This window comes from Helianthus annuus, chromosome 1 (genome assembly GCF_002127325.2).
Source record: "Helianthus annuus cultivar XRQ/B chromosome 1, HanXRQr2.0-SUNRISE, whole genome shotgun sequence".
NCBI classification, from domain to species: domain Eukaryota; kingdom Viridiplantae; phylum Streptophyta; class Magnoliopsida; order Asterales; family Asteraceae; genus Helianthus; species Helianthus annuus.
Genome location: NC_035433.2, coordinates 74,318,477 through 74,450,668, shown reverse-complemented (window position 1 = coordinate 74,450,668; position 132,192 = coordinate 74,318,477). Strand labels below are relative to the sequence as shown.

At 40.3% G+C, this 132,192-nt stretch overlaps 6 protein-coding genes, 2 long non-coding RNA genes and 5 other non-coding genes across 17 annotated transcripts; 5 read left to right on the top strand and 8 right to left on the bottom strand.

Moving 5' to 3' along the window:
- Window positions 1-10,508: 10,508 nt before the first annotated feature.
- Window positions 10,509-12,285, bottom strand: LOC118481952. Its single transcript, XR_004866405.1, has 3 exons — window positions 11,751-12,285; window positions 11,002-11,079; window positions 10,509-10,565 (listed from the first exon to the last, which is right to left on the bottom strand). It is a non-coding gene; the product is annotated as an uncharacterized LOC118481952 (long non-coding RNA).
- A 7,544-nt stretch (window positions 12,286-19,829) lies between these two features.
- On the bottom strand, window positions 19,830-21,911 carry LOC118481947 (photosystem II CP47 reaction center protein-like). The gene has a single exon (XM_035977306.1). It carries the CDS (start codon window positions 21,408-21,410, stop codon window positions 19,884-19,886), a length of 1,527 nt encoding a protein of 508 aa, XP_035833199.1. The 5' UTR covers window positions 21,411-21,911; the 3' UTR covers window positions 19,830-19,883.
- A 5,494-nt stretch (window positions 21,912-27,405) lies between these two features.
- Window positions 27,406-27,930, top strand: LOC118481944 (30S ribosomal protein S11, chloroplastic-like). Its single transcript, XM_035977301.1, has one exon. The coding sequence runs from the start codon at window positions 27,476-27,478 to the stop codon at window positions 27,884-27,886; it is 411 nt and encodes a 136-aa protein (XP_035833194.1). The 5' UTR covers window positions 27,406-27,475; the 3' UTR covers window positions 27,887-27,930.
- A 564-nt stretch (window positions 27,931-28,494) lies between these two features.
- LOC118483130 lies at window positions 28,495-28,579 on the bottom strand. Its single transcript, XR_004869634.1, has one exon. It is a non-coding gene; the product is annotated as a small nucleolar RNA snoR114 (small nucleolar RNA).
- A 3,318-nt stretch (window positions 28,580-31,897) lies between these two features.
- LOC118490408 lies at window positions 31,898-33,274 on the top strand. The gene has a single exon (XM_035988035.1). The coding sequence runs from the start codon at window positions 31,898-31,900 to the stop codon at window positions 33,272-33,274; it is 1,377 nt and encodes a 458-aa protein (XP_035843928.1).
- Window positions 33,275-33,748: 474 nt separating this feature from the next.
- LOC118490407 lies at window positions 33,749-42,373 on the top strand. Its single transcript, XM_035988032.1, has 2 exons — window positions 33,749-34,101; window positions 42,364-42,373. Exons 1-2 carry the CDS (start codon window positions 33,749-33,751, stop codon window positions 42,371-42,373), a joined length of 363 nt encoding a protein of 120 aa, XP_035843925.1.
- Window positions 42,374-60,623: 18,250 nt separating this feature from the next.
- On the bottom strand, window positions 60,624-60,694 carry TRNAG-GCC. The gene has a single exon. It is a non-coding gene; the product is annotated as a tRNA-Gly (tRNA).
- Window positions 60,695-62,786: 2,092 nt separating this feature from the next.
- Window positions 62,787-62,859, top strand: TRNAV-UAC. The gene has a single exon. It is a non-coding gene; the product is annotated as a tRNA-Val (tRNA).
- Window positions 62,860-63,663: 804 nt separating this feature from the next.
- LOC118482943 lies at window positions 63,664-63,766 on the bottom strand. The gene has a single exon (XR_004869302.1). It is a non-coding gene; the product is annotated as a U6 spliceosomal RNA (small nuclear RNA).
- A 698-nt stretch (window positions 63,767-64,464) lies between these two features.
- On the bottom strand, window positions 64,465-64,549 carry LOC118483125. The gene has a single exon (XR_004869629.1). It is a non-coding gene; the product is annotated as a small nucleolar RNA snoR114 (small nucleolar RNA).
- A 15,068-nt stretch (window positions 64,550-79,617) lies between these two features.
- Window positions 79,618-83,095, bottom strand: LOC118481942 (mitoferrin-like). Its single transcript, XM_035977299.1, has 2 exons — window positions 82,190-83,095; window positions 79,618-80,243 (listed from the first exon to the last, which is right to left on the bottom strand). The coding sequence occupies exons 1-2, from the start codon at window positions 82,979-82,981 to the stop codon at window positions 80,037-80,039; spliced, it is 999 nt and encodes a 332-aa protein (XP_035833192.1). The 5' UTR covers window positions 82,982-83,095; the 3' UTR covers window positions 79,618-80,036.
- A 9,127-nt stretch (window positions 83,096-92,222) lies between these two features.
- On the top strand, window positions 92,223-96,952 carry LOC110930180. 5 transcript variants are annotated; one of them, XR_002587680.2, is made up of 9 exons: window positions 92,223-92,630; window positions 92,800-92,866; window positions 93,117-93,126; window positions 93,684-93,985; window positions 94,123-95,108; window positions 95,311-95,382; window positions 95,493-95,701; window positions 96,310-96,350; window positions 96,712-96,952. It is a non-coding gene; the product is annotated as an uncharacterized LOC110930180 (long non-coding RNA). The 5 variants fall into 5 exon arrangements; XR_004866374.1 differs by having other exon boundaries at window positions 92,954-93,126; window positions 94,123-94,838; XR_002587678.2 differs by having other exon boundaries at window positions 92,954-93,126.
- A 3,107-nt stretch (window positions 96,953-100,059) lies between these two features.
- LOC118481940 (UDP-glycosyltransferase 87A2-like) lies at window positions 100,060-102,310 on the bottom strand. The gene is made up of 2 exons (XM_035977291.1): window positions 101,642-102,310; window positions 100,060-101,020 (listed from the first exon to the last, which is right to left on the bottom strand). Exons 1-2 carry the CDS (start codon window positions 102,129-102,131, stop codon window positions 100,140-100,142), a joined length of 1,371 nt encoding a protein of 456 aa, XP_035833184.1. The 5' UTR covers window positions 102,132-102,310; the 3' UTR covers window positions 100,060-100,139.
- Window positions 102,311-132,192: the final 29,882 nt, after the last annotated feature.

Here is a 132,192-nt window from a genome sequence, read left to right as displayed (position 1 = left end):
AATATAAACAGCTTGCTGAGTTGGATTTTCAGCCAACTTTAACAGGCTGTAACGGGATCATTTTAAATTGAAAAACCGATTTTCTGAAGCCTAAAATGAGCATTTTGGAATAACTAAACAAATGACACTGGAATCATAATTTTTCGAGACTGTATACTATTTCTAAAAGACTATTTTTGGACAGCAGCTCAAGCTGCATTTTTACTGCAGAAAAAGTGTGTTGTTTTTGAAGTCATAACCTGAAACCTGAGTGAAACCGACTCATGGAATTTTTACAGTAGATGGACACCGTTGTCAGGACGACCCTCCAACTAGAATTTCGTCAAACGGACTTACGGTTGATTTTTAGTGAATATTTCCGTAAACTGCGATCAGAAGGTAACAAATCTGATTGCAGTCGAGAAAATGATTTTCTATAAAATATGGGTAACGAATTGGACTTTGATATTTTTACACAATAAACTTTGGAACATATGTGACATTCTGTAAAAATTTGGTAATTTTTAGAAAAGGTTAACTATTTTATAAAAATCCTCGAAAACAGTCCGGTTTTGAGTAATAAAGCTGAAATAAAGTAAGTAATGTTTTGTTTGTCGATATGTCGGTTTGATTATTGAAAATGAACAATTGGATATATATAAAAGAAAATGATATGTTATTTAAGCATGGACACCTCTATTTACAGAGGAGACTCTGCCGGAATTTTCCGAGAATCCGAACACTTAGTAAAATATTCGAGAAAATAAATACGAAATAGTTGTCTAACTATTTTTCTAATAAAGTTAAAATAATTATATTATTTTAACAACATAATACCAAAGTAACGTAACTCAAAAACTAAACTCTAAGCCAAGGCACGGCCCGTTCGTCTAATAAACGTTAGACCATTGTAGGTAGTCGTGTTTGCTGAGGAGATTTGGGTTACGAGTACCGAAGACGCAATACTGTGAGTTCATGTCCCCCTTTTTCTCTTAACTGTTTTCAGTTTTATACTTCGGGGGTGAAATACATGTTACAATTTTTACAGACAATTACAGACACTTTTATACATGGTATGATTAGCTAAGGAATTTACTGTTAGATCACGTGAATGGATAGGCTATTATCGTAAGACCATTAATCCTTGTATAAGGACCGAGAGGCACGAGTGATAGATCTATTGGGTGTTGCGAGCCCCACATGGGCCAGCGTGTGGCTGCATGTGGTGACTATGTCGTTCCGCCGGAAGGACCGGTATGAAGTACGCGTTACAGGTTTGAGTGCTTCCTAGGCCATATCACTTATTAATGTATTAGCTACACATTAATTGATCTGTTTTTCCTTATTGCTACATACCAAGGACATACATTTATACAGACATATTTCACAATTTACACAGACACACATACACATGAACTCGCTCAACTTTTGTTGATATTTTCCAAACTACATGTATTTCAGGAAATTAAGTATAGATCTGGCGGGCGTTGGAATTTCAAGTCATGTTAAGTATAAAGAAGTCATCCATGGTTTTTGGGTTTGGCCAGTGTGTCTTAATCCTGGACGAGACACGTCTTCCAAACTTGGATTACAACTATTATCTTTGACGAGTCCTTAGCAAACTTTTACACAATTCATCTGGTTTGTAAAACTTAAATTTTGAAGCCTACGTTTTAGACAATGTTGTTATGTTTTAAACTCATTTTATGGATGACAAATCTTTGGTATTATCATATAGATTGTTTGGTATGGTTGAATGCAATGATAATAAGTAAGTCACCCCATAATCACGCTTTCGCAAAAGACAGGGTGTGACAGCTTGGTATCAGAGCTTCGATCGTAGCGAACTAGGATTCATTCTCGAGTCTAGACTACGATCAATAGGGCTCTCACGAAAACGCTTTTACAAACATGTTTTCATTGCATACACAAAAAGCCCAGATCCAGGGAACAAACATTTTTACAAACAAAAGGCACAAATACACATTCCAAAATATATGTTTATAATTCAGTCTTAGAGACTGAGGGATTCAATCTTAGAGATTGAGGGAGGTTTAGCCTTAGAGGCTGGGGAGGTTCAGTCTTAGAGACTGAGGGGTTCAATCTTAGAGATTGAGGAGGTTCAGTCTTAGAGGCTGGGGAAAAATTTAGTCTTAGAGAACGGGAGGTTTGGTCTTAAAGACCAGGGATTTAGTCCTAGAGACTGGGGGAGTTGGTCTTAGAGACCAGGGAGTTGGTCTTAGAGACCAGGGAGTTGGTCTTAGAGACCAGGGAGTTGGTCTTAGAGACCAAGGAGTTGGTCTTAGAGACCAGGGAGTTAGTCTGAGAGACTAGGGAGTTCGGTCTAAGAGACTGGGTGAGATAGTCTAGGGAAGACTAGGATGATTACTTGCTTACATTGCTATCGCATACATGCTTAATTGTTGATTATTGATAAACGTGCATATGTGGAAACTGTTTTAATACATACTATGACTACCATGCACCAATACACATGTCGCCTTGATCAAAAAGTGAGTTGTCAAGCATTGACGACCCTATCGCCACCGCCACATATGATGAGACTGTACCTGCGCCAGAGATATTTACGTCAGTCCCTGAGAGTGACCCTGACATGTTGACCAAGAACGAGAAAGACTGCCAACCATCCGCGCTGCCAGACTCTGGTGATGAATTACCCTTGCTGATGGCTTCCTTGACAAGAAACTTCCTGTCATCCTTGTTTCGGTCCACGACCACCTCATCATTTGGACACTTCGATGACGCGCACATCGTGGCTCCGATTCTCGACACCGTACCCCTCATGATTATTTTCCCCAAGAATCTACCTCTTTGACAAATTTTTTGATGACGACGTTAATTTGCTTATTGATGATCCTTCCGTTGATACCCAGGATGATGGAAAGTTAGATGAGGACGTTGTTACTAACTCTACGTTTTGAGATCCCTATTATCAAACTATCCTCTGATTCTAGTACACACGCGATTTCAGACTCCTTTGAGTCTGCGACATTTACGACTTTACCAACAGGCAGGTTACCACTTTTGCTCCCGACACGGACGACGATGCCGCTTTGACTACTGCACTAACACTTGCTCAAGATCACATACCCTCACACTCCACAGGACCTGCCCCTGAGGCAACTCCAGTTCCTTGCGGGCCAGCTTGATGTTGCACCTGCTAAACCTGTTTAAACGTGACATTATTTCCTTTGGACTACTATACCTTGCACTCCTCTTACCAGACCCAGTACCTACGCCTATTGAATCTCCTTTTGTTGAGACATTTCTACCGCACCTGCACCCGCTGATGTTGCATCTATGAAGACCGACGTCCATTGCACCGACATGACTACCGTTCTCTTTCAAGACATACCCGCACCCCGGGAAGGCGCTCCAGGTCAGCACCCGCATAACGATTCTTCTGCTACGGCAACATTTTTCCTAAACTTAACAAGACGCACCGTTTGCTACATTCACCTCTACAACGCTGGACAAGTCATTTCGATGGATCCCTATGCTACACTATGTTGATTTTAGACCCTTGTCATCCCTCACATTATGGAGGTTACACACGGGATGAGTACACCTGTCACATGAGCTACAGTTTGAGGATATGATTCGCAGAGTGTTGGAGCTTGAGCTGACACCACATTTGGTAACTTCAAATGCAAAAACATTGCATAATTGAAAACGTGATTTAAGTATTTACATCACAAGACAGCATATTGCCTGAAAAGTTTATGTAAGACACCACGCCCTCCACCCTGTCTATTGCCAGTATACATTGAACCTCCACATATATCAAGGCTCCTTTTGCGCTCTCGACCGTTGCTATCACACCGTTCCCAGGATTCTGATACTCATTTCTTTACTATTGAGCAGCAGAGCAGACAATTACTTCGACGTGTACACAAGCCCGAGGAGGAAGTCCACGCGTGTTAACGATTTACTTTCTTTTCCTCCTCTTCCTCGATCACCAGTATAGTTGGTTTCTGGATTCATGCGGATTGTATTACACTTTGGTAAAAACACTAATGATAAGCCGGGTTTGTGGAGACTTTAAAGACCACTTCTGATTACGTAATTTTGATGCACTAATATACTTGTTGGACAAGGGTAGGGTGACCCTGCGTTCCTTCTGATATGATACGTTTTGTAAGACACAGTGATTGGGACGGAGGATGACCAAAGCCTAATCATCTTTAAACATGCAACAATACTTATGGCTAATAACTAATGAAAAACTCGGTCGCTATGTTCCCACTAAGCACGCTGTTGATCAGCATATTTGTGTTACAACCATAATGCTACATGTTTACTTGTTACGTTCCTATTTACAAGTTGTGCAATGATTGTGATGATACGTGATTGAATGTTACAACGACTGCGTATATACATATATGTAATATACCTCTGAGGTCCTATTCGTTAAATAGAGACTTGTGTACTCGTGTCCTTAACAAGACCTGACCTAACCAACATTCTTCTTGTCACACCCCAACCAATGGCAGAAACATCGGGATGAGACGAAGTGTGAAGATTGCTAGAGACATCATAACGCTATTTGTGACAATATTTAGAAAATCCAAATTTCATTTCATTTCATAACTTCAAATAGTCAACATTACAAGAAATTCAAATACAACAAGTTTAACGAAACAACATGATAACATAACAAAATTTGATACAACATATTAAACCCTAACGTCTATATGTGTATCTAGGCGTCAACGCTATTTCTTTTCTTAGCATCGTCCTCATCAACCTGTAACATGTTTAAAATAATTCAATGCAAAAGCAAAGGCGAGTATACAAGTTTGGTACATACATAGCATAAGATAAAAGTGTGAACAATTCCTCATAGCAAGCATGCGATTCAAGATAAACATTAAATATGGCATGTGTATAACATATCAAACCAAGAAAACGCAACTTGCTCATGACATAACCAAAGTTTCAGTAGAGGCGGGTCGTTAATCCTATAGCGCTACATATGTCAAGGTTTGGCTCGTACGAAGTTAATGATAAGTTCAACACATAAGAATCACCCAAATTTAAAGTATCAAGTCATCACATATACAAGCATGTTATAGGAATGTTCATGTGTTTAGACAAAAGTTCATGTGTAAGTTTCAATAGGTAAACATGTTACACCCCAAAAGTAGTAAAAGTAAAAAGGGGAAAAGTACGAGTATACTCACATTGGTTGCGTGTGAGAATTCTTGAAACAACGCACGAGTAAGGATCGTGAATCCAAGGGAACGAACGTAATGGTTATCCTAAATAATTAAAATATCACATACGATTCGTTAATATTTACAGGTTAGATAAACGTTCCTAATATTTATTGTTTCCACAAATTACTTATAAGGTACATTTATTATTATTTTTTTTTATACATTATGTTATCTGTTAATGTATGATTCATATAATGTATTTAAAGATTTGTGCTACAAGACTAGAATAACTAAATTTTAGATGAAAGAAACATATTTTTAAGTAATTAAAACCAAGTTTACATGCTTTAACTGAGACGCTCCCACTTCTGAACTACAACCCATTTAATGCTGACTCATTGGCGCATGGGACTGATGTGTGAAAATCGAAAGCGAAAGAAAATTATGGGAGGCAGGGTTCGAACCCCTGACCTCACATGTTTTTAGTGACTTAATAATTTAGTGAAATAAATTTATGTATTAAAAGGGTGTTATTTGTACATCTTGCTGATTGATTTTATTTAAAAAAAAAAAAGAATATAACCTAACTACATCAGCGAGGAGAAAGAAAAGAAGCATGGGACATGAACAGCATGGTTATCTTTCCCATTTAACCCATTGAACAACACAAAACCTTCCCAAAAACAAAATCACAACTTAGAAATAGTTAGTTTGTTGTTCCATTTGTATAGAAATATAAGAAATAAAATGATCGAGTCAAAGGGTTATACCGAAACATAGAAAGGGCTCATGTTGATCTCCGTACGGCTCCGGCGGAACTCCGACCTCCAGCGAGTTTCGAACTTTGGCGATGTTCTCGGTGAACGAAAACGAGGAAGGAACGAGTTGCAGTCGATCCCGTGCGGCTCCGATGGCTTCGGTTATTTTCCGACGGCGTGCTCGGTGTGCTATAATTTGAAAACGACGCGGGTGGACCTCGGCTAGTTCTTCCCACGAAACTCCGGTATGTTTTGGTTTCCCCAGCGGCTTGTTATTGAAACATAAAAGGGCATTGAGGTTTTGTACGGGTTTTCCGATCATCACCGTGGTCGAGAACACGTGATATTTTCTGGCGAGACCTCCAACCCCGGTGGTTTGCTAACCCCTTTTTTTGGAGTAGAAAGAGATGGCAACCAAGTTGATGGTCCCTTGGTGTCGCACATATAAGAACAGAGAGGGTGGTTTTCACTATCTTGGTTATAAGCTTCAAAATATAAGTATGTGTGTCAAAGAAATGTTGGGGTTGTCACTGATCTGTATTGGCGGCAAGTTGAAAGGGAAATGAAAAAAAAATAAACTTATCGTTTTAAGCCAACTTTAAAAGGTATCATGATTTGAACGACATAAAGACTGTGGCGGAGTGGTTGTGTGGGCAATAACTTCTAATAAAATGCATAGGGAATCCCAGTTGTTTTTAATTGCTAATAAAAGCACAACCAACTCTTGTTTGTTGCAAATCTAATATATGCATAAATAGTCCCTTTAGTAAGAAAACTTTTATATTTTTAAAACTTTTAACAAGTTTCTAAATCTTGTTTATTTTGAATAGCTTCAAAGACTTAGTTTTTATAAACAAATATTATTGCTTAAAACCCTTAAAATAATTTAATAATAAATGGATAAATAGATATTTAAATAAATAATTTGATTCCATCATTATTTAATACGTGGAAATTTCCGTTGGTCAAAGGTTAGGATTCGAATTTCAAAACGGGTTGGATTTCGGGAATTCATTTTGGCGGATGTTACAGTCTCCCCTACTTTAGGAGATTTCGTCCTCGAAATCTAAGAGGAGGACTTTTGAATAGATAACATCTAAAGCTTCAAAAGAGATAGCAGATGAGACTTGATCATAATGTTTGCTTTAGGAAAATTGTTTTCGTGAATGCGTCAGATAGCATATACTTGTCAAATAATTTTACATAGCGTAACATGAGTTTTCACATAGTATAACATGTATAATGAAAGCATCGCAAATTTAGTTTGTTCACGAGAGATTATTATTATTTGTCTTAGATTGCGAAGATAGTGCGATACATGCTTCTCAGCTTGAAATGGAAGTAACGTCAAATATAAAGTTTAATTGAGAACGAAGAAGAGTTGGCTAACTAAGTGTGTTTACACGTAATTAAGAATGGAAGATAGTTTAAGCAAGGAAGTATTTTGGGTTTTGAATGTTTAAGCAGACTTGATTGCAAGCGGGGTTCGTATAAAAGACGAGAATAATTACGGAGAATAATGGGGGTATAAAGGGAACGGTTGACTCTAGTAGACGAATGCGAGTATAGGAAAGGCATAAGCATTGGATAAACGAAAGTGATGTGTTAAGAATTAAGTCTCTTCGTGGATAATTGGGTACACTACGTTTGTGAGATGTTAAAGTTTACGTATTAGGTCTAAGTAGGTCTGCAAAACACTGAATTTCTCATGGCATGTTTTACGAAAGTTTGGTAACATGGTGGAAACACTTATATATAGGAAGTACCAGCGGCGTATCCACCATGCTTTGACCACATTACTTCCGTTTCGTATTCGGTGTCATGTTACGTTCCGTGACTTACCATACATAGTAGTACACTCTATGGTTTTCATACGCCCATCACTATAATCTCGTGTGCACCCGCGATTATTTTTATCGTCACATGATCCGCATAACTTGTACTAGTTATGCATGAATTTGGGTAGGTATATCTTAGAAATAAGAATGCGTGCATATAAGAGTATAGTATGTAAGCAAGACCATGCTTAAGTATGTATAGGACCCACGCAAGCAAATTCCTCGGATTCCACTCGCGTATAGGTACGAATGTATAAATCATGTTTATGAATGAAAGTATGAGCATAAGTTTAAGTATGCATACGCATGTATGTATGAGCATAATCATAAACGTGTAAGTAGTATGTGTGCAAGCATAAGCATAAAAACATATAAGTAGTATGTGTATAAGTATAAGCATAAAACGTATGACTATAAGTGTAGGTAAGAATAATTAAATTTACGTGTATAGTGTTTGTTGGGACACCACGGATCTAAGTGTATAAAACATTCAAAAGGTCGAGTATGTAAATACGAATGATATAAATTATGTTATCGCGAGGTATCGACCAAAATGTGTACGATGATATGCATGTATAGTTGTTTAAATGAAACATTGAGTTTATCGATTCAAAATTAGGTTGACCTTGATTGGAAGGGTAGAATATAGTTGTATATGTGAGAGGATATAAAGTGCTAATTGGTTAAGCATAATGTATTTTTGTAATGATTGAAATGCTACTTTTGTTTAAAAAAAAAGTTCATGTAAGTCAAAGATTGTCGGTTCCCATGAAGACTTCTTGCCCGCATGTTTTGTAAATTGGTGTAGGAAAAAGGTTTTCGTTAAAAAAGTAAGTTTGTTTCATCAAATAAGAAATTATGAATTTAGGAGGTTCTTGTGAAAACTAGGATCCTTAGAAGAGAAATTTAGCAAAAAAGGACTTAGTAAATAAAAAAAAAGTAACAAATGATTTGTTGATGTTGAAAAGGGTATTTGGTAAAACAATCATATAACATCCATGAGATCTTATAAGTAATTGAGAAAGGTTAGGTTGATTTCGATTAAGAATGGAAGTTTCTAGTATGATGATATAATGTGAGCGTATTTTAGTTAATATGGGCAAGAGATTCATTAGACCGATTAATTGATAGGTAGCATTTCATAAGGTTTGGAAATTCGTGAAATAAAATGTTTTAAGACATGATTAAGAATCTCGTGTATATGATTTGAGTGAAAATGGATGGTAGAATAAGAAGTACGTTTGATAAACAATGTATTTTGAAATCGGTATAAGTAGGTATTTTGAATAATGATAAATGATTTAGGTATAAAACATGATCGGGTTTGCATAATAAAATATTTTGAAAGAGGAGTTTTGGTAACGGTCACCTAAGTAAGGGAATCACCCCTAACTCGTTGGTGAGGTCGTTTTAAGGGAAGAGGGGTGGAGTCAATCGTCAAGGTAGGGAAGTCACTCCAATCTCGATGATACATCTCCACTAGTTGTTACAAGGAATATGAATGTAAATTATATGAAAATCATGCATATATAAGTGTATCGGAAAGGTTCGATATGTTGTGCGTGTGAAAAGAGAAATCAAAGGTAAACTCGAGGTTGAAAGATTGCATCGTATAAAATGAACAATAGAAACACATGTTTGACCAAAGTTTGGAGTGTTCCAAAACGGAACTTTGACTAAACAAAGTGGTCGAAAAGTCTTTTGAATTTGAGGAGCATGCTTTGGCCTAATAGGTAAAATACTCTCGCCGACAAGTCGGTTAACGGTATTTACCCTTCCGGTTACTACATGTCCCAAATCAATCGAAATTTCGAGACTTGGCGGGATTTATGAAAAAAAATGCCAAGGAGTGGAACTAGTCGACAAGGTGCGGGTTTCACCCCTAACTTGACGATTTCGTATCCTAAGTGTGGTTGGTACTCGTCGGGTCAAAATTTAATTTCGACGTGTTGACGAGGGTCCACTAGAATTTGAAATTTGATATTTACCATTAAGATGTGGATTTCACTCCTAGCTTAATGGCGATATCTCGTGTAAAAAAAAGAATAGGTAGATTGAGAGTCGTTCACCAAATTGTGGGTTTCACGCCTATTTTGGTGAATTCGTCTCATTGGTACAATATGAGTGTTGTCGGATTTAGAATAATCGAGTAAAATGCATGAGGGAAGTGTATGTCGAAGAAGATACACAAACAAGTGTAAACACATAGGAAAGCATATCAAGAATGGTACTTAAATAATGAAATGATAAAACAAGTATTAACACATAGATAAATATGTCAAGAATAACACATAAAGAATCAAACAACGAAACAAGTGTTAACACATAATAAAACAAGCATTAATGCGTAAGAACAATATGTCAAATAGTACACACGAGTAACATACATGTTTAAAAGAGCATGAATAAGTAACAAATAAAGTATCATGTAGTAGCCCAAGCAAAGCATACGAATAAGGCTCTAAAACTATAGACTAGGTGAAAGCATTCCTACTTTTCCTAATTCCCTATAGTTATGGCTCTGATACCAATCTGTCACACCCCAACCAATGGCGGAAACATCGGGATGAGACGAAGTGTGAAGATTGCTAGAGACATCATAACGCTATTTGTGACAATATTTAGAAAATCCAAATTTCATTTCATTTCATAACTTCAAATAGTCAACATTACAAGAAATTCAAATACAACAAGTTTAACGAAACAACATGATAACATAACAAAATTTGATACAACATATTAAACCCTAACGTCTATATGTGTATCTAGGCATCAACGCTATTTCTTTTCTTAGCATCGTCCTCATCAACCTGTAACATGTTTAAAATAATTCAATGCAAAAGCAAAGGCGAGTATACAAGTTTGGTACATACATAGCATAAGATAAAAGTGTGAACAATTCCTCATAGCAAGCATGCGATTCAAGATAAACATTAAATATGGCATGTGTATAACATATCAAACCAAGAAAACGCAACTTGCTCATGACATAACCAAAGTTTCAGTAGAGGCGGGTCGTTAATCCTATAGCGCTACATATGTCAAGGTTTGGCTCGTACGAAGTTAATGATAAGTTCAACACATAAGAATCACCCAAATTTAAAGTATCAAGTCATCACATATACAAGCATGTTATAGGAATGTTCATGTGTTTAGACAAAAGTTCATGTGTAAGTTTCAATAGGTAAACATGTTACACCCCAAAAGTAGTAAAAGTAAAAAGGGGAAAAGTACGAGTATACTCACGTTGGTTGCGTGTGAGAATTCTTGAAACAACGCACGAGTAAGGATCGTGAATCCAAGGGAACGAACGTAATGGTTATCCTAAATAATTAAAATATCACATACGATTCGTTAATATTTACAGGTTAGATAAACGTTCCTAATATTTATTGTTTCCACAAATTACTTATAAGGTACATTTATTATTATTTTTTTTATACATTATGTTATCTGTTAATGTATGATTCATATAATGTATTTAAAGATTTGTGCTACAAGACTAGAATAACTAAATTTTAGATGAAAGAAACATATTTTTAAGTAATTAAAACCAAGTTTACATGCTTTAACTGAGACGCTCCCACTTCTGAACTACAACCCATTTAATGCTGACTCATTGGCGCATGGGACTGATGTGTGAAAATCGAAAGCGAAAGAAAATTATGGGAGGCAGGGTTCGAACCCCTGACCTCACATGTTTTTAGTGACTTAATAATTTAGTGAAATAAATTTATGTATTAAAAGGGTGTTATTTGTACATCTTGCTGATTGATTTTATTTAAAAAAAAAAAAAAAAGAATATAACCTAACTACATCAGCGAGGAGAAAGAAAAGAAGCATGGGACATGAACATCATGGTTATCTTTCCCATTTAACCCATTGAACAACACAAAACCTTCCCAAAAACAAAATCACAACTTAGAAATAGTTAGTTTGTTGTTCCATTTGTATAGAAATATAAGAAATAAAATGATCGAGTCAAAGGGTTATACCGAAACATAGAAAGGGCTCATGTTGATCTCCGTACGGCTCCAGCGGAACTCCGACCTCCAGCGAGTTTCGAACTTTGGCGATGTTCTCGGTGAACGAAAACGAGGAAGGAACGAGTTGCAGTCGATCCCGTGCGGCTCCGGTGGCTTCGGTTATTTTCCGACGGCGTGCTCGGTGTGCTATAATTTGAAAACGACGCGGGTGGACCTCGGCTAGTTCTTCCCACGAAACTCCGGTATGTTTTGGTTTCCCCAGCGGCTTGTTATTGAAACATAAAAGGGCATTGAGGTTTTGTACGGGTTTTCCGATCATCACCGTGGTCGAGAACACGTGATATTTTCTGGCGAGACCTCCAACCCCGGTGGTTTGCTAACCCCTTATTTTTTGGAGTAGAAAGAGATGGCAACCAAGTTGATGGTCCCTTGGTGTCGCACATATAAGAACAGAGAGGGTGGTTTTCACTATCTTGGTTATAAGCTTCAAAATATAAGTATGTGTGTCAAAGAAATGTTGGGGTTGTCACTGATCTGTATTGGCGGCAAGTTGAAAGGGAAATGAAAAAAAAAATAAACTTATCGTTTTAAGCCAACTTTAAAAGGTATCATGATTTGAACGACATAAAGACTGTGGCGGAGTGGTTGTGTGGGCAATAACTTCTAATAAAATGCATAGGGATTCCCAGTTGTTTTTAATTGCTAATAAAAGCACAACCAACTCTTGTTTGTTGCAAATCTAATATATGCATAAATAGTCCCTTTAGTAAGGAAACTTTTATATTTTTAAAACTTTTAACAAGTTTCTAAATCTTGTTTATTTTGAATAGCTTCAAAGACTTAGTTTTTATAAACAAATATTATTGCTTAAAACCCTTAAAATAATTTAATAATAAATGGATAAATAGATATTTAAATAAATAATTTGATTCCATCATTATTTAATACGTGGAAATTTCCGTTGGTCAAAGGTTAGGATTCGAATTTCAAAACGGGTTGGATTTCGGGAATTCATTTTGGCGGATGTTACACTTCTAGGAAGATGTCGGCTCCAGGGAACACCGATACCAACAACCCTATGCCGACTACAGAGGCGGAATTTCAAGAACGCCTCATACAGATCATCGCACAGTGCGAGGCCCTTCGCTCTAAACGCAGCGGAGGTACCTCGGGAAATAATCCAGCCAACGGCTGTACCTACAAGCAGTTCTTAGGCTGCCAGCCCCTACATTTCGACGGCACTGGGGGTGCTGTAGCTTTCGTGCGCTGGGTTGAGAAAACGGACACTGTTTTGCATGCGAGCAAATGCGCCCCAGAGCACCAGGTCACGTACATTTCCGGACTGTTCCAAGATGGGGCTCTGTCATGGTGGAAACTCCAGGTTCAGACGGTGGGCGAGACTACTGCGTATGCTTTATCATGGGACGAGCTGAAAGAGCTAATGCATAAAAAGTACTGTTCGAGAACAGAAAGCCAGAAGGTGGAAACTGAGTTCTGGAACTTGAAGATGGAAGGTCCAAAAATAGCTGAGTATGTGGAGAAGTTCCAAGTTCTGTCGCGTATCGTTCCTTACATGGTAGACCCAGAGTTTAAGAAGATTGATCGTTTCATTTGGGGATTGAAACCCCAAATCATGAGCATGGTGACGACATCAAAGCCTGCAACGATCGCTGAAGCCATTAATCTAAGTGTGGCCTTGACTGAAGAGGCAATCAGGATGAACAAATTTTCAACCTCTGAGGAGAAGAAGGAGACTCATGTAGAGTCATCTGGAGACAACAAGAGGAAGTTCGCAAACTTCAAGCAGAGTACTCAGACGAATAGCAACAACAAGGTCAAAAAGAGAAAAGAGTACATGGGTAAACTACCTAAATGCGACAGGTGCCGACGTCATCATACCGGGCGATGTAAAAATGGGAGGTGTGGCAGCTGTGGCAAAGTGGGACACAACAGGGAAACGTGTTGGAGTGAGACGAAGCGTGGAAAGAAAGGAAAGGGGAAAGATAAGGGATGTTATACCTGCGGGGATATGAGGCACTTTAGGAAAGATTGCCCAAGGGAGATTAAGAAAAATCATGGGAAAGATGTCTAACACCGGAGCCAGAGAAGCACGCCAGGAATCCAAGCATGGATATCGGTACGTCCCATACTACTCAATGTTATGCATCTGTATTGCCAAATACTGTTGCAAATTCTACGATTCGCACCTCTAGAGTTCGAGAGTATAATTGGTTTAAGCAGAGAGTAAGTAGATATTCCAGTACCCATTAGAACTAGCTTAGGGGGAAGCTAGTGGAAGCCAACACAGTAACTGGAATCAGCAAGATAGAGCCTGGGAAGCGTAAGATTACACTTGATCTACTGCCAATGAATTGGGAGACTTCAACAAGGTAGTTGGAGGGATTGGTTGACAAATGATCAATAGGAGATTGGTATCCGCACCATGATGGCGAACGAAGAAGTGATCTTGACTCATGAAGCAGGATATGCCTCTGCAAATTACAAATCGCTTGAAGGCACAAAGAATGTTGCGAAAAGGATGGGTTGTTTTATGGCTCATGTCGGGGACAAGGGAGCCGAAGAACCAAAACTCGAAGATGTCCCTGTGATAAAAGAATATCCTGAAGCCATCCCCGAAAACTTGCCAGAATTATCTACTCAGTGACAAGTCGAATTTTGCATCGATTTGATTTCCAGGTGCCGCGCTTGCAGCCAATACACCTTGGCAATTTACACCTTCAGACATGCAAGGATCGACAGTGTAGCTTCAGTAGCTGATAGAGAAGGAAGATAACAGACCAAGTTTCCCATTTTGGGTAACCCCAGCTCTGCTCATCAAGAAGAAGGATGTGACTTTCAAATGAGCATCAATTACTAGGAGCCAAACGAGCTAACCCACGAGAGTCGGTGACTCTCGCTAAGGATTAACGAATTATGTATTTAACTAACTGTGAGGATCCAACTACTATTACATGTCTGATTGACGATCGAGTGTCGTTAGCGATGAATTCAGGAAGAAAGTATACCGAGGAAATCGTGGGACGATAACTTGTCTTTAGACGCACACAAGATGGTGTTTCCTACACAATGCACAAAACCGAGTTACACAGAATATGAAACCTTGAGGATCTAGAAAACATATGATTAGGACCCTTGGGAACCCAGGTCCAAACGTGTAAAGGTTGTTACTTAGACACCATATCTATTAACTCAATCGAACACCACTAACCTGACATATATGCCATTTCAGTTAACAGAACAGAAAGTACTTGAAATTCTTTCGTTTAAATCTTCACTTTTGCTTCTAGCTGAGTAGATGTTTGCATCTCTACTCCCCTTAAAGTAGTTGTATCGCTTTGATTTTCTTCGCTGAGAGCGAACACACATTTGCTTCGATATTTGGTCATTACCTCATACTCATTGTGTCATTACTTGAAAACTCACATATTACGCATGCACCTTTTGCTACGCGTGCGGTTTCATTTCGAGCGCTTCATTGAAATTCGAATATTATGTTGCTAAATCTAACTACTGGTTTGTGATTCGAATGGCCTACATTATTGTAACGGTTGACTCTTTGCTATCAGGTCAACACACCTTCTCGAAAACTTCTTTTGTTTCAAGATACATTCATGGCTTATTTTTGTAACCATGTTGGGATTCCCTTGTTGATACATACGTTTATTGTCGGGTTACGCTGAAACTAAGTTCAATTGTTTGAACTTATCCATTTCACACGTTTGATTTGAGACGCAATATGATGTATTGGGAGCATCATATTTAAATATTCTTGCAAAAGTTCTTTCATTACGAGTCGTAGTAGATTCGGTCGGTCTATGACTCCACTAAATCGTTTGATTCACTTCGACACCTTGAGGTGATATTTTCACAAAATTGAAGCTTGTGCTAATTGGATTACTCACTTCATATACGGATTTAAATTATTTATTTGCTCTAAATCCGTCTCGTTTATCACAATTAAAGCAGTCTCAACACAGTTGTGTGTTAAGGCAATGGTACATGGATTCATTTCATAAACACAATGTACCTCCTAACGATTCTTTCATTGTCTATCGTATACCTTGCGGTACTTATTGCTTCCCACCTTCGATCGGAAACAGTGGCTCTTTGATGTTCCGAATTCAACTAAAAACTTTGCAACATTGGGTAAATCAAATCTTCATTGTTTCGGTTCACTTTCATTTGATTTAAAACACAGTGAACTTGTTCAGTCACCACTATTATTGAATTACGTCATTGCGACACCTTGTGGCGTCATTACAAACTTGTAGCTTGTGCTAATCATAGTCAGTCGTTTCACGCAAAACTACTTATACTTTTGTTTGAACTAAGTCATTTAAAAATTCCTGATGCAACTACGAATCAAGACAATGATACACCAGATTCGCTTGCATTTCGTTCGGTGTATTTTCACAATTCGAGAATGTCAACTCACAAATCCTTACCATTTACTTATTCGAAAGTTGACGAGTCATTTTCATCTCCAAGTTGTTGATTTTGAGTTCATATAACGGAGGCTATGGTTTGTGAAAACTCGTTTGCATATCGTGACCGATTGTTTGAGAATCCTATTGGACAAAACTCCTCTTTTGTGGAACCCCTGTAACTGGATTACACTAGACTACACGTCAATACGACTTATGCCTTTGACATTAAATGCTAAAAGCACATACCTTTTGACCATTAGACTCGTGTTGTTATATATATTATTGGACTCACTTGATGTGAATAAGGTTTGATTCGGTCTGATGATTATCTACCTCGGTACTATTCATATACATACATGCATAACAAAACCCTAAGGAATTAAGGTAGTACAAATTTCGAGGACGAAATTTTATTAACGGGGGGAGAATGTGACAACCCTCAAAATTTTAGGTACTGTACAATTAATTAATTTTAATTACGTGCTTAATGACTGTGCTTGATAACAACTGACACTTTAAACTACTTACTGATTTATGTTACATACATACATGTGCATCACTTTACATACAGTCGCTCCATTTATTTCATACAGACTCTTAGTGACAGACCTGATGCACAAAGCACAGTTAGCACAGTGAGCGGATATCTCAGACACATGCTGACAATGCCAGCACTTAGACAGATACTATTTTTAGGCCAGTATGGGCCAGGGATAAAACACTACACCAGTGTGGAGTGTAGGGAAGTGAGGACCATAAGACTATGTCACTAGGTGATAGTTTGAGTGCCGGAAAGAGCCTAAAACGCAATTTAATTACAGAATTCCGCATTTTAGTAACAAATCAGCTTTTAACACACTCATATTATACAGAGTATTGACTAAATGGTCCTGGACACTTTCCTAAGTGTTGGAATTAATTTCGTTACAAAAAGATGCACAAAAGACGCTATTCGGGACAATTAAACGCTTTAACGGAACGATACGAAACCGAACAACCAGACATTACCCGGGACACCAAAATATTATTAGAAATATTATTTTATCATTCCTAATTAATTGTGATCACAAAAATCCCTATACACCATGAAAACAAGGCATACACCCACTATACTTGGAAATACCCTTAACCTTCTAACTTATTACCTAATAGTTACCAAAAACTTACACTTTACCCCCCCCCCCCAACCGATTTTCTGCCATAATCATTTAAATATATTTGTTGAGATTGTGTGAAAAGAGGATCTTGGTTCTATTGGCCAAAATTATGGGGTATGATTACCCTATGAACTAGTAGTGCATGTTTCCAAGACTTACCATCATTACTATCAAACTAACACTCAACCTCTCTCTCCTCCCTCCTTATTTTCGGCACAAGCACCCCCCCCCCCTCTACATAACCGAATTCACCATCACCTTCCTTCACCATCTCCATTTCTTTCACTAAAAGCTCTTATTCAAAGATTTAGGATTCATCCATAGAGGTGCTATATTGAAGGTGTTCAAGGAAGTTTGATTCAAGTTTTGTCACCAACATTCCACCATCATCTCATTCTAAGATTTCTACCCTAGCCTTGTGCTAGTAGTAAGTCTCTTCACACTCTTGTTTCACCTTGATTCTTGTTACGATTTGTTGAATGTTCATCACACACAGAGGTTAAAACACTAAAATGTGAACTTAAAATTCTGCCTAAAAACCATGTATAAAAAGCTTGTGAGAAGTTGAAATCAGGATGGTTTAGGGTTGGTTAAAGCATGATTGAAGTTTTAACATTTGTTCATCAATAAACCATGGTTAGGATCTTCGTTTATGCACTTTTAGTCACCTCTGCAATATAAACAGCTTGCTGAGTTGGATTTTCAGCCAACTTTAACAGGCTGTAACGGGATCATTTTAAATTGAAAAACGGATTTTCTGAAGCCTAAAATGAGCATTTTGGAATAACTAAACAAATGGCACTGGAATCATAATTTTTCGAGACTGTTTACTATTTTTAAAAGACTATTTTTGGACAGCAGCTCAAGCTGCATTTTTACTGCAGAAAAAGTGTGTTGTTTTCGAAGTCATAACCTGAAACCTGAGTGAAACCGACTCACGGAATTTTTACAGTAGATGGACACCGTTGTCAGGACGACCCTCCAACTAGAATTTCGTCAAACGGACTTACGGTTGATTTTTAGTGAATATTTCCGTAAACTGCGATCAGAAGGTAACAAATCTGATTGCAGTCGAGAAAATGATTTTCTATAAAATATGGGTAACGAATTGGACTTTGATATTTTTACACAATAAACTTTGGAACATATGTGACATTCTGTAAAAATTTGGTAATTTTTAGAAAAGGTTAACTATTTTATAAAAATCCTCGAAAACAGTCCGGTTTTGAGTAATAAAGCTGAAATAAAGTAAGTAATGTTTTGTTTGTCGATATGTCGGTTTGATTATTGAAAATGAACTATTGGATATATATATATAAGAAAATGATATGCTATTTAAGCATGGACACCTCTATTTACAGAGGAGACTCTGCCGGAATTTTCCGAGAATCCAAACACTTAGTAAAGTATTCGAGATAATAAATACGAAATAGTTGTCTAACTATTTTTCTAATAAAGTTAAAATAATTATATTATTTTAACAACATAATACCAAAGTAACGTAACTCAAAACACTAAACTCTAAGCCAAGGCACGGCCCGTTCGTCTAATAGACGTTAGACCATTCTAGGTAGTCGTGTTTGCTGAGGAGATTTGGGTTACGAGTACCGAAGACGCAATACTGTGAGTTCATGTCCCCCTTTTTCTCTTAACTGTTTTCAGTTTTATACTTCGGGGGTGAAATACATGTTACAATTTTTACAGACAATTACAGACACTTTTATACATGGTATGATTAGCTAAGGAATTTACTGTTAGATCACGTGAATGGATAGGCTATTATCGTAAGACCATTAATCCTTGTATAAGGACCGAGAGGCACGAGTGATAGATCTATTGGGTGTTGCGAGCCCCACACATGGGCCAGCGTGTGGCTGCATGTGGTGACTATGTCGTTCCGCCGGAAGGACCGGTATGAAGTACGCGTTACAGGTTTGAGTGCTTCCTAGGCCATATCACTTATTAATGTATTAGCTACACATTAATTGATCTGTTTTTCCTTATTGCTACATACCAAGGACATACATTTATACAGACATATTTCACAATTTATACAGACACACATACACATGAACTCGCTCAACTTTTGTTGATGTTTTCCAAACTACATGTATTTCAGGAAATTAATTATGGATCTGGCGGGCGTTGGAATTTCAAGTTATGTTAAGTATAAAGAAGTCATCCATGGTTTTTGGGTTTGGCCAGTGTGTCTTAATCCTGGACGAGACACGTCTTCCAAACTTGGATTACAACTATTATCTTTGACGAGTCCTTAGCAAACTTTTACACAATTCATCTGGTTTGTAAAACTTAAATTTTGAAGCCTACGTTTTAGACAATGTTGTTATGTTTTAAACTCATTTTATGGATGACAAATCTTTGGTATTATCATATAGATTGTTTGATATGGTTGAATGCAATGATAACAAGTAAGTCACCCCATAATCACGCTTCCGCAAAAGACAGGGTGTGACACCTATATCAAAATCAAATCATAAAAAGAAAATAGATTCGAAAGAGACCAAAGAAATGTTGTATCAGATTGCTTGTCTTCTTGTAGTTGGATCTCCAAGTTTTTGGAATGCTCCAAATTCTACTTGAGCATCCAAATCTGGGTCAATACCAGCGAAAACATCTCTAAACAAGGTTCGAGAACCATGCCAAATGTGTCCGAAGAAGAAGAGCAAAGCAAATGAAGCATGTCCAAAAGTAAACCAACCCCTTGGACTGCTACGAAAAACACCATCAGATTTCAAAGTAGCACGATCTAATTCAAAAATTTCCCCCAATTGAGCGCGTCTAGCATATTTTTTGACAGCAACAGGATCACTATAACTGACTCCATTGAGTTCACCACCATAGAACTCAACAGTTACACCTACTTGTTCGACACTATACTTAGATTCCGCCCTTCGAAAAGGAACATCGGCTCTAACAGTTCCGTCTCCGTCTACCAAAACGACCGGAAATGTTTCAAAAAAGGTAGGCATACGGCGTACAAAAAGTTCACAGCCTTCTTTATCTCTAAAGATAGGATGTCCTAACCAACCAACCGCTATTCTATCCCCGTTATCCATTGAGCCCGCCCTGAATAATCCCCCTTTTGCCGGATTATTTCCGATGTAATCATAAAAGGCTAATTTTTCAGGAATTTTAGACCAAACTTCTGATAAACTTTGATTTTCGGCTAACCCAGCACTAACTCTTCTATATATTTCTTGTTGGAAGTATCCCTGATCCCATTGATAACGAGTAGGCCCAAATAATTCGATGGGGGTAGTTGCTGAACCATACCACATAGTTCCGGCAACAACAAAAGCTGCAAAAAAGACAGCAGCGATACTACTGGAAAGGACAGTTTCAATATTACCCATACGCAATCCTTTGTATAGACGTTGGGGCAGGCGGACGCTAAGATGGAATAGACCTGCTAATATGCCCAAAGTCCCTGCCGCAATATGATGAGAGGCTATTCCTCCCGGAACAAAAGGATCAAAACCCTCTACACCCCACGATGGATTTACAGATTGTACTTTCCCTGTTAGCCCATAAGGATCGGACACCCATATGCCAGGACCATACAAGCCTGTTACATGAAATGCACCAAAACCAAAGCAAGCCAGACCTACAAGAAATAAATGTATTCCAAAGATCTTGGGCAAATCCAAAGAGGGTTTTCCTGTACGTTCATCACAAAATATTTCTAGATCCCAATATACCCAATGCCAGATAGCTGCCAAAAAGCACAACCCAGAAAACACAATATGCGTTCCAGCCACACCTTCGTAACTCCAAATACCCGGATTCGTTATAGTCCCCCCCGTGATACTCAAACCGCCCCAGGAATTTGTTATTCCTAAATGAGTCATGAAGGGTATAACGAACATACCATGTCTCCACATTGGATCAAGAACAGGGTCAGAAGGATCAACAACTGCTAATTCATACAGGGCCATCGAACCGGCCCAGCCAGCAACCAAAGCTGTATGCATTATATGAACAGAAAGCAACCGTCCGGGATCATTCAATACAACGGTATGAACACGATACCAAGGCAAACCCATGGAAATACCCCTTTATGAAAGAAAAAAGACACTACGTAACTTTATTGCATTGTAAAAGACTATACTATGACTATGTTATGGACCCCCCCTATTTAGTGGATTATTTCAACGTAAGGGTTCATATTTGTTCTATTCTGTTGGTAATAATGGAACAATTTTGTTCGTAGGAACAAAGAGAAGCAGATTTATTCTATACTCGATAAGTACCAATACGCAATGGGGAAGTTAATGCGATTTTCTATGAGCGAATTTGCCCATACTTGTTCATCATTAGAGGACACTAGTCGTAATCATTTTCCCTTTTTTTTTCTTATTTTCTTTATAAATTTTTCAGAATTTATGAATAAAATCTGATTAGGATAAAGTACAATATTATAAAGATAAAGTACAATATTATAAATAAAAAGAAAGGCTTTGTTACGTTTCCACATCAAAGTAAAATATAGTACTTAGTTCTTTTTTATTTCATTTAATGCCTATTGGTGTTCCAAAAGTACCTCTTCGAAGTCCTGGAGAGGAAGATGCATCTTGGGTTGACATATAGTGCGACTTGTCAGATATATTATATTGGGTCATATGGGATTTCCCCGTTTTCTCCCCAATCGAGATATCCTCTGTTTCGCCCACGAAAGATTAATTGAACCATTTTTGGGGGGGATTCGAATTACTATTATCAATTAGAAGAATTTATGGTTGGCTTAGTTGGACTGCTACATTGAAGTATCCAGACTCCGTTAAAAAAAACCAAGTGGTAATATATCTATTTTATATCATAAAGGATTCCTATTTTTAAAGAAATCTTTTTTTGTAAGTAGAAGTTTTTTCAAACTCTCTGAATGGATAACAAAAAGAAGTGGTAATGGGAGCATTTGTACTATATGTGCAAATCAAAATCGGGCGGATCTTTACCCAGAGTAGAGCATAAACCTAAAAAGATTAAAGAGGCCCATTTAAGAACAAGAAAATGACATCGTGATTTGGATTGGATCTCGATGAAACAATCCATCAATGAGAAGTAAATTGGATAAGTTTAATGAATACTTTTTTTTTATTATTATACGTTATAAGGAAAGGAAGACAAAAAAGAAAAGGAAGACAAACTCGTATTTAGTGAAAAATCAAAGAAAATCCTATTATTATAAGTTAGAAGGAACTTGCTATGAAAAAAAAAGTATTGGAATCTACACATTGATTCTTTTTTTTTGAACCGTATGCGTCAAAAGGCGCCTGTACGGTTCCGTAGGGATACAATTTGACTCTAATCAACCGACTTTATCGAGAAAGATTACTTTTTTTAGGGCAAGAGGTTGATAGTGAGATCTCAAATCAACTGATTGGTCTTATGATATATCTCAGTATCGAGGATGATACCCAAGATCTGTATTTGTTTATAAACTCTCCTGGCAGATGGGTAATATCGGGAGTGGCTCTTTATGATACTATACAATTTGTGCAACCAGATGTACATACAATATGCATGGGATCAGCCGCTCCAATGGGATGTTTTATCCTGGTCGGAGGAGAAATTACCAAACGTCTACCATTCCCTCACACTTGGCGCCAATGGGGCTTTTATTTGAAGAAAAAAGAAGACTATGCCTTCGCCATATGAAATATGAATATTAAGTAATAATAGCATGGCACTTTGAATTTGATATAAGAAATTTTGTTTTCAAAACATTAGATTATGTATCGAGAGAGTAACATGATAAAAAGGTATTTCCTAATTTGTTCTTGGAAGTCCAGTTCAGCGTCACAAACTTTTTCACACCAGAGGTCTCTTAACAAAATTTATAGAGCAAAAAAAAATCTTTTTTCTTTATTTGATCAAATAAAAAAGCCACTTTGGGAATGCTGAATGACAGACAAATAACAGACAAAAAAATATAATCAATATATAAAGCAACGGAGCCATTATAGTATTTTTGAATTCCTCTGAAAGGAAGGGTGGTAAGTTGATCATTTACCGATCGGGGTCTGATCGATCCTATTTTTTCTTTATTTTATGGAAGGTAAGGGTCAATTTTATTGTAGAGCCGTATGCAATGCATAATGCCCGTACGGTTGTTCGATTCTATCTTTTTTTCTTGTTATTCTTTTATCTTTCTTTGTATCTTCCCCTCATATCATGAAAAATAGAGAATCCTTTTATTATCTTATATTATCAGGGTAATGATCCATCAACCTGCTGGTTCTTTTTCTGAAGTAGCAACGAGAGAATTCATCCTGGAAGTGGGAGAACTGCTGAAACTACGTGAAACCCTGACAAGGGTTTATGTACAAAGAACGGGCAAACCCGTATGTATCCGAAGACATGGAAAGAGATGTTTTTATGTCAGCAACAGAGGCCCAAGCTTATGGAATTGTTGATCTTGTAGCGGTTGAATGACAATAGCCTAGATTTCACGTCAATTCTGAAATTCACCCTGCCGAGTTTAATATTAATATTCTATGACTTTTTTTATTATTCTATATTCTATTGAATAAAAGTAATTCATAATCATCCGGTTAGGATCGATCTAAACCAGCCCATTATGTATAGGATTCAACATGCCAACGATTAAACAACTTATTAGAAATACAAGACAGCCAATTAGAAATGTCACAAAATCCCCCGCGCTTCGGGGATGCCCTCAGCGTCGAGGAACATGTACTAGGGTGTATGTGCGACTCGTGCAGATCATGAACTAGAACAAAGGAAAGAGAAAAATGTTCGAATATCAATGATCAAATAGGATAAACCGGAAAAACGAACTACATTTCCTATCTAAAAATCCATGATATCCCTTTTATTGTGTATGAAATTTATGGTTTCTGTTGGTGTAAATCCACTCACCTCAATTCAAGATGAGAAGCAATTCTCCATTGGTAGCAAATGGTTATCCATTAACCGGAGGAAATCTTAGTTAAAATAAACCCCTCTTGCAAGAACGGACTAACAGGGTTAGCTACCCAGCCAATCTTCATAATTAAATACCGTTACTGTATAGGTAGAGCTCGTTGTGAAAGACCTATTACTGGATAATTCATGGGTAGAGCCGAAGAATGTGAACTATACAAGTTAGCAATAACATTGATTAAATGAAGTAAAGGCTCCGGTGTATAGAGAAGACCTCACCCTTTAAGAAGTAACCATAGAAACGATGGAATCCACTATTTCTTTATCATTACTTTTCTTTTTTAATACCTAGTATAGTACAAGTTCGTATTTCGAGGTGAAATGCCTCGATAAAAAGAAAAATTGTGGTTGGGAAGGTTATAGTAGCCGAAGCCATTGGAATTATTAGTTTATACATTGGAAAAATCCGTTTTGTTATTCATATACTAGGAAAGGGGCAAAAGAATAACTGAAAGAAAGGAAATCGATTAGTTATTCGTTAAAGTTTCATTTATTCAATGACCAGAATTAGACGGGGATATATCGCTCGGAGACGTAGAACAAAAATTCGTTTATTTGCATCAAGCTTTCGGGGGGGGGGGGGCTCATTCAAGACTTACTCGAACTATTACTCAACAAAAAATAAGAGCTTTGGTTTCGGCTCATCGGGGTAGGGATAGGCAAAAAATCAATTTTCGTCGTTTGTGGATCACTCGAATAAATGCAGCAATTCGCGAAAGGGGGGCATGCCATAGTTATAGTAGATTCATAAATGATCTGTACAAGAGACAATTGCTTCTTAATCGTAAAATACTTGCACAAATAGCTATATCAAATAGGAATTGTCTTTATATGATTTCCAATGAGATCATAAAAGAAGTAAGTTGGAAGGAATCCACCGAAACGGAGTTGCCCGGAGAATGAACTCCGGGAAGGTCGAATAAAAATGAATAGAATATGATAAATATGAGAAAGTAGTCAAAATAAAGTAGTCAAAATAAATATGAATCTACACGTTCACTAAAAAATTTCTTCTTCCCAGATTATTCTTTTTTTTCTTACGACACAAGAATTCAATCCGGATTCTTGGATTTTTCCAACAAAATAGAAATCCGCGTTTGAGTTCGGATGGGGATTTGAATTCAAGTGAATAAAGAGTAAACCTATCTTTTTCTCGCTCTAAGACTAGGAGTTCTAGTGGTCGACTCGGTTCTTTCAAATTGTTTCTCATTATTAAGAAAAGGTAACAAAGATAAAATACGAGCTTGTTTTATAGCAATAGTAATTAATCGTTGTTGTTTCAAGGTCAATCTATTTACTCGTCTAGATAATATTTTTCCCTGTTCACTAATAAATCGACTAATTAAACTCATGTTTTTATAACCAATTCGATCCCCCGACTGGATCGGGGCAAACGCTTACGAAAAGATCGCTTGGATTTAAGAAAAGTTCGCTTGGATTTATCCATGGTTTGGTTAGTTTATTTCTTATCCCTAAAATCCTATTTCAGCCGGATCTTTAATTATAATAAATAAATAGGATTTGGTTTGTTTATAATTATCTTTAACTATGTTAAATTTAAATATGTTATATATATATATATATATATATATATATAATGTCATTTTTCCCTTTCCTTGTAAGATAAGGGCGCAAGTGCTCGCTTCAATTTATTTCTTTATCTCCCCGTGAATCGTATGTTTGTAACAATATGGACAGAATTTTAGTAACTCCAATCGATTAGGCGTATTGTGCCGGTTCTTTTGAGTAATATATCTGGAACTGCCCGTTGATTCCTTATTAACACCGTTTCGAACACAAGCGGTACATTCCAAAAGAACCGATATTCGCACATCTTTACCCTTGGCCATGAACCTCCTTTGGATTTTTCATTTACTCAACTCTTCCTCTTTCAATCCGAAACGAAAAAGAAGAAAGGAAGGAAAAAACAAAATAGAATTTGTAACTTGCTATCCTCTTATGCAAGACTTCACTACAATCAATATAGGAAATAAGATAAAAAAGATTTCTAACCTTTCAAATACCAAATACAATTTCATATAAGTATCTTGTATAATACTCTTTCCCTAGAACCACTGTTTGTATTCGACTTTCATAGAAATTTCATATGAATTTAATTCCAAACCGACCCCGAGTCTCACAGTTGTTGAATGCACTTTTATTCTTTCTCTTTCCTCCCTTATTCTAAAAAAGGTAAAAAAGAGAAAAGAGGGGGCTAGTATTTAATTGTATCTCTAATCTTCTTTATTCCTTCCCGCGTCAATAACTAGAAAAAGGGGAATGTCAATGCATCCGGGAAAAAACGCCGGATCAGTCGGCCGGGTCTACGAATCTATTCCAACTATCAAAGAATTCCTAGAATTTTAGGCGGGATGGGAGTTGTAATTCTTTCTACCACTCGGGGTATAATGACAGACCGGGAGACTCGACTAGAAAGAATAGGCGGAGAAATTTTGTGTTATATATGGTAATTTTTCTAATATCCGAATTGAATAGGAAACTTCTTTTTTGTGAAAAAGAAAAGAGAAGGAGTGGGTTGTCTAATGGGGTTCTTCCTCCACTAGTTGATACTTCAAGGAGGTTTGACTTGGAATGAAAGAACAAAAATGGATTCATGAAGGTTTAATTACTGAATCGCTTCCCAATGGCATGTTCCGGGTTCGTTTAGATAATGAAGATATGATTCTAGGTTATGTTTCGGGAAAGATCCGACGTAGTTTTATACGAATATTGCCAGGAGATAGAGTCAAAATTGAAGTAAGTCGTTATGATTCAACCAGAGGTCGTATAATTTATCGACTCCGCAACAAAGATTCGAAAGATTAGGTTTTTTTCAACTTCACTATTTCTTTTTCTTTCGCAGGAATACGATTTAAAATCGAAAATTACAATAAACTTATTTTCTTCCAAGAAAAGGATTCAAAATTAAAGTAAGGAGTGGCAAATATGAAAATAAGAGCTTCTGTTCGTAAAATTTGTGAAAAATGTCGACTAATCCGTCGTCGGGGATGAATTATAGTAATTTGTTCCAACCCAAGACATAAACAAAGACAAGGATAATAAGACTCGTTAAAGACCCAATATACAAATAAGAAGGGGGATCTTTTTTTGACATGAAATGGATATATCCATATATCTCTGACTCAAATTTATGAGATGATAAAATATGGCAAAAGCTATACCGAAAAAGGGTTCACGTGGACGTATTAGTTTGCGTAAGAGTATACGTAAAATACCAAAGGGGGTTATTCATATTCAAGCAAGTTTCAATAATACCATTGTGACTGTTACAGATGTACGAGGGCGAGTGGTTTCTTGGTCCTCTGCCGGTACTTGTGGCTTCCAAGGTACAAGAAGAGGGACGCCGTTTGCTGCTCAAACCGCAGCGGCAAATGCTATTCGTGCAGTAGTAGATCAAGGTATGCAACGAGCAGAAGTCATGATTAAAGGTCCCGGTCTTGGAAGAGACGCAGCATTACGAGCTATTCGCAGAAGTGGTATACTATTAACTTTCGTACGGGATGTAACCCCTATGCCACATAATGGTTGTAGACCCCCGAAAAAAAGACGTGTGTAGAAATCAAATTTGAAGATATTTCAATAGCAAGAGAAACAAGAGAAATAAATGATTCAATGATCGGATCAAATAATATTATTATGGTTCGAGAGAAAATAACAGTATCTACTCGGACACTACAGTGGAAGTGTGTTGAATCAGCAGCAGACAGTAAGCGTCTTTTGTATGGGCGCTTTATTCTGTCTCCGCTTATGAAAGGTCAAGCAGACACAATAGGCATTGCGATGTGAAGAGCTTTGCTTGGAGAAATCGAAGGAACATGTATCACACGCGCAAAATCTGAGAAAATCTCACACGAATATGCTACCATAATGGGTATTCAAGAATCAGTACATGAAATTTTAATGAATTTGAAAGAAATCGTATTGAGAAGTAATCTCTATGGAACTTGTGAGGCGTCTATTTGTGTCAGGGGCCCTGGATATGTAACTGCTCAAGATATCATCTTACCGCCTTATGTAGAAATTGTCGATAATACACAACATATAGCTAGCTTGACGGAACCCATTGAGTTGGTTATTGGATTACAAATAGAGAAGAATCGTGGATAAGTGCTACAAAATTAATTATAAAATGCTGTTTAAGTTGTATTGAAAAATAAAAAGGGAATGCTCAGATGCGCTTTAAATGTTTCGAAAGATCGAACAGTTGTGATGAACCAACATCACAATGAGCGTTGTTTCTTCATTGCAAAGATGCACCAGCCGGGAATCGAACCCGGGTCTGTACCGTGGCAGGGTACTATTCTACCACTAGACCACTAGTGCTTCATGCACACTTATTGAGTGATGTTTATTATGACTTATTTTTTAAACCTTCAGCTTGTAAATGATACATCATTTTGAGCATGATGCTGCAACATATAATCTATTAATCTGGTGAAATTGCAGTGCAATGCATATGGTAAAACACACAAGTTAGAACTTTAGACCCAGTGGCGGATCTTGCCCGTTGAATGTGTCAGGGCCGAAAGACACGGGCACTAAAAAAAAGCTCGAGCAAGCCCAGGCCAAACATAGTATATATAAAAAATTTCGATCGAAATGCGGAAAATTAGCAGTACGGCCGAAAAACTTGCCCGGGCCGTGGCCCTACCATTCTCCTTCTAAGAACCGCCCCTGTTTAGACCATGTCTGGGTTTAAACTGAATAGTTCCAGGTGAGTTGTTGGTCGAACGAGCACTAAATTTAGCTAAAGTTCTAAACGAAACATGTTGTGTCAACCCATCTGGTTCACAGGTTGGCCCTTTATTTTTAAATAAAATATTCAGAATAGATTATGTAAAAGCTTTAGGTTGTGGGTATTATATACTAAAACAAAACAATAAAAAATGGCACGTGAATAAAGTTTTCGGGGTAGTATAGATCATGTGTGTTTTCACAATAAAAAATGGCACGCGAAAAGTTTTCACTACATCTGTGCTTCTCGAGTCTACTTGCCTCTGTGAAGGGGTAAGGTCCCAAAAACCTCATAAAAAGGATATGAGACCATACCACCAACTGGCCTTTCTACCTGTTAACCTTGCGCGGCCGCGCATTGGTATTACAAAGGGAAGGAAGAGACCAACAAGCAATAGTCGCGCGCCTAAAGGAAAGCATAGAATCCTTGCGCCGTCTTCCATTGGCAAAGGGTTAAAAACCCTGAGGAACAATACTTCCGCCCAAATATCCAAACTTGGATACCATTTTACCCAGACTTGGGATTTATTCTGCTGTATGCACACTGTAAGGTGTCACACCAGATTACAGCAGTAATCTTCTAGAAGGAATATGATCGTGCACCACCCAGACGGTTGTAACCGTCTGGACACGTGTCATTACCACAAACATCCTGAAATCACAACGATGGCATGTAATTGGAGAATGATCTCCACTTAAACCACTTTCCACGTGGTAATTCCCCAACCGTAGATCAAGTCATGATCCGTGTGCATCCACATCAGGATCAAAGCAACTTAACGAAGATCAAAAGGACTTAACGGAAGGAAAAATAACCGCTACGGCGTCAGCATCTTCCGTTATCTTTTCAATAACAAATTTTCCCTCCCAAACTTCCGGTTATAAATAGGAGAACCCTTCAGGTATAAACTCAGATCTCATTTCACTACTCAAATACTTTATCTTCTCCATTACAAATACTTATTCTCACACCGGAGTCGGGTCAAGGAGAGAACCCTCCTCTCCCCTTGACGAGGCTAACGGTGCTCTGTTTTGCAGAATCACCGGAGAAGGAACTCGGCTGCAACTGAGTCAATTGAGAGAGAACTAACCTTTTATGCGGATTCAAACCCCCTAGATATCTCGGTTCCGACCATTTATCTAGTGTTTCTTCATTGGCGCCCACCGTTTTCTCAGTTTTTCTAGTTTCTATCTCGTTTCGATTCAGTTCATCTCATTTTTCTGCCTTTGCACATGGTAGAAAATTCATTTCCTCACCGACAGCCTGGTCCTCGACCAAATGTCGGAAACAAATTCCAAATAGCAGGATTCCCAAAACATGGGGTTAGCAAGTACCAAACTGCTTTGAACGCAATCACCAGATCTGATTCCCCAAACATCAGATCTGGAGAAGGAGTCAACACTACAGAATTGGACCTAGTAACCCCACCTTGGGGAAACATCCAATTCAACCAGTACAAAGATAACAGTCATCAGAAACAAATACACATGGTTCAAGGAGGACCATCACGAAGATCAAGCAAGCGAAGCTATGATCAACACTGGAGAGAACATCAAGTCGTGTTCCCTGTTGTTCCTGGGGGCCCTCAGGAAGAACGACCAGTGATTATCACTGGTATTTTTGGTCATTACCGGACGGACTATATGTTCATAGATCCAGGTAGTTCGATGGACATCATCTATGAACAGTGCTTTAAACAGCTAGATACGGAAGATAAAGCACGTTTAGAACCGGTTGATTTTCCTCTCACCGGATTCTGTAATGAAGCTGTTTTCCCGTTAGGGCAAATTGCTTTCCCGGTGACCTTATCAGATGGCAAACACTCACGAACACTTACAGTAAATTTCATGGTCATGCCAGCAACATCACGACATGACATTTTGCTCGGGAGAAGATCACAAAGAGAATTCAGCATGATCACTTCCATTCCACATGCAGCTTTTGGATTTCTGACAGAAACCGGAGTTGCAATTCTCTATTCAAGCAAGGAAGTCATGTCCGTAGACGACGAACCACCAGCAAAGGCAGTCAAAGCTTCAGCACCAAATGAACCAGAAAAATGGGTTCTGAACGGCAAGTACCCAGAGCAAACCATTCTGCTAGGACACGCCATGTCACCAACAATACGTGTACAGCTGAAAAGGTTGTTGTCTAACAACAAAGATATATTTGCCTGGTGCCCAGCAGACATGACTGGGGTTCCACGCGATATCGCGCAACATTGTTTAAACATCAAACCATCAGTAGATCCGGTTGTTCAGGGAAGGCGCAGTTTCAGCGAAGAAAAAGCAAAAGTGATGGACGAGCAAGTAACAGAGTTGCTCAACGCGAGAATCTTGCGCAAAGTGAAATACCATACATGGGTTGCCAATCCAGTCATGGTACAAAAACATAACGGCGGGTGGAGAATGTGTGTCGACTTCAAAGACCTCAACAAAGGGTGCCCCAGAGACTGCTATGCGCTCCCAGAGATAGACAAGAAAGTAGATTCTTTAGCATCATTCAGATGGAAATGCTTTCTCGACTGCTATAAGGGTTATCACCAGGTCCAGATGAAAGAATAAGACGAAGAAAAAACTGCATTCCGCACAGACAAGGGCATCTACTGCTACACGAAAATGCCATTTGGGTTGCGCAACGCAGGCGCAACGTATCAACGCCTAATGGACACAATTTTCAGCGAGGATATTGGCAAAACTGTCGAAGTATACACGGATGACCTCGTCATCATGAGCCATGAGGAGGAGACAATGCTCAACAATATCCAGCGCACATTCGATTCATTACGAAGCGTAAAACTTAAAATTGAACCCGACAAAGTGCTCCTTCGGCATGGAAGAAGGAAAGTTTTTGGGTTTCATAGTCACAAAAGACGGTTTTAAGGTTAATCCAGAGAAGGTGCAGACCATTCAGCTAATGCCATCACCGGCAACAGTCAAGGAAATGCAAAGACTCGCCGGACGATTAGCAGCTCTGAATAGATTTTTGGCCAATCATGCGGCAAAATCTTATCCATTTATCAGTACGCTGCGAAACTGCGGAAAGAAAACTCCCTTTCAATGGACACCTGAAGCGGAAGCAGCATTCAAGCAAATGAAAGAATATTTAATCCAATTACCAACGCTGACTGCGCCAAAAGAAAAAGAACCATTAATCTTATATCTGTTAGCCGCGGAGGTAGCAGTAGGCGCAGTACTAATGGTAGAACGGGAAAATATCCAGACTCCAATCTACTACATCAGCAAAATGCTCACCGGCCCTGAAACTCGTTACTCAATGATAGAAAAACTAGTTCTAGCGCTAGTACACGCATCCAGGCGTTTGCGCATGTATTTTTCAGGCCATGTCATAATCACAGTACTGACAAATTATCATTTGGGCCAAATCTTGTCAAAACCCGACATAGCGGGGAGATTAGCTAAATGGGCCATCGAACTAGGAGGCTACAACATTTTTTACAAACCAAGACCAGCAATCAAAGGGCAGGTTCTAGCAGACTTCGCCACCGAAGTTCCCATTGATAAAGTACAAGAATGTGAGGCAATCCAGAACCCGACGACTGTTTTTGACGACAGAGTCTGGACCTTACACACTGATGGTGCTTCCAATGACGACGGAGCAGGAGCAGGTCTCCGATTAGTCAGCCCGGATAATCACGAACTCACATATGCTATCCGCTTAGATTTCCAAAGTACCAACAATGAATCGGAATACGAAGCATTTTTAGCAGGTCTTCGTCTAGCACTCAAAATGGGAGCAAAAAACCTTGAAGCTAACGTCGACTCAAAACTAGTAGCTGAACAAGTTAACGGCCGTTATGACGCGAAGGGCGAGGCTATGACGTTGTACCTTGAACAAGCACGGATGTTAATCAATCAATTTCAGACGTTCAAAGTCAATCACATAAACAGAAGCGAGAACAAACATGCTGACGCACTAAGCAAATTAGCTGCTACTAGCTTTAAACACTTAGCAAAAGAAGTGCGCATAGAGGTACTATCCAATCCTTCCATTCACCTGAAACAAGTATGCGTCATAGAGATGGGAAATCCGTCCTGGATGTCTCCAATTATTTTATCTTCAACACGGGAAGCTCCCGGAAGGAAAGGCAGAAGCCCGAAAAATACAACACAAAGCAATAAACTACGAGATGGCGGATGGCGTCCTTTATCGGAAATCATTCATGGGTCCATTACTACGTTGTGTTGATAAAACGGACGCTCAGTATCTGGTTAGAGAGATCCACGAGGGATTATGTGGGATACACGCAGGACCGGGCATGGTCGTGGCAAAAATAATGAGCGCCGGATACTACTGGCCAGGAATGCACATGGACGCAGTTGATCTATTACGAAGGTGCGAGGCATGTCAACGTCATGCACCAAAGACACTTAGACCCAAAAATCCGCTAATACCAGTTACTTCCGCCTGGCCATTCCAACAGTGGGGCATTGATCTTGTTGGCCCATTTCCTGATGCGCCAGGTGCAGTAAAATTCATCATCGTTGCGGTGGATTACTTCACAAAATGGGTGGAAGCTAAAGCTTTGGCCTCAACAACAGCAATGGTAATCCGCAAATTCATATGGGAACATATCATTTGCAGATTTGGGTTGCCATTGCGCATTATTTCTGACAATGGTACAAACTTTGCCGCGGAGACCTTCAAAAATGGTTCAAAGAAATGAACATTGAGCACAACTTCGCTTCCGTTGCGCATCCTCAAGCGAATGGCCAGGTGGAAAGCATAAACATACAAATCGTTGACGGTATAAAAGCGCGACTTGGGACAGCGCGCAGAGGGTGGGTTGACGAACTTCCCAGCATCCTCTGGGCGCATCGAACAATGCCAAAGACTAGCACTGGAGAAACCCCGTTCAGTCTAGTCTATGGGTCAGAGGCTGTCATTCCATCTGACATAGGCCTCCCTTCACCGCGCATGTTGGCTATGGAGAAGCAGAACAATGAACAAGAACGGAGGCTGGATTTGGATCTTCTGGAAGAAAAGCGCGAGAACGCGGCCATAGCAGAAGCAAGGTACAAATCCAAGCTAGAAAAATATTACAACGCGCGTGTGCGTATTTTGTCACACCCCGATTTCCACGTGTCTCACCGGTGGGCCCGGTGGGGGATTTCCGTGACGTAGTTGGCAACAATATAGTCAAACCACACAATTATATGAATACACAGCGGAAGCATAAAGATAAATATAATTCAACCTTTGAATGTAATATCAAATGTATTATAGAAGTCGAATTGTTTCCACATGGGATCAAAATAATAGTAAAGTATTGTTCAGTCAGATACAGCATCAAGCTTGCGAGACTATTCGTGATGCTAAGGAGCTATTACCAGCCGAATTACGTATAGTACCTGCACTTAATCTTTTTGGGAAAATACGTCAGTTTACACTGGTAAATACGTTCAACTGACACATTTAAAAAATGTTTATTCAAATTGATTTGAATGCACAAGGCACAAACTCTTTCATAACTTGGGAAAATTATTTATAATTATAATCTTGTGAACGAATTACATGTTCTTTTATGCGTTCAGTAGCCCGGGATCATGTCCGGGTTAAAGATTAATAGACACACCACATTGCGTAAAACCGTGGTGTAAAAACCAACGGCTACGTCTTTTAATAATAATATCGACATAATATACCGGGTGTACGCCTACATCGGGATGTCGAGGTCGTGGCCATTTCGTAAAATGATGCCAAGGATATCCGGGACAACGGTCATTAACCCCCCAAAGGCTTTTAAGAAACAAGACTGTTTAAATGAGCCGATCACATTATTCAATTAACCACCTAAGCGATGGAAGATATGATGCTCAATCAAGCGGTATTAATATACCGTATCCCAAGCCCGTATAAGGGAAAATAAGTTAAAAGTATTTACCTTTGCAAGTATATTCCTTAATGGATTACGTCACAGATAGCTTTTACTGAGGCTCCTATTCTGGAACGAAGGTTTTAATTAACCTATTAGAATCCTAACGGGTCTTTATATTAGCCGTATCCTAGACCGGTTGGTTTCGAAAGATAAATACGGTTTAATCGCGCGAAAAGGCGAAGACCGGGAATGGAGTGTGATTCCGACCCAACAAGTTCAGAGACTTGTTTTATATGGGTTTAAGGTTTACACTCTGAATTTTGGGGTTCAAATAATATAATTTGACCCGTATCGGCTAATTTATGAAAACTAGTTTCATAAGCCGAACCGTGCGCGCAATAGGTGAAACGGTTAACCGTGAGAGTCCTACGCTTGTTTCCTAAGTCAATATGCCTTAAAGAGGTTGTGGAATCAGTAGGATACCTTCCGTGATACCCGTAACGAGTTTAAGTTAATATTACGCCCCGTAGGGGTTTTTCGGTCATTTTAAAGACTTTTAAAGAGCTTTTCGAGTTCTACAGGAAATCTGAGTTTCCCAAACAGTTTATAAAGTCTAAAATACTTTATTTATTATTTAAAATCAGTAGCAACTGGAATCGGGTCAAAAGACCTTGTAGAACGCAAGTTTTGGCCGAAAAGGGCATATTCGGTATTTACCGAACCGTAGCCATAACCGCAGGTTATGAGCAAGGTAAAAATAATTAAAAATCTTTAAAATTCCAAAAATATTATTTACAACAGTGGGTAAAAGTTTTGGTGATGAAATCTTGGTTTAGATGGGCGTTATGCTAATTGCGCCGTTTATTACAAAAGTTTACGTTAATTGCGCTTTTTAGCATAACTCTCATTCTAACCCTCGGATTGACGTGAGACTTTAAGGACATGCTTATAATTTAGTAAGCAAGGTTATGGTCCGTTCACGTGTCCGAAATACTCGTTTTATTTTAAAAAGGGCGTTACGGTCAACTTTTAGGCGATTAACGGAAATGCGTAAAAGACTCGGACAAACAATGAACCGGTCACAGAGGGCTATACCATCATGTAACCTGGTCCTAAGAGAGTCCTAAGGCATATCTATACCTCACTAAAACGGGTCAGAACTGAAGTCAAAGCAAAAGTCAAACTTTTGCGACATTCGGCTCCGAACCGGTTCAATATAGCAAATGGTCGATTCAAACGAGCGTAAACAAGTTTATATACTTAATATCATGTTTTATGAGTGTCTAAACAGGTTGCATATCATTTATATCACAGGTTATGCAAGAATCGCAAAAATAGCTTTCTGTTGACTTTTTAAGCTTCGTTTGACTCGACATTTGAGCTAGTTAGAGTGGTAATCAGAGGGAACCCTTTTAGGGGTTTATTACCCACATAATTACCAACTCATAACTACTTTTGATCCGTCATAAGACTGAGCCATTATGGATTTATTTTGAAGTCAAACCGTAGTTACGACGGTTTGGTTTTTAGCTATATAACTAAGTAAAATTGAACCACAAAGGAGTTAAACGACTTACAGAAGCTTAGGCTTGCTTAGAGAACAAAGAAGAACACTTGAGAGTTTTTGAAATGACCAGAGAAGGTGTTTTGAGTTGTGATGAAACTTATGAACAATGCAAGTCTATTTATAGTCAAAGACAAGGTCCAAGATCATCACAACACACTCTACAAGTGACCATGGATGAATGGCAGGTGTCCTAGAGAGTTATGGGTCGAGTAGGGGGCGTCCATACTTCTGAGAAACCCATTCCTACATGTTTGGCCGTTTAAATCAGCCAACAGCCACATTTCTGTCGCTGGGCATCGCTTACGGACCGTATGGCTTCGGCCTTGCGGTCCGTAAGCCAGAGGCGGATCAAAATCAATCACTCCCCTCCTTACGGTCCGTAAGGCATAACCTTTACGGTCCGTAAGGGGTTAAAATGAATATCTTTTTAAATCTTTTGTAATGATTATAAAATCTTGGTAATTAATTACCTGACCTTTCGGGTTTGAAGGGGTAACTTTGCGATATGGCCCTCGGTTAATTACAATTAAGGACCTCGCGTTACTTACCCGTATCGTTAAGCCCCCGGTTAGATTACTTATTGTCCGGAAAGCCTTAAATTATATTATTGACGCTTTTAACCCTTCTCATACGAATTTGATCATAACTTTCCCGTTTTAAAACGGAACTTCGCGGAATTTATATAGTATATTCTGGTGAGCGTATAATACCGTTACAAAGCCTCGGGAACATTAAAGGGTCACTCAGAGGTATAATTTAAACATGTTGACACGGTTAACCCCTGTAGCTCGTAATCTCTCACTTTCTTCCACGTTTCGCTTCCGTATGATCCATGATTTATTCGTTTGAAGGTACGAGCATCATTTAGGGTTACTATACAGTATATTTACCCTTTGTTGACATTTATAACCCTCGAATTTACATACTTTCAAGGTTTGTCAAAATTAGTCCTTTATTTAATATCAATGCCACGTGTAATCAAATGACACGTGTTAACACATCATTTGGACACAAAAATTCGAGGTGTTACATCCTCACCCCCTTAAAATAAATCTCGACCCGAGATTTACTCAAACAAATAGGGGTACTTTTCTTTCATTGTGGCTTCGACTTCCCACGTATATTCGGGACCTCTACGGGCATCCCATTTGACCTTTACAATTGGTACGTGTTTTCTTCGAAGCTTTTTCACCTGTCGATCTTCAATCGACAAAGGCTTCTCTACAAACTTTAAGCTCTCATCTATATGCACATCTGTGTGTGGGATCACCAATGATTCATCGGTGAAGCACTTCTTGAGATTGCAGATGTGGAACACATTGTGAATTCCATTGAGCTCTTCTGGCAAGTTCAACTTATAGGCAACTGACCCGACACGTTCAATGACCTCAAACGATCCTATGTATCTTGGACTCAGTTTACCCTTCTTGCCGAAACGCATCACCCCCTTCCAGGGTGACACTTTAAGCAACACCTTTTCACCTACTTCGAAGTGAAAATCCTTACGCTTCGGATCAGCGTAGCTTTTCTGCCTATCACGGGCAGCCTTGAGACGTTCCCGAATCTGGACAATCTTGTCCGTTGTCTGGAAAACTATCTCTGGTCCTGATAATTGGACCTCTCCTACTTCCGCCCAACAAACAGGCGATCTGCATTTCCTACCGTATAATGCCTCGAAAGCGCAGCCTTTATGCTGGTATGGTAGCTATTATTGTAGGAGAATTCGATTAGGGGTAGATTCTTATCCCAGTTACCACCTAAATCGATCGCACATGCACGAAGCATGTCTTCTAGCGTTTGAATGGTACGCTCACTCTGACCGTCCGTCTGTGGATGGTAAGCCGTACTGAAATTCAAACGCGTGCCCAAAGATTGCTGGAAACTCTTCCAGAAATGAGACGTGTACCTAGTATCCCTATCGGAGATAATAGACACAGGTATGCCGTGTAAGGCGACAATCTTATCAACATAGAGTTGGGCTAACATATCGGAGCTATACGTCTCCTTGATGGGTAGGAAATGAGCTGATTTAGTCAGCCTATCAACAATAACCCATATTGTATCGTTTCCTTTCCTTATTTTGGGTAACTTGGTAATGAAATCCATAGTTACGCATTCCCATTTCCACTCGGGAAGTTCAGGCTGTTGTAGCAAGCCAGACGGCTTTTGGTGCTCGGCCTTGACTTGAGCACAAGTCAAGCACTTTGCTACATGGGCGGCTACAGACTTTTTCAAGCCTATCCACCAATAGTTTGCCCTTAAGTCTTGATACATTTTATCCGCTCCAGGATGGACAGAATATTTGGAACTATGGGCTTCCTGGAGGATAACATCTCGTAGTCCTCCATAAATCGGAACCCATATTCGTCCGTTTAATCTAAGGATTCCATCCTTGCTAAGAGTCAACTGCTCTTCAGTTACTCCTAACTTTTCCTTAGGATAATTAGCTTCCAACACAGCCTCTCGTTGTGCAGCTAATATCCTCTCAATCAGTTTGTTCTTGACTTCAATGCTCTTGGCATTGATTCAAATAGGTTTTACCCTTTCTTTTCTGCTCAGGGCATCAGCGACTACATTCGCTTTGCCGGGATGGTACCTGATCTCATAATCATAATCATTCAAGGTTTCCATCCAACGGCGTTGCCTCATGTTCAGCTCCTTCTGGTTGAACAGATGTTGAAGGCTTTTGTGATCAGAATAAATCACAAATTTAATACCATAGAGGTAATGCCTCCACAATTTCAATGCAAATACAACGGCACCCAATTCCAAATCGTGGGTGGTGTAATCCTTTTCGTGCACCTTTAATTGTCTTAAAGCATAGGCAATAACCTTGCCTTTCTGCATAAGTACACACCCCATGCCCATGTGTGATGCATCGCAGTAAACTACGAATTCATCTGTACCTTCCGGTAGTGTCAACACAGGTGCGTTGCTTAGTTTCTGCTTCAGGATTTCGAAGGACTCTTGCTGCTTTGGGCCCCAATTGAACTTTTCTTTCTTCTTGGTTAGGGAAGTCAAGGGCGCAGCAATCCTCGAAAAATTCTCAATAAATCTCCTGCAGTATCCTGCTAACCCCAGGAAACTACGAATCTCGGTAGGCGTCTTTGGCTCTTGCCAATTCATGACCGCCTCTACTTTAGCGGGGTCCACCTGGATACCACGCTCACTTACAACGTGACCCAAAAATTGAACCTCTCGTAGCCAGAATTCGCATTTAGAGAATTTGGCATAGAGTTTCTCACGCTGTAGTAATTCGAGAATACAACGGAGGTGTTTCTCGTGGTCAGCTTGGCTTTTGGAATATATAAGGATGTCGTCGATGAAGACGATGACAAATTTGTCCAAGTACGGCTTGCAGACGCGATTCATGAGGTCCATGAACGCAGCCGGTGCATTTGTGAGCCCAAAAGGCATCACTAGGAACTCGTAATGACCGTAGCGAGTCCTAAATGCTGTCTTGTGCACGTCTTCATCTCTGACCTTTAGCTGATGATAGCCCGACCTTAAGTCGATCTTCGAAAAGTAGCTCGCTCCTTGCAGCTGATCGAACAGATCGTCGATCCTTGGCAAAGGATATCTATTCTTTATGGTAACTTTGTTCAGCTCACGGTAATCGATGCACAACCGCATCGATCCGTCCTTCTTCTTTACAAATAGGACAGGTGCTCCCCAGGGAGACGAACTAGGTCTGATAAAACCTTTTGCCAACAGTTCATCCAACTGGGTCCTTAATTCCTTCATTTTCGTCGGAGCAAGCCTGTAAGGCGCTCTAGCTATAGGAGCTGCTCCAGGTATGATATCTATTCTGAATTCCACTTGTCTATCTGGTGGTAAACCAGGTAGTTCTTCGGGGAAAACCTCGGAATATTCAGAAATAACAGGAAGATCTTCTATCTTCGGCTTGGGCTCTTCAATTATCACCTGAGCCATGTAAATGACACAGCCTCTTTTTAAACATCTAGAAGCCTTGAGCATATATACGTCCTCGGGTAATCCATACTGCGTATCTCCTTGAATGGTAAGCGATTCACCACTCGGAGTCTTTAGCACTATATGCCTTCTGTTGCAAATGATTTGGGCCTGATTATGGGATAACCAGTCCATGCCCAGAACAATGTCAAAACCCTCCAGTTTGAAGGGAAGTAGAGATAGAGGAAAAGAATGGTTCTTAATGGATATTTCACATCCCTCTAGAACAGTGGAGACGGTTTCTATCGTGCCGTCTGCTAACTCTACCTCGTATTTCACATCTAGGGTTTTGATAGGCATATTCAATAGTTTGCAAAATTTTTGGTCTACAAAGGATTTATCAGCGCCTGAATCGAAAAGTACTCTTGCAAATATATTATTTACGAGAAAAGTACTTGTAAGTACATTGTCGTTCAGCACAGCCTCCTTTGCATCCATACGGAAGACTCTCGCATTTGTCTTCTTGTTCTCTTCTGGTTTCCTGGCATTCTTGGGACAGTTACTCTTGATATGCCCCTTTTCATTGCAACCATAGCATGTTGCATCTTTGATTTTCTTGCAGTCCACTGTCTTATGGTCCTTGGACTTGCATAGTCCACAGGCAAAAGACTTTGGCTGGGACTGTGAATTCGACCCAAACCTACATTTTCCAGAATGGGGTTTCTGGCAGATTTTGCATTTGGGCCTTTCTCCAGCTTGCCCATCTTTCTTTGCTTCAGTCCCTCTCTTGCCTTCACCGTTTCCACGGTGTTTCTTTCCTGACCTACGTGAGGTGTCGTCCTCACGTTTCCTCTTTTCCGCCTCCTTGCTCCTTAGCGTCCTCAGACGGACAGCATCTAAAGTGAGAGACAAGGAGAGGTCAGTTACTGACCTGAAGGTCGTCGGCCGAGAGGCCTTCACACTAGCCTTTATCGCAGGCTCTAAGCCCCCAATGAAACGGGTGATTCTCCTGGACTCTGGTGTCACAAGGTACGGGACCAGGCGAGACATCGTATTGAAGCTCGTCAAATAGGCCTGGCAGTCCAAGTTTGTCATTACCAATGACACAAAATCAGACTCGATCTTCTCCACCTCATGCTGAGGGCAGTAGTTTTCCTTAATGAGAGCAATAAATTCCTCCCATGTCATCTTGTATAGAGCAGACTTACCCGATGCTTGTACCAACGCTCTCCACCATGCTAGGGCCTCGCCCTTAAATGATTGTGACACAAACTTCACCACATCCTTCTCCGCACACCCACTGATGTCCACAATAGTGTCCATCTCATCCAGCTAGGTGATACAATCAATAGCACCCTTTTCCCCTGTGAATTCCCGGGGTTTACAAGACACGAAGTACTTGTAGGTGCAACCCTTGGCACCGGATGCATCAGTATATTCTCGATCAGGACGAATACTATTCTCAGCGGACGAGTGATTATCGTCATCTTTCTTGGGTTTGGAGAGTGGTTTGGATTGTGACTTTGGTTTGGAGGGTGGTTTTGATACGGTTCTGCTATGAGACTCAGTGTATTGACGATCAAGAGCTGCCTGAACAGCGTTGTCAATCAGAGCCTTTAGCTGTGCGCCTGTCAGATGCACTTGCGCATTGTCGTAGTCATCTTCGTTTGTATGGTTGTTTACTCCGTTGGGATCCGCCATTGTAACTTGAATCTGTTACAGAAGATAACAAAATTTTATTCAGGAGTTTATTATGGAATTGTCTTTTATGGCAATTCGTTAACCATGGTAACAGAGACCATATTTGGTTAACTTATTACTCACTTAATTTTAGGATTTGAATATATCCTATTTTAGCTATAACAATAATATTGGCGGCGTAAAGCCTAATCACGAGGATGTTTTATAATGTTAGCCGAGATTTCAGAGGATCAAAGGCATAGAGATTTGAACCGTAGTTCTTTCATTTCTTTATGACAGGGAGTCATAGACCACCACCGTCTTTTGTCCTTATAAGACAATTATTACGGCCCATAGGCATTACATCACTAATGGATGTTTTATTAAGGTTGGCCCGTAGGCACTACATCACTAATGGATGTTTAATAAGGTTGGCCCGTAGGCACTACATCGCTAATGGATGTTTTAATAAGGTTGGCCCGTAGGCACTACATCACTAACGGATGTTTTACAAAATTGGCCCGTAGGCACTACATCACTAATGGATGTTTTATAATGAGCATCTCTATTGATGATTTGACCCATGATTCATAAATCATTTAGTTGGGTTTTTGAAATCCCTTAAAGGATTATTGTATAAGAATGACGTGCGTGATTTTAACGAATCACATCTACCATGATTGTTAACATGCTTACAGCGGTTAACAGGGAATCTGAATCTTTTAATTAGGTCGTACCATCTTGGCCGGATCTTAAAAGACACCTGGCTAGGTTTCACTCTGAAGATTCTTTATTTAGGCAGATCAAATTAAAAGGAATGGTTTTGATTTATTTCATATATAGTGATAAACAAATGAAATTCATAATATAACACTCCATAATTTTAATACGATTACACACCGCCCTAAACGGGACTTTTAAATAGTACTTACCTACATAGAGGTTTTAAAACAAGAGATAAGTCCACGCGGGGACTAATACCAGATAAGTGTCCATGCAAGGACTAAAAGATAAGTCCACGTAGGGACTGAAATACGATAAATGTCCACGCAGGGACTTCTTTAAAAATAAACATTACATTAGAACATACATAAGGGCTAATGGTCACGTTTCTTCTTCTTGCCCTTCAGTAGGTTCGCTAAGCCTTTGAGAAATCCTCGGTGGCTCTTTTTCTCTTCCTCGAACTCTCTCTCCACACGATCCAGTCGGTGGAGTATCTCTTCATGCTCAGGAGGAGAGAAACGTGGTTGTGGCGCTTGTTGCGGAACTGGAGGTCTGGGAGGTGCTGGATACCCATGTGCTGAGTAGTCCGGTACTCCCATGTTCCCATGAGCTCCGTCAGGATAGCGTGCATTATATCTAGCCGACACCACATATGGGTTGTGCTCGTAATTGTAGTTGTAATGTGCTTGTGACGGTTCGAACGGGTTGTAAGCCGTTGGACCCGTGTAAGCAGGTATGGGTTGGTCATACCCAAATGGTGGCGAATTTGGTGCAGCTGGTGCGGAGTTCGCCTCCTGTACAGGACTTGAAGGTCCTTCTTCTTGTAGTGGCGGATAGTGGCTACTACTAGAGTGTCGAGGGGTGCTGAAGTGGAAATCCCCTCCTCCTCGTGTGGACATACGAGCATTTGTCCTCCTACGCCTTGGCGGATCAGGCATTACTGGCTGTACCGGTGGCGGAGGTGGTGGCGTAACTGCCACGAAGCGTGAATCCTCGGAAGGATCTTGCGGATGTCGCGGTTGTTGTGATGTCTGCTGAGGTGGCGTGTAGTACCACTCATGTCGGTTGAACAACGCTTGAAAGCTATCTGGTCCCTGATAGGGTGTGCCATGGAAGGATGACCCATCAGAGACTTCTATCGGATGCGTGGGCGTACCACGAGCAGGTTCTGTCGGATCAGTATCCTCGTCCATATGATCTTCGGAGAAATGATCTTGTGGCCCTAACGGAACAAAGCCTGAAGGTTCCTAGATGTAGTCAGCTGGATTAAACTGACCTCTGAAGTATGGAGTAGGGTCGTCAAAATTTCGGTGTGATACCGAACGTTGTAGAGGTATGAAGGAGGGTTGTGGGTTGTTGGGGTCATTCTCGGAATTTGGCCCGAATGAGTGCTGGTATGATGGCGTCAAGCTGTGCGAGGTGGAATGCCTCGCAGGTTCATAAAGGTCTCTTCGCCTTTGCGGTTCTTCACTCCTCGTGGTTGAAGGAGCTCGCGTACCTGAAGGCCCGGCTTCGTGATCGTGGTGAGTAACGATCTCTCCTCTGCCTCTCCTTCCCCTTCCTCTTCCTCGGAATATCACTGGCGGCATATTTCCTGCTTTATAAAACTTTAAATGCCAATAATAAAAAAAAGAAAGACAAAATTGGAATAACAAATTCGAATTTGTCCTATGTTCTTGTCTAGACTCAAGTATGTGCAATTGTGTCACTGAGATTAAACACAATGCCTAATGTGTTTAATTCACTCAATGTTGGCTCTGATACCAACCTGTCACACCCCGATTCCACGTGTCTCACCGGTGGGCCCGGTGGGGGATTTCCGTGACGTAGTTGGCAACAATATAGTCAAACCACACAATTATATGAATGCACAGCGGAAGCATAAAGACAAATATAATTCAACCTTTGAATGTAATATCAAATGTATTACAGAAGTCGAATTGTTTCCACAGGGGATCAAAATAATAGTAAAGTATTGTTCAGTCAGATACAGCATCAAGCTTGCGAGACTATTCGTGATGCTAAGGAGCTATTACCAGCCGAATTACGTATAGTACCTGCACTTAATCTTTTTGGGAAAATACGTCAGTTTACACTGGTAAATACGTTCAACTGACACATTTAAAAATGTTTATTAAAATTGATTTGAATGCACAAGGCACAAACTCTTTCATAACTTGGGAAAATTATTTATAATTATAATCTTGTGAACGAATTACATGTTCTTTTATGCGTTCAGTAGCCCGGGATCTTGTCCGGGTTAAAGATTAATAGACACACCACATTGCGTAAAACCGTGGTGTAAAAACCAACGGCTACGTCTTTTAATAATAATATCGACATAATATACCGGGTGTACGCCTACACCGGGATGTCGAGGTCGTGGCCATTTCGTAAAATGATGCCAAGGATATCCGGGACAATGGTCATTAACCCCCCAAAGGCTTTTAAGAAACAAGACTGTTTAAATGAGCCGATCACATTATTCAATTAACCACCTAAGCGATGGAAGATATGATGCTCAATCAAGCGGTATTAATATACCGTATCCCAAGCCCGTATAAGGGAAAATAAGTTAAAAGTATTTACCTTTGCAAGTATATTCCTTAATGGATTACGTCACAGATAGCTTTTACTGGGGCTCCTATTCTGGAACGAAGGTTTTAATTAACCTATTAGAATCCTAACGGGTCTTTATATTAGCCGTAGCCTAGACCGGTTGGTTTCGAAAGATAAATACGGTTTAATCGGGCGAAAAGGCGAAAACCGGGAATGGAGTGTGATTCCGACCCAACAAGTTCAGAGACTTGTTTTATATGGGTTTAAGGTTTACACTCTGAATTTTGGGGTTCAAATAATATAATTTGACCCGTATCGGCTAATTTATGAAAACTAGTTTCATAAGCCGAACCGTGCGCGCAATAGGTGAAACGGTTAACCGTGAGAGTCCTACGCTTGTTTCCTAAGTCAATATGCCTTAAAGAGGTTGTGGAATCAGTAGGATACCTTCCGTGATACCCGTAACGAGTTTAAGTTAATATTACGCCCCGTAGGGGTTTTTCGGTCATTTTAAAGACTTTTAAAGAGCTTTTCGAGTTCTACAGGAAATCTGAGTTTCCCAAACAGTTTATAAAGTCTAAAATACTTTATTTATTATTTAAAATCAGTAGCAACTGGAATCGGGTCAAAAGACCTTGTAGAACGCAAGTTTTGGCCGAAAAGGGCATATTCGGTATTTACCGAACCGTAGCCATAACCGCAGGTTATGAGCAAGGTAAAAATAATTAAAAATCTTTAAAATTCCAAAAATATTATTTACAACAGTGGGTAAAAGTTTTGGTGATGAAATCTTGGTTTAGATGGGCGTTATGCTAATTGCGCCGTTTATTACAAAAGTTTACGTTAATTGCGCTTTTTAGCATAACTCTCATTCTAACCCTCGGATTGACGTGAGACTTTAAGGACATGCTTATAATTTAGTAAGCAAGGTTATGGTCCGTTCACGTGTCCGAAATACTCGTTTTATTTTAAAAAGGGCGTTACGGTCAACTTTTAGGCGATTAACGGAAATGCGTAAAAGACTCGGACAAACAATGAACCGGTCACAGAGGGCTATACCATCATGTAACCTGGTCCTAAGAGAGTCCTAAGGCATATCTATACCTCACTAAAACGGGTCAGAACTGAAGTCAAAGCAAAAGTCAAACTTTTGCGACATTCGGCTCCGAACCGGTTCAATATAGCAAATGGTCGATTCAAACGAGCGTAAACAAGTTTATATACTTAATATCATGTTTTATGAGTGTCTAAACAGGTTGCATATCATTTATATCACAGGTTATGCAAGAATCGCAAAAATAGCTTTCTGTTGACTTTTTAAGCATTCGTTTGACTCGACATTTGAGCTAGTTAGAGTGGTGATCAGAGGGAACCCTTTTAGGGGTTTATTACCCACATAATTACCAACTCATAACTACTTTTGATCCGTCATAAGACTGAGCCATTACGGATTTATTTTGAAGTCAAACCGTAGTTACGACGGTTTGGTTTTTAGCTATATAACTAAGTAAAATTGAACCACAAAGGAGTTAAACGACTTACAGAAGCTTAGGCTTGCTTAGAGAACAAAGAAGAACACTTGAGAGTTTTTGAAATGACCAGAGAAGGTGTTTTGAGTTGTGATGAAACTTATGAACAATGCAAGTCTATTTATAGTCAAAGACAAGGTCCAAGATCATCACAACACACTCTACAAGTGACCATGGATGAATGGCAGGTGTCCTAGAGGGTTATGGGTCGAGTAGGGGGCGTCCATACTTCTGAGAAACCCATTCCTACATGTTTGGCCGTTTAAATCAGCCAACAGCCACATTTCTGTCGCTGGGCATCGCTTACGGACCGTATGGCTTCGGCCTTGCGGTCCGTAAGCCAAAGGCGGATCAAAATCAATCATTCCCCTCCTTACGGTCCGTAAGGCATAACCTTTACGGTCCGTAAGGGGTTAAAATGAATATCTTTTTAAATCTTTTGTAATGATTATAAAATCTTGGTAATTAATTACCTGACCTTTCGGGTTTGAAGGGGTAACTTTGCGATATGGCCCTCGGTTAATTACAATTAAGGACCTCGCGTTACTTACCTGTATCGTTAAGCCCCCGGTTAGATTACTTATTGTCCGGAAAGCCTTAAATTATATTATTGACGCTTTTAACCCTTCTCATACGAATTTGATCATAACTTTCCCGTTTTAAAACGGAACTTCGCGGAATTTATATAGTATATTCTGGTGAGCGTATAATACCGTTACAAAGCCTCGGGAACATTAAAGGGTCACTCAGAGGTATAATTTAAACATGTTGACATGGTTAACCCCTGTAGCTCGTAATCTCTCACTTTCTTCCACGTTTCGCTTCCGTATGATCCATGATTTATTCGTTTGACGGTATGAGCATCATTTAGGGTTACTATACAGTATATTTACCCTTTGTTGACATTTATAACCCTCGAATTTACATACTTTCAAGGTTTGTCAAAATTAGTCGTTTATTTAATATCAATGCCACGTGTAATCAAATGACACGTGTTAACACATCATTGGACACAAAAATTCGAGGTGTTACATATTTGCACCTTTGTCCCCGGAGATTTTGTCTTGCGCGACAACGAGGCTTCAAACGCCGAAAAACCCGGCAAATTAGCGCCAAGGTGGGAAGGACCGTATGTCATTAACGAAGTCTTAGGCAAAGGAGCATATACCCTAAAAAGGGTCGATGGGACTCCAGTTCCCCGCACATGGAACGCGCAACAGTTGCGCAGGTGTTACATGTGAACCAAGCCTACAAAGCGAAAAGAACATACAGGCAATGTATTTCCTTATCTTATCTTGTATCACGAGCCTTGCGCTCTTATCAATACAAATATCACTTTTACTTACATCACTGTTTATTACAAATTGCATGAAATTTCTTTGGTTCGCGCGAAAACGATATGGTCTGTGACAACTCGTAATTCGAGCCCACTTCTGTGTAACATTATGTGCTGATGTGAACTATTACGATTGTTATGACGTTATGATTTTGTGTTTTGTGTTATATGAGTGCATGTATGTATGTCATAAACAAACCGAACCACACAACATGAACTTTGGGCCGTAATATTTGTACTCGAGATGTGGGGCTCGGCCCACTCTCATGCCCGCAAACAAACATCTCTTTAGGGGTTATTGCCCTTAGTTAGTTACAAAACACACACACAAGACTCTCTCTCTCCCTCTCGGCTACTTGGAACCCGGCGACACACCCACACCCTACAACCGAGGATCACTCTTGTCCCTTCTCTAATTCGGTTAGTAATTGATATGTTTATTGTTGGTTTGAATATTGTTGAGGAATCGGCTGTTATATGAATGTTCTTGTGAGTATTGTTGCATGATAGTATGTTTGATTTTGATGTTAACTATTAATGTTCATGAATCGGCTATTATAGGTGATTACCGGATATATATTGTATGAGGTGTTAATGGTATCTTGGGTTTGATTATGATTTAGCTGGGAAATTGTTATGCTTTAGGGTCTAAACCGATTTATGTTTGGTGAAAAATTGGTGTTCACGCTTTGATCATGACTAGGGTTCATGAGAATTATGTTAAAACTGCCTGTTTGATTCGTTTGTATGGTAAACAAAACTGTTAATTGATTCTGATTGAATTGCCAAAATTATGCATAATCTGTTACGGAATTTAGATGCTACAAATCAGGAAAACTGTTACACACTTGGTTGCGACACATGATTGCGAGTCGAGACCATAGTTGCGGGTCTAGTTACGACTCGAGACCCCACACTGGTACACACAGAGCACAACTCGAAACCGTGGTTGCGAGTCCAGTTGCGACTCGTAACCAGACCATGACAAACCGAAACCACAGCTGCGACTCGAAACCCCTCGTTGCGACTCGAGATCGCTGGTTGCGACTCGAGACCTTTCTTTGTTGCGACTCGAGACCATATAACCGTACATGCTGATATTGGGCCTGCACAATACGAGCCCAACTGATTGGGCTGAACACTTGGACTTTGTTTGTTTACGTGACTGTTTACGTCGATGCCTATACGTGGATTATGATGCCGAATACTTGTACAACTTGTATACGAATCTGACTAGCATAATAACTTTGGTAGGACGGGGTTGACCACTTTGTAACTTAATTGAACTGTGTGAATCATACCGAGCAATCCCAGGTGAGTTCATTGCATTTTCTCAAGCATGCGTCCCGGTGGTTTGGGACAACTAGTAAACATTTGGACGGGAAACATTGGGTAAACAACTTAATCGGTTTTGGTCATTGCCTGGAGGGCAATGGGGGTAATTAGTTGATAGCGCTATTAGGTACTAATTATCTGGGTTTCACTATGGTTATTTAGAGGCACACTCCTCGGTTACGTAAGGGCGGTTCCCCTAGGGTAACTAACCGAACAACATAGTGGGTTGCTAAGAGGCACACTCCTCGGTTACGTAAGGGCGTAGTCCCTAGGGTAATCTAACTTGAGCAACATCGTAACATATCATGGAATCGTATTAACATATATCTGGTAACACAACGCGTAATAACACCTTGAACTCACCAGCGTAGTCTGACACACTTGTTGCATGCTTGTAGGTCGTTAACTTTGGAGCGTGGACTTGCTATCTGGGAGTGCTGGAGTTGTCATGGATCGAAGCTATGGGATTACTAGTATTGACACTTTGGTTTTAAGTTATTATGAAACGATTACAAAACAATTTATTGTATGCTTCCGCTACTCAACATTATTGAATTGATAACATGTTTTATTAAGTATTTTCTATTGGTTCAATGTGATTGGTGGCTCAGACTCTGATGTGTAACACGCCTCGCGGGGGTTTTCCCGCAGGTGGTATTTTGGGGGTGTTACAGTTTGGTATCAGAGCCACTGGTTATAGTGAACTAGGTTTTAAAACGTTTTGTAAAACCAGACTATAACCGAACGCCTTCGAACATCGATCATGACACTCAGCTCCAGATTGCAAGGTTCGTCTCTCTCACTTTATACATTATTTACTTAGCAGCCACACACTCATAACATATATCGACTGAAACATTTAACACCGTAGTGACCTGATAGTGTGACACTACTCTTCGACTCACACGAACTATAGACCTATGATACCATCTGTTGTGTTGTTTGAACGGGGGAAACTTCGAGCGTAAGCTAAGAGGCTCTGAGATGAACATGCAAATCGCCTTATTATTATGGGTGCACACTTAATAATAACGCGGGGTGCATGCAAGTCCCAGTGAGGCTTATCGAGCGTGAGAAGGGTTCTGCCTTACTATGTGCAAACTTGGTAGTATATGGATATCTGTATGACACCTGACTTCCATCTCGTTTCGATTTCTAAATCGGTTTATTCCCAACTATAGAAACATGAGTGGACGAGGACACGGACGTGGCAACATCAACATGACTCAGGCTGAGTTGAATGACCTAATCAATACCCGCGTGGCTGAGGCTTTAGCGGCCTATCAAGCTGGTACGGAATGTACCAAGTACTCTTTACTCTTATACCACGTACACGTCTTTTCATCCCTATAATGTGTTCCCTTTCGTCATTTAGGTCAGCAAGCGCAACCTCAACCTAACCAGCCTGCGTGTACGTTCAAAATGTTTATGGACTGCAAGCCACAGACCTTCACCGGGACTGAAGGGGCTGTGGGACTTCTAAGATGGTTCGAGAAAGCGGAGTCTGTGTTCGCTATCTGTAACTGTCCCGCTGGGGACAGGGTGAAATATGCTGCGGGTACCTTGGCTGATGGTGCCCTAACATGGTGGAACGCCCAAGTGCAGTTGTTGGGAATTGAGGCAGCGAATGCCACAACTTGGGAAGATTTTAAAGAACTGATCAGGGAGGAGTACTGTCCTCGGGACGAGGTCCAGAAGTTGGAAAACGAATACTACGACTTGAAGATGGTTGGATCTGAAGTCGAAGCGTATGTGAAGCGATCGTATGAACTGGCCGACATGTGCCCGAACTTGTCCCGGCCTATGTCTCGGAGGATTGAGTTATTCATCAAAGGGTTGCCTCCGCGTGTGAAGAGCTTGGTCACTGCAGCCCATCTCAATGATTTGACACAGATTGTTCGTCTGACTCATAAGATTGTGGACCAAGAGGTAGAAAGTGAATCGTTGCCTCCGCGCATTTCAGCCACTGCTGCTGCGACACCCACTGCTGCTACATCTGCCAATGAGAACAAACGAAAGTGGAGCGACTACGACAAAGCATCCAGTGCTGGTCAGACTCAGAAAAGGCCAGACAACAGCAACCGCAACGTCAGCCAGTCGTCTTCTGTCAATCAAGGCCAGGGGAGTGGCCACAGCCAGGGTTCATATGCAGGGAGGAAGCCACGGTGTAACAAATGTGGCTATCATCATTGGGGGCCGTGTGGTCGGACGTGTAACAAGTGTGGTAAGCCAGGCCATGAGGCCAGGGATTGTAGGACCTCACAACCCAAACACCAGCAGCAACAGAACCAGCAGAACCAGAGACAACAGGGGCAACCACCCCAGCAGAACCAGGGTTTCAGAAAGGGGTGCTATCAGTGCGGTGACGAGGGTCACTTTAAGCGGGATTGCCCTCAGTTAAACCGGAACGTTAACGACAACAACCGCCCGAATAACAACAATGCTGGGAACAACAACAATAACAACAACGGCAACAACGGGGGTAATGGTGCTCGGGGCAGAGTGTTTCAGCTTGGAGCAGGGGATGCCAGGAATGACGGCAACGTTGTAACTGGTACGTTTCCTGTTAATGATCGTATTGCTTCTGTATTATTTGATTCGGGTGCCGATTGGAGTTATGTGTCCCTAGAGTTTAGTCAACGATTAGGGATAACCCCAACACCTCTAGAAGTTAAACAAGTAGTAGAATTAGCTGATGGTAAAACGATAGAAGCCTCGAACGTTCTTTTCGGGTGCAAACTAGATCTCGTGGGTCAGGTGTTTGATATTGACCTCCTTCCCGTTACGCTCGGTAGTTTTGACATAGTGGTAGGCATGGATTGGTTGTCTAAGCACCAAGCAGAAATTCTATGTAAGGAGAAGATTGTGCATATTCCTCTCCCTGATGGAGAGTCACTGTTAGTTCAAGGGCATCGTAGTGGGACGATGGCTGGGATTATCACGGCCATGCGTGCACAACAGTATCTACAAAAGGGGTATCCTGCACTGTTAGCGCTAGTTACCAACGCTCAGTCTGAAGAAAGTAAGATCGAGGATCTACCAGTGGTGCGAGAATTCGCGGATGTATTCCCAGAGGAGCTACCAGGGTTACCTCCTCACCGTCAAGTAGAATTTCAGATTGATCTTGCACCGGGAGCGGCTCCAATTGCTCGAGCTCCTTACCGGTTAGCACCAGGAGAGTTACAGGAACTGTCTAATCAACTGCAGGAGTTGTTGGACAGGGGCTTTATTCGACCCAGTTCTTCGCCTTGGGGAGCCCCAGTTCTGTTCGTAAAGAAGAAGGACGGGTCATTCCGTATGTGTATCGACTATCGAGAGCTCAACAAGGTGACCATTAAGAACCGCTATCCGTTACCACGCATTGACGACTTGTTCGACCAGTTGCAAGGGTCAAGCTTCTATTCAAAGATCGACTTAAGGTCGGGTTATCACCAGGTAAGGGTTAGGGATGAGGATGTTCCCAAGACAGCCTTTCGAACGCGCTACGGACACTATGAGTTTTTGGTCATGCCGTTTGGATTGACCAATGCACCAGCAGTTTTCATGGATCTCATGAACCGCGTATGCAAGCCATATCTCGACGAGTTTGTTATAGTGTTTATTGACGACATCTTAGTCTATTCCAAGAACAAGGAAGATCACGAGCGTCACCTACGTCTCATCTTGGAACTCTTGAGAAGGGAACAGCTGTATGCGAAGTTTTCTAAGTGTGACTTTTGGATTCGGGAAGTGCATTTCCTTGGGCATGTTGTTAACGAAAAAGGGATACATGTGGACCCTGCGAAGGTGGACGCAGTTAAGAATTGGGCGGCACCAAAGACTCCGTCTGAGGTGCGTCAATTTCTTGGTCTCGCTGGATACTATCGAAGGTTTATTAAAGACTTCTCGAAAATCGCGCAACCTCTCACCTCACTGACACAGAAGAACACGGCGTACTCTTGGGGAACGAAGCAGGAAGAGGCCTTCCAGTTGTTAAAACAGAAACTTTGCAGTGCACCAATCTTGTCGTTACCAGAGGGTACTGAAGACTTTGTGGTTTATTGTGATGCTTCGATTCAGGGTCTCGGTTGTGTGTTGATGCAACGCGAGAAAGTAATAGCTTATGCTTCTCGTCAGCTGAAGGTACACGAGAAGAACTACACGACGCATGACTTGGAGTTAGGAGCGGTGGTGTTTGCGTTGAAGATTTGGAGGCACTATCTGTACGGTACCAAATGCACCATCTACACCGACCATAGAAGCCTCCAGCACATCTTCGACCAGAAAGAGTTGAATATGCGACAACGACGATGGGTGGAATTATTGAACGATTATGAATGTGCCATCAAGTACCATCCGGGCAAGGCGAACGTTGTAGCTGACGCCCTCAGCAGAAAGGATAATGCACCTAGGCGCGTGCGAGCATTGCAACTCACGATTCAGTCCAATCTCCCTTCCCAGATACGGGATGCTCAGTTAGAAGCATTGAAACCAGAGAATGTTCGAGCTGAAGCTTTACGTGGCTCGAGACAACGACTAGAACAAAAGGGAGACGGCGCCTACTACGTAACTGGACGCATTTGGGTTCCACTCTTTGGCAACTTACGGGAACTTGTAATGGAAGAGGCACACAAATCACGCTACTCTGTACATCCCGGATCAGATAAGATGTACCACGACCTGAAAACTACCTACTGGTGGCCCAGCATGAAGGCTCATATAGCAACCTACGTAAGCAAATGTCTGACCTGTGCTAAAGTCAAAGCAGAACATCAAAAGCCCTCGGGTCTACTGCAGCAACCGGAGATACCCACATGGAAGTGGGAACAGATCGCTATGGATTTCGTGACAGGATTTCCCAGAACTCAGGCTGGGAACGACGCTATTTGGGTGATTGTTGATCGCCTCACGAAATCAGCACACTTCTTAGCAATCAAGGAAACAGACAAGTTTTCTCAATTGGCAGCAATCTACCTTAAGGAAGTGGTTTCTAGGCATGGAGTGCCAACTTCGATCATTTCGGACCGTGATCCGCGTTTCACTTCAGAGTTATGGCAGTCTATGCATAAATCGTTTGGTTCCCAACTCGACATGAGTACCGCTTATCACCCGCAGACGGATGGTCAAAGCGAGCGCACCATCCAAACACTCGAAGATATGCTTCGGGCATGCGTACTCGACTTTGGAAAAGGATGGGAGAAGCACCTACCGTTGATAGAATTCTCCTACAACAACAGCTACCATTCAAGTATTAAGGCAGCTCCGTTCGAAGCACTGTACGGACGGAAATGTCGTTCACCTCTCTGTTGGCATGAGGTGGGTGATAGCCAGATCACAGGACCTGAGTTTGTTCTTGAAGCATCGGAAAGCATTGTGCAGATCAGAAACCGTATGGCCGCAGCTCGTGACCGACAGAAGAGCTACGCTGACAAGCGTAGTAAACCGTTGGAATTTGAAGTTAATGACCGCGTTATGTTAAAGGTTTCACCCTGGAAGGGTGTGGTGCGTTTTGGAAAACGCGGCAAACTAAACCCTCGTTATGTAGGGCCATTCAAAATTTTAGAACGGATTGGAAAGGTGGCCTACAGGTTGGAATTACCTGCTGAGTTGGGTAATGTTCATGATGTGTTTCACGTATCGCAGCTAAAGAAGTGTTTGGTTGATGAAACACTAGTAGTACCATTTCAAGAGCTGAAGATAGACGACAAATTGCAGTTAAAGTTCGTAAACACAGCCGTATACCGATTGTGAGAGTTCGTTGGAACTCAAGACGTGGTCCAGAGTTCACGTGGGAACGCGAGGACCAGATGAAACTTAAGTATCCACATTTGTTCCCCGAAGACCAGTCAAAACCTGGCGAACCTAGTGTTGGTGCAACTAACGAATTTCGGGACGAAATTCCCATTCACGTTGGGGAGGATGTGACACCCCAGGAAAACCAGCAAACGATATAACTTACCTAACTTAAACTTAGTTAGCTTCTAGCTTTCTCAGTGTGTGCGTACTAAATTTCGGGACGAAATTTCCTTTTAGTTGGGGATACTGTGACAACTCGTAATTCGAGCCCACTTCTGTGTAACATTATGTGCTGATGTGAACTATTACGATTGTTATGACGTTATGATTTTGTGTTTTGTGTTATATGAGTGCATGTATGTATGTCATAAACAAACCGAACCACACAACATGAACTTTGGGCCGTAATATTTGTACTCGAGATGTGGGGCTCGGCCCACTCTCATGCCTGCAAACAAACATCTCTTTAGGGGTTATTGCCCTTAGTTAGTTACAACACACACACACAAGACTCTCTCTCTCCCTCTCGGCTACTTGGAACCCGGCGACACACCCACACCCTACAACCGAGGATCACTCTTGTCCCTTCTCTAATTCGGTTAGTAATTGATATGTTTATTGTTGGTTTGAATATTGTTGAGGAATCGGCTGTTATATGAATGTTCTTGTGAGTATTGTTGCATGATAGTATGTTTGATTTTGATGTTAACTATTAATGTTCATGAATCGGCTATTATAGGTGATTACCGGATATATATTGTATGAGGTGTTAATGGTATCTTGGGTTTGATTATGATTTAGCTGGGAAATTGTTATGCTTTAGGGTCTAAACCGATTTATGTTTGGTGAAAAATTGATGTTCACGCTTTGATCATGACTAGGGTTCATGAGAATTATGTTAAAACTGCCTGTTTGATTCGTTTGTATGGTAAACAAAACTGTTAATTGATTCTGATTGAATTGCCAAAATTATGCATAATCTGTTACGGAATTTAGATGCTACAAATCAGGAAAACTGTTACACACTTGGTTGCGACACATGATTGCGAGTCGAGACCATAGTTGCGGGTCTAGTTACGACTCGAGACCCCACACTGGTACACACAGAGCACAACTCGAAACCGTGGTTGCGAGTCCAGTTGCGACTCGTAACCAGACCATGACAAACCGAAACCACAGTTGCGACTCGAAACCCCTCGTTGCGACTCGAGATCGCTGGTTGCGACTCGAGACCTTTCTTTGTTGCGACTCGAGACCATATAACCGTACATGCTGATATTGGGCCTGCACAATACGAGCCCAACTGATTGGGCTGAACACTTGGACTTTTCTTGTTTACGTGACTGTTTACGTCGATGCCTATACGTGGATTATGATGCCGAATACTTGTACAACTTGTATACGAATCTGACTAGCATAATAACTTTGGTAGGACGGGGTTGACCACTTTGTAACTTAATTGAACTGTGTGAATCATACCGAGCAATCCCAGGTGAGTTCATTGCATTTTCTCAAGCATGCGTCCCGGTGGTTTGGGACAACTAGTAAACATTTGGACGGGAAACATTGGGTAAACAACTTAATCGGTTTTGGTCATTTCCTGGAGGGCAATGGGGGTAATTAGTTGATAGCGCTATTAGGTACTAATTATCTGGGTTTCACTATGGTTGTTTAGAGGCACACTCCTCGGTTACGTAAGGGCGGTTCCCCTAGGGTAACTAACCGAACAACATAGTGGGTTGCTAAGAGGCACACTCCTCGGTTACGTAAGGGCGTAGTCCCTAGGGTAATCTAACTTGAGCAACATCGTAACATATCATGGAATCGTATTAACATATATCTGGTAACACAACGCGTAATAACACCTTGAACTCACCAGCGTAGTCTGACACACTTGTTGCATGCTTGTAGGTCGTTAACTTTGGAGCGTGGACTTGCTATCTGGGAGTGCTGGAGTTGTCATGGATCGAAGCTATGGGATTACTAGTATTGACACTTTGGTTTTGAGTTATTATGAAACGATTACAAAAAAAATTATTGTATGCTTCCGCTACTCAACATTATTGAATTGATAACATGTTTTATTAAGTATTTTCTATTGGTTCAATGTGATTGGTGGCTCAGACTCTGATGTGTAACACGCCTCGCGGGGGTTTTCCCGCAGGTGGTATTTTGGGGGTGTTACATGGTCAAACATTATACACCTCGTGAACAGTCTCAAAACAGGCAAGTTGTTGACAAACGTTCACACATGAGCACAATACCATTCCTCAGTCGCCTTACCTATTCAAAAATTATACACATGCAACATATTGTAATCCACACATATACGAATCATAGCAATGATCTTCAAAAAAGTATATCATAATATACATTACCAAAAGAAAAAGTGTAACATGAACACTTAACAAGATCATAACAATGATCTTCAAAAATCGTGTCCAATACCCAAAGCTTACAACAAAAAAGCATTAACAAAGGACAGAGACAAGCCCTAGGCTTGAAAATCTAAATCAGCACCAGAACCTTTATCAACAGTGGACACCTGCCTACTCCGACGAATCCTCCGACGTCGGTACATCAAACGACATCCCCCTCTCTGAAGCATCGGAAACCGAGTCGTCAACCCATCAACATCCAATACAATATCAGTACCAGCAGAGACGTTAACGTGACGAGGGATCTTGCTCTCAGAATCAGCAATTGCAGGGAAAACAGGCTCGATCAGTTTCTTCACTGGTGCAATGATGAGAGGTGGCGAACGAGAAAGAAGAACGAGACCTTCGGCAGCATCATACACTCTAAGAGCATCTAGCAGGAGACGAGTGTGGTAAAAACGTTTCATCTTCTTTGACAAAAATCAACTAAAATCAAGTGTTTCAAACATACATATATATAAAGAACTCAAAACTTCGAGAAAAGAGAAATCCATCATTAACTGTCAGAACTGTCACATCCAAACGGCGCTACAGGAACTTGGGTCACTTCTTCATTAATGAAGCCTGACAAAGCGCCATTACAAATCTCAAGACCAATGAGGAAAATACCCACTCTTACTGACAGGTGACGTCATTACCTGACAGAGCATGATTACAAGTCACATTTTTTCCTTTCTAAAAAAAAAAAAATCATCATTACAAAATTCAACCTTCTCACAGAAGATTTCTCATTTTTCGCGCCCAAAAAGACATTTCCCTCTCCTAAGTCCAGTGCTCCACTTATTCACATAAGTACAACACTAGACTGGGGGGACTTGAAGGGGTAAGGTCCCAAAAACCTCATAAAAAGGATATGAGACCATACCACCAACTGGCCTTTCAACCTGTTAACCTTGCGCGGCCGCGCATTGGTATTACAAAGGGAAGGAAGAGACCAACAAGCAATAGTCGCGCGCCTAAAGGAAAGCATAGAATCCTTGCGCCGTCTTCCATTGGCAAAGGGTTAAAAACCCTGAGGAACAATACTTCCGCCCAAATATCCAAACTTGGATACCATTTTACCCAGACTTGGGATTTATTCTGCTGTATGCACATTGTAAGGTGTCACACCAGATTACAACAGTAATCTTCTAGAAGGAATATGATCGTGCACCACCCAGACGGTTGTAACCGTCTGGACACGTGTCATTACCACAAACATCCTGAAATCACAACGATGGCATGTAATTGGAGAATGATCTCCACTTAAACCACTTTCCACGTGGCAATTCCCCAACCGTAGATCAAGTCATGATCCGTGTGCATCCACATCAGGATCAAAGCAACTTAACGAAGATCAAAAGGACTTAACGGAAGGAAAAATAACCGCTACGGCGTCAGCATCTTCCGTTATCTTTTCAATAACAGATTTTCCCTCCCAAACTTCCGGTTATAAATAGGAGAACCCTTCAGGTATAAACTCATATCTCATTTCACTACTCAAATACTTTATCTTCTCCATTACAAATACTTATTCTCACACCGGAGTCGGGTCAAGGAGAGAACCCTCCTCTCCCCTTGACGAGGCTAACGGTGCTCTGTTTTGCAGAATCACCGGAGAAGGAACTCGGCTGCAACTGAGTCAACTGAGAGAGAACTAACCTTTTATGCGGATTCAAACCCCCTAGATATCTCGGTTCCGACCATTTATCTAGTGTTTCTTCACTCTGTAATTGTCTTCATGTGTGTTTTCACATACAATTCAAAAAGCAGGAACTAGAAAAAGGAAAATTAGTCTTCATGTGTGTCACAGTTTTTTAATTATCAAGTGAAGAAGAACTAACTTATGATGTGTAAAAACTTACTAAATCTTTCTGATCAACAAAAGTAAACCAAAAATCGTAAAAGTAATTTTTTAATCATAATAGACAATTTGCCAGTTTGACAAAGGTGGGGAAGACGCTTTCTTTGCGAGCTGTTACAATGGTGGGTCGGGTCAAGTTGACCTATAAACGCTTTGTGCCTTCTTTTTAATTTCTTGTTCCTAATGGGTCACGTCGAGTAATCTTTTTAATACAGATCAAGTCCACTTGGATACACGTAATTTTTTTTATTTATCATAACTATATGTTAAAAATAATTACAATACAATGTTACAGTAATAATATAATCAGTAATAATATAATCAGCTAAACAAATAAAATTAGGAGGTTTACTGCTGATGAACATTAAAAGCATAATGGTTAGAGGCAGTGGCGGATCTTGACCTAAAACTCAGCATTAGCCGATGTTTTTTGGAAATAAAATCAGCCTGGGCCGAACCAATACACAATTAAAAAAATTCTCGAAAACCTGAAATTTAACACTACTAGGCGAAAAAATCGCATGGGCCGAGGCCCGGTCCGGCCTCCTCTAAGCTCCTCCCCTGGTTAGAGGTGATAATTGGTTAACACCAACCAAAATAGCAACTGAAATCGGAACTGAAAATGTGTTCTCAAAAACACATCCGTTGAAGAAAGTGGACCTAATCAAGGCGCTGATTCACTCATTGGTCAACAGAACATGTTAAAGTACAAAATAAAAAATTCTTTTTTTTAAAACACCAATTTCATTAGCAAAAAAAATCAGCTGGGAGTTTTGGGTAACGGACACGAATACATTTTGAACAGAAGTAGCTGTTTGTGTCAGCCGACGATTTGTGGACCTATAATCTAATTGGCAATGGGGCCTCAAGTTGATGTATCATTTATGGTAGATTGTATACATTTTTTTAAGGGGAAAAAGTTTAAAAAAGAATGCTCAGATTCGCTCCATAATTCGAAAGATCGAATAGTTGTGATAACCCAACATCACAACGAGCGCAACTTCTTCATTACATTGAAAAGATGCACCAGCCGGGAATCGAACCCGGGTCTGTACCGTGGCAGGGTACTATTCTACCACTAGACCACTGGTGCTTCATGCTTATTTTTTGGGTGATGTTTATTATGACTTATTTGTTTAAGCACCAGCTTGTAAATGATACATTAATTTGAGCATGATACTGCAACATATAATCTGGAAATTGCAGTACAATTCATTTGGTAAAACACAAAAGCTAATTATCTAGATCATGTCTGAGTTTAGACTAAATAGTTCGGGACAAGTTTTTGGTCGAACGAGTACTACTACATTTAGCTAAAGTGCGACATGAAACATGTTGTGTCAACTCATCTGGTTCTCAGGTTGGCCCTTTATTTTTTAAAGAAAATACTTAGGATAGATTGCGTTAAATAATGGGCGCGTGCATAAAGTTTTGAAGCTCCGGGTAGTAAGAAAAAAACACTTAAATCGACTTCTCTCTTCATGTCTATGGCTCACTACATCTCTGCTTCTCGAGAGCCGAGTCGACTTGAAGACTTCCCTCCGTATTTTAGTCTTCATGTGTGTCTTCACATACAATTTTTATCAGGTCTGGAAGAAGTAATTTATGATAAGGTATTTGGGTTGTGTGCTACTCAAACAAGTCAAATAAAACAAAAGCTAAATGGAAACTAGTCAAATGGGTAAACAGGTTACTGCATACAAGTATACAACTAACTATAAGTTTTTAACAATAAAAGTAAGTTAAAAATCGTAGAAGTACTTCTTTTACTCAGAATTAAGTAATTTTTTCACAAGGACTTCATCTTCAAGAGTTGAGCCAAGACTCTTGAATTTGGTTTGCACACTCGAAAGCTTTCCGGCAAACTCCTCTATGGAGTCAGACTCCTTCATCTGCAATCCTTCTAGTTCACTACGCAAGGTCATTAGTTGAGCCTTTTGTACCCGGTCTGCTCCGAGATAGCGACTCGTAAAGCCTCCCAAACTCTGCTTGGTCATTATGTTTTGCCACCGAAGCAAAACATCTTCGGGAATCGACTGGAAAATAAGAGCCTTAGCGGTGTTCTTCAACCTCTTATCGGTAGTCATTTAAGCATCATAATTTGTTACTAAGCAAAAAAATTGGCCAGATTTATCACTTGAGATATTGTTAACAGCGTAGTTATCAAAGTCGTTAGGCGCACTCAAGGCGCATATGCCTCGCCTAGGGCCTAGGCGTAAAGCGCAAAAAAAGCGCGGGCCTGAGAAAAAAAAAGCGCACTTAAATGAATATATATATATAATGTATATGATTGTATTAGTTTTATAGATACTGTTAATCTCCAAATATATTTTTAAAACTGATATAATTAGATATTAAAATCATCTAACTAGCATCTAACAATTTAAAACCTTTAAGATAATTAGTGTAAAAGAAACTCTTAACCGATGTAGTTGTGTACTAACTTATATAAATATATAATATATTATATGCCTTCATTTTGCAATCTAGTATGCCTGAAAAAAAACCCTATGACATAATTCATTTAAAATTAAACACAATTCATTTAAAAGATGATAAAACAAATATAGAAAACCTTCAGCTCTGCACTTTCTGCAACCCAGTCACTGTTGACAATCCAGTCCTAGTTTATGATAAGTCACTGTTCACATATTAGACAAAGCACAACTACTTTTTACCAAGACACAAATGAATAAATACTATTTAAAAAGTCTGCCTTTTTTATTTTCCTGTCTACCCCGTTCCATCTCTTCTTCCTCTCACTATCTCCTTCACAAACCTGCAACTCTAGCCCCGGCAATCTGTAACATCACATAATTTATCCACCAGAGTAAATCTACTTCTTTCACCACCAGAAGTTAGCCGGAATGTGCAGAACTTTCGCCAAAATCTCGCCGGAAATACGCCTGAACCATGGCTTAGAGAAAAGCGCAATTGATGCGCCTCGCCTGGAAATTGCGCCTAGGCGCACAAGGCGCTCGCTTTTGACAACTATGGTTAACAGAATAGAATAGCTAGTATGAAGTGACAACAATAAACTATAAAACTGAAACACATAGATTTTACAAACCTTTTAAATATTAATTTTAGATGAATACCTCCTCAAAGTACAACCATGGTTAATTCACTAGAATTTTGTTAACTTTCATGTTAAAATTTTCATCAGCTAATAATAGACGTAAGATGTTTCTGTGGTGTAGTGGTTATCACGTTTGCTTTACACGCAAAAGGTCTCCGGTTCGATCCCGGGCAGGAACATTTAAACATGTTTTCTTTTTGTTGTTACAAAAACTTAAGCGGAATCATTCAAATAAACCATCATAAATCATAAGATCCAGAAAAGGGGATTGCACCCAGATTCAAATTCAATACAGTTCTTAAAGATTGAAATTGGATGCCTTATCAACATATTTACAACCCATCAACCAATCTGATCTGTTCAAATAAGTATGTTATGACTTATGCGTTACATAGGTCATGCTCGGATTATCGATTGTAGTTGTACTAACATTACTTAATTTTTTTAAGTAAAGAATTAGTGCATTACGATAACTATAAAGACAATATTATCAAAATAAGACGAAAAATCAATTTCCAATCTAGTTAAAGGCATAAAGCAACGTGAAGAAAAATGAACGGGTCAAATGGGTTGAACATCACCAGAAGCACTGAATAACACTATTAAAAAAACATCCATTTGTTTCTGTGAAGACATGATTTTGTAATCACACTGAACACATAATGTTTATTACAAGAAAATTATTGCAGTAATCAGCACGCTTGACCCATTTTAAGCTGCTTTCACCCATTACGAACTCGCCATTTTGACACAAGTGTATGAACTACCTAGAAGCTTTGTATTTACGAAAATCTATACACAAAATACTACCATTTTTAGCACTATTTAATTTCAATGTTGTTGATTCCCTAAATCACACACTATGCTATCTGGATACAATAGAATAAAATGCTCGATCCATGAACCCGTGTAACAATAGGGTGCTCACAACACTGTCAATGGGAACATGACGATGAAGTACGAAACGAGGAAAGGAAGAAGAAAAAAATTTGGACCATTTCTCGATTTGTGCGTGTCATCCTTGCGCAGGGGCCATGCTAATCTTCTCTGTATCGTTCCAATTTTATCGGATGTCCCCGAAGGGACAGTGCGAGTTGCTTAGCCCAGTTATACATACCAGCCACTACTTCATGTCTGGGCCGATGTGGGAAGAACCCTCAGAACAAAGACTTTATAAAGCATTAATATTATTAATTAAAAACCTATAAAACTGAAATAAAGCAAACAGTATTCAATGTAATTACCCATAAAATTTTGAAAACAAAAGGACAACAACAAGAGTATTGATGGATCAACAGTTCAACACCCAACATGTTTTGACTGAACTTTGACCTGATCCTTTTTGCGCAATTGCCTAACTCAACGGTTCAGAAATCACTTGTTTCTCTCATAATCAAATCCAAAATTCTTACAATTCAATGTAGAAAAGACATGTTTAAATTCTGCAAATAACACAATTAAAAAATGGGTCAAATCATAATCCTAATATATGTTGAAATTGATCCACCGTGTTACACTGACCTACAAACACTTCTGTGCAGCTTTGACCCATTACACGCAACCAATGCAATATATAACTACAGAAACTAAATTACTAACATAATGGTTTAATGCTCAAAACTATAGCATAATAATATCATCTATGCCACTAATTTCTTGGTCACCAAAACATTATGAATTGATATTACTATGGCTACTAGATTTGTTATTATTAAGACATAATAAATATGCAATCATCTTTGCATCATCGTAATAGCACCGGAGATGAGCTATATAAAAAGTGAATGCTCAGATGCGCTTTAAATGTTTCGAATAATCGAACAGTTGTGATGACCCAACATCACAGGGAGCGCAGTTTCTTCATTGCAAAGATGCACCAGCCGGGAATCGAACCTGGGTCTGTACCGTGGCAGGGTATGCTTCATGCACATTCTTTTAGTGATGATTTTTCAGGGTAGATTGTGTAACTTGAGTCTTGACACTTTATTTATATACAAGTTTTTTCAGGGTAGATTGTGTAAATAAATTTTAAGATGAAAAAAAATTAAAAAATAATGCTCAGAATCGCTTCATAATTCGAAAGATCGAACAGTTGTGATGAACCAACATCACAATGAGCGTTGCTTCTTCATTGCAAAGATGCACCAGCCGGGAATCGAACACGGGTCTGTACCGTGGCAGGGTACTATTCTACCACTAGACCACTGGTGCTTCATGCATATTCACCGTGTGATTATTGTTATGACTTAGTATTTTAAGTTCCCGCTTATAAATGATACATCAAACTTGAGCATGATGCTGCAACATATAATTGGGTGAAATTGCAGTACAATTCATTTGGTGAAACACAAAAGCTAATAGTAATGTTTGAGTTGAGACCGAATAGTTCAGGGTGAGTTTTTGGTCGAACGAGTGCTAAATGAAACATGTTGTGTCAACCCATCTGATTCGCAGGTTGGGCATTTATTTTTAAATAAAATTTTCCAGATGGATTGTGTTAAAGTTTTAAGTTGTGGGTATTTTATGCTAAAACAAAACGTTAAATAATGAGCGCATGAATAAAGTTTTGAAGTTCCGGATAGTATGGCTCACTACATCTCTACTTCTCGAGTCGACTTGAAGACTTCCCTCCGTATTTTAGTCTTCATGTGTGTCTTCACATACAATTTTTATCAAGTTTGGAAGAAGTAATTTATGATAAGGTGTTTGGGTTGTGTTCTACTCAAACAAGTCATATAAAAAAGAGCTAAAAGGAAACTAGTCAAACGGCCAAACGGATTATTGCGTACAAGTATACAACTCGCTATATGTTTTTAATCAATAAAAGTAAGTTAAAAATTGTAAAAGTACTTTTATTAACTCATAATAGACAATTAGCCACAACCATGAACCCACCCAGTGCCATAGCCATACAACCCGTACTAAAAATGCCATGAATAGATTGTTACCCGCCTCAACAGTACAAATTGTTTGCCATTGTGCATCTTATTTTTTTCATTTTGTGCCTTCTTTTGAATTTCTTGTTTTTAATGGGCCAAACCAGGTGAAGGGGTATGGTCCCAAAAAGTCGCGCAAACCTCCGCCCAGGTTGCGCGCGAGACCATACTCCTTATTTCAGAAAACTTATTAATAATATCCACGCGCGACCTACACACGTTGTAGTTTATCCCGCGCGAGGCAAGGCCCACAAGAGGCTTAGATATCAGCACTTAGCATAAAACAATGGAACAAATGAGCATGCTAACCCCGCGCGGGTTAGTTGCTGTCCAACAAGAGCCACTCAGTAGGGAAGCGCACGGCTACCTACAGTGGTACATAAGGTACAAGTGGCAGTAAAAGGAGCCAATGAGCGTCTAGCAGGCTCTGGTCAATCGTGCGCCACGATCGCCTGACGAGAAGTACACAAGGACGCCTACGTGGCACCAATCAGAGGACGGAGACAACTGTCCCACGATCTCCACTTGTCTGCTGATGACAGAAGGACAACAAGGCCGACAACAATGACACGTGGCTCCAATCAAGGTGCGCCAGCACCGACGAACGTCTAGAAGCCACTAAGCGGTCGACGCCAGTGAGACAAAGAGCATATCCGTTTTGTTGTCCACTTCCGGCCCAAGGCCCATCAGCCCATAACCCCTTACACCTCTCCGGCTATAAATAGAGACCTCATTCCACAGGTTAAACATTCTATTCCCTCTACTCTCACTCTTAACACTTAATTACTCTCAAAGCAGTCGCTTATTCTCACGCCGGAGCCTGGTTAAGAGGGAAACTCCCACATTCCCCTCTTAACGAGTAACGGTGTTCTGTTTTGCAGGATCAGATTATCAAGTCGGAACTCAAATATCCATAAGAAGATTAACCATCATGAAAGGAACATAAACCAATCTAATTAACTCCCTAATTAGATCAGTGTTTCTTCATTGGCGCCCACCGATTTTTTCTATAACCACCCTCATCTTCTTTTATTTGAGCCTTTGACATCTTTTTCATCCTTCGACTATGACTGGTCAAGGAACCATTCCAGAGTTCGGTTTCGGAACCAACTCTAACACGGCGTTGGGTGAAGGAATCCAAAACTTCCAAGCCCAACAAATCGAAGAAATCGGCGAAGTTGAAATCAACAATACTGGGGGTCCGCGCGGGAGCTTCACCCGCATCACCCAAGTGGTCACCCCAGGGAACAACGGAGAAGGACCTTCGAACACAGCGCCACCTCAAAATGTATCTGCATTACTAGGCTTACCAGAAGGCGAAACCCCAGCCTCGTGGTATGCCAAGAACATCGCCATCATCAATGCAGCATACCAGTCGCTGATCGCGCAGCAAGTAGTTTTGACGGCAGAACCGTCCTTGGTCACCCCTCAGAGTCAGGGGGTGCGCCAAATGCCCCCGCCAGCCAATCTACAAGGCAGAATCAACAGGCCTCCCCCTACAAGACGTTTAAGCGTACAAGACACGCGCGATACAAGAGGGGAAACGGATAGTTACTACGACTATCCGTCGAACCTTCAACGAGGCCCTGTTCACAGCCGGCTCACGTCGCGCAACATGAACAACGAATGGGAAGAAACGGACCCGTATGATCCCACATGGGAAGGTGACGAGGAATCGTCAGTCTTTAATCGTTTACCAAAAAAACATGAGTACTACAAGCCAAGACAACACATTGGCTACACGGAAGAAGCTGAAAGAGATTTTCGCCTGGCATACCGACCAGCGGAAGCTGCGGAACACTCCAAGTTTATCCCGAAAATTGCACTCGCGCCGCTTTCACGAGAGAAGCTACCCCCGACTGTTGGGAAATTCAATGGGTTGACTGATCCAGACGATCACGTCAGAACATTCACGAGTGTGGGCTGCATGGGAGGTTGGAACATGCCCATGTGGTGCCACCTGTTCATTCAAACTCTTACCGGAGCGGCTCGCGCCTGGTTTGACAGCCTTCCGCCGGGGAAGATTAAATCATGGACAGATTTCAAGACGCAATTCTTGAGCTACTTTAGCCAACAACGTCGCTACCAACGCGACACAGCCGAAGTAGAAGATATTTGGCGAAGAGATGGTGAAGGTCTGGAGGACTTCATCACGCGTTTTAACAAAGAATGTCTGGAAATAGGCGGCGTCAGTGAGCAACTCATGCGCTGTCACTTCAAAAAGGCTATACGCTGCGATAGTCTCATTCGAACCATCACAGGCAAAGATGGAATGCCAAAGGAGTGGGATAAACTAATGGAAGACGCAAAAATCGTCGCGCAAACTGAGGAGTCCCTTGCTGGTGGAAAGGGCTACTACCCTGAAGATCGATTCTCAAGAGGAAGTACGCGCGACAACAACAACAAGCGTAACAAATACAAGAGTCATGACTGGAAGTCCGAGAGACCAAGAGGCCGCGACGACAGGCCGCGCTACAGAGAAGATGCGCGAGAAACGATTGACCGAATTGGTTACAAGAAGGCGGTCAGAGACGACAATCGTGACAAACACTGGACTCCGCTCACAAAAACGCCTAAGGAGGTATTGATGACGGAGAATTACGATTTCAAGGCTCCCAGGCCAATGACAAACAAGAAAGGGCAAGATCCCAACTTGTACTGCGATTTTCACAAAGATTCAGGGCACCTGACCGACGACTGTTATAGCTTGCGCCAAGAAATCGAGAGAGCACTCAAAAGCGGTAAGCTAAGCCATTTAGTGAAGTATGTACGCAAGGAAACTCGTCAACTCCAGCGCCACGACGAATGGAACCACAAAAATGTCCGACGACTAGAGACTCACATGGTCAACGGACCCAGGTATAGCGCGAAAGAGAAAGGCAAACGCCCCTATGAACCTTCTTGGCAAGAGCAGCAGGTGATATTTCCGGTAGTACGCGGCGGACCTCGCGCCACACGTCCCGTCGTCATTACCGGTATAATCGGGCATTATGAAACTGACTACATATTCATAGACCCGGGAAGTACTGCCGACATCATTTACGAATAGTGTTTCAATCAGTTGGATGAGGAGGATAAAGCGCGACTCGAGCCAGTCGATTATCCTTTGTCTGGATTTTGCAACGAGATGGTTTTTCCACTCGGACAGATCAGTTTCCCCGTCACGCTCTCTGACGGGAAACACTCAAGAACAACAAATGTGAACTTCATGGTAATGCCAGTGAAATCGAGGCATGATGTGCTTATTGGGAGGGAAACACAAGGCGAGTTAAACATGGTGACTTCAACGCCACATTCTGCGATAGGTTTCCCAACCAAGACAGGAGTAGCAATCATATATGCCAAGAAAGAAGTAATGTCAACTGAAGAGCTGCGCCCAACAAAGGCGGCGAAGGTCTCCACGGCCGAGCCAGAGAAATGGGTTTTAAACAGAAAATACCCAGAGCAGACTGTAACAATTGGCCACGCCATTTCGTCAGACATCAGAACACGTTTAAAGCAACTGCTGTTTCAAAACATGGATATATTTGCCTGGACCCCGGCAGACATGACCGGTGTCCCGCGCAACATCACCGAGCATTGCTTAAACACGTACCCCTCTGTCGAGCCAAAGGTCCAAAGAAGGCGCAGCCTAGGAGCAGACAAAACAAAAGCAATGAACGAGCAAGTATGTGAGCTGCTCAAAGCCGGGATCTTGCGAGAGGTAAGATATCAGAGTTGGGTTGCGAACCCAGTGATGGTCGAAAAGTCAAACGGCGGATGGCGCATGTGCGTAGATTACACCGATCTCAACAAGGCGTGCCCAAAGGATTGCTATTCCTTGCCTGAGATCGATAAAAAAATAGATTCTCTCGCGCCATACCGATGGAAGTGCTTTTTGGATTGCTACAAAGGATACCATCAAGTTCAGATGAAGCTAGAGGATGAAGACAAGACAGCGTTCAGAACTGATCTTGGAATCTTCTGCTACACAAAGATGCCATTTGGCCTGAAGAATGCAGGCGCGACATATCAACGCTTGATGGACAAGACCTTTGCAGGTGACATCGGAAAGCATATTGAGGTTTATATCGATGATCTAGTGGTTAAAAGTCCCGAGGAGGACCAAATGTTGAAAGACATCGAGAAAACGTTCAACTCATTGCGCAGCGTAAATATGAAGCTAAATCCAGCCAAGTGTTCTTTTGGCATGGAAGAAGGGAAGTTTCTAGGCTTCATTGTCACAAACGGCGGTTTCAAGGTGAATCCAGAGAAAGTACAAGCTATAGAACGAATGCCCTCACCGCGAAACATCAAGGAAATGCAACGACTGGCCGGCCGGCTGGCCGCGCTTAATCGTTTTCTCTCCAACCACGCCGCAAAGTCATATCCCTTCATCAGTACGTTGCGCAACTGCGTGAAGAAACAGGAGTTCAAGTGGACACCGGAGGCAGAAACAGCTTTTCAACAGATGAAAGCGTGTCTAATTGAACTCCCTACCCTGGCGGCACCGTTTGAAAAAGAGCCCCTCGTACTGTACTTGTCCTCCTCGGATAAGGCAGTAGGGTCAGTATTATTGGTCGACAGAAACGGAGTACAAACCCCGATATACTATGTCAGCAGGGTACTCACTGACCCAGAAACAAGATATTCCACAATGGAGAAGCTGGTTCTTGCGCTATTACACGCCTCCCGAAGGCTGCGCCGATACTTCACAGGCCATGTGATAACTGTGCTTACAAACTTCCACATTGGCACTATACTACAGAAGCCTGAGACATCAGGCAGGTTGGCAAAATGGGCCATTGAACTAGGAGGCCATAACATCTTGTACAGGCCACGACCAGCCATTAAGGGTCAGGTCCTAGCCGACTTCATCACAGAAGTGCCGGCCGATAAAATCAAGGAGTGCGAGCTGATAGAGACTCCCGAGAAAGATGCAACAGATGAAACTTGGATGCTTTACACCGACGGGGCATCAAATGAAGATGGCGCGGGAGCAGGACTGCGCCTAGTGAGCCCAGAGAATCACGAGTTTACTTACGCCATTAAGTTAGACTTCAAAAACACCAACAACGAGGCTGAGTACGAAGCATTTCTGGCAGGCTTACGCCTCGCCATCAAAATGGGAGCCAAAAGCTTGCGCGCACATGTTGACTCACTCCTGATAGCCAGTCAAGTAAATGGCATATACGACGCGAAGGGAGAAGTCATGGCTTTGTATCTGGAACAAGCGAAAGAATTGCTCCAACAATTCAAATCTCACAAGGTTATACACATCAATCGCTCCGAAAACAAGCCAGCTGATGCCTTGAGCAAGCTTGCCTCGACCTCCTTTCAACATCTTGCCAAAGATGTAAGGATAGAGGTACTCAAGAATCCATCGGTGTTGCTGCGACAAGTGAATGTGATCGAAACGGGCCAACCTTCATGGATGACCCCGATAATCCAGTACTTGCAAGAAGGGGTACTCCCTGAAAACAAAGCGGAAGCGGGGAAGATCCAAAACAAAGCCCTACAATATGAAATGAACGGCGGTATTTTGTACCGAAAGTCCTTCCTGGGGCCACTACTGCGCTGTGTGGACCCCCAGGATGCGAATTACCTGATAAGGGAGATCCATGAGGGGATCTGCGGCATTCACTCCGGGCCACGGATGGTTGTCGCAAAGATCATGAGCGCCGGTTACTACTGGCCTGGTATGCATGTAGACGCGCTGAAGGAGATTCGCAAATGTGACTCTTGCCAGAGGCATTCTCCAAAAACACTGCGCCCCAAGAACGATCTTATCCCTGTATCCACTGCATGGCCCTTCCAGCAGTGGGGAACTGACATGGTGGGACCCTTCCCGGATGCTCCCGGCGCCGTAAAATTCATCATAGTGGTTGTCGATTACTTCACAAAGTGGGTGGAGGCCAAAGCCCTTGCATCCACCACAGCTATGATTGTGCGCAAGTTCATCTGGGAGCACATCATATGCAGATTTGGCCTCCCGCTCAAGATTGTAACAGACAATGGCACCAACTTTGCATCGGAAGATCTCAAGAAGTGGATGAAGGAGATGAAAATTGAACACACTTTCACATCTGTTGCGCACCCGCAAGGCAACGGACAAGTGGAAAGCGTGAACAAATGCATTGTCGAGGGAATAAAACCCAGATTGGGGACAAGGCGACGAGGATGGGTTGATGAGCTCCCTAGCATCCTATGGGCTCATCGAACTATGCCTAAAACGAGTACCGGCGAGACCCCTTTTAGCTTGGTTTATGGCTCAGAGGCGGTTATCCAGGCGGAAATTGGCCTACCCTCACCACGCATGACAGCGGTCAACACAATTGACAATGAAGCGGAAAGACGTCTTGACTTGGACTTGTTAGAAGAAAGGCGCGAAATCGCGCGAATCAAAGAGGCCAAGTACAAGACCCATCTAGAAAGGTACTACAACACAAGGGTACGCATCTGTACCTTCACCCCAGGGGAATACGTCTTCCGCGACAATGAAGCGTCAAACGCGGAACGTGCAGGAAAGTTGGCACCTAAATGGGAAGGCCCATACCTAATCCACGAGGTCCTGGGCAAAGGGGCCTACAAGTTACGCACCCTAGATGGCCACATCTTACCACGAACATGGAACGCGCAACAACTGCGCAAATGTTATATGTAGCTTACTTCGGCCTTGCGCCCGTTTTTACTTTCCTATGTTGGCTATACGCCATTAGCAATTAATGTATGAAGGCCTATGCGCCCATTCCAGACTTAATGAAAACATACGACATGTTTTTCTATTACATTTTTTCGTTACAAATGCATGCTAAACTTTTGATTAGCGCGAAAACACTCCAGCATTTTAAAAATTTGTTGACAAGAACCGCCTCCAAGGTCCTCCGTGAACAAAGCGCGAGACCGGGCGGTCACCTTTTACTTAAAAGACACTTCCATTTATTCGAGCTAATTTAACCTAAGTTTTGACAGCAATGCAATAATTGCAACGGAAAAAACGAAAACGATTCATATAATAAACTTGCGCAACAGCGCAGCATTTACAATCAAGTTGCAAAAGACAATTACAAGGCACAAACGCCTATCAACAACCTATTCAACAACCTATTCTATTCATCGCGTCGATCACCATCATCCTCTCCGTCATCCTCACCATCGTCATCGTTGCCATCATCATCACCATCTCCACCGTCATCACCAGCTGGTTCTTCATCGGATAGTTCGACAGTAACTGGCGGGTCGAGGACTGCTTTAAGACGCTGGCACCAGTCGTCTTTTTTCAAAGATTCCACAACCAGATCCATGATAGGCAAGGTAAGGTTGTCATACGAGTTTTCAGCATGTGCAAGCGCAGCATCAGCACGTTCAGTCACCGAGCAATGGCTTACATCAAATTCTTGCCCTAGCACCTGCTCAACGTGACTGGCACATTCCAAGTAACCTCCTCGATGACCCACCGCACGCGCCGCATCCGTGAGAGCAGCAACAGCGCGATCGAGCTCGCCAGCATTTAAGATGGAGTTGGCAACCTTCAACAAAAGAAAAGCGTTAAGGACAACCCTTAACCAGATGGAATCATAAAAGACAGAAGTACAAACTTACCAGCGCTACTCCACGAGTGCGCATCCATTCAGCCTCCGAGACAAGCGTGTCAACGATGCCTTGGGCCTCGGAGTAGTTGGTCTGAGCCACGTTAAGCGCGGCAGTGCTGACAGCACGCGCCTCCTCAGCTGTAGCAGCCTTAACCCTCTCGGCCTCCAGGTCGATCTCCAACGACTCACATCTATCGATTTGCTCGTTCAAGCGACGTTTGAGCTCCGCAATCTCAGCGTCCTTGGCGTGGAGATCTCTGTCCTTACTAGACAGCTGCACCTTGGCCTCAGATAACTCAACCTGGAAGCCGACAAAACAACTTAGGCCGGTTTGTTAACAACATAGCAAGAATAAATGAAAACAAATAAACTAACCTCCATCTGCTGCTTGGCAGCCTTCTCTCCATGCGCCTCCTCTACCTTCGATGTCAAATCAGCAACTTTAGCCTCAAGATCAACAATCTTCTGTCGAGCCGCGTAGGCGCGCTCGTTGTCTTGGGCGCAAATACGTTTAAACTCGGCCTTCTCCTTGGCCAGTTGCTCCTCAACATTGTGGAGTTTCTTTTGCAGGCCCTCGCGGCCCCATTCTTCGGCCTTCTTATCGGCTTCAAATTTGGCTCTCTCCTCACCAAGAGCAGCCTTGGACTTTTCAAACTCAGCAATACGTTTTAACGAGCGCTCACGATAAGCCTCCCAGTCGGCGCGCTCTCTAACCATTGTCCGCCATTCGCGAACTATTTGGTGATTGGCAGCACGAGCGTTGGCCTCTCCAAGTATAAAGGTGCGATATAACAATTCATGGGGTTTCGCCCTTTGCCGGTTGACCTCTGCAGGGGTAAACGAATTCAAAAACCACTCGCGGCAAGGGCCAAATTCATGAAATGTATCTTTTTGCTTTAAGCTCCAAGGGGCTTGGTGAGGAGCATCGCCACGTTCTTCTTCATTGTAAGTTTTATAGTAGATATCGCCAACGGTGTCCTTCGCCCCGATCACGTTTGGGTTAAAACCCCCTGCACCACCAGAGCTCGCGCTGCTGGAAGCATATCGACCCGCACCCTTAGAAGTAATGACATGCGCGGAGTGGGTAGGGTTTGTAACCTCAGGCCCTTGAACATTAACAGGCTGCTCCATAGCCTTCTTCTTTTCCAACTCCTCCAGGGCCCTCTTTTTCGCCGCTTCGGCCACCCTCTCCTCCTCCGCTTTCCTTTTTCTCTCCTCCTCCTCCTTCCTCTTTCTCTCTTCTTCACCCTTCCTCCTCTTCTCCTCCTCAATCTTCTTCTTCTTTGCTTCTTCTCTCCTCTGATTCTCCTCCGCCTTTCGCTGCGCCTCAGCAGCCTTCGCGGCGTCCTGAGCAGCAGTATCAGAGGACTTGATAGTAATCTTCGGCCTCTTCGACGCAGCCTCACTGAACGTGACACCCTTCTCAGGGGTCTTCTTCTTGATCTCTGCAAAAATAATGCAAGTACATTTAAGCAAAGAGAAAAGTATTAAGAATAGAAGCAAAGAACATACCCGGAGAAAATTTATACAACGAGCGCAAGTTGCTCGTCTTCCCAACCACGGGAAGCACAACAGCAGTAGGCGCGGAAGCCACACCAGCCGTGGTTTCGCTCCTACCTCTCTTCCTGCCAATCAGTTGGGCGGCCGCATCTTCTTCTTCCGCCTCATCATCTTCAGGGGTCGCGCCAGCATTAGGGTTACGAGAACCCGCGCTCCCAGAGCTTTTCGAGCCACCTGCACCAGTTTTTGCCTTAGCTGTACGCGACAAGCCTTCAAATGAATCGCTGATTATCACATAATCATCTAAGTCACTTTGACGAAGGCAAAGAGTACCTTTGACAGCAGCAGTAGTTGCGCGACTCGGGCCAGTACCCTTGCTGGTCACTTCCGGATCGACCTTGGTCTTCTTCTTCTTCAGGGGTTTCTTTTTCTTCTCCTCTGGGTCAATCCCCAGGTCGCGCAACACACCTGCAAAGATTTTAGACCACGAACTTAGCTCGCCGTTGGAAGACCCTACTGACTCCTCGCTGGAAAGATAGAGAATCTCTTTCCCAGCAGAAGTCACAGAGCGCAAAGGACGAGGTTCAGGATATTGCGCACCTTCAGTAGCGGTTGGCGGCGAAGCAAAGGCACCTTCAACCGGAAACATGAAGTTGCCCTTAATCTGGTCATACCAGCTTTCTTCATCATCGCGCAATGGGCGCACGCCCATGGAACCACCAAATGTAGAGAAGGCAGCTTGATACAGTTGCGCCTCTAAACGTGAATGTAAGTAAGTAACAATTAAAGCAAAGTACTTGAAAAAAGAAAAAAAAGAGATAACTGACCTTGATCGCCGATCTTCAACACCGGAACCTCCCTTCTGTTGGGTGACCACTGGTCACTCATCTTAGCCGCTACCAAAACGTTTTCCCCAAACACCCGATTTGGGGTTGGGGTCAGCTGTTGATACCACTGGGCCTTCTTAGGAATCGGAAGGTCTTCCTTCGGTATCGCCTCAGTCCAATCCCGGAAGGGCATGGCAATCGGCAACACCTATTCACGGATGAAGAAAAACTTGGGTTTCCAGTCATGGAAACTCTTGGGGGGATTTAGCAGAATCTTCTTCGCCGCACCACGGCTCGCAAACGAGAAAAAACCCATCGTCCTCTGCAACTGGTAGAAGGCCCGAAACTTCTCTACCGATGGTTCGATGCCATGAGATCGGCATAGGAATTCGAAATGACGAACCCTAACCATCCCAGGTGGGCTCATCTGTGACAGATGGAAGTTGTAGTAATGAAGAATATGCCCCAGGAAGTTTGTAGCCGGTAACCTAAAGTTACCCTGAAGGAAAAAGTCTTCATATAGGGTAATATAACCCGGTGGTGCATCAGCCGCGGTCTGGCCCTGAGCCGGATACCGGGCATCCCACTCCGGTGGGAATCGAAAACTCCGAACAATCTGTTCGAAGAGACCTAGATCCCATTTGAGGACAGGCACTGGACCTTCCTCAGCAGCAGCAATTTCTTGATGTTCTTCACTCATATCGAGAAAAACTTCTGGAAAAACTTGAAGATTTGAAGATATTTTGAAGAACTGAAGAACCAACTTTGAAGATTCAAAGAGAAGTTTGAGAGAGACTAAGAAGGCAACGAAGAGAAGTGAGAATCTCTCACCTCTCTTCGGATATATACCCATCGCATTTAATGCGATGGGTAACCGTGCCGCTTTCGCCGCTAGGCTAACCAATGAGAAGCTGCCACGTCAAGCGGGAAACCAGGGGTGACGGTTGCCACGCGCGCGTGGGCCTCACTCTCCTGACACGAAGTGCAACCGCCGCAGACGGCATTATGACACCCGTGCCAGTGGTCAACTCAAACGTCGCACTCAGCGACTTATCCAACCAACTTGTCAGAAGTTCAAATTTCGAAGTTTCCCGCCATAAAAATAACAAGTCACTTCATGCAAAAGTTACATGAGCCGCGCAAGCTAAACGTCACCTCCAATAAACCTGCGCGCCTGATCAGACAAACAATAATCCCTAAAGACCTGCCTTGGTACCTGCGCAATTGAAAACAACATTTTCCACATGCGCCACATCAATCAGGATCAAAAGAACATTTCCCCTATTACACTTATTTCTCTTATTTTTATTAAGTCCAGAGCTCCAACCACTTGCGTTGCGCATGGTGCAGCACTGGACTGGGGGGACTTGAAGGGGTATGGTCCCAAAAAGTCGCGCAAACCTCCGCCCAGGTTGCGCGCGAGACCATACTCCTTATTTCAGAAAACTTATTAATAATATCCACGCGCGACCTACACACGTTGTAGTTTATCCCGCGCGAGGCAAGGCCCACAAGAGGCTCAGATATCAGCACTTAGCATAAAACAATGGAACAAATGAGCATGCTAACCCCGCGCGGGTTAGTTGCTGTCCAACAAGAGCCACTCAGTAGGGAAGCGCACGGCTACCTACAGTGGTACATAAGGTACAAGTGGCAGTAAAAGGAGCCAATGAGCGTCTAGCAGGCTCTGGTCAATCGTGCGCCACGATCGCCTGACGAGAAGTACACAAGGACGCCTACGTGGCACCAATCAGAGGACGGAGACAACTGTCCCACGATCTCCACTTGTCTGCTGATGACAGAAGGACAACAAGGCCGACAACAATGACACGTGGCTCCAATTAAGGTGCGCCAGCACCGACGAACGTTTAGAAGCCACTAAGCGGTCGACGCCAGTGAGACAAAGAGCATATCCGTTTTGTTGTCCGCTTCCGGCCCAAGGCCCATCAGCCCATAACCCCTTACACCTCTCCGGCTATAAATAGAGACCTCATTCCACAGGTTAAACATTCTATTCCCTCTACTCTCACTCTTAACACTGAATTACTCTCAAAGCAGTCGCTTATTCTCACGCCGGAGCCTGGTTAAGAGGGAAACTCCCACATTCCCCTCTTAACGAGTAACGGTGTTCTGTTTTGCAGGATCAGATTATCAAGTCGGAACTCAAATATTCATAAGAAGATTAACCATCATGAAAGGAACATAAACCAATCTAATTAACTCCCTAATTAGATCAGTGTTTCTTCACCAGGTAATCTATTTATAGTACACATCAAGTCGGCTTGCAGACACTTATTATTGTTTTTTTATAATTTCTAATAGGGTGTGGCTAAATGCACCTCTATTTTTACTGTTTATACATCCCTTTCTAAAAATATCATTTTTATAATTTTTTAAATTCCACCTTTTACCTTTTATATATTATTGTTTTGTTCAATTGTTTACGGTTTCTTTTTTTTTTTTAGGTTCATTCACTGTTTGTTTTTTTTTTTTATCAATTCTTGATTGTTTTGTAAATAATCAATTTAAAATGTATTAAGAATTAAATTTAATACTTTTTTAGTGTACTGTAATGTATATAACTTTTTTTTCATATGTTCTGTGTGTGATTTAAATTAGATATTCGATCTTTTTGGTGAAACTGAAGTGAAGTAGGCAAGTCAAAAAAAAAAGGTTGAGCTAGAGATGAATAGAACATGGTCGAAAGAGCAACTATAAATTCTAAAAGAAATAATAAAATAATGATAACCACCTCCACCACCACAATATATATCACCCCCCTTTAGTCCTTTACAAAGCTAAACACACACATAAACACACTCATGGTGGAAGAAGAATTAAAAGACTCCTGCTGCTCAATCACGTGAAGTGGCACAATACGATTATAGTTTGCTAGAGGAATTTTGCACGTGGAGTGGCACAATACGAATATAGTTTGCTAGAGGAGTTTTGTAGATGAAAGACGTTCTCCAAATCAAAAGAACATAGTTGAACTTTTAGTTAGAATACCAAGAATACTCAACCAACTACAACTATGATAAAAATCAAAGTTGAAAAAAAATGTTTCTTTGAGCTCTCTCTTAACTCCTTTAAATCAGTGCATGTTTTTTTTCTTCAATATAATCGTTATGTATTCATAGGTATATCTAAATATTCAAATTATGACAAGTAGATAAATCCCAAGAAAAATTAAAGATATTTCCTAATACAAATTTTCAAAAAATAGAAAATACAAGGGTTAATTGTATTTATTTAAAAACTTCAGGGAGGAGTGCAACCAGTAAAATTAAAAAAAAAATGGGAGTGCATTTAGCAACACCCTTTCTAATAACTATATATCAAGTATAATTACAATACACTGTTACTATTACACTAATAATATAATCTTTTAAATAAATAGAACTAGGAGGTTTATGCGTATAGATACACTTTGGTCTACGTTCAACCCGTTTGAGCCAGTAGACTTGTTTCCGTTTTAGTAATCTAGCTGCTACAATTTCCCAACACTTTGGTCTACTAGAACGCTTGGCTTATGTTTTATCTAACGGCTCAAACCAATAGAACCAAAATAAAAAGGGTAAACAAAAATGAGTTCAAATTGAGTTGTACAAAAAGTGTAGTTTCAAAGCATTAAATCTTCTAAATCATTTACTTCAAAAAAAAAAATTCACAATCATTTGTACAATAGATATTTCATTCGACCCAACACGCTTTGGTGCGTAGTTAGATATACCAAAAGGCCGTCATGACAAGTTGGTCTAGTGGTTAGTCACTTAGTGTTTTCCTTGAGGTCCCAAGTTCAACTCCTACTAGCATCACTTTGAAGGACATTGGTGGTGGCAATGAAGTTTAGAACTAGGCCTTTTTTGAGGTCGCCAGTTCGAAACCGAGCCGAACCGGGTTTTACCGCAGTGGGCCTTCGGGCGGCGGGTTTTCCCCGGAACTGGTGGCTTGGTGGCTCGGGTATGCATCCAACTCTGACTGTTATGAAGGAGGGAATGCATTTGCTCGATTGAGGGCATCCCAGCATGCTTATCCGATGATTTAGTTGGCCGTTAAAAAAAATATACCAAAAGGCCAAAATAAACCAAATTAAAAAAAAATCAACTAAAAGGTGTTTCAACAACATTATCAAAGCTTCAAAAATAGCATAGTAGTAACCAACAAATTACAAAAAAAGCACCTACAAAACTTACTAATAAATCTTTATGACATAACTCCATAATATCTGGATAAATAATTTTTAAACTCATCAAACAACAAATACTCAGCTACTAATCTCATGACCATATCCCATTGAACAATTACCTACACGAAACCAAAACCGCAACTTCTCTTTTGCATCAACCGTCACCAGATAAAGTGTTCGATTCGAAGCTCAGAAAAATACACGACGGCTGGAAACACGTGGGATCTGAGACGTGAAGAACTCGATCTGTGTTTGTTTTCTTCTATTGTGAGCAGTAGTATTTCTCAAATACAACAATATGAAAAATTAAAGGTCGATTATTGGGTTATCATGCTAGCTTCTGTCATTTTCATTGTTTAATTCTTGAAAAAACGATTTCCCAGCTTCGTATGTTGACCAACAGATGGCGGCTGCTGGTGCATGGAAAAGCATTCTTGGCATCCATCCCCTAAAAAGCCCTCTGTAACCGTCTTTTTTGACGATTGTTTTTAAAACATCCTTGATAGAACCATTAGCGTATCTATCACATCCGCAAACACCCTGTATATCAAGAAAAATGTAGCAGATCTTAGTCAGATTATTATTAACATTATATGACAAAAAATAGAGTTCTAATAACATTCGGTAGACATGAATTTCTAAGAGCTTTTGTATACGAAAAGTAAGCTCCCGGTGAAAAAGATAATTCGTGTTTGGATGACAAAGCTTTAGATTTGATTTTGGAAAAATACGCTACTCAAAGTATCAATAAAAAAGCTTGTAGTTTTTAGTTTTTTACAACATAAATACGTGAGACGCTCGCAATAATCACATACAAAATAAAAGATTTTACATCTCACAACTCTAACCAAAAGGTACAACTGAAAACTAACTCTGCCAAACATACCCTTTAACAAGCCTCACCGAGAAACCTACCGACACTGACCCACAAAATTTAGCCATCAGACACTCCAATACGGTATACACACTTAACAAGTGGACCACATCCAAACTCGGCCTTATCCTTCACAGTTGTACTGCTTTTCTTTTCAAATTTATCTAATATCTGGACCCGATATCCACACTCGTCCCACTAGAGTAAACGCTCTTAGCGTTCATCATAACCTCTGAATAACATGTTCAAAAAGCATCTACTTTGTACATAAATATCATAACCTATGAATGACGCAACATTAGGATTATAAACCACACATTTGGATATCAGCAATTTAATAATATTCTCCACAACAAAAACACAGACCTAAATACCTACGTAGTTAATATCCCAATATATCAGTGATATATCGGTTATCGGTCCCCTGCCGAGATATCAGTGCAAAATATCGGTACCGATAATATTCGCAATGTTGGCCGATATATCACCGACTTTCCCGATATCAGTACCATAGTTGTTAAAAGCCATCGCCTCTTCCGCCTAGGCCCAATTTCCTAGCTAGGCAAGGCAATTGCGCCTTAAGTCAAGGCAATTGCGCTTTAATTATTCAGGTGATGGTTCATGCGCAGATTCCCGCTAGATTCCTGGATTCTTGAGAGTTTTCGGTCAAATTCTCTAAGGTAGCGTTCGTTTCATGGAATGGAATGGAATGGAATTAGGAAGTTTTTCTTTGTAAAATTGATCTTGGTTGGGGGAGGGAGGAATTTGAAATCCTTCACTCTATTGAACTTTGTGACTATTTCAACATTCCTTAGAAATCCTTCACTCTAATGAAGGAATGGAATGGAATGTTGAAATAGTCACAAATTTCATTGATTAAAGAAATTCATTGGATTTCAAATTCCTCCCTCCCCCAACCAAGATCAATTTTACAAAGAAAAACTTCCTAATTCCATTCCATTCCATTCCATGAAACGAACGCTACCTAAATTCTGGCAAGATTCTAGCTGGATTTCTACTTTCATCTAACGAAACTACTTTTCTACACTAATAAACTATCATTTTTTAACTTTTGGTACTAAATAGACGATATTAAATGTTATATAATAGCTTAGTTTATTTTATTTGAAGAATAGTATTAATTTTTATTATTTTGCGCCTTGCGCCTAGGCCCCAGGCGAGGCCTATGCACCTTGAGTGCGCCTAACGCCTTTAATAACTATGATAAGTACCTTTCTTCTTAGTTCTACCATTCGCCTTTATTCTTAGTTCTACCATTCGCTTTTCTTCTTATTGCGGCTATTAGTGTTTTAGTCTTAATTGTTAGTGTTTTAAGTCTTAGTCAGTTGCTGCTTGCTACAATTGTTAGTGTTTTGGAAGTTGCAAAAGGTTAATTTGTTAATGGTAGGAGAGTAGACTAAATTGTTAGTGTTAAGTTGCTACATATATAAATTTAGCATGATAGTAAAATTACCAATATGCCACCGATATCCGATATTTTACCGCATTAACTACTTAGCTAAATACCTAACAATTGGGCTTCAACCTTCATAATCATAAATATTCATTTCCAATAGCCAATAAAACAATTTAACATTTAACAACAAAATACCTGACACTGCAACTGAGTCTTAACAACATCAAGCGGAGTCGTAACCGCAGCCGCCAACGCCCCCGCAACCGCACCCGCCGTAGCATGAACCACTAACCTCTCATCACTCACACTCTCCTCCGACACCCCCATCAACCCTCTCTTCGCCGCCTCATACGTCGCAAAATGCACCGCAGTAAACGGCGCATTCATCAATATCGTAGTCCGATACGACGCGTAAAACGCCCCAAACCCCTCTTCCCTCAACACCCTCTTCACACAATCCCACACCCCCTTATACCTCCCCCCACTCCCCAACTGCAGCCTCTGCTTCACCATATCCATCGGCGTAAACACCGCATCACTCATCACCGTTGCACACACACCCGCACCCGCATGCCCAATAGAATTATGATAACTATTATTATTATTAGGGTTTGTGAAAGTTTCTTTACAGAGTTCGTACATGGAGAAGTAAACAGCGTGGGCTGGGCCGGCGCCGAGGCCCATGGCGGCGATGCCACGGTAGAAGCCGGCGGGGCCGTCGGACTTGAGGATGGAGTGAATGGCTTGACGGAGGCCGGCGGATTTGATGGGGCAGGATCCGAGAACTTGCATACGGGTTTTAATGGTGTCTATTGGGAACATGGCCATGTGTTCGACCATGCCGGCGATGGAACCGGCGATCATGAACTGGTAGAAGTGGAGGCCGTCGTGGGTGGGGGAGACGGTGGTTGTTGGGTGGTAGTCTGGTGGTTGTGGGATGGGGATGAGGTCGGAGTTTTTGAATTTTGGGGCTTCGGTTGTTGCCATTTTGGAGAAATTGAGATTAGGGATTTTGGGATGAGATGTTGGATACTATGTTAGGGTTTTGACATGTTTTGTTTTATGAAGAAGAGAAGTGAAGAAAAGTCTGTGGTTGATGAGGAGATGTTGGGGTGTTATGTAATGGTCCTTGTAAATTTGTTGGGTTTATGTTTGGTCCCTTGTGTTTTGGAATTTGTATGGTGAGTATTGGGGTTTGGAGAAAGGAATAACACGTGACAAAAATATGCTTAGCAAGAAGCTACACAAGTATAGACAACTAAAGATTATGATTTATCAATGATATCAAATTTACACCGTATAGACCATTAGTTTTATGGATAAACATAACAGGAATAAGATGAAGAATATGTCTACCTGTTAATCTTGAAATCATGGAGATGGTACATGATATTACTAGTCGGGTTTTCATTTAGGGTGTATGATGATGATGATGATCGAGAGTTAGTAGAGAGAGGGGGGGGGGGGTGATTTATGAGTGATGTGGTGGTGACTATGTCAACCTTATACCCTCTATATTGAGCTCTTTTTATACACCCAATGAAAAACCTTGTTTTCTAGTAAAGGTAAATATGTTCATCAAATATTTACCAATTAAATTAATAGGGGCAATAAGGTAAATGATTAATTATGATATAAAAGATGGTAATGGTCACATGCATATATATATATATATATACACACATACACATCAAATATATTCTTACATTCTCTCACTTGGTCAATTATCATTTATTATGAGGATTATGTAAGCCTGATCAGGAGTTAATACTCATATTAGTTTTAAACCAAAATTACAGCAGAGAAATACAGTCACTGAATCGATATTCAATTCAAGATCTCCATTAAACATACTACCATCCCAAATTTAAAATATAACTAGTTAGGATCAAATTCACAAGTAAACCCTAAACGTTTGATTTGTATAATCATTGTCTATATGCTCATTAAGCTAGCTGGAACATATGTAAAGACAAACAAATCAAATAAGTGAGGAAATTTTATTAATACACATAAGTAAGTACAATATGCAACCAAATAAGGTCTTTAGTAAATCTCATCTTCGAAACAAGTTCTTCGAATACTTTAGGTGGGAAACCTTTAGTCATCGGATCCGCAAGCATATTCTTAGTACTTATATACTCAATGCAAAGATTATTTTCCTTGACTTGCTCACGAATAAACAAGTACTTTATATCAAATTATAAACCGACACCAGTCAAACTGTTACTGTTCGAGAAGTTAAAGATAATTGAGTTATCATAGTAAAGCTTCAATGGTCTAGAAATAGAATTAACTACTTTGAGTCCAAGGATCAGATTTTTAAGCGACATTCCATAATAGGTTGTGTTATAAACAACAATGCATTTTGCCATCTTAGTGGATGTTGTGGTCAACTGTTGTTTATGACTTTTCCATGAGATGGGTTCGCCTGCTAACATAAAGATGTACACTGAAGTGGATTTCTTGTCATTTTTACATTTAGCAAAATCAAAGTCGGAATAACCTACCACTTCTAAATTATCACTTCTTATATAAATCAGTTTATAGTCTTTCGTCCCTTGTAGATATCGAAGTACTTTCTTAGCTGCTTTTCAGTGATCTAAGACAGGATTAGTCTGATAACGGCCTAGCATTACAGCAAGATAAGCGATATCTGGGTGAATACAGACTTGAGCATACATAAGGCTCCTGGACTACTGATGCATAAGGTATCATTCTTATTTGCTCCTTTTCAACCTCAGTTTTCGGACATTGGAACAAGTCGAAAACATCTCCTTTAACTACTGGAGCTATAGAAGGAGAGCAATGTTGCATGTTGTAATGGGTAAGGACATGTTCAATATAATCCCAAAATTCCATTGTGTCTATCTCGGTGTATTTTAATGCCAATAACGTAAGAGGACTCTTAGAGATCCTTCATGTTGAAATTACGCGAAACCCTACCCCCTTTAGTCCTCAAAATCAAATCGTATAGCGTGTTGATTATAGAAATAGGTTAGGGTTTTTTATTCATTTTAAAAACCAAACAGATTGACGTATAATATAGCTTCCGGCTTCGAATAGAGGATGGACTAGAAGAACTCCGACGAGCACGAAGAACATCTGGCGATCAGAATGATTGCAAACGATTACAGGAATCTTTTCGAGTGCTGTGGAGGGCGGTAAAGCCTTAGAGTTCGATTAAATGGAGTTTTTATGATCAATTCGACTAACAACGACCTTAATTCACAATTCTTGATTCGGTTTGCAAGTTTACAAAGATAAACAATCTTGTCTCAAAATTTGGATGATATTCGACTGCTATAGGATCTAATATGGTTTGGTTTGCCATCTAGGTTCACGATTCGGATTTTAGAAACATGAATCCATTGTTTTGTTGAATATCTCATCGAATCAGATGAGATCTGATGTGATCGTGAATCCTGGCTTGGGCGGTAAGTCCCTGATTCAAAATACGTATTTGTTTTAGTTTAAGAGATAAACGGCTGGGGAGATGTCAATGATTTAGACAAGTGGTGGAGTGGTTGGTTTTTGTGTGCGATGTTTTCGGAACCGGGGGAGATCCGGGTTCGAGTCCCGGCTCCACCCTGTTTTATTTTTTTGTTCCAACTAAACATGATTTCATAAATTGCTCAAAGACCCCTCAACTTTGTAGTTTAATCTAACTAGCTAACTTAGTTACTTATTCCTTACCATAATTAACCATACAAACTGTTAAAATTACAGTATAAATGTGCTATGATTAGTTTTCCTTTTCTATTTTTAGCCCTAATCTTTTCTTTTATTTCTTTTGTACGAGGTGTCTTGGGCTTCCATTCCGGGCTTGGGCTGCTGCTGTCTACAGGCTGGACTCCCAGCTGGGTATTAGTTGTCCAAAGAATGTGTCGTATATATATCTTGGTGTCTAGGGTCCTGTGCTCATCATCTCTGGAACCTTCTCTTTCACAACAACCAAGCTCTCTTGTCTCCCTCATCCTCACAAGTCCAATTCGTGAGAGTGTAGGAGTGTTCTTATATTTCCTGTGTTCACAATCTTTTGATTCCAATATGTGATGACTGATTTGACAGTCACTTTGTATTTGTTCTGAATCATAATAAAGGTTTTGGTTTGTTTGATCTCTGAGTTTTGACATGGTATCAGAGCTCCGAGGTTGAATCGGTGCTCTGGTGACCTTCCACTGCATCTCTCAAGGGTGTTATCTTCAGTGGTCTTCTTAGGGTTAAATCGGAGACGACGTTGCAAACCCAGTGCTGTGTGAAGTCCTGGTGGTCCTTAGGGTTCTGCTGACTTCACTCCTGCGAGACCTCCCTCTCTGATCTTGCGCCGCTGTGGTGTCTGTAACCCTAACGCTTAGGGTTTCCTTATCACTCTTGAAGAAGGCTCGCGTTGGTCCCGATTAGGGCAAACCAACAGGGCTTGTGAAGCTGTCTTCTAGTCGGTACCTGTAACCCTAAGTGAAGGTTACTGGTCTGATTCGCCATCTTTATGTACCCGTTGTGAGTTCGTTCCATCTTTTTATTTCCTGTCTTCTGCATCACTCTTTGTTGTGTCTAGGCATATTTGATACCGGGTTCCTAGGCAAAACCGGTTTGATTGGGACACAGAGAGGGTTCACTATGTTGCTTTGTAGTTGGTCTGTGGTTGTTAAGGCTCCCTAGATATCGTTTGCGGAGGCACCTTGAGTGACGAACCTCTGATCGGACCTCTATCCAGGCTTCGCCGTCTTGTTCTGTGCTTATATTTGATTGTGTTTGGTTCTGTGCTAGTAGTATTGTGCTCCTACTTGTGTTTCTTGCTATTTTTTGTGACTACTTTTGTCTGTTTAGATGGGTGATAAAACTGAGCCTTCTGTTACGTTGGTTAGTAAACTTAATGCTAGTGATCCTTTATATCTTCATGCGAGTGATTCCAGTGGTCTTACTATTGTCAATATAAAACTAAAAGGAACTGAAAACTACGTTGTTTGGTCAAATGCTATGAGACTTGCACTAATGGCAAAAAATAAGATAGGTTTTATTGATGGCACATGTAATAGATCTAAAACTGATGATGTCCTAGCCAGTCAATGGGATCGTTGCAATTCTATTGTGTTAACATGGATTTTGAACTCTGTTTCTGATGAATTGTATGTTGGACAAGTTTATTCTAAGCTCGCTTCTGAAGTCTGGGATGATTTAAAGGATACTTATGATAAAGTAGATGGATCTGTTGTGTTTGGTGTGTATCAAAAAATCAATTTTGTGAGTCAAAATGGTGCTAGTGTCTCAGAATATTATCATAAAATTAACACTACGTGGAAACAATTTGATGCCATGCTTTAATTACCTTCCTGCACTTGCAATGCCTCCACTAAGTTCAATGAATTCAATCAATTAATTAAGCTCATGCAATTCTTAATGGGATTGGATGACATTTATCAACCTGTTAGAACCAATCTTTTGACGAGAGACCCATTACCCACTATCAAAAGTGCCTTTTCAATTATCTCTAGAGAGGAATCTCACAGAGGTTCAAATAATACTTCAAAAATCCCAAACGTTGGTTTTGCTGCAAAAACAAATAATTTTAATGACAACAAGAAAAAATTTAACAAGGGTCCTAATCCTAATCTAAAGTGCTCTCATTGCAATAAGATTGGGCACACTGTTGATAAATGCTTCGAACTGCATGGATATCCGCCAAATTACAGACAAAAACCAAACCCAAGTAATCACCAGTGGCCTAGATCTAATAATTCGTCTAGCAATGGTGGTAGTTCCTTTATGAGTGATTCTATGAATGATAAAAATGCTAGCTCCTTGAACTCTTTGACTGCTGATCAGTTTTCTAAGCTGCTAGGTATGCTGAATGAGAATAAATCTGAGGACACAAATAAGTCTAATGTAGGAGGTAAATGTTTTAGTTCCTTCTTTTCTTCTGAATGGTACAAGAACATCTTTTGTTTCAACTCAAAAAAATTTTCAACACAAAATCTAAATTGGATTATAGATTCTGGTGCAAACCAACTTATGGTTATGTCCAGCAAAAATATGTTTAATTTAGTCGATGTTTCAGAATAGGAAAATTGGTATTTAATAAACCAACCTTTAACCAGTTGGTAAATAATAATCCAACCTACAGAATTGGTATATAATAATCCTACCTATCAATATGTTGGTACTCAATGAACTTCCGTTAATTTTTTTAACTGAAGTTAGTTTTTAAGTTTTATTTATTACACAAACAGTCCCTGTAGTTGTAATTTACTAGTTTTAACTATTTTATGAAACAAAAAAACCACTCGAAAATCCTCCTTTTCCTCGATTTGAGGTTTATAAAATAGTTAAAACTAGTAAATTACAACTACAGGGACTGTTTGTGTAATAAATAAAACTTAAAAACTAACTTCAGTTAAAAAAAAATTAACGAAAGTTCATTGAGTACCAACATGTTGATAGGTAGGATTATTATATACCAATTCTATAGGCTGGATTATTATTTACCAACTGGTTAAAGGTTGGTTTATTCAATACCAATTTTCCTTCAGAATATAATATAACGGTCAAGCACCTAAACGGAACTGATGCTAAGGTCACTCAAATTGGCTGCTTTAAACTATCTGATTCTGTGATATTGAAAGATGTGTTTGTTGTACCTGAATATTGTGTAAATCTCATTTCTGTGTATAAGCTTGCTAAAGACAATAAGCTTAGAGTTGTTTTTGATGATAATACTTGCTATATTCAGGATTCGTCCTTAAAGAAAACCCTGGTGACTGGTAGACAAACTGAGGGTTTATATTTCTGTGGTAACTCTCTTAGTTCTGGTTTTTCTTGTCTAAGTAAAGCTGAAAATGTAAAGCTCTGGCATTCTAGGCTGGGTCATCCTGCCAAACAAGTGTTAAACGTTCTTCAAATTAAATCTAAGTCAACTACTAAACCTTGTGATGTTTGTCACAAGGCCAAACAACACAGAGTTCCCTTCCCACTCAGTGACCATACATCAACCAAGGTTGGAGATCTCATTCATCTTGATGTTTGGGGTCCATACAAGGTCACTAGTGTGGACGGGTACAAATACTTTCTCACTGTAGTTGATGATTTCATCCGATCTGTCTGGGTTTACCTAATGAAATCAAAATCTGAGGTTCTTGAAAATATACAAAGCTTTTACAATCTTGTTAAAACTCAATTTGAAGTTGATATTAAAATGTTTAGAAGTGATAACGGTTCTGAGTTCACCAACTCACAAATGTCTGCTTTTACCAAACAAAAAGGAATCATACAGCAAACTTCTTGCACCTATACACCTCAACAAAATGGTGTTGTGGAAAGAAAACATAGACACTTGTTAAACATTGCAAGGGCTTTACTATTTCAGTCCAATGTTCCCCTTAGGTTCTGGTCTGAATGCGTTCTTACTGCCTCTTACTTGATTAACAGACTTCCTTCTTCTGTGTTACATGGCTGTTCTCCTTATGAAATGTTGTTTGGTTTTAAACCTTCTCTTGATCACTTGAAAATTTTTGGGTGCCTTTGCTATTTTACAGTCTTAAATAATCCTAATAAACTTGAAGAAAGAGCTGAAAAATGTGTTTTCATGAGATATTAAAATGATAGAAAGGGTTACAAAGTTTGGAGTCTAGACCAAAAAAGATTCATTTTTTCAAGGGATGTCAGTTTCCATGAAACAACCTTTCCCTTCAAAATTGAATCATATGCTGGCCTAGATAAGTCTGTTAACTTAAATCAATTAAATTTTTTCGATAACTATGAATTTTCAAGTGATGTAAATCCCAATGATGAAGAGAAGGATTTTATTGAGTCAACTACTGTGACACAGCAACACAGTAATACAGTTGAAACTATCAATGATGATGATACACAGCAGCCATCAGATACTGTTGGCACGGCTGGTAATCATGAGTCAACAAATGTTGAAACTAGTTCCGTGAGGGCTGAGTCTAGTAGTGTAAATGATGAACAAAACCTTCCTGAGGGTATTCAAACAACTAGAAGATCCACTAGATCTGTCTCTGTTCCAAAAAGGTTTAATGACTTTGTTGTTGGTAATGATAGATATAGTTATGATAAGGTTGTTTATTATTCAAATCGGCCTAAAGAAAACATTTGCCTTGCTGCTAACATTAACAAAATCATTGAACTTTGCACTTATAAAGATGCTATAAAAGATAAAAGATGGATTGATGCAATGAATGAAGAGTTATCTGCCTTATACAGGAATAATACCTGGGATATAGTTGACTTACCTAGTGGGAAAAGGCCCATTGGGTGTAAATGGGTCTTTAAAGTAAAATATAAATCCACCGATGAAATTGATAGATTCAAAGCTAGGCTAGTTGCCAAAGGCTTTAATCAACGGGAAGGTATAGACTTTGAAGAAACCTTTTCTCCTGTGGTTAAAATGGTCACTGTTAGGTGCGTCATTAACTTATCTGTTCAAAATAGCTGGCCGTTATACCAACTTGACGTTAATAATGCTTTCCTGTATGGTAATCTTAGAGAAGAAGTCTTTATGACCCTTCCTGATGGTTTGAATCTTGAAAATAAGAATAAAGTATGCAAACTGAACAAGTCATTATATGGCTTGAAACAAGCTCCACGTATGTGGAATGAAAGACTTGTTCAGGCTCTGGTCAAAATTGGATTCATACAGTCCAAATGTGACCATTCTATGTTTATTAAGTCTGAAAACTCTATCTTTGTTGTTCTCCTCGTTTACGTTGATGATATTGTCTTGATTGGGAATAGTGAAGGGGAACTTAAAAGGGTTAAAGATTTCTTAAAAACTGAGTTTTTAATTAAAGATCTCGGTCAATTAAAATTTTTTCTTGGAATTGAGGTAATTAAAACCAATGAGAGGGTCTGTCTGTCGCAAAGAAAGTACTGCATGGATTTACTAAACGAATATGGCATGAGCGGAAGTAAACCAACCAGTTGCCCCATTGAACAGAATCATATTTTGACCAACTTAGCAAAAAGGGATACCAACACTCTTGATGTAACCCAATATCAAAAATTGGTTGGTAAACTAATTTACCTTTCTCATACCAGACCTGATATAGCATATTCAGTTCACTACCTGTCCCAGTTCATGCACAAACCCACTGAAGCTCATACACAAATAGCCTTTAAGGTGTTAAGGTACCTAAAAGGAGCACCTGGAACTGGAATTCTGTTCAAAAGGAGCGATTCCTTTCAGTTGACTGCCTTTGCTGACTCGGATTGGGCAAAATGTGTTGACAGCAGAAGGTCAGTCACTGGTTACTGCATTTTTCTTGGCGCATCCTTGGTCTCATGGAAAAGTAAGAAACAAAGTGTTGTATCAAGATCCTCTGCCGAGGCAGAATACAGATCTATGTGCAGTGCTACCTGCGAAGTCTTGTGGCTGATTAACATTTTAAGGGAGCTTAAGGTTGATGTTGAAGTTCCTGTGACGTTAAAATGTGATAGTACCGCTGCCCTGTCTATTGCAGCAAACCCAGTGTTTCACAATAAAACCAAACACTTTGAAATTGATCTTTTTTTCTTAAGGGAAAAGATTACTTCACTATAAATGTGCTATGATTAGTTTTCCTTTTCTATTTTTAGCCCTAATCTTTTCTTTTATTTCTTTTGTACGAGGTGTCTTGGGCTTCCATTCCGGGCTTGGGCTGCTGCTGTCTACAGGCTGGACTCCCAGCTGGGTATTAGCTGTCCAAAGAATGTGCCGTATATATATCTTGGTGTCTAGGGTCCTGTGCTCATCATCTCTGGAACCTTCTCTTTCACAACAACCAAGCTCTCTTGTCTCCCTCATCCTCACAAGTCCAATTCGTGAGAGTGCAAGAGTGTTCTTATATTTCCTGTATTCATAATCTTTTGATTCCAATATGTGATGACTGATTCGACAGTCACTTTGTATTTGCTCTGAATCATAATAAAGGTTTTGGTTTGTTTGATCTCTGAGTTTTGACACAAACCAAGTTTTATTTTTAAGATTACAACTTTTAATTGATTATTCAATTAATTTAAATGTGATATTATAAATCTATTAATTCTAAAAGCTTATGAACAGTAATTTGTGTCACATGGCACATCCTCATTTGCTTACTTTTCCCTTTAGAACCTTTTCTATTAGTATATATATATGATTGTTGTTTATAACTTTTCATATTTGTGTATTTGGTAAAGTGGTTATGTGTCTGTTTTATATCTTCATCGATGCAGGTTCGATCCATGGGAAGGTTTTTTTTTCTCCCCATTTTTTAGCCTGACACGTGTCAGTTAAATGTTTTCTTCTTATGCCACCTGTTTCATTGCGTGTCTACCTCATTCATTTCCCATTTGGTTAAAAGTCTCCGGTTTAATTTCCCAGAGAACATCACAACACTGACGATGATCTAGGGTTTCTGTTTTGTTGCAAACGGCCGATGGTGACGATGGAGTTGTTTCCCACGCAGATGTTAGCGGCGGCAATAGTTTTGTTTTCGTTCAGTTGGTTAGACAGAGAAAGAGAGGGGCGATGGAGATGCTAAAGGTCGTCCGACCGTTCTGCTCCGGCGAACAATGCAAAGGGCGATGGTGCTGCTCTGATTTTGTGGTTGTTTTGGTTTTTAGTGCTAGCCTTTTGACGACGGTGCTAAAAGATCTGGTATCTTCATTCTTTTACCACATAAATAAATCACAAATTTGGTCTTGAATCTCTTTTACTTAAATTCACAATCATAGTTGCTCCTCCTGTTGTCCTAAAATCTCAAATCAATTGGACATTTTTTGATGATTTTATTACACACCTTTGATGTTTTAATTTGATTTGATAGATAAGGTGCACGAAGAGGCTAATCTGAACGATCTGACAACTATCCTTTATATCAAACGTTATAAAAGGTACTTTTCTATTTTTTCCACTTAGTGTTTCTGAGTTTTTGGGTTTTACAGTCGATCAGTGGTAACATGTAGAGGTTTTATAAGCAGGTATGTTTATCATAAATGTTTGATCTTTGATGTTTTGTGAACTTCAACTTGGGGATTTTGTGGACGAAGTTGGATTTTTGATAATTTCTTTTGTTTTGATTTTCTGCGCCATGGACGCTCCTCTCTCCTTCGGTTATGTCGCTGCTGCTCTGGCGATGTCCAGTCTCTTCCAGGTATGATCATGTCGCTTCATTTGTTTATTCGATCGTTTAGGGTTTACAGTTGCGATCCACTGTGCAATTGATTCAATCGTATTGCGGTATGTGCAAATGCTTTTTGTACTTTGAAATTGAATATGATTACATGAACGAGTTCGTATTTGGAATATGTATGATTTTGCGTTTAATTGAATCAAATAGTTTTTAAGGTGCTAGATTTGTATTTGATTCTTTTCTGTCTCCATAACTTACGTAATATGTGTTTTTAGTATTTGAAATATGTCTGATTTTGCATTTAATCGAATCAGTTAGTTTTTTTTGAAAGAAAGGGGTTAGTTAACTTTAGTCGTTTTATGTATTAGTTATTTAGTTAAACTACAAGAAATACTTATAATAACATTTTTTTACGAAAGCGATAAAAGTCAATATTGATAAAAAGTTATTATCAATATAATTGATACGTATTGGAAGATTAACATTAAAATAATGGTGATTATATGTATAAATACTCATTTTTTTAAGATAGTCAGTTGTTTTTTGGTCTGGTTATTTCCATTCTGTAACTGTTGCAGTTGGTGGGTTTGAGAATATTGTGAAGGTGAGTGTGGAGTTGGTGGTTGATGCTGCGAACCTCGCGTCTACTAGCCGGCCGTTTGAGGTGGTGTACCACCCTCGCGCAAGCACGTTTGAGTTCTATGTGAAAACGTCGACTGTAAAGGCAACAATGCGGATTCAGTGGTCTCCAAAAATGAGGCTTAAGATGGCTTCAGAGACGAAGGTTTCGCCTCAAATTAGCTGGTTCATGTGCACGATTTCTTTGGATGATGTCAAAGGTCAGTACCGTTGGTCGAATTCGCCTTGGAGGCTTCTTGAGGTATACTCTTTATACAGTACGCTTTATGAGTGAGATATTATTGAATATGTATTTATAGGTGAGATATTATTGATTATGTATGAATGTTTGTTAGTTGGTTTTTAAATGTACGAGTTTGATATGATTTCTGGTTACAGGTCGCGTGGGATGAACCCGATTTGCTACAAAACGTGAAATGGGTCAGGCCGTGGTTAGTTGAGTTGGTGTTATATGTGCCATTGATTCATATTTTGCCGTCTTCGCCTCCAAGTTGATCTCTAATCAGCAAGAAGTGTGGTTGACTAAAGTGTATTTGGTCTATAAAAATCCCTCTCCTTTAAAAAAAAGTATCATCTCTGTTTTTGGGGGTTATTAACCCCCATTCGACCCTTGGTGTTTTAGCGAGTGTTTTAGGCGATGTCGGCTGGGTTGAACAATATATTTGTGCGTGGAATGTTGGTATTCACTGATTTAGGTGGTGGCTAATTTGGACGGTGAAGCTACATCACGAAAACTCCACCGCTTCCCGTTCCAGTCTATTTGTTTCATTCAGTTGATTGCCTAAATATACTGTTCTAGCGACTTTTGGGCCTGTCGCCTACCCAGTGATGATGGTGTGTTGCTACTTGGTATGGCAACTCCGGTTGCAACCATGGCGCCACTGAGCTGGCTATTCTTAACGACTATGAGGAAGTGTGCTTCTAACCTATTTTCCTCTTTTCAACGACCATGATGATGTTTTTAGATCTGAGTCGATTGGTGTTGGTGATTTCGTTTTGCTCACTGAAGTTTAAGGCAAAATATTGTTCCAAACTCATGATGGCTGTGATGACTATGGTAGAAGCCATTGCTTGGCGTGGCATAATTAAGGAGAGTAAGTGTGATATTCTCCACTTGCAACCGTTTTGTAGCCACGACGGTCCGATTGCCAAATCTGAGCCGATTCGGTTAATATGTTAAATTAGTTGTAGCTTCCTGATTGAAAGTGAATATGCATGTTATGAACTCAAAAGAGGACAAAAACAAGATCAATATCATTTATGTGAAGTGATCAAAATTTTGTTGTGTTGTTGGAATAGAAGGGGATTTATTGGTAGCTCTGTTTCTTTAGATTTTAGGTTTGATAGCTCCATCGGTCACTGTGGTAAAATCTTGATTCTTTTTTTTTTGTTTTATATATTAACATTTTGTTATTTATGATTTTATCCATATCCATCATGTTGTTTCTTCCTTCGTATAGAATATTACTAATTGGAATTATGGTAGTTATATGGTGACTTGGGTTAATTTCAATATTTCACTATGCCACACTTGACCCGCTGAGTTTGATGACGAATCTACTGCAGGTTTCAGACTTTGGCTCTGCAACGGTTGATTTCGGAACTGATTTGGCTATCAGCACATAGAATTCAATCCGGGTAAAAAAAAAATAAATGCTTCTTTATTTTAATTCAAATATTATTTAATCAAAAGTACATTTGTTATTGTTATGCTTTAAGAATTTGATATCTTTACAAACCAACCACAGAGACATGGAGATGCATGCGACAAATGGTTGATGATGGCCTACTATCCTTTTCGGTTAAACGACGACGATATGTGACAACAAGGTGGCTAATCAAGGCGGCGATGATGATGAAGCCAGCAAGGGCGAGGGAGGTAGATGTGGCCGCCGCAGGTGTCCACTTTCCAGTAGGCAGTGGCTCAAGCTGGTGGATAAGGGCTGCAGATAAACCGGTATGTTCATTTGTGCTGATGATTTCATCTTGCCTAATATAGGGTTTGTTGATTGGATTTCGACCTAAATGGGTACTTTTGGTTTTGATAATCTATCTGCTTAGAATGGTTAAAAGTGGATAGATTATCCTTTTTGACAGAAGCAACTAAAAATGCACCAGAAACATCTCCTACCTAGGTCCATTTGTCCATGTTGTTAGAAAAATGGACATTACTTAAACTATTGATAAGGGCAGATAACTCAGACTGCTCTTTCCGGTTGCCCAACTGACGTTTCCAAACCCAAGAAAAAGACATTGACCCATTTGGGCGTTGACACCTCTCTGCAACTAGGCTTCAGTTTTTGGCTTCCAAATCATACAACCTAGGATATAAAACCTTTAGGGGCAATTAAACTATTTGGAGCAAACGGTTAATTATGATTATGATTTTTTATGTTATTTTAGGTTAAGTGTTTGGAAGATTAATTATAAAGATAAAGAATTACATAATTCTTATTTTAGTGTGGGTTTAGCGGGCCATTTGGGTTGGGTTGGAGTACAAACACTTTTTTTGCCCTTTTTTATTTTTTATGAACAATAATGCAAGTTGGATTCATTTTGGAACAGTTACATTGAAGCATGCTACGTTAGAAGCCATAAGGGATCAGGTGACTTCTATATCTTTTCTTTATTTATTGCTGATTTGTTATGTTTATATTCTATCAAGTAATTGTTGACAAATTTCGTTCTAATTTTATAACGTCTAATCTATCTTTCCTGCAATTTAAATACTGCTTCTTTGCCTATTTTTAAAAGAATAAGTTTCTTCATGTTTTCCTTTTAAGTTGCTTCACTTTGTTCAGAAAAAAGATGACTTACTGATCAAATAGTTTGTTTTCCAATTTATGATTTAATAAAAATAACTTTTTTGAAGGTGTATACTTGATAATTAACATATATAATTGGCGTTATTATTCTGAAAGTAATGACCAAATAAGGGTCGACACTAAAAAATAAATATATATGTAGGTGCAGGAGCGCAAATGACAGGAAGTTGTACACTTGTACGCCTAAATGTCTCAATTTTGTTCGGTGCATCTATAAACAACAGCATGATAGATTAACGACAAACGGTTGTTAATATGAGGAATGCTTGCAACCGTAACTAATTGAATCTAAATTGTAATGTCGCGCAACGCGCGACAAGAAATATCCCTAGTTTAATAAATAAATAAATAAATAAACTTCTTCATTATTTGTTTCGCGAAAAGTTACGGTTTACAAAACGAGTCGGTTTTTCCGTGATCCGTTTTTCACGGATGTTACAATAAAACATTCAAACTTGTTCTTGACTAATTTTATCAAAACTTCAAAAATTTATGGTTTTAATGATGTTTAAACAGGTTTTAATCCAATTTAACAATCCATGAAACATAACCATGAACATCAAATCCAAAAAATCCGAATTTTATTTTTGGTTTTCATCAAATTCTTTTGTTTCTTAACAAAATAGAATTGATTAATCAACATAAGCTCTTGATACCACATGTTGATCAATTTTATGGATAAACATGGTAGAAAACAAGATGAAGGTATATGTGTACCCGTTAATCCCGAAACCGTGGAGATGGTGGTAGCCATGATATCATTAGTCGGGTTCTCATTTATGGTGTATGATGGTGATGATGGAGATTTAGTAGAGAGAGGGATGATTTATGGGTGATGTTATGGTAGTGATTGTGTCCACCTTAGATCCTCTCTATTGAGCTATATATACATCCAAGAGGAAACCTTATTCTATAAGGATAAATACATCCATCGAATATTTACCAATTAAAAAAATAGGGGCAATAAGGCCAGTGATAAACTATAATATAAAAGTTAATAATGCCTACATGAATTTATGTATCAAATATTTTCTTACATCGTCCCTATTTTGATCCATATAAACGACGTTCTTTAATATCTTCCACAATTCTCTTCGAATTAAACTCCTTGTCATTAAAATCATCTCATTCCTTTCCTTCCGGATGCACCTATGTTTAAGAAAACAGCCCGAACAAGTTTGTTAAACTTTTGTTTAAAAAAGGCTTGGGGTTGAGTTAGTGATTTAAGCATATTATATGCGAATTTTGGAACGAGAAGAGCTAAAATGTTAGGTTTTTTTGACATGGTTTTTTGCTATTGAAGATAAGCCTATGAGCTTGGTGAGTAGATGTTTGGAAGTTATGTGATGGTCCTTGTAGTATTTGTCTGCTTAGCTTCATGATTGGTCATTTGTGTTTTGGAATTTTATATGATGAGTATTGGGGCCTGGAGTAAACTATAACACGTGAAAGAAAAAAAAAACACACTAGCAAGGAGCTAGCACAAAAATAGACAACTAAGGATTACAATTTATGAGTGACACCATATAGACCATTCAAGCCAAGTGAGACATGTCCTATTTTTTATCTGTAGAAACGTCATTACTTTAATCTCTTTCATAGTTCTTTTGGAATTAAACTCTTTGTTCTAAAAAATCTTCTTATTCCTCGCCTTTCAGATGCACTATCCCCGAACAAGTTTGTTAAGCTCTTTGTTTAAAAAAGCCTTGGGGCTTGAGTTAATGATTTAAGCTTATCATACGTGAATTTCAAATTGGGTATTAGGTCAAGGTAAGGTTTTGCTGAATGGATTGCAATAGTTTGTTCCTTGAACCTCTATACTGACCTGTAAATAAGTAATTGGGTTTTAAGCCCAATCTCAATTGAAATGCATTATGCATCAAAGCCCAAAGGGTTAGGTAACCTGCGTCCTGCGATTCCAAAACAAAAGGTTGGGAAAAAAATAATAAATAAAAGAGTTAAATGCCATTTTAGTCACTGTGGTTTGCTGCCATTTTGCCAGTTTAGTCTAAAAGTTTGAAATGTTGTCCTTTTAGTCCAAATAGTTTCAAACGTTGCCATTTTAGTCCACTGGGTTAACTTTATTCATTTTTTCTGTTAACGAGAAGAGCAATTCAGTCATTTTATATGTAATTCTGTTAACTAGAAGGGCAATTCGACCATATAAAATGACCAAACTTTTCAAACCTTTGGGCATAATAACCGGTTCCAAACCCGACCCGGTGGAACCGACCTGGACCCGGTTCCGTTTCCTACCCGGCTAATAGTAGAACCGGTTCCGGGTTCAAAAAACCCGTAGGTTCCGACCCGGTTCCACATTTTATAAATAAAATCGGTTCGTACCCGGTTCCTACCCGGACCCGGTGCGTACCCGGAACCCGGTTCCTACCCGGAACCGGTTCCGGGTATTACAAAAAAACCCGATATGCCCATCTCTAAATTATCAATTAATGGTTTAAATAGTAACTTTATGGTATTTACCAGATCCAAAGAATGATTCATCGAGTGATGTTTAAAACCAACCATTCAATCAAATACGTGAAGCAAACGAAATTGTACAGGTTATAAAAGCATAACATGATGAGATACAAATCAGTTCTACCAAAAATAAACATTAAAAAATACAAAACCAAAAATAGCAACAATCCTTATTAAACCTACGACCTTTACAAACTGATGTTCACCACAAAAATGAGTTGATATGTGTTGTTGGTTCCGTTCGGTAGAAAAAAGTAAAAAAACAGCTTTTATCGAGTAAAAACAGGAGGAACCGGTTATGTACAGTATTGACAGCTTTTTGCATTGAGAAACTCAAAAAAACCGGTTTCAAACAATACCCGTACCCGGTTTCAAACAGGACCCGTACCCGGTTCCATTGTACCCGAAACCGGTTACGCCGGTTCTAAATATATTGACGTGTACCCGGGTTGTACCCGGAACCGGTTCCACAGAGAACCCGGTTCCACTCACTTGTATCCATACCCGGTTCCGGGTTTTAAGAATACCCGATTATGCCCATCTCTAGACTAAACTAGCAAAAATGGCCAAACCACAGGACTAAAATGCTTTTAACTCTAAATAAAAAGACAAAGAAGAAAGACGAAAGAAAAAGAAGTTAAATCGCTAACCTAAAAAGACAAAGAAGAAAGATGAAAGAAAAAGAAGTCAAATCGCTAACCTTGATTTCGTAAAACCACAAACCAAACTGATTGGGTTGGTTGGGTCCGCTAAACATGTCAGTTTTGACGATTTGTTTTGCTAGCGCTTTGAAGTTTGAACCAACTTTTAAAAAAAATCATTGTATTCTTTTTGTAAGAAAATTGTCGAAAGTTCAATCATAGACCGATTCGTAAACCAATTAAACCGTCAAAACCAAACCGTATATATTTCAAACCGCTTAGCTTACTTTGGTTTGAACTGTTAGATCGGATTTGAAAATATCATCAGCTATAACTCATTTGGTTACCCATCTTAATCACGATCTATAATATGTTAGAAAACAAACTAGGTTTAATAACATTATTAATTAAATAAGCAACACCTAAACTACATTACACGATACATATTTTATTAATTATTGACTCCACTCTTTGAAATATCGCTAATGAACGAATCGATATCTATCTGAGCAGACCCTCCTTCTGCGATCACTTGTCGACAAATCTTCTTGACTTCGTTTGCACGTCTCCTCGCCTCCTTTCCTTCTTCGCTTTCCCGATCCATAAATCTCCTAACGAGTTTTGAAATTTCTTCTCGTGTGACTAAAATACCCTCTCCAACCGACACCCTCCTTCCCATTTTCCAATCTTCCACTATCATCTTACTATTTGGAACTTGATCGAAAAATATTGGAAAAGTGAGCATCGGCACCCCGGAAAAAGCACCTTCCTTCGTTGAATTCCACCCGCAATGTGACCAAAATGCCCCTATGGAACCATGACATAACACTCTTAATTGGTCACACCAAGGTATAACAAGCCCCTTTTCGTCATTTTCACATTTAAACCGAGTCTTTTCGTCACGTGCAATCCACATGTATCGTACACCACTATCGTGTACACCAGCAATGATTTCTTCCAATTGGGCATCCGAGACCGAAAGAAAACTCCCTTGTGAAATATACAAAACCGAAGCCAAAGGTTGACGGTCTAACCATCTGACGTATTTAGGGGCATTTTGGTCATTTTGCATGTCGTTCAACCTAAAGTAAGGAATCGCCGGTCCAATCACGTAAATGGGTATGGAAAGCTCGGAGTTTAACGCGTCGATAACTTGGGCTTCGAGCTCGTAAACCGATAGAAAAAGAAGAAACTGAGCTTTGGCGGACATTGAAATGGCTTGTAAAGTTGCTGCCCTAACTTCTTTCCCATTGCCATTAAAGACTGTCACAAGATCAGCAACTCGAGTTGGAGGAACTCCAGGAATGTAATCTACTAATTCCTCCATGTTTCCTGTAAAATTTGAAATTAGGTTTCAGATCGAATCAAAATTACTCGATCGTTAAAATAAGGGTGATGTTATATGTACAACATCCCACAATCCAGACACTAGGCGTCTATCACATCATATCAGTGTCACATTAGTCATTCTTTTGTTAGGTGAAAAAAGTGATAAGAACCGTATAATGGGTAGAAAAAAAGATGCGCTCTACATTGGTGATAAAAAAAGTAACACGCTCTATAGTAGCAAAAAAAAAAGTGATACGCACCGTATTGGCAGGGAAAAAGGTGATACGTTGGTGGTAAAAAGTGATGCGCGCTATACTGGTGAAAAAAAAGTGATCCACGCCGTATTTGTGGGAAATAAAAAAGTAACATGCTCCATATTGGCCAGAAAAAAAAGTGATACACATCGTATTGGTAGGGAGAAAAGTGATACGCCGGTGGACAAAAAGTTATGCGCGCTGTATTGGTGGAAAAAAAGTTATGTGTGCCGTATTGGTGTCAAAAAGGTGATACGTGGTGGATCGGGCCTTACTACATGTGCCGTATAACAACTAGTAGTACACCCGTACAGTGGATAATGATGCGAAAAAATAATTCATGAATGCAAAAAACTTTCCTCAAACCTACCTGAGAAGTTATCTCCGGCATTGCAGTTCTCAACAAGGAGATGATAATAATAAAACATTGCGAACACCGTGGCCGACATCGTGAACAAACTCGCCACCGGAACATTCATCCGGCTACCCATATTCAAAACCCAACTAAGATAAGTATCATATATAACAACACTTATCGGCACCACCATCCCCCTAAGCAACTGTTCCACAGGCTCTTCCATTTTTGTCAATGTAGCATTAAGAAAACCGGGGAAATCATCAGCCCGGTTCACCTCTGAGGGGATAACATTGGGGATAGTAGCGAACCGGATGTTAGACGGCTTGGGTTCGGGTTGGATGAAGCCGAGCCATTCTTGGGTTACGACAACGGTGATGAGGAAGTTGGAAGGGTGGCGTAGAGCAATGAGGTTGCAGAGGTTCATCATAGGGTTTATGTGGCCTCTGCCGGGGTATGGTATTGCCACCACATGGCAGGTGGAGGAGTTCGATGGTTCCGCCATGAAGGACACGATGACGATGGTGTGTATTGAGATGGGGTTATAATTATGTAGCGTTATCTTCTTCTCAATGGTCGTTTTCTGTGAATTATAGCCACATGGTACAAGTTATATAATTGCACTATGTGGTGGTTGATGTGATGAATGTATATGTTATATGAAATAATCATATAGAAATTTAAGAAAACTAGAATTGAGACCCGCCGCAATGCGGCGGGGATTCTTTAGTTATGACTAAGTTGATTTAGGACCCGTAAGTTACGTTAAACCTGTCAAACGGGGAAAATAGACGATGTAAAAACGTTCACCCACACCCGCACGTTGCGTCATGTTAACTCGCAAAATTTAGAATGAAACGGAAAAAAGTTAAACCAAAGACGCATGCTGCGATGCGTTAAGTCACAAAATTTAGAACCAAGCATAAAGCGAAAAATTTGCGGAAAATGAAAACTGTAAAGGAACAAAGTTGAAAGTAAAAAAGTTGTGAGGTTAGATTACAAAAAATAAAAAATTTTGGGTTAAAAGTAAAAAAACAAATAGTTTTGGGTTAAAAGTAATTTATGAAATACTTTTGGTTGAAAAGTAAAAAAAATCAATTTTTTTTTGGAAACCCCCAAAGCCAATGTTACGACAACCATATGCATAACGGTTTTTTCTTTGGAAAACCCCCAAAGCACACGCCGCGTTGCGGCGGGACATAAAACGGTGTCAAATAGTACTAATGTCACACAACGGTTATCGACCACCAACACTGACTCGACCTAGGGTCTGCGTGTTGCGACGAACTTGTCAAACATGAAAAAATAGAGGTAAAAACGTTGAACCACACATGTACGTTGCGTCGTATTAACTTGCAAAATTTGAAACAAAACATAAAAAAGTTGAACCACACTTGTACGTTGCGTCGTATTAACTCGAAAAATTAAGAACTATACATAAACCGAAAATTTGCCAAAGATAAAAAAGTAAAAGTAACAAAAGTTGTGAAGTTAAATTGCAAATAATGACAAGTTTTGGGTTAAAGTTAAAAAAAATTATGTAGGGTTAAAATTGTAAAAGGTAAAAACCTTTGGGTTAAAAGTAATGAAAAGTTTGGTTTAAAGTTAAAAAAACAAATTATGTAGGGTTACAATTGCAAAAGGTAAAAACCTTTGGGTTAAAATTAAAAAATCGAATTTTTTTTTTAAAAACTCTTAAAGCACATGTTACAAGTGGGTATGCACAAAAAGTTTGCTTATTTATATATGGAATAATAAATTTGTGTGTATGTTATTATACTTTTATTTTAGAATACATATTCTATCTATACTTTCTATAAAAGAAGAAATCCAAGTGACATAAGAAAAGTTGATGTGTCAGCTTGAAAGCATGTTCAACAAGGCTTTTCTTATGTCATTATTACATCATAAAGGCTAATATTAAATGACTTTAAAATTCAAAGTTGGCCCACTTTCACCTTTTCCAAAGGTTTGCCCATTCAAAATTACCACTGATGATTCAAAATTACCACTGATGATTCAAAATTCATCACTGTAATCAAACCACTGATGATTCCAAAGGTCTGGCCCACATTTATATTCCAAAGATCTGCCCATTCAAATACCACTGTAATCAAACCTCTGATGATTTAAAATTACCACTGATGATTCAAAATTATGGCTCTACATTCAAAATTCAAAATTATGGCTCCAGATATATAAGATATCATCTTCTTCAATCAATTACTCTCCCTAATCCATTTCTCTCTCAACTTTCTCTCTCTCTAAATGCAGGTTTCGATCACTCTCTCATAATCTCTTACATTTTTTTTGCTTAAATTTGATGAATTTTGTAATTTCACCTTTAATTCTGGCTGCCTTCTAGGTTTCATCTTCAGTTACTTTCTTTTGTGATACCACCGCCACACAAAGAAGCTATGGAAGTCTCCATCGTCGTCGACAATAACAAGGAGGATCGAAATCCAGCACTCCACACTCCATGCTTCTCTACCGCAACCGCTCAAATCATCCAAATATCCAATCGTATTCATCAGGTAATATATCCAAACCCAAAGTTTCTTTTCCTAAACCCTAATCCTAATTCCATCTAAATCTTTTGTAGCCTCGATTTGTCTAACCATAGATCTGATGAACAATATCAAGTTTGATTGGTATGAGATTTGTAAGATCAGGTAAACTATTACTCAAATTTGATGTAGCTTCATTCATCGTTAATGAAATTTGATGTTAGGTTGGTTTGTAGTTGGACTGGTGATGATATTTGTTGTAACAGAATCGGAAAGAAGATAGATCGGATAGAATCAGAGAAGCAAAAAAAAATCTGAGAATCAGTGAGATAGTCGGAGAAGATGAATAGATGCCGGAAAAGACTTTCAATGCCGGAGCTGTGCTCTGATACCATAAAGGAAATCAGGCATGTAAGGTATTCATGCTACATAGATATTTCAGTTATTGAATTTAAGTAATTAACATATTCAATCATTCATATGTAGATCAAGTTTCAAAACACAAGAGCAAATGTGTTGAAAGATAGTCAAATAGCAGAGTATATGTTGTAAGTAACTAGAGACCCTAAAGTTATTTTTGGGTCTTATACAAATTCAAGATCTTGTTATCTGTTTGAATCTCATATGAAAATATTTTTATGTTAATGTTGATTGAACTTGATAGTGAAGTGGAGGGGTTTGTAAAGGGATTATGATTCAAAGCTGATGATGCAGTAGAGGCTGCAAAGGTAAAGCCAGTTCCCGGAGAAAAAGGATTACGAACAGTGGTACAGGCTGCAGAGGTAAATGGGTTGAATGAGTTTGAAGGAGCAGATGTAACAGTGGTTGTAGATTGAAAGTCTTATTCACACGAATCCTCATATTCACGAATCAGTGATTAACAGATATGTGAATTCATTTTCGTACAAATAAGTAAATTCAGATTCATCTTGCTGAATATATGTGCAGAATCTGGTGTTTAATGTGTCACGGATCATTGTGAATAATAATAATAACTGTTGTTGTTATAATTAGTGTTAGTATATATCCTGGATATGCAATTGCTCGTCTTTGCGCTGCAGGTTATTGGAAAGAAGTTATGATGCCGGAAAAGATGATGATGCCGGAGCTGTGCTCTGATACCATAAAGGAAATCAAGCATGTAAGGTATTCATGCTACATAGATATTTCATTTATTGAATTTAAGTAATTAACATATTCAATCATTCATATGTAGATTAAGTTTCAAAACACAAGAGCAAATGTGTTGAAAGATAGTCAAATAGCAGAGTATATGTTGTAAGTAACTAGAGACCCTAAAGTTATTTTTGGTTCTTATACAAATTCAAGATCCTGTTATCTGTTTGAATCTCATATGAAAATCTTTTTATGTTAATGTTGATTGAACTTGATAGTGAAGTGGAGGGGTTTGTAAAGAGATTATGATTCAAAGGTGAAAGTGACACTGATGATGCAGTAGAGGCTGCAGAGGTAAAGCCAGGTCCCGGAGGAAAAGGGTTATGAACATTGGTAGAGGCTGCATAAGTAAATGGGTTGAATGAGTTTGAAGGAGCAGATGTGGCAGTGGTTGCAGAAGCTGAAAATTGAAGGGGCGGTGAAGTGAATGCAGGAAATGCGGAAGACGTATGAGTGGATAGTGAAGTGGAGGGGTTTGTAAAGGGATTATGATTCAAAGCTGATGATGCAGTCGAGGCTGCAAAGGTAAAGCCAGAATACACAAACCCTAACAAATCACAATCATAAGATTACAGTTTCTAGTAAAACCCTACTTTCACAATAGATCAAAGACACACATAACAATTGTTAAACATCAATCACAGACAACACTTGACAATTATCAAACAACACATAGTGAGGTGCTAACCAATCGTTGGGGGCTGCACGGAGACTTCGAGGTTGTCACACCCCAACCGATGGCGGAATCATCGGGGCGCGGCACTGAGCGAAATAGATTGTCCAGAAGTTTCCACAACAACTATTATATAAATTCAGTTTAAATGACACGTCCCATACCATGACCCAAATAAATAAACAAGTTATCATAGAAAGCAACTAGGCAATTAATTCTGTTCCGACAACTCAGATTCAATTATTATTACAGACAATTGTTTATTATTTCTAGACTCCCTAGCCTCGATTTCATCACCACGCGCCTAAGCATCCTAGCAACTTAAGCACCTGTCACATACGTTAAAATAAAGTCAATACATATAATGTAAAGGTGAGCACACAAGTTTGATAATAGCATATAGAGTTCGAATAGTTTACGCATAACCAGGCACGTACACAGAGGAAAACGAAGCATGTTAATTATCGACATGGGACCATCGGTACCAACGACTGCGGGTTGACCGTCCGAGACGGTTTGCAATACATGATTACCACCGTAATCCATGCAAGTAATTCTCCTTAACAACCCCCGTATGAACGGGTGCTGAGTCCAAACTATAGTACTATGTTGCTAAGGCAGGTAGATAGCACTCCACGTGTAAACATAATAAACAGCATTCATTTAGTCAAGTAGCACATGCAAATGGTTAGCGTTCAAATAGTTTGTGTTTGATTGTGATTTTGATAGGTAACGTATGTAACACCCAAAAGTGCTAAAAGCAAAAAGGGATCGAGTGTACTCATAGTGATTGATTATGGATTGAAGGGAACGCTGAGAGTAAGAATAGCCTGAATAGTTTGATAGCATAACGATAAGTAACGTGGAAAAGTAAACAAGTGTGAATGGATCGAATGGGCGGGTCGATCGAACGGCAGGTTCGATCGAACGGGCTGTTCGGTCGTCTGGTATGTCCAGTTGGACAGTCCTGTTCGATCGGCTGGGCCATTCGAGTGGATTGTTTCTTCCTCTGGTGTGTTTGTGTTTGAGGATTTGAACTTTTGAAGTTTTCGTTGTAGTATATGAGAACACTGAAGTGTTCTTACCTTTCAAGTCGATCGATCGAACGGTTCGTTCGATCGGCTAGCTCACTCGATCGGCTAGGAACTTCAGAATTTGTCCTCAACTGAATGTCGCTCCGATCGAACAGTCTGTTCGATCGGCTGGCATTCCCTACTACGAACGAGTTGTGAAAACAATTAAGTGTTGAAGAGTAGTATCTCATGATCCGAAGAGTAATGTTCACCAAACGTAGTTCGATCGAACATCCCTTCCTCGATACTATGCTTCATGAAATTTGAAAGTATGGGACCATGTGCTAGCCGATCGGCTGGCCCGGTCGATCGGCTGGTATGTCCGATCGGCTGGGCTGTTCGAACAGCCTAGCCGTTCGGCCAGCATCTCTGACCTGGTCGGCCTTTCGTCTAACACTTGGCTGTTTGGTTACTTGTCATTTTATCGAGGTAGTTTGATAACGAGTTGAACTATGATACCTTCGTTCTTACTCGTTTCTCCGGCTCGGACAGGAATCACCCAAATCCGTCCGTTGAGCGGTTCGGAACGTCGGTTTAGAGTTTAACCCATTCTCGGTGAACCTCGTAGATAGAACCCGAATCTTGAACCATCCAACCATTGGAATAATCGGTGGGTTGGCTCAGGCTCCGTTTCTACCGGTTTGAAGGTATTGAGTGTAAAAGAGTTGAAAGAAAGTTGAGATTCCTTCTTTCAATCCTTCACAACTAGTGGATGTTTAGATCTTTGATAGTTCTTAACTTGTTTATGTGGAAATCAGTTAGATCTAAGCTATTCATGGTGGAATGAGGTCAAAGTTTGGTGTTCTTGAAGAACACTATGATGACATCACCCAAGAACTCTTAGATCTTGATGATTTCACGGTTACAAATCGAGTTTTAAAAGATAGAAAGATGTAGAATCATGCAATGATCAAAAACGTACAAGAATTAGAGTGAAAACTTACCGGAGTTGAGAGAAATCTGAGAAAAGGTGAAGAATAGGAGCTGGCCGGTCAGAACTTTCCAAAAGTGGAAATGAAGACAATGACAGCCCTATTTATAGGCTTCCAAAAGGGGAAAGTGGCAGCCGATCGGCCAGGAGATCCGATCGAGTGGGCTGCTCGATCGGCTGGCAAGATGCTAGCCGATCGGCTGGCCTGTTCGATCAGGATGCCTCCTGTTCGATCCGCGACACACTTTGAGTATTTTGCGACGATTTTCGACGTTTCGATTTCGATGATACGAGTACGATAGAGTTCCTAGTCAAATTACTTTCAATTCCAATCACTATATCTAACATACAATCTTCTATAAGTCACGTTTCGATGTCGGTTTCGATTGAGTTCGATTGCCTTTCGAGTTTTGATTCGATTTTTGATTGATTCGCTTGAATACCACACCAAACATAAGTAAACACGCACAAGTAACACATAAGGCACACACACACGTAATACAATACCAGAGTTCACATTATTCGAGTCTCGAGTTCGATGATTGACGAATCGATTAGCTTGATTATTGATTGATTAACTTTATCGCATTGTTACTTCCTACTATTCACAGTCGTAAATCGGTCGCATTGATTAAATATTCGATCATTTCATTTATACAACACTTACTCCACATAATACAAAAGTAAAAAGAACATTAACAGTCAAAGTTGACTTGGACTTTGACTTTGACTTTGACATTCGAAAACACGGGGTGTTACAGAGGTACAGATGAGTGATGCCGTAAGTTCAAGGAGGGAGCTAGGGTTTCTAAATGTGACTACGTAACTGCTCACAAGGTTTTATGATATAAAGTAGTTGGGCCGGCGAAACTACATTGGGCCGAAGCCCGATCCCGACGAAACTCATCATGTTTCGTCGCGTATTGATGATGACGAAACACCCGTTTCATCGAGTGAATTCCGTGATCGGGTTAATATGCTTAAACAATTTAAATATTTCTAACACTACTCAAATAGAAATAAGTGTAACAATCACAAATCAGACGTGCACAATACAAGGCAAACAATTACAACATGAGAACACCGGTGTGAAACAAGTAACGTGTCGGGGAAAGACCTTGGAAAGTCGGGTTGTCACATCATCCCCAACTTGAAAGAAATTTCGTCCCGAAATTTGATAAGCAATCCGCAACGCAGTGTGGTGTTAAATCAAGATAACTGTGCATTCTCCGCGGGTGCCACATCATCCCCAACTTGATTGGGAATTTCGTCCCGAAATTCACTAGTTGCATCAGATTTAGGTTTGCCAGACTTGGACCTGTCCTTTGGGAATAAATGTGGATACTTAAGCTTCATCTGATCTTCGCGTTCCCACGTGAACTCCGGTCCACGTTGTGAGTTCCAACGAACTCTCACAATTGGAATACGACTATGCTTGCGAACCTTAACTTACCGATCCATAATCTCAATTGGTTCTTCGACAAACTGCAACTTGTCGTTTATCTTCAGCTCTTGAAATTGTACGACCAGTGTTTCATCAGACAAACACTTCTTTAACTGCGACACATGGAACACATCATGGACGTTGCCTAACTCAGCAGGTAACTCTAACCGGTAGGCCACTTTACCAATTCGCTCCAGAATTTTGAATGGCCCAACATAACAAGGGTTTAACTTGCCAAGTTTCTCAAAGCGCACCACACCCTTCCAGGGTGAGACCTTCAACATAACGCGATCATTAACTTCGAATTCCAAAGGTTTCCTACGCCTGTCAGCGTAGCTTTTCTGGCGGGCGCGCGCTGCCGCCATACGGTTTCTGATCTGAACAACCGTTTCTGAAGTTTCAAGTACCAGCTCAGGACCTGTGATCTGACTGTCACCCACTTCAGCCCAACAGATAGGAGAACGGCATTTCCGCCCGTACAATGATTCGAACGGAGCTGCCTGGATACTAGTGTAGTAGCTGTTGTTGTAGGAGAACTCTATCAACGGCAAGTGCTTCTCCCATCCTTTCCCAAAATCAATTACACACACCTGCAGCATGTCTTTAAGCGTCTGAAAGGTGCGCTCACTCTGACCATCCGTCTGTGGATGATAAGCAATACTCATGTCGAGTTGTGAACCAAACGATTTATGCATTGACTGCCATAATTCAGAAGTAAAACGCGGGTCTCGATCTGAAATGATAGAAGTTGGCACCCCATGCCTAGAAACCACCTCCTTAAGATAAACTGCTGCCAACTGTGAAAACTTATCTGTTTCCTTGATCGCCAGAAAATGCGCTGACTTCGTGAGACGGTCAACAATCACCCAAATAGTATCGTTTCCAGCCTGAGTCCTCGGTAACCCTGTAACGAAATCCATGGCGATCTGCTCCCAATTCCACGTGGGTATCTCTGGCTGCTGAAGTAGACCCGAGGGCTTCTGATGCTCCGCTTTGACTTTAGCACAAGTCAAACATTTGCTAACGTAAGTTGCTATGTGAGCTTTCATGCTAGGCCACCAATACGTAGTCTTCAAGTCGTGGTACATCTTATCTGAACCAGGATGTACTGAGTAGCGAGACTTATGTGCTTCCTCCATTATGAGTTCTCGTAAATTGCCATAGAGTGGGACCCAGATGCGTCCGGTTACGTAGTAGGCGCCGTCTCCCTTTTGTTCTAACCGTTGTCTTGAGCCGCGTAGAGCTTCAGCCCTGACGTTTTCTAGTTTCAACGCTTCTACCTGAGCATCTCGTATCTGGGAAGGAAGACTAAATTGGATGGTGAGTTGTAATGCTCGCACACGCTTAGGTGCAGTATCCTTTCGACTGAGGGCGTCAGCCACAATTTGCTTTGCCCGGATGGTACTTGATGGCACATTCGTAATCATTCAGTACCTCGACCCATCGACGTTGTCGCATATTCAATTCTTTCTGGTTGTAAATATGCTAAAGGCTCCTGTGGTCGGTATAAATAGTGCATTTAGTATCGTACAGGTAATGCCTCCAGATTTTGAGCGTAAACACTACAGCTCCCAACTCCAAATCGTGAGTCGTGTAATTCTTCTCGTGTACCTTCAACTGTCGAGAAGCATAAGCTATCACCTTCTCGCGTTGCATCAACACGCAACCGAGACCCTGAATCGATGCATCACAATAAACCACAAAATCTTTGGTGCCCTCTGGTAAAGACAAGATCGGTGCGCTGCATAATTTCTGTTTCAAAAGATGGAAGACGTTCTCCTGTTTCGTTCCCCAAGAATAAGCAATGTTCTTCTAAGTCAATGAGGTAAGAGGTTGAGCGATCTTCGAGAAATCCTGAATAAACCGACGATAGTACCCTGCAAGACCCAGGAATTGTCGCACCTCCGAAGGATTCTTCGGTGCCGCCCAATTCTCAATAGCATCGATCTTAGCATGATCCACATGTATCCCCAACTCGTTGACAATATGCCCAAGAAAGTGCACTTCTCGAATCCAGAAATCACACTTAGAAAACTTTGCATAGAGATGCTCCTTTCTCAGGAGCTCCAAGATAAGACGCAGATGTCGCTCGTGATCTTCCTTGCTCTTCGAGTAGATCAAAATGTCATCTATGAATACTATAACGAAATCATCGAGATACGGTTTACATACGCGGTTCATGAGATCCATGAAGACCGCTGGTGCATTCGTCAATCCAAACGGCATAACCAAAAACTCATAGTGCCCATAGCGCGTTCGAAACGCTGTTTTCGGAACATCCTCTTCTCGGACTCTCACCTGATGATAACCCGATCTTAAGTCGGTCTTCGAATAAAAACTCGACCCTTGCAACTGGTCAAACAAGTCGTCGATGCGTGGCAGTGGATAACGGTTCTTGATGGTCACCTTGTTGAGTTCCCGATAATCAATGCACATGCGAAAGGACCCGTCTTTCTTCTTTACAAACAAAATTGGGGCTCCCCAAGGAGAAGAACTTGGTCGAATAAAGCCTCTGTCCAACAATTCTTGCAGCTGGTTAGACAGTTCTTGCAATTCTCCAGGTGCTAAACGGTAAGGAGCACGAGCAATTGGAGCTGCTCCTGGTGCAAGTTCGATCTGAAATTCCACTTGTCGATGAGGAGGTAAACCGGGAAGTTCCTCAGGAAATACATCGGCGAATTCACGTACCACTGGCAGATCCTCAATCTTTCTTTCTCCTGACGGAGTACCCGTAACAAGTGCCAGAATAGAAGGATACCCCTTTCGTAGACATTTCTGTGCTTGCATAGCTGAAATAATACCGACCATCGCACCACTGCGATGCCCCTGGACCAACAATGGCTCTCCATCAGGGAGAGGGATGCGCACAATCTTTTCTTTACACAGAATCTCAGCTTGGTGCTTAGATAGCCAATCCATACCAACCACTATATCGAAACTACCGAGGGTAACAGGAAGGAGATCAATATCAAACACATAGCCCACGAGATCTAGTTTACACCCAAAAAGGACATGCGAAGCTTCTATCGTTTTACCATAAGCAAGTTCTACTACTTGCTTAACCTCTAAAGGTGTGGGAGTTAACCCTAATCGCTGACTAAACTCTAGGGACACATAACTCCAATCGGCACCGGAATCAAATAACACAGAAGCAATAAGATTGTTCACAAAAAACGTACCAGTCACGACATTGCCGTCGTTCCTAGCATCCCCAGCCCCAATTGTGAATGCTCTTCCACGAGCACTGTTTCCCCCATTGTTGCCGTTGTTGTTTCCAGCATTGTTGTTATTCTGACGGTTGTTGTCGTTGGCGTTCTGATTCAACTGAGGGCAATCCCGCTTAAAGTGGCCCTCATCCCCACACTGATAACACCCCTTCTTAAAGCCTTGGTTCTGCTGGGGTTGTTGCTTTTGCTGTCGTTGATACTGCTGGTTTTGATGCTGCTGCTTTGGCTGTGGGGCTCTACAGTCTTTGGCCTCGTGGCCCACTTTCTCGCATCTACGACAAGCCCGGACACACTGTCCATAGTGATGATAGCCACACTTGTTGCACTGTGGCTTCTTCCTGACATAAGAACCCTGATTCTGGTTGCTGCCCTGACCTTGATTAACTGAAGAAGACTGACTAAAACTGCGGCTGTTACTGGTTTCAGGCCTTTTCTAGGGTTAGTTTGCACTAGTTGCTTTATTGGTATCGTTCCACTTGCGCTTGTTGTCACTGGCAGGTGTGGTAGCGGTGCAGTCGAGGTAGTAGCCCAAACACGTGGCGGCAAATTGCCACGTTCGACCTCCTGGTCCGTAATCTTGTGCGCCAAACGAACAATACGTGGTAAATTATCTAGGTTTGCAACAGTAACGTACCCCTTAACAGCTGGTGCTAAGCCCTTGAGATACAACTCGATTCGACGATGTGGGGGTCGAGACAGGTTAGGGCACAAAGTTACTAAATCATTGGACCTCCTCGTGTATGCTTCAATCTCAGATCCCTGCATTTCCAGATTGTAGTACTCATTCTCTAGTTTCTGAACCTCATTTCGAGGGCAATACTCCTCCCTCGTCAGCTCCTTAAAGTCATCCCAAGTGGTAGCATTTGCCATTTCGATACCAAACATCTGAACCTGGGTATTCCACCATGTCAGGGCACCATCCTCGAGTGTGCCTGTGGCATACTTCACTCTGTCCCCAGCCGGACAGTTACACATCGCAAATACCGATTCTGCCTTCTCGAACCATCGCAGGAGTCCTACAGCCCCTTCCATCCCATTGAAAGTTTGTGGCTTGCAATCCATAAACATCTTGAACGTACAAGCAGGTGGATTGTTTTGGTTTTGCGCTGGCTGACCTAATGGACAAAAGAAAACACATTACAGGGGTACGAGTCGTGTACGCGACACAAGATTAATGAGTGTTGGCACATTTCGTACCAGCTTGGTAGGCTGCCAGAGCCTCAGCCACACGTGTGTTGATTAAGTTTGTTAGCTCAGCTTGGGTCATGTTGATGTTGCCACGTCCGTGTCCTCGTCCACTCATGATTCTATATATGGAGAGAGAGAACAAATTTAAGAGTCGGGTTGAGGTAATGGTCAAGTGTTACGTTAAAAGTCTACAGTTACCAAATTCGCACGCAATTGGGCAGAACCCTTTTCACACTCGTTAAGCCTCACTGGGATTTACATGCACCTCACGTTACTATTAAGTGTGCACCCATAATAATAAGGCAATTTGCATGCTTATCTCAGCGCCTCTTAACTTGCGCTAGAAGTTCCCCCCCCCCCCGCATTCAAATAACAAAACAGGAGGTATCACAGGATTACAAATCACAAGAGTCGAAGAGTAGTGTCATGCTATCAAGTCACCATAGTATCTAGTATGTTGTTTTATGCAAGTTATGAGTGTGTGATTACTAAACAAGTAATGCATAAAGTAAACAGAAGACGAACCTTGCAATCTGGAGCTGAGTGTCATGATCGATTTTTCGAAGGTGTTCGGTTATAGTCTGGTTTTACAAAAACGTTTTAAAACCTAGTTCACTATAACCAGTGGCTCTGATACCAAACTGTCACACCCCCAAAATACCACATGCGGGATCACCGCAGGACGTGTGACGTACCAGGATCCAAGCCACCAATCACATTGAACTACGTATAATATTTAGATAAAACATTCCATTCAATTCCAAAATATATATCCAAACCATGAGTTAAACCAAGTTAAGTATTTAGCGGAAGCATATTGTAAATAGTAATTCAAATGTTTCAAATCATATGTTCATATTCAATAAAGAGAGTATCCAAGGGTTTCGATCCATGACCACTCCAGTGCTCCCAGATAGCAAGTCCATGATCAACATTATAACGACCTGCAAGCATGCAGACAAGTGTGTCAGACGACGCTGGTGAGTTCAAAGTTTTGTTAACCCGTTTAGTTACCAGATATGTGTTTAGAACAATTCGATGTTTTGTTTTGATGATGTTATTAACTCGATTACCGTATGTGGCTACTAGATGTGTTTGCCGAAAACCCCAATGCCTCTATCAAAGCATTGGTCAAGTGGTCAAGGTAAATAGTTCACGCCCGTCCATTCCAGCCCGGTGTGAGGGTGCCAAACCTAATAGCGCTATCAACTAAATACCTCGTTGCCTTTTCAGCAACACGGTAGATGTAAGGGGTCTTATATGATAGATACTGAGTTTAATAACCAACATCCCAGTTTAACAGTTTACCCAGCATTCCTTCCAGGAACGTTTACCAGATGTCCCAAACCACCGGGACGCATGCTTAGAAAAGAGCAGTGAACTCACCTTGGTTTGCTCGGTAAGATTAACTACTGGTTCGCACTTAAACAGTCACAGCCTATGGTATTCACGTATGCAGTGTCAGTTTTCATTCACAACGTTCACATATAAATGGCAGTATGTATATCACACAGTAATTTCCGAACGGCACACAGCAGTTACAAAACTTATTCCAATCCACAGTTCACGAGTATGTTTCGTAATAACGCTCAACAGTTATATGTGCTATACTAGGTGTAGGAACCAAATTATGTCACTTGATCCTAATTAAATATCATTAACAGAGATACACGGAAGTCAACCTAGTTCACAGTTCACATGTTTTACCAACATAATCATAATCATCAGAAGTTAACATAGTTTACTGTGCTCGTTACCCTACTTGCAAAAGTCCCCTGATTCGTCGTATTTTCTGCCGACGAGACTCATGATTCGTCGTATTTTTCTGCCAACGAAACTCATGATTCGCCGTGATGAATGTTTCGTCGAGATAGGGAGTTTCGTCGATAGCTTGAATGACGAAACACTTAGGTGTTTCGTCGCTGATGTGAGTGACGAGATATCATGTGTTTCATCAAAGTTTTGTAGTTCCTTGTTCATTCTTTGTTCATATATCGAAGCAGATCAACCATAATGTTCAATTAGTTAACAATTATAATCATGCCAATTCACAGCAATAGTTTTCTTTAATTTTTGCAAATCACAAACTACCCTAACATCAACACGCTTAAGGTTTCAATGTCGACTACATTAACCGTATACAACCGACAATGTGAGATGGATTCAATCAGCAACATTAACAACTCATGCAGTGTTCAGGAACAATTTAAACCATCAGACCCGTAACATGTATGTTCTATTCTATTAGATTTACAATCAGAATACACAAACCCTAACAAATCACAATCATAAGATTACAGTTTCTAGTAAAACCCTACTTTCATAATAGATCAAAGACACACATAACAATTGTTAAACATCAATCACAGACAACACTTGACAATTATCAAACAACACATAGTGAGGTGCTAACCGATCGTTGGGTGTTGCACGGAGACTTCAAGGTACAGATGAGTGCTGCCGTAAGTTCAAGGAGGGAGCTAGGGTTTCTAAATGTGACTACGTAACTGCTCACAAGGTTTTATGATATAAAGTAGTTGGGCCGGCGAAACTACCTTGGGCCGAAGCCCGATCCCGACGAAACTCATCATGTTTCGTCGCGTATTGATGATGACGAAACACCCGTTTCGTCGAGTGAATTCCGTGGTCGGGTTAATATGCTTAAACAATTTAAATATTTCTAACACTACTCAAATAGAAATAAGTGTAACAATCACAAATCAGACGTGCACAATACAAGGCAAATAATTACAACATGAGAACACCGGTGTGAAACAAGTAACGTGTCGGGGAAAGACCTTGGAAAGTCGGGTTGTCACAGATGGGGTCTACACCAGTAGAGTATTTAATAGAGTCTTCAACAAGGGCGCTTAACATTCCACATGGATGGGATGCAGACAACAAATTCACAATTGGGACAGACAACAACTTAGTGAATGAAAATGTGCATAAGCAGCCTTTTATCATTGGTATGTATTGCAACAAGAATATCCCTTAATAACCTGTATAGTTTCGGCATGTTATTATATTGCTGGTGTTCAATATGATTTATATTCCTTAAATTTATAGTTTAAAGCAACAATTGTGTATATTTCTCTTTGAGCTTATTAGATCATCTTCATATTTAATTGGGAAGTATATAAAGAGTGGCCTAAAACTATCTAAACATTGAACCTGTGATAGATGAGCACTATTTCTTCTTTTATTTTTTTGTTTCGATTTCAGTTACTCCTTTTGTCATGTAAAACACAGGTGTATATGCACTACAATTCATGAATACAACTTCGATCATCATGGCAAGTGTTTATTTTACTTCAAATGGTTGTTTTCTTTATAATCTACCAGCTTGTGTTTCCATGTTTCTTATGGTACTTCCCTATTTGCTTTTCCAGATGCTTTTGATAATGAGAACCATGCAAATGGTTGATCAGCCCTACGATAGTTGGATTTGGGAATCTTCAAGGATGGTTAATTGTTTATTCAGGTCCTACTTCCGTTGCTGAAACAATGAAGGCGATGATTCTTTCATTTGTTGTACCATTAGTTTAAGTCTGGAGCTGTACATTTAAATATTTTTTTATCTTAAAATTATTATTTATCTTTTCCCATAACAAGGCACAATTGGTTATCAATGTTCATATTGCCACTTCATTGTAAAGGAAGAATCCATACTTGGAGCTTGGAGCTGTAAGTTTGTTGATTTATCTTCATTTATTATTTTTGGCTATTTCACTCAAGATATTTCAAGTTTCCTTAAATCAATTTTGTTAATCACAGTTTATAATATGATCATTATATGTTCATTCTTATTGACGTGTTAATACCAAGTTTTCATATTTGACTTTGTGATTTTGATGGTTGGCTTAAGTATCATATGACCTATAGGATTTGGAGTTATTAATTTTTAATTAAACTTAAAAAATGTATAATCATTCGTTATTTAATAAAATGTGGTATGCATGAATTTCCCTCCAATGCCAGTGGCACTCAACAACTGATGATCTCTAAAGTCTGAGTGTTTTATAAAGTCTATTGTGCAAAACTCTGTTGGATGTAAAAACTGTTGAAGACCAATCATCTGCTGAAGTCAAAGTACTTCTGAAGTCAAAGGCCTGATCAACCTTAATGGAAAGTACTGCTCAGCCTCATCAGTGGTTGGGTATCATCAGCGGATAGTCTCATCAGAGTTTGCTGATCAATAAAGACTGTTATACACAAAGATCTGCTGATTTCTAAAGTCTGCTGATCTATAAAGAATGTTATACATAAAGATCTACTGAAGTCTAAAGTCTGTTGAAGACCTATCATCTGTTGAAGTCAAAGAACTGCTGGAAGTCAAAGGCCTGATCAACCTTGATTGAGCTTTGGTGAAAGTTGTTGGGGTAGGTGATCGTGTGTTCGTAGTTAATGTTTGTTGAAACTTAAGTTGTATTCAAATTCTATTAAGTTTGTTAGACATCTTTTATATGTACTTATGTCTATAAGCAGTTTACATTGTCAATAGGTGGGTACTCTGTTTTTTTGGAAACGAGAATGGAAATAGTCGTATGTAACTGATATATTAACCGATGATCTATGTTTATAGTTGTCTATTAGCAATTATAGATAACACGTTTTGGTACAATATCTATATACCTATATTTAGTTTCTATTAAAATGTGCCATGAATGGTTTTCTATTAGTCAAACAGAGTTTTAGATACCTCAAACAAATGATACACTCTTTTGAAGCCTAAAATCTGTTTATTAATCAGAGGTTTGGTTTTTGAAAACAAAGGTTAAATGTCTGTTCACTTTTGGTCAATCAGATGTTTGGTTTTCCTGTTGTAATCTCTGTTTTTTAAACAGAGGTTAGGATTTCAAACAGTGGTATGAGAAATATATGTTTGAAACCTCTGTTTGGTTACAAACAGAGTCTTGAGAAACAGTGATTTGGCAAAACAGAGATTACCCTTTTACAAACAGTGGTTGACTTTAGTCAAACAGAGTTTTAGATACCTCAAACAAATGATACACTCTTTTAAGACCTAAAATCTGTTTATTAATCAGAGGTTTGGTGTTTGAAAGCAAAGGTTAAATGTCTATTCACTTTCCTATAAATATGTGTTATGCATGGTTTTCTAAGAAACGACCCGTGTTTGCACACGGGTCTTACCGCTAGTACTATATAATAAAAGAAACCACTTTAAGGACACGTGTCATCATATTAGACCATCTCTTATAGATAATTATTATTTTAATTTAATCTATTCTAATTAATTATAGATAACTCTCCTACTAAATATTATTTAGTTTAATATCTCATGAATAATTATTATTTAGTTTAATATCCTTCTCATTTATAATATTATTTAGAGTTAATTACACAGTTAGTGCCTGTGGTTTGCACAAAATAACATACTGTCACACCCCCAAAATCCACCTGCGGATAACACCCGCTTCGAGGGCGTGACTGACCAGGATCCAGCCACCAATTATACTGAATAATTAAGTTGATAACAAAAGTAATACTTACTAACCATAAGATTAGCAAATATCAAGTTCAGAGTTTAAGGTTTTAAGTTCAAACAGTTAATAAGTAGCGGAAGCATAAGTAAGGCAGTTTAAACAAAGTTCATAATTCAAAATAAGGTGACACCCAACACAAGGGTGAACAGACACTACACGTTCCCAAGCAGCAAGCTCCTTCGTCATGGGTTACCTGCAAAGCATGCAGTAAGGGGTCAACAATAATGCTGAGTGAGTTCACTAGTTGTCCAGTTTTAATTTCCAAAAAAAAACTTGTTTTCACCAGTTAATTTATCCGTTTATACATGCCATGGGGAGCTACCCCAAAAGTTAGCGACTAAACTGTTTTTCCAATACCGAACACTAGGTAACCGTTGCGTTTCCGCAGGATGCCCCGATGTCAATGTTCTATCATCATTGACGGATGCCTGAGTACATTAGTTCACGACCGATCCCAAACCAGGGCACGGTGTGAGGCTGGTAAACACCTAAATAGCGCTATCAACTAATAACCCGTTCGCCTGACCCCGGCGACTAATCGGTATTTGTAGTAGGGACTTGAGTGATAGAGTTTCGTTTAGTGCCGTTAGTTGCAATCCGTATAAACAGTAATTAACCAAAAGGTTTCCCAATACCAGGGAAGGAAAGTAAGTTTTGTTCCCAATAACTAGGGAAGGTATGTAAATGGTATCCCCTTTTCAAGGGGATAGGGTTGTTTTAGTCTCGTGTCCCAAACCACCGGGACGCATGCTTTTAAGTTGTGAACTCACCTTGGGTTGCTCGGTAGATTTAGGTTACTTGGTCAAACACGCTGGTCACCACGTCCTAACATGGTTACCGGTATAGGTCAGGTTCGGTATACAAGCATTCACGTAAAACACATACTGGCACGTAACATACATACAAATAAACAGTCGTGGGGTTATTGGGCCGGCCTAAACAATTAAGCAGTCAACAGCAACACATAATCCAGTCAACAGATAGCCCAAGTTAAACACATATTGGCCCAATAACCAAAATGGACAGCCCACTCGCAACCAGGCGGTCTCGAGTCGCAACCAGGAGGTTTCGGCTTGTCACGTTGTGGTTGCGAGTCGCAACCGCGTGGTCTCGAGTCGCAATCTCGTGGTTTCGAGTTGTCCTGCTATGGTTGCGAGTCGCAACCGTGTGGTTTCGAGTTGTCCTGCTATGGTTGCGAGTCGCAACCGTGTGGTTTCGAGTTGCCATGCCATGGTTGCGAGTCGTAATATGTCCCTTTCATGCACACGTGATGATGCAGATATGACAGTCCAATTTGTACCAAGAAATCAGACCCAGATTAGGAAACAACCAATAAGGTTCCTACTAACACTTTGCCTAATCTGAATATTAGTAAACTTAGATCAAACTTTGCCATTTTTAAATCTTCAAACCACATTCAAGAAGTTCATCCTATATTCAAAGTTTTCTAGGGTTTTCATGTCAAATATAACTATATTTTATGAACCAAAACCATATGTTTTTAACAAGATTATCATGGCAAGAACAAAGAACATACAATATATAGCCGAAATCTTATGTTTAGCATTATCATTTTGCAAGAAACAATGAAGCATAGTGTGTTTAGCCATAATCATCCTTAGACTACCATTTGTTAGTCATTTTAAACATGTCATCAAGCATTCAAACATAGTGGTTTACACATAATGCCAAACTTCACAAAACATCCTAAAAATCATGTATAACATTATTAACCAAGCATTCTAGTTCATGAACATTTCATAAATCATAAAGTTAACACTAACCGGTTATGAAGAAGAAGAAGGAGCCGAAAGAAAAGAAGAAAATAAGAGAAGATGAAGTGTCCGAGTGATGATCTTGACCGAGTTCTTGTCCGAGATCCTTGCTTGAACCGTGATTTGGAAGAGATGGAATGTTGTTTTGGGGTTTCTAGTTGAGAGAGAGTTTAAGGAGTGTTTGTGTGTGTAAAATGAAAGAAGTGGGGAAAGGTGGGATTATATAACAAGGTTCAACATAGGCTAAGGGTTTCGGCCCAAACCGGTTACGGCCCAAAGGCCCACTCGAGACCAAGCGGCCCACTCGCAACCGGGTGGTTGCGAGTCGTGGTCTCGACTCTCACACATATATATATATTACATACATATCACACATATCATGTAAAAGTCACGTTTCCATTTAATAATAATTATATATATATACAAAATATTACAAGGTGTTCGTTCGGAGAAACCTAGAGTGTCACATTATCCCCAAGTTTTAAGAACTTTCGTCCCGAAAGTTAAGGCAGCCACTGCCAAGCTAGCGTGTTTCAACGGGGTGTCACATCATCCCCCCGTTAGTTTGGAATTTCGTCCCGAAATTCAGTTGTAGCTTCAGTGCTGGGGTTTTCGTTTGGGAACAACTGGGGATACTTGGACTTCATCTGGTCTTCCCGCTCCCAGGTAAACTCTGGGCCGCGTCGTGAGTTCCAACGAACTCGCACGAGAGGTATCTGGCTACGTTTGAGGGTTTTGATCTCTCGATCCATGATCTCAATCGGTTCCTCAGTAAAGTGTAGCTGTTCATCAATCGTCAGTTCCTTAAAAGGAATCACAAGTGTTTCATCCGACAAACACTTCTTCAGGTTAGATACGTGAAATACGTTGTGTACCGCGCTCAGCTCTGCAGGCAGGTTTAATCTATACGCCACCTTACCGATTTTCTCGGTAATTTCGAATGGTCCAACATATCGTGGATTCAGCTTGCCTCGTTTACCGAAACGAACCACACCCTTCCAGGGTGAGACTTTAAGTAGAACCCGGTCCCCGACCTGGAATTCTAGTGGTTTCCTACGCTTGTCAGCGTAGCTTTTCTGACGGTCACGAGCTGCCGCCATGCGTTGTCTGATCTGGGAAATCTTTTCCGTTGTATCTACCACTAGTTCTGGGCCTGTGAGTTGACTGTCACCTACTTCCGCCCAGCAAAGAGGTGATCGGCATTTACGACCGTACAGTGCCTCAAAAGGTGCCGCCTGAATGCTAGTGTGGTAGCTGTTGTTGTAGGAGAATTCCACCAGCGGTAGATGTTTCTCCCAGTTCTTGCCAAAATCGATCACACATGCTCTAAGCATGTCTTCCAGGGTTTGGATGGTGCGTTCAGACTGCCCATCCGTTTGCGGGTGATAAGCGGTGCTCATGTCCAAACGTGAGCCAAAGGATTTGTGCATAGCTTGCCACAACTCGGAAGTAAAACGAGCGTCTCGGTCGGAAATAATAGAAGTTGGCACCCCGTGCCTGGAGACTACTTCCTTTAAATAGATTTCTGCTAAGGTAGAAAACTTGTCTGTTTCCTTAATGGCCAGAAAGTGTGCAGACTTAGTCAATCGATCTACTATCACCCAAATAGTATCATTCCCGCGTTGGGATCTAGGTAGCCCTGTAACAAAATCCATGGAAATCTGCTCCCATTTCCACTTCGGGATTTCCGGCTGTTGGAGTAGGCCTGCTGGTTTCTGATACTCGATCTTGACTCTTGCGCAGGTCAAACATTTGCCAACGTAAGCGGCTATATGGGCTTTCATGCCAGGCCACCAGTAAGTGGTCCTTAAGTCGTGGTACATCTTATCTGAACCAGGATGTACTGAATAACGGGACTTATGGGCTTCGTCCATCACAAGCTCTCGTAGATCTCCGTAAAGTGGGACCCAAATGCGCCCTGCCACATAGTAGGCGCCGTCTTCTTTTTGTTCTAGTTGCTGTCTCGATCCTCGCAGGGACTCAGCCCTGATGTTTTCCGGTTTCAGTGCTTCAATCTGGGCATTTCGAATCTGGGTAGGGAGGTTAGACTGGATGGTAAGTTGTAATGCTCGCACGCGCTTGGGCGTAGTGTCTTTCCGGCTGAGGGCGTCTGCCACAACATTGGCCTTGCCCGGATGATACTTGATGGCGCATTCATAATCATTCAAAAGTTCGACCCATCGACGTTGTCGCATGTTTAATTCCTTTTGTTTGAAAATATGTTCGAGACTCCTGTGATCGGTGTAAATGGTGCACTTGGTACCGTACAGGTAATGTCTCCATATCTTAAGCGCAAAGATCACTGCTCCCAGTTCCAAATCATGCGTTGTGTAGTTCCTTTCGTGTGTCTTGAGTTGTCGAGAGGCGTAAGCAATAACTTTCTCGCGTTGCATCAACACGCAACCGAGCCCATGAATAGACGCATCGCAGTAAACCACAAAGTCGTCCGTTCCTTCAGGTAACGAGAGAATAGGAGCGCTGCAGAGGTTATCCTTTAGTTTCTGAAATGCGGTTTCCTGAGCTTCACCCCATTTATAAACCATACCCTTCTGAGTAAGAGCCGTGAGAGGCTGAGCGATCTTTGAAAATCCCATGATAAATCTTCGATAGTATCCCGCTAGTCCTAAGAATTGGCGGACTTCAGTCGGAGTCTTAGGGGTAGGCCAATTCTTTATAGAGTCGATCTTTGCAGGGTCGACGTGGATCCCATCCTTGTTAACCACGTGCCCAAGGAAATGGACTTCTCGAAGCCAGAAGTCGCATTTCGAGAACTTGGCATACAGTTGCTCATTGCGAAGCAGTTCGAGGATAAGGCGCAGGTGCTGTTCATGCTCTTCCTGACTTTTCGAGTAGATCAAGATGTCGTCTATAAACACGATCACGAACTTGTCGAGGTAGGGTTTGCACACTCGGTTCATGAGATCCATGAATACCGCAGGCGCGTTGGTCATTCCAAAGGGCATAACGAGGAATTCATAATGACCATAACGAGTTCTGAATGCAGTCTTGGAAATATCTTCACTACGGACCCTTAACTAATGGTAGCCTGATCGCAGGTCAATCTTGGAATAGTAGCTCGATCCTTGCAACTGATCGAATAGGTCGTCGATTCGAGGGAGAGGGTAATGATTCTTGATGGTGACCTTGTTCAACTCACGATAGTCAATGCATATTCGGAACGTGCCATCCTTCTTCTTAACAAAGAGTACCGGTGCTCCCCAGGGTGATGAACTAGGGCGGATAAACCCTTTATCCAATAGTTCCTGTAGTTGAGTAGAGAGTTCCTTCAATTCTGCGGGGGCTAGACGATAAGGCGCACGAGCTATGGGTGCTGCTCCGGGAGCTAACTCGATTTGGAATTCGACCTGACGATGGGGAGGGAGTCCAGGTAATTCCTCAGGAAATACCTCGGGGTAGTCACGCACTACTGGAAAGTCTTCAATCCTCTTTTCCTTTTCCTGCGTGTTGGTAACAAGTGCTAAGATAGCGGTGTGCCCTTTTCGTAAACACTTCTGGGCCTTCAAGAAAGAGATAACGCCGGAGATTTCTCCGCCTTTGCCACCTTGTACAATGAGGGGTTTGCCAGAACGGCGAGGAATACGAACTGCTTTCTCTTGACAGAGGATCTCAGCGCGATGCTTGGATAACCAATCCATACCAATAACGACGTCGAAGCTTCCAAGAGTAACAGGGAAAAGGTCGATGCTAAATGTCTGACCAGACAACTCTAGTTTGCAGCCTTTGACAACATGTGAGGCCTCGATGTTTCTACCATTAGCTAACTCGACGGTATGATGCGAACTTAGTAACGAAAGCGGACGCTTAAGCTTCTTACTAATACGTAGGGACACATAACTAGCATCGGCACCGGAATCAAATAACACAGAAACATAACGATCATCAAGTAGGAACTTACCCGCCACGACATTGGGGTCATTCCTTGCTTCTCCAGCTCCAATCATGAAAGCTCTTCCCCTTGCATTCCCAGCATTGTTGTTTTGATTGTTGTTCCCAGCTCCCTGATTATTGTTGCGGTTCTGATTCAGTTCAGGGCAATCCTTCTTAAAGTGCCCTGTTGCCCCACATTTAAAACACGCTCGGTCGTTCCCTTGCTGCTGTTGCTGTTGGGGTTGTTGCTGATTTTGTCTTGCTGGGAGCTGACTTCTACAATCCTTGGCTTCGTGCCCCATCTTGTGGCATCGCTGACACTGGCCCTTGTTACATGCCCCATTGTGGTGCCTGTTACACTTGTTGCACTTAGGGTAGCTTCCCCGGTAGCCACCCTGTTGCTGAGTGCCCTTGTTGTTTTCAGTTTTCCTTTGTTGTGCTGGGGCCTGAGTGGGGTTAGCATCCTTGCTTTGATTTCCTTCCCACTTACGCTTGTTGTCACTAGAAGTTCCGACAGTAGCACTGATCCTTTTGGGCAACCGGCCCTCTTCTACGGCCTGATCAGTAAGTTTGTGGGCAAGTCGAACGATCGGCTGAATGGTAGTGTGGTTGGCTGAAGTTACATGGCTTCGAATTTCTGGAGCCAAACCCTTGATGTACAGTTCGATTCTTCGATACATGGGTCGAGACATGTTTGGGCAAAGAGCAGCATAGTCATTGGACAGCTTGGTGTAAGTTTCAATTTCCGACCCAACCATCTTGAGCTCATAGTACTCATTCTCAAGCTTGTGGATGTCATCCCGGTGACAGTATTCATCCTTAATCATATCCTTGAAATCCTCCCACGCAGTAGCATTTGCAGTTTCCAATCCAAACATCTGAATCTGCGCCTTCCACCAAGAAAGCGCGCTTCCTTCAAGCGTAGCAGTAGCAAATTTCACCCAATTCGCAGGGGGACATTCGCAAACAGCAAAAACAGCTTCAATTTTCTCAATCCAATGCAGAAGACCTATGGCACCCTCAGTGCCGTTGAAAGGGAGAGGCTTGCAATCCATGAAAGTTTTGAAAGTACACACTGGTGGTTGCGCAGGTGCATGCTGACCTATAGGGTGAGAAGCGAAACGTATAGGTTTAGAGGCGAAAAGTCAATGTGGCGGTAGGATCTATACATCCTAAAACAACGAGCTTACCTATAGGGTGAGCTGCGAAAGCTGCAGCCACTGTGTTGAGTAGGTTAGTGAACTGAGCCTGAGTCATGTTGATGTTTCCCCTTCCGCGTCCACTCATTGTCTTCATAACCAGAAAACACAATATGAGTGTGATGTCGTAGTGTAGCGAGAATGAGATAGAAGAGAGAGGTGTATCTATCTGATTTAGGCATACTAGTACGTATAGCAAATCAGGAAACATAAGCAAACAGGTAAACACTGGTCCGAGCTATGAGGTTAAATGTGTCGAGCCTTGCACTTGGAGTGTAGTGTCGTTACGAGTCACGGGTTATAGTCTGGTTTTCTCCAAAAAGATTTTTCCCTTTTTAAAACCAAGTTCACTATAACCAATGGCTCTGATACCAATCTGTCACACCCCCAAAATCCACCTGCGGATAACACCCGCTTCGAGGGCGTGACTGACCAGGATCCAGCCACCAATTATACTGAATAATTAAGTTGATAACAAAAGTAATACTTACTAACCATAAGATTAGCAAATATCAAGTTCAGAGTTTAAGGTTTTAAGTTCAAACAGTTAATAAGTAGCGGAAGCATAAGTAAGGCAGTTTAAACAAAGTTCATAATTCAAAATAAGGTGACACCCAACACAAGGGTGAACAGACACTACACGTTCCCAAGCAGCAAGCTCCTTCATCACGGGTTACCTGCAAAGCATGCAGTAAGGGGTCAACAATAATGCTGAGTGAGTTCACTAGTTGTCCAGTTTTAATTTCCAAAAAAAAACTTGTTTTCACCAGTTAATTTATCCGTTTATACATGCCATGGGGAGCTACCCCAAAAGTTAGCGACTAAACTGTTTTTCCAATACCGAACACTAGGTAACCGTTGCGTTTCCGCAGGATGCCCCGATGTCAATGTTCTATCATCATTGACGGATGCCTGAGTACATTAGTTCACGACCGATCCCAAACCAGGGCACGGTGTGAGGCTGGTAAACACCTAAATAGCGCTATCAACTAATAACCCGTTCGCCTGACCCCGGCGACTAATCGGTATTTGTAGTAGGGACTTGAGTGATAGAGTTTCGTTTAGTGCCGTTAGTTGCAATCCGTATAAACAGTAATTAACCAAAAGGTTTCCCAATACCAGGGAAGGAAAGTAAGTTTTGTTCCCAATAACTAGGGAAGGTATGTAAATGGTATCCCCTTTTCAAGGGGATAGGGTTGTTTTAGTCTCGTGTCCCAAACCACCGGGACGCATGCTTTTAAGTTGTGAACTCACCTTGGGTTGCTCGGTAGATTTAGGTTACTTGGTCAAACACGCTGGTCACCACGTCCTAACATGGTTACCGGTATAGGTCAGGTTCGGTATACAAGCATTCACGTAAAACACATACTGGCACGTAACATACATACAAATAAACAGTCGTGGGGTTATTGGGCCGGCCTAAACAATTAAGCAGTCAACAGCAACACATAATCCAGTCAACAGATAGCCCAAGTTAAACACATATTGGCCCAATAACCAAAATGGACAGCCCACTCGCAACCAGGCGGTCTCGAGTCGCAACCAGGAGGTTTCGGCTTGTCACGTTGTGGTTGCGAGTCGCAACCGCGTGGTCTCGAGTCGCAATCTCGTGGTTTCGAGTTGTCCTGCTATGGTTGCGAGTCGCAACCGTGTGGTTTCGAGTTGTCCTGCTATGGTTGCGAGTCGCAACCGTGTGGTTTCGAGTTGCCATGCCATGGTTGCGAGTCGTAATATGTCCCTTTCATGCACACGTGATGATGCAGATATGACAGTCCAATTTGTACCAAGAAATCAGACCCAGATTAGGAAACAACCAATAAGGTTCCTACTAACACTTTGCCTAATCTGAATATTAGTAAACTTAGATCAAACTTTGCCATTTTTAAATCTTCAAACCACATTCAAGAAGTTCATCCTATATTCAAAGTTTTCTAGGGTTTTCATGTCAAATATAACTATATTTTATGAACCAAAACCATATGTTTTTAACAAGATTATCATGGCAAGAACAAAGAACATACAATATATAGCCGAAATCTTATGTTTAGCATTATCATTTTGCAAGAAACAATGAAGCATAGTGTGTTTAGCCATAATCATCCTTAGACTACCATTTGTTAGTCATTTTAAACATGTCATCAAGCATTCAAACATAGTGGTTTACACATAATGCCAAACTTCACAAAACATCCTAAAAATCATGCATAACATTATTAACCAAGCATTCTAGTTCATGAACATTTCATAAATCATAAAGTTAACACTAACCGGTTATGAAGAAGAAGAAGGAGCCGAAAGAAAAGAAGAAAATAAGAGAAGATGAAGTGTCCGAGTGATGATCTTGACCGAGTTCTTGTCCGAGATCCTTGCTTGAACCGTGATTTGGAAGAGATGGAATGTTGTTTTGGGGTTTCTAGTTGAGAGAGAGTTTAAGGAGTGTTTGTGTGTGTAAAATGAAAGAAGTGGGGAAAGGTGGGATTATATAACAAGGTTCAACATAGGCTAAGGGTTTCGGCCCAAACCGGTTACGGCCCAAAGGCCCACTCGAGACCAAGCGGCCCACTCGCAACCGGGTGGTTGCGAGTCGTGGTCTCGACTCTCACACATATATATATATTACATACATATCACACATATCATGTAAAAGTCACGTTTCCATTTAATAATAATTATATATATATACAAAATATTACAAGGTGTTCGTTCGGAGAAACCTAGAGTGTCACACATACTTAAGTACTAACAGTTTAAAATCACCTTCTAGAGTATTAACTTTTCATTTTGTAACGTTTGGAGGTATTAACTTCTAGGGTATTAACATAGTTAGTCCATGTGGTTTGCACAAAATAACATACTTAGGAACTAATAGAATGTTATTTTAAACCTACAAATAACGTTATTTTATTATTTGATATATAAAATTAGATTTATTCAATTCGTACAATACACGGGGTTTTTTAAGGATATATATTTTTTACTATTTAGTACAGAAAATTACATTTATTCAAACCGTGTAGTACGCATATTTTTAAAGATGTAATTTTTTATTATTTGGTATATAAAATTACATTTATTCAATCCGTGTAATAAATATTGTAATGTTTGAAGGTATTAACTTCTAGGGTATTAACATAGTTACTCCCTGTGGTTTGCACAAAATAACATACTTAGGAACTAATAGAATGTTATTTTAAACCTACAAATAACGTTATTTTATTATTTGATATATAAAATTAGATTTATTCAATTCGTACAATACACGGGGTTTTTTAAGGATATATATTTTTTACTATTTAGTACAGAAAATTACATATATTCAAACCGTGTAGTATGCATATTTTTAAAGATGTAATTTTTTTTTATTATTTGGTATATAAAATTACATTTATTCAATCCGTGTAATAAATGAGGTTTTTTTAAAGATGTATTATTTTATTATTTGGTAAACAATATTACATTTATTCAACCCGTGTAATTTTTTTTGAACGTATAACTTCATTAAAAAACGGCCGACCCTCAACAAAGGGCCGCCACCAAGGATTACAATATATACATCGGATTAACTAACCAATCCTTCCACTCTAAGTTTTTAAAATTAGAGCGATTTTTAAGCCAAAAAATGACATAGATTTAACTAGAGCAACCACCTCTATAACTTTAGACGAAGATCCTTCAAATACCTTTTTGTTTCTTGTTTTCCATATGGCCCAACAAACGATCATTAAAATACCACGCAGGATCCGTTTGTACCACTTGGTTTGCTTCCCGTGACTTGGAAGCAGCATCATCTCCTTTATATTACTGAAAACCGGTTGCGTAATTCTGCACCAACTCCATATCGCTTGCCAAACTCCAAACGCATAACCACAATCCACGAACAGGTGGCCTGCAGATTCCGGTTCAGCTTCACATAAGGGGCATGAAGTATCCTGAATTCCAATGTTTCTTTTAACTAAAGCCAAATATAACTTTTTTATTTGGTACATAAAATTACATTTATTCAACCCGTACAATAAAGGAGGTTTTCAAAGATATATTATTTTATTATTTAGTATATAAAATTTATTTATTTAACCCGTGTAATACACGGGGTTATAACCTAGTTTATTTATATAATAATTAATTCGAAAAGTTAAATGAAATAATGTTATAAAAACTTTTCCTGTCTTGATTAATAGATACACCCTTAAAATAAGGGTAAATCGGTCTTTAAAACAATAATTATATTTTAGTCCTCAATCTTATTACATTTAAATCCTCAAGTTTTAACAAAATTATGAATAATTAGTTACAATTTTATCCCTTCATAACAAACTTATAATTCTTTTATGTATTCTTGCTATATCTTATAAGCTATAATGTTTAAAAAAAATCCAAAGGTACCATGATGACGACACATTTTTGTTAGCGTTTCGATAGTTGTCTTGGTTAGCATTGATGTGTGGATTAAAAGGTACAAGTAAAGAATGCATTAGTGTACAAGTAATTAAAGCCTAACGTACTTAGTCATTATATCACATAAATAGCTAAAGAATGTCAAGTTATTAAATGTCGTTAATGTCACAGAATGTTTAATAGCTAATTTATGTAATTTTGATTGAAATTACAAGTGGGTGGAAATTTAATAATACAAATGAAATAAATAAAACTATATAAAGTAACGTAATTAAACCATACCACACCGGATTATTTAAAAGTATGAACTATATGATAAAATAAAGAAAAAATTACAACGTTGGTCCTTGTGGTTTCTGTCAAATTTCAAGTCGGATACTAATAGTTTTTTGTTACAAAATCAGGTATTAACGTTCTAATTTGTCACAATGTTGAGTACTAAAGCCAAACCTTGTTAATTTTTTTGTTAAATTTTACTAAAATGACTAAAATGCCCTTTAATAAATTTGATGACTAAATCACTTCAATAATTAATTAATATCCCTAAACTTGATCCCATTTGTGAGCTTGAAATATCAAGCACTAATTAATTAAGTTATAAAAAGATAATAAAATCAAGATGGCATTAAACCAATCTTGTTGTGGCATATCGTTTTTACTAGTCGAGAGGCTAGAGATGGTTCGTTATGGACAAATTTCAAAGCCAGTCTATCGGTATGTTGTGGCAAGATTAATGGAATGTCGGTAACCGTAACAAGAGCCGCTTCCAATTTTCGTAAAAGATAAGATAAGACTTAACAATTTCCCTACGTTTATAAAGTAAACTATATTAATTAAAAAATACTTGTCCAAGAGTCAATTATTATTAAGTTTACTCTACCAACTAACTATAAATAAGGATAATATAATAATGAGGGGTTGAGTAGGGAAACATATCCTTGCACGATACTTGGTTCTTATCTCAGTTATACTATACGCGATGAGTTCTCTGCCCGTTATGTGTATTTAGTCTATATAAAAACTATTTTTATAAATTTAGTGTGCTCAATATTACTAAATCTAGTACGTAGTTCACACGACATCAGTAAATAATTATATAATTACTCTACTATAGTTGTAACACCTGCGTCCCTGAACTTTTAGCTATTGCCAATTTTAGTCCCTAAACTATGTGATACTTGACACTTTTGAAACTTGTGATGCTTAAATCTAGATTCTTGATTCTTAATACTATGATGCTTGATTCTTGATTCTGGAAACTTGATTCTTGATGTTTAACACTATGAGACTTGAATCTTGAGGCTTGATTCTTGATAGTTGATACTTGGAAACTAGATTCTTGATTCTTGATACTTGATACTTTGGTGCTTGACTCTTGAGACTTGGTTGAACGAGATACTGGAGACTTATCGCTGGCGGAAACTATGAAACTTGGAAACTTTTGTGTTAATCTAGTTATGTGATACTATTACACAATAATACACAACGCAACGCTTAATCTAACTTGCAAATCGAACCAAAGACGGGAACGCGGAAAGGATGGGATTGACCAAATGGCAATCCGATCGGATGACCATCCGATC

Bases quoted from the DNA above. Each gene is read 5' to 3' on its own strand.
- LOC118481944 (XM_035977301.1), top strand. From the start codon at position 27,476: ATGGCAAAAGCTATACCGAAAAAGGGTTCACGTGGACGTATTAGTTTG.
- LOC118481942 (XM_035977299.1), bottom strand. From the start codon at position 82,981: ATGGCAACAACCGAAGCCCCAAAATTCAAAAACTCCGACCTCATCCCC. The intron at 80,244-82,189 runs GTATTTTGTTGT...CTTGATATACAG, and splicing joins AGACTCAGTTGCAGTGTCAG to GGTGTTTGCGGATGTGATAG.
- LOC118481947 (XM_035977306.1), bottom strand. From the start codon at position 21,410: ATGGGTTTGCCTTGGTATCGTGTTCATACCGTTGTATTGAATGATCCC.
- LOC118490407 (XM_035988032.1), top strand. From the start codon at position 33,749: ATGAACATTGAGCACAACTTCGCTTCCGTTGCGCATCCTCAAGCGAAT.
- LOC118490408 (XM_035988035.1), top strand. From the start codon at position 31,898: ATGGAAGAAGGAAAGTTTTTGGGTTTCATAGTCACAAAAGACGGTTTT.
- LOC118481940 (XM_035977291.1), bottom strand. From the start codon at position 102,131: ATGGCGGAACCATCGAACTCCTCCACCTGCCATGTGGTGGCAATACCA. The intron at 101,021-101,641 runs GTAGGTTTGAGG...CAAATTTTACAG, and splicing joins TGCCGGAGATAACTTCTCAG to GAAACATGGAGGAATTAGTA.